At 42.1% G+C, this 124,797-nt stretch overlaps 1 protein-coding gene across 1 annotated transcript; it reads right to left on the minus strand.

Moving 5' to 3' along the window:
* Positions 1–1,488: 1,488 nt before the first annotated feature.
* On the minus strand, positions 1,489–120,424 carry ift81 (intraflagellar transport 81 homolog). Its single transcript, XM_068054986.1, has 19 exons — positions 120,351–120,424; positions 111,272–111,426; positions 108,673–108,773; positions 105,539–105,719; positions 105,206–105,295; positions 100,639–100,704; positions 100,196–100,306; positions 95,350–95,434; positions 90,835–90,998; positions 87,138–87,233; positions 80,083–80,229; positions 63,080–63,229; positions 60,950–61,078; positions 57,798–57,887; positions 57,242–57,328; positions 48,366–48,437; positions 48,183–48,268; positions 45,593–45,638; positions 1,489–11,089 (listed from the first exon to the last, which is right to left on the minus strand). The coding sequence occupies exons 2-19, from the start codon at positions 111,413–111,415 to the stop codon at positions 10,907–10,909; spliced, it is 2,028 nt and encodes a 675-aa protein (XP_067911087.1). The 5' UTR covers positions 111,416–111,426; positions 120,351–120,424; the 3' UTR covers positions 1,489–10,906.
* Between the last annotated feature and the right edge of the window lie 4,373 nt (positions 120,425–124,797).

A 124,797-nucleotide genomic window follows, 5' to 3' on the forward strand; every position in this document is an offset into this window, starting at 1 on the left:
GAATTTTCATTATCCACACTTTAGTGATCCAATTTCCCAATATCTGCCAGAATTTTCATGAAATAAAACAGGTGTTGGCTTATTGATCAAGACTGCTAACATCTCTTTCTGTGTGATATAAATCAACCTCACAGTCCAAGAAAGATTGAATTCAGTTCACATTATTTATATTGTACTTGTCTTCACTTCTGTACCTTAGGCATGAAACCAAAATTTGGAGACTTTCAATTATCTGCCAAATTCCATCATCCATTGGAGTTGCCTTTAATTATTACAGGGCAAATTCAAGTTTGTGTCTGTTGTATTTCACAAGGCAAGTTCAAAGCCACAGCTGTGCTGTAAGATGGGTTATGGACAGGTGGAAAGGTGGTTCTCACTGTTCACTTCCTAACTGACCACAATTGTGTTTTGTTAAAATGCTGAGTTAGTTCCTAGTGATTTTTTAGGGTCAAATAAATAGACAAATGATAGGTTTTCTCGTAGATTAAAAAAGATATCTATTTATTTTTACACAATTGCCAAAATGGTTGCAACCTCACCCACGCATGCATTCACTCTCACATGTACTCTCAAGAGAAGATAGATAGAAGGTAAAGGGTAAGAGTTCAAGGTGTAAAAGTCTGGTGTTTTAGGGAAAACCTGTGGGATCTTCTCAGATGGTGAATTTTACAGTTGCAGACCTGGTTGCTGGTCGTTTTGTATTTGGTGGGCTGTTGCCGTCTTCTGGCAGTCCATTTCAGGTTGAAGATGATGCTGATGGCTTAGTTCAATTCTCACAGGTAGAAGAGTAATTTTTACAAAGGCAATCTCTTGTCTCTGCTGTAGCTGCCTTCCAACTTGTCTCAGCAGGGTTCAACTGTGTTGGCTGGAAGTGATCTCTCTCTCTCTCTGCCTTGCTGGAATTCAAGATGGCTTTAGATATTGACAATGCGGCTGAGGAGAGCCCAGGCTGATCTTGATGTCTGAAGTTCTGTACTGGCAAGATCCCCTTTTGTTCCTCAAAACTTACAAGTGTTAGTTTTGCCTATGCGACTTTAGGTTTCAGTTCTTGCTGGGCTGCACAACGGCCTTTTGATGGCCCCATTTTCAGGATATGAGGACTATTCACACCACATTATAATGAAGGTTAGTTGGAGACGAAAAATCGGGGGGAAGGCCTTTGTCTTAGTTTGTTTGAGTATAGCTCACATCCATATGTGATTATCTGTCTCATTTCCATGCAGATGGGTTTGATTGGTTTTCAGTCTTAGCAGACAATAGATGTGGACTACAGTGCAGAAGGTGGTATGAGTCATGACTTGTCCTCCATTTTGTTGATAACCAATGTCACAATCTTTGAAAATTGTTCTATGTTTTATAACTTTTCAGTTTGTTTCTGTATTTTCATCACTACACTTCTTGTGAGCATGACAGATGGGAACTGTAAAGGGTGAACTATGAGGCTTTCATGTAACTCTAATCAGCCAGTTTTATTGTCTGAAGTTGGGAAGAAGTTATACATTTCTGTGAAATTGAACATGGCAAAGGCAAGACCAAGAAAAATGGAAGGAGACACAAATGTAAACAACAGTAATATAATTTCTGATAGCTTTTAAGCTTTGTTGATATATGCCTCAAACTGAGATATAATTGAACTTGTGAAAATAATTTTTCATATCTTCACAAGAAACTGCATTTCCTTACAACAAATAACAAATGGAGAATCATGTTTTTCATAATCCAGAAAGTTGAATAATGGATCACTATAAATTGGTAAATATAAAATGCAGATTTCACCTAATAAACATGTTGCAAAACAAAGCATATACTCGCATGCTGCTTCTAACAGGTATACTAGTTCATGGAGAAAAATATTTTTTGCATACTGCAGTAACTAGATTTATTTATAAAATGTTATTGGATGGATTAATTGTGTTCTTTTTGATCTGAATTTGCTCGCAGCAAGCATGTGCTCTTCATTTATGTATGAACTAATGGGGTAAATTATAGTTTATATTTGATATGAAGTGGCACTGCAACTAAATGAAGTCCTAAACTGGCAAGGCTTCTCTGACCAAGGTCATTTTCCTTGCTGTTTCCAAAAATACATTGATACAAACGTAACTCGAGTACTTTATTGAATGTTATATGTACTGGGTATATAGTTTCAAGAAAATACTTTATGTTGATGGAATTAGATCTCATTCTTATTGCATATGAAGCTATCTTACTGGAAATAAATTATTTTTTCTACGTAGTACAAATATTTTCTGCATTCATTTTTAGATCTCTGAACACCGTGTGAATTTCATCAAAAACACATTTTTACATTACACTTGAAACACAGAATAAACATTAATTAAAGTTCACAAATATATAGTTTTGATGGTTAACATTTCGGTCAAGCATATTGACAGAAGCTTTGTATGTTATTAACAAGCAGAGCATTCAAAGCAAGCTAACATAATCCTAACTCTTTATATATAACACAATAGGTGACTACATTTTGAACACATGGTCTCTATACTTCTCAGTAACAACTGGTATGGATTCCTTTATTTGTACAAGAATAAAGTGAAACCATAAACTTTGGGATTTCAAAACTGTTTCTATGGAAGATTTGTTTAAAAAGTAAATGTTATAAGCTACCTTGATATGTAGTATTCCCCATTCTTTTACTTACCCTCCACATACCAACACTAAGGTCAACATAACAGGGAGATCACTAGGGATCCCCATCCCTTTAAGGTCTTTTTCAGACAGAGCAGAGAAAAAAGTAGAGACCCCAGCATGGGAACAAATTGCTCTTTTTAATTCATGCTATACCAAGAACGATGGACAGAAAAAGACCCTCTGGTCTATCCAACTTGTTCCACACAATTGTGATACCTTGTGTATTACAATATATACATATGTCACTCCACCTAAAACTATGTGATCTCCTAGGAGAGACAAAAAAAAAGATAAAAACCTAGACTAATTTGGAGAAAAAAATCTGGGAACTCCTCTATAAACTCTGCCTAGGTGATCAAAACTAGTCCAAGAGATAACTTATTATTAGCGCAACACCACCTCCTTTTCCTTTTTGCCTGTTCTTCCTAAATGTTGAATATCCTTGAATATTCAGTTCCCAGTCTTGGTCACCCTGTAGCCACATTTCTGTTATGGCAATTGGATCATACCCATTTACCTCTATTTGAGCCTTTAATTCATCTACCTTGGTGCGAATGCTGTGTGCATTCAGGCAGAGTGCTCTTAACCTAATTTAAGAAATACTCTGCACATCTATTTCTCCTACCAAAGTGGATAACCTCACATTTTTCCCCCATTATATTCCATCTGCCACGTTCTTGCCCACTCCCTAAGTCTGTCCAAATTCCCTTGAAGCCGCTTTGCATCTTCCTCACAACACACATTTTCTATCCTCATCAGTAATCTTTGCTGACTATGGGCTGGATTTTTCCATGTCCAAAATTGGTGGCGGATGTAAACTATGGCGGTCCACCTGTGCGGACCGTTTGTGTGGAGCCATCGCGATATTAAACTTGGCGGCTCATTTAAATGGCCTAGGTGGACTGCCCCTCCTGCACACCCCCAGCACCAATTACATGGAGGGGGTGGGTGGCCCCTCCCCGGCAATGGTGTCAGCAGCCTTTACCCAGGGGCTGACGCCATTTTTAAAGGGCTTCGAGCCCTTCCATTTAATTTTAATATTTAAAGATATAGTGAATTGAAATTATTTTGAAAAAATTAAATATATGTTTCTATGCCCTCGCGCACCCCTCAATAACCACAGAATTCTTTGCCCTCTCGCTCCACCAAAAATACTTACCTTGTGAACCTGACCATTCCCCCCAACAAAGTTCATGAACTTTTAGCTTCATCCCTTTCCACCATCCCCAACACCAATCAGATTAGTTTGACCCCACTTCCCCACTGAAAAACTTTCTTGCTCTCCCCGCCCCACCCGTGTTACACCTCGGTTCCCTGGACGGGGATCCGAAGGCATGGGAGTGCCGGCCAGTGGCACCAATATAGCACTGGGACGGACGGTGGGAGCAGGTAAGTAATCAATTCATTAATTTTAATAAGTTAACATATTTAAATTTTGCTCCGGTCGTCGATTGGCAGGGACTGCCGGCACAAGGCCTCACAACCACCAGTAATATGGGCCAGGCCTTCCCGCCACAAGGCCCATGGCAGGCCTCTCCTGGAGGAATTTTATGCCCCCCCCCCCCACCCCCCAACGAATCCTGACGTCGGGGAGGTCTGTAAAACTTGTGTCTATGTGTAGTAACAACAGATTGAGCACTTGGTGTCTGTAGACTCTTAGGATCCTCTATGGGCTGGAATTTGTAGACTTCTTGATGGCGAGCTGTCAGCTGTCTGAATCTGATCTTAACTTCAGGATTTAACGCATGCACAGATTCATGAAAATCTTGAAGTTGTAGCCTGCCATTCAGTCTGCCACAGGCTGTACTTAAATACCCCCACAGAGCTAACAATCTGAATAATCAATAGATTTGATGAAAACTTGCCCTTTTCCACTCTCATATCTCTGATAGAAATACCATAAAAAGTTAAGCCTTGTTCAATGTGATGTAACTGTGTTTTAAATGGTGATCTGAATAACTATAACCAATCTGGACCTGAAAAAAATAATTCTATATTTGTGGAATGTTGTTAACTGTCTCCTTTATGATTAAATACTACATTTTTAAAATAACTTTTTTCTCTAACGTTTATCCCTTATATTTCAGCTTCTACCTTATGTCCCAATCTTGGGACAAGCAAAGCCAACGCTCCCAGGATGATGAAAGAGATAAGGTGAAGCAGAAAAAGGTGTGTATGACAGATGCCAAGTTGATAATGCAAGTGAGAATCAGACTGGATATAGAAAATTCAGTGGGGAAGTGAAAAAAGAAATAAGAGAAGCAAAGAGTGAGTATGAGAAGAGATTAACAGCTAACATAAAAGGGAATCCAAAAGTCTTCTATTGGTATATGAATAGTAAAAGGGTAGTAAAAGGAGGACTGGGGCTGATTAGGGACAAAAAAGGGAATTTATGCATGGAGGCATAGGGCATGGCTGAGGTACTAAATGAATACTTTGCATCTGTCTTTACCAAGGAAGAAGATGCTGCCAAAGTCATAGAGTCATACAGCATAGAAACAGGCCCTTCGGCCCACCGCGTCTATGCCAACCATAATGCCTATCTATTCTAATCCCACCTGCCTGCATTAATTCCAAATCCCTCTATGCCTTGTTCATTCAAGTACCTGTCCAACTGCCTCTTAAATGTTGCTACTGGTCCTGCCTTCGGTCATTGTGAAAGAGGAGGCAGTTGATATTGGATGGGCTAAAAATTGATAAAGAGGAGGTATTAGAAAGACTGGCTGTACTTAATGTTGATATCACGAGGACCAGATAAAATGCCACTGACGATACTGAGGCAAGTAAGGGTGGAAATTGTGGAGGCACTGGCTGTAATCTTCCAATCCTACTTAGATACAGGGATCATGCCAGAGGACTGGGGAACTGCAAATGTTACACCCTTGTTCAAAAAAGGGTATAAGGATAAACTCAGCAACTATAGGGCAGTCAGTTTAACTTGGTGGTGGGAAAGCTTTTAGAGACAATAATCTGGGACAAAATGAATAGTCATTTGGACAAATGAAGATTAATTCAGGAAAGGCAACACAGATTTGTTAAGGACAAATTGTGTTTAACTAACTTAATTGAGTTTTTTGATGAGGTAACAGAGAGGTACAATGAGCAGGGCTAGGCACTGACATCTTGCACCACAGACATTTGACAAAATTATTGACAGCCAAGGACATGGGGACAATTAAGCTGTATATAAAGTATATAGCCAATTTAATGCCATCAAAACACATTTCTCCCTATAAATAAAATAGCTAAGCATACAAACATCAATGGAGAGCAGCACAACTGTATTAGCTAGCTAGCAAGCAAAATAGTATGCAATGCCAATGCGAATTACTTTTGTTGACTGAGTAGAGCTAGCTACACCATGTCATGGGGTAGTAGATGGACCTTACTGAATGATCTTTGTGGATTCACACTGTGTCAGGAGTGCAAATTCATCCAATAAGCCATGAAACACAAGGAGAGGATTGTTATTGTGGTTATTGAGATGAGGCAGTAAAAAAATCAGCAATTGGAAGACGGACCATTTCTCACACAACTGTTGTCACAAGATAATTTAACCTCTGATGGTCTCTGTTGGTGCAACTGCTCCAACTGCTTGTAATTTGTGTCTGAAGACAGGGCAGACAACAAAAGGGCAGTGATCTCCAAATCAGGAGAATTTTATAGGTGAAGCAGATAGTACTTCAGAAGAGTCACGTAAAAAAGAAAAGCAGTGTGGGACAGGAAGGGATAGAGATTTTAACAGTCGATAACCAAGACTAGTTTATTCATCTTGACAGGCTGTTAAACCAAGTTCTGGAGTCTAAAATACAGAAACAGAATCTCTCATGGACAAAATGTCATTTTCTCACCAAAACTAGTGACAAAATTAGATAAACACAATTACAAGTATTGAGTGCCCTTCAGTTTCTCCAATAAAGCGATTCTCCTGAATTCACTTATATCTATAACTCAGTCTGTCACTGTTGAATCTGATTCAGCTCTGACAATATAATTAACAAAAAGATTTTCTGCAAAAAGTTGAGCAATTACTGTATGTATTAGTGTTACAAAATGTTTAGTCGCTATCTGTAAGATTGTACTCCACACAAACCAAATTATGTCCAAGCCAGATCTAATACCTGTTAGCAAACATGTACTTTTAACATAATGCAATTATGATACAACTTTCAAATGACATTTTATCTAAACCTCAAACTGGATAGTAAATGATGCACATTGCAGTTACTGATCTTTGACATACTTGTAAAACTTATTCTTTAATCCAATTTGCAGCCATAAAATCAGTTAATGACTGTTTCCAACATGGCCAGTTTAAAAACTGCAAATGCAGCATAGATTTTGTTAAGGAGTTGTAGACAGTTCATCATAGATTAATATTTATTAAAGCCATCATTGTATTTACTAACAATTGTATATGGGTCAGTAACATTCTGTTTTTGCTAATATCACTCAGCCCCATTACATGGTACTGTTGCATGCACGAGGAACTTAGTACTGACTTCTGGAGATTCCTTGGATTTTCTTGCCTGTTTTCCCCTCAATACAAGTTCTGGAACAATGTAATTCCAAAGGATAGCAGTGGAATTGTGACATTTATATAGAAAAGTCCATCAACTTTCAACATGTCACTGAGCTTGTGTCCCAGGTGAAAGTAATTCGTACCAGAGAGCAGAAATCGAGACATTCCCTAAATGTCTTTTCCATTTTAAAATGGGATGAGTTTATATAACACAAGTCTTTAAACTAGTGTTTTAAAATAACTTAGCTGCCAGGTTATTTTAAAACACAATGCTAAAGGCTTGAAGAAGGGATATCCAACCTTCTTGCATGGGGGGGCCGCATTACAATTTTTATCTTACATTATTTCAGAAAGATAAAGGCATTAAAAGTTGATACTATTAATCTGAACAAATGTGCATTTTTGTGAAGACGTTTTAAATGAGAAGACTAATTTATTGACTTACTTTCTTGTCACTATATTGGATACTGATATATTGATATACCTGGCATTTGTTTGCTCGCACAAGTAGTCAGTGTTTGCCTGCACACTTCTTGTTGTGATGCGGAGTATTGCAGATAGATGTTCATAGAAGTGATCTCGATTACTCTCTCTCTCCCCCTCTATCTGTCTCTCTCCCACTCACTCTCTGTGCTCCCCCTCTTTCGTCTTCACATCACCCTTTCCCTCTCCGTTCCTCTCCTCTCTCTCTGTGCTACTCCTTTTTCCCTGCCCCCACTTTCCCTCGGCCTCCTATCCCTCTTTCTACCCCTCTCTCAGTTGCAGAGCAGGAACTCTCAGTAGAGCAGCTTTGTGACTGGTCCTTTTAAAAAAGATCGAACCATTAGTTTTACAGCTGACAGGTGCTTAGAACAGAGATAGCACTTCCAAGCTTCGGGCAAGTTTGTAGTTTCCTGGTGGGCTTTAAAAAAAAAATCGGAACTGCCGGCTGTGACTTTTTAAAGGTTGGCCTGGTCAGAAAGAAGAAGCCAATGGGAAGCTTTTCATCCCTGTAATTACCAGTCACGGACCTCAAAGCTTTTACCACGGACACTGGCATCTGTTTACGGACACGTTGCTGACCTCCGTTGATGAGGTTAATATGGTTGATGTGGTGTACATGGGCTTCAAAAAAGTGTTTGATAAAGTGCTAGTGTTAGTAAAGGCCATGGAATAAAAGGAACAGTGGCAGCAAGGATATGAAGCTGGCTGAATAACAGAAAACAGATAGTAGTGGTAAATGATTGATTTTGGACTGGAGGAAAGGTATATAGTGGGGTTCCCAAGGGATTGATATTAGGACCACTGCTTTTCGTGATCTATATTAATGACTTGTTGTGGGGAGGGGGCCCACATACCAAAGACTTGCGGGTTGATAGGTAAATTGGTCATTATAAATTGTCCCTAGTATAGGTAGGTGGTAGGGAAATATAAGGACAGGTGGGGATGTGGTAGGAATATGGAATTAGTGTAGGATTAGTATATAAATGGGTGGTTGGTGGTCAGCACAGACTTGGTGGGCCAAAGGACCTGTTTCAGTGCTGTATCTCTAAACTAAACTAAACTATTCTTTCCAGTGTTAAATTGATTAAGCCCCAGATCCATTCTCTGTTATAAATTGAATAAATTAACCTGAAAATTAGTAGCTCTTCTTCTAGCACTAATTTTGACAAGGAACTGGAGGAATGATGTTCCATCCTGTGTCTCTCCACAAAGCTCAAAATGAGTTGATGTACTTTTCCTTATGAGTGCCACTACTTTATCCCAACCCTTACTGCCCGCTGCTTGCTGTCTTTTATAAAAATGTTTTTAAAAACTTTGCAAATGAGACTTGTATGTGCTTCTGCATACAAGATTTAAAAGAATAGAAATAAATATGAGAGTAACTGACCACCAATATAAGTGGCAACCAGAGATCGAACTACTGCTTGATCTTGGATTATGACAGCAGGTCTCATAATAAGCATGTCATGTGTATGCCTGATATTTTAAACAAGTTATATTCAGATTAAAAATATTATACTGATATAGCTGTCAGCATGTAGAATGGTCGCAATAAGTAAAAACGCTAGGATGTTGTTAATGCTGTCACAATAAGTATTGTACTGTAGCGACATGTATGAAAGTAAGCATTTATAAAAAGATTTCCTCTGTACATTTTGTTGAATCCAATATATTCCTGGGAGATTTCTTTTCATCTGAAGAATAATTGGCCGTGACATCTGCACTCAATAATAGGCTGAGTCTAAAAATTACTCCAAAAGACTGCAGTCCCAGTTGATTTACTTATTTTCAGCTGTTATAAAACTTTACAGAATGTGGTAACAGGCTCTTCTTAAACCATTAAATCTAATTTAAAAAACTGCTGTCATCAAGGAGCTAATTGATGATTTATTGTGCCTTTGCTTGCTAACCTATTATATCCTGCATTGAAATAAAATGTAACCATCTTCCTATAAATGGCTTCTACAAACTCCAGAACAAAATTAATATTTTGGTATTGTTTGTATTTTGGATGAACTGAAGTTAAATTCAGTTGTCTGAAGATGAGTAACCCCAGCATTCTAATTCAATTATCCAAATAGAATCCAAGCTCAACTGCTACATTGGTAATAATGAATATATATGGGAGTGATTGCAAGTCAGTAACTGCATTAAGAATTCAGATTATGTTATGAACCATAAATTCCTCTCCATGAAGGCACAATTTGCATGCTAAGAGTAACAAGACACTGACAGTGCTCTCGCACCATGCTCAATTGATAATTCATCATTTGAGTCCAGACTCCAGACAATGAGTACCAGTAAATTATTTGACTGTGGAGAAGGTACATAGCAAAAAGCAATCCTGCCCATGTTTGGACACTTTCCAGTAAAGCTCTTTTAATGATTATCAGAATAGGGAACAGTAGCCAATTTTTCATTCTTTTTAGTTTAGGGACAACAAAGCTAATCATAAGTGTTGCCATCACTATCCCTTAGCCAATTCAGTACAGGATAGAGGTCAAATCTGGGACTTTCTTTGCCTATAATGCTCAACACCACATAGCACATGGACCCATTGAGCTATCGGTGGAGACCTAAGGTTGCAATTTAGATATTGGTATGGGTGAGTTATTATTTTTATTTAAGTGACAACTGAAATAGTTAAAACTTCAGATTCCTTGAAATGTAACTTTGAAAATCATAATTTTACTTTACTTTTATGAAACAATATTTTGATGTTTAAAAAATCTGTACATATTTTTGATCAATAAGTACGTTTCATATTTTACTCTTTACACAATTCTCATAATTTAGCTATAACATTTTACTTTCACCCATGCTCTGGTCACAGTTTTTCCTAAGTTAGTCTGAGCTGCACAGCTCTTTACAGCTGCGTGTCAATGCTGCTCTTTATCAGCTGATGAAAGACTACGTCGAGTAGAAAAGATTACATACAGGCTGTTTCTCATCCTGGATATTTAATACTCCATTACAGCGAGGTAGCCTGGCAAAAAGACCAAAACTTTTATCCTTGATATACCCCACAGGAACCCACTGTTGCAACCAAGAGCTGCTGGATTGTCTAACCCGCTGTTGCAAATGAGACTTGTATGCACTTCCGCATACAAAATTTATGTAAAAGTTGCTAAACAATTAATTTCGTGTTAAATGACATTTATAATTTATTGTAATTGCTGAAAATAGCTAAAGCCCATAACAAAGAATCTTACATTTTTGATGCACAGTAACACAAATGAATTATACAATTTACAAGATCAATCTGTCCTCCCCTCCTTCCTGAATCACCTGACCAATAGAATTCTGGTTTTGCTGTTTTTGAAAGCATTGTTTCTTGCATTCCATCAGTTGCTCAAAATCTCGCCACATATTAACCTGCTTCATGTTTGGGCCATGGCTCTCCCGCACAGCTTTCTGCTTCTCTCGTAGTTTCTAAAGGGGAAAAGAAAAAAAGTTTCAGCTAAGGTCATTACAAATGTTCATGGTGCACAGACAAGCTGCACTATAAAGTATAAGATGGGCGGAGCAGTGGCAAATGGAATTTAATCCTGAGAAGTGTGAGGTGATGCATTTTGGGAGGACTTGCAAGGCAAGGGAATATACAATGGATGGTAGGACCCTAGGAAGTACAGAAGGTCAGAGGGACCTTGGTGCACTAGTCCATAGATCACTGAAGGCAGCAGCACAGGTAGATAAGATGGTTAGGAAGGTATATGGGATACTTGCCTTTATTAGCCGAGGCATAGAATAGAAGAGCAGGGAGGTTATGATGGAGCTGTATAAAACGCTAGTTAGGCCACAGCTGGAATATTGTGTACAGTTCTGGGCACCACACTACAGGAAGGATGTGATTGCACTGGAGAGGGTGCAGAGGAGATTCACCAGGATGTTGCCTGGGCTGGAACGTTTCAGCTATGAAGCGAGACTGAAAAGGCTAGGGTTGCTTTCCTTAGAGCAGAGAAGACTGAGGGGGGGACATGATTGAGGTATACAAAATTATGAGGGGCATTGATAGACTAGATAGGAAGAAACTTTTTCCCTTAGCGGAGTGGTCAATAACCAGGGGGCACAGATTTAAGATAAGGGGCAGGAGGTTTAGACGGGATCTGAGGAAAGTTTTTTTCACCCAGAGGGTGGTTGGAATCTGGAACGCACTTCCTGAAGAGGTGGAAGAGGCAGGAACTATCACAAATTTAAGTAGTATTTAGATGAGCACTTGAAACGCCATAGCATACAAGGCTACAGGCCAAGTGCTGTAAAATGGGATTAGAATAGGTAGGTGCTTGATGGCCGGCACACACATGATGGGCCGAAGGGTCTGTTTCTGTGCTGTATGACTCTGACAACAATGCCTCTCATGACAAGTTTACCTGCCTAAGGTATCTAACCCAGGTGAGAGCAATAATCTGGAATGCAACTTAAAACACCATTTCAGACACATTATACAGATTGACTTAAGAGCAACAAAGTGCCCGTTAGTTTCAAGTGGGGAGTGCAGTGTGTGGACTAGGAAGCAACATAAAGAATATTAGAAAAGAAAGAGGGATTAAAAAAAAAAGAAATTTGGGAAATTTCTGTAATAATTACAGGACAGTACACAAAAGATATTTCCAATTATTAAGGACTTTGACAACACATAAAGAGATGGATTGTGTGAGGTAACACGGCTATGTAGAAATAGGAGGTGCCCTGAGAAAATAGGAGTAAGGTTGGATGTTCAGCATTTTCCCAGAGGGATACCAACCTATGGAGCAGGATTTTTTTTTTTAAGAAGTGACAGTGATGACACACTCTTTGCAACCTTCCAAGACGACTTTAGATGTTTTTTAAAGAAATGAAATGAAGCAGAGCAAGATGAATTATTTTATTAAATAACTAAAAGGATTGGAGGCTCTTGGGGCCTTTCTGATCATCATTGAGAAATTGAACAGGAGGTTTTGACAGAAAATTCCTGATTTGGAGTCCAGCAATAGTTGGGATGAACATGTACGGACCCAATGACCTTTCTCTCATCCTAGATACATACTGTAACATTCCATAAGTGGATTCAACTTAATTCTTCTAGGCTCAATATTTCCAAATTCTCTTACCACATCATTGGCTTTCAAACTTCATACAAGGATTCCTTGCAACTACTGATATTATCGCAGACCCCCACACCCCCACTTTCCTAAGGTGTTGAAAGTAAGGCAGCAAACTAAAGGTAGTAGTGCAGGAATGCCTCACTGGCAACAAAAACATCGTGCTTGTTAATTGACCCCAGAAAAAAGAACAGAAGATGATGCCTAGATACTTCTCTGCAGCAACAGTGATGGAGTTGATGCCTTTCTTCTGGTGGGTGGAGCTACTTAGTTTCAGCTTTAAAAAGTCCACTAATTTGTTCAAAATACGACTGGTGTCAAAGCAGGTAAATGGTGCTGCTCATTGTACTGACTAGCCCCTTTGGCAATAGCAATCCTTTCCAAATGAGGACTTCTGTGTTTGCTGTTCCCCCCGCTTGCACATAATCACCATCTGCACATTTTAAGAAATGTTGCATTGCACTGCTGGTGAAATGCTTCCTGATTCAGCTGAGAGAATGCACGACAATGTGCTGTGATGTCACCCTCAGCTGGTGATGTGACAGCACCCAGTGACGGTGATAAATGACAGGTCTCATTTACATAGTCATAACATAGATTCTTCCAGTTGCCTTCCAGAATTTATGTATGGAATGGTGATTCTGAAGGATTTACTGATGCAATGAAAAAACCCAAATTTTATGTTATGACCTTGAGGATACCTGTTTGAATACTAGTGTTCCAATCTCATTTGTTAAAAAATGCAATACATTTTGAAAAATGCAAATTCATCTAGTTTCCCCCGTTTGCCTGCTTGTTTTCTTCTAAAACCACAGATTGGCAAGGATTCTTTTAAGCTACTGTGTGTACACTTGACATGCTTTAATATATTAATTGCAATAATTATAATAGTTTAGCATTTTCTACTTATTATAGCCTGTGCATCATAAATTGTTGTTATAAATGCCACTAAACAGCTGTTTTATTAGCTTTTCTGAGCAGTGTCCTGCAATCTAATTCATGTATACTACTGAATTAATAGATGAGCTGTATTTATCTGCCCATTGACATGCCCTATACTGAAAATGGGTAAATATAGAAAATTGCATTGTTTTGCTATTTTCAAATTGATCAACCTGGGGCCACATGGGAGGTTTCAATTGGTTGAAGGACATTTTTTATCAGTATCCACACATCGATATAATAGCTGACTTCTCTATCATTAATTCTCACATTTAGCACTACATTACTTTTTTGATCTGTTATTGTGAAGATTAAAACCCGCATTTTGCATTACAGTCCATAATTTTACATTTTTATGTGGCAACATTTCAGTTACTAAACAAGTGACCTATTAAAGTGGATTGCTTGCCACATTAACTCACAGCACAAGGTTATGCATATTGTAACTGTTCAGCTGTAGTGTTCTGATAAAATACTGTTCTTGTGATATCCAGTGTATCTCTAAAGTATACACTACACTAATTACTGGGCATTACTGCCAGAGTTTTTAGTAGCAAGCAGGATTTTTTTAAAACAAAAATACAGTTCTAAATTATTTAATGTCATCCAAAATCTGATACATTGCTCTAAACAGGAAACTGTCCCTAAGCAATTTCCTCTAAAGTGGGTTATCACAATCATAACATAATCTTTAAATCTATATTTTCACGCACACACAGGTTTTACTCTGGTGAAACAACTTTTAAAAACAGTAGATATAATTCTGTTAAGACAAATTATTCAAGCTTGTTCCAGTAAGTAAAATACATGTAATCACCCATTCTCCACCTCTGTAAATTTATCACACATGCTGTGCACCCCTCCCCACGTTCCTGGAATGCAAATTAAAGCATGACAGCATTATAAACCTGTCTCAACCACAATTTACACAATATCTATAAGGAAAAATGACCAGGAAATCTACTGTATTGTCATAAAACCCCAAATTGTTCACCAATGTCCTGCAGGGAAGGAAACCTGCCACTGCCGCTCAACCTAGCTTACACATGACTCAAGTTCACACTACATCACTGGCTCTTAATGACCTTTGAAGTGGCCTATTAAGATACTCACTTGCAAAAACAAATTGCTTTAAAGCACAAAGCACTCTAGTCAACCTGTTCCAGTTCAGCTACAAGACTAGCATCTTCCTGATAATGTGGAAATTTGTCTAGGCGTCCTCTCCTGCCAATGCACTTAAACTAATCAAAGACACAAATGAAATCCTTTGTGACTGTGAATGAGCTGCATTTTCTTTCCTCATCCTTCTCAACCTGTCTGCAGCTACTGACACAGTGAACCATACCATCCACTATTGCACTGGTCACAACGTATGTTTAAATGTTTTACCCAGTTACTGATGTGGCCAATTATATACTTTATCTGTATTAGTTTAATAAAAAGAATCCACCAACCAGGTTGCTTTAATAAACAACAAAATTATTGATTTATTATGAAACAAGACTTATTCAATAGGGATGCAACACTTAACACACAATTTGAAACATGAAAGTATAAATATATACCTTTCTAAAATAAGCCAACACACAGGCAGGACAAAAAAAAACTGAAAAAACTGGCTCAGCAGAAATCAACTTAAAAAAAAAATACTTTGGCAAGTTATTGCCAATTCTTGAAGAAGGAGGAGAAGATACAGAATGTTCCAGATGGCCATTGACTGGCATCCGGGTACACATAGACGGCTGTCACTGGGATCTTTCTAGAGCAGTTCTGTTCAGGAGACGTCAAAGAGTAATCTTGCAGGCTTTTTGGGAGAATTACTGCATCAGTGGTTTTAGCTATCATACTCAGAGATTTTCCAAAACAGGTAGAAAAAGATGAGTTGTGTGGCTTCTCTCTTAACAAGCTACACACCAAATGAACATTCAAACAGTCCAAGCCAAAACTCCTAACAACCATAAACCTAGACATGTGACTTCTCTGTAAACAACTCCAATAGCCAGCAAGGCTCCTTATGTTTATTTTAGCACTTCATTGGTTTAAAAAAAAAACTTACTGGAAGAGACAAAGTGTCCTTCCAGTAACCCTTTTAAAAAAAAAGCCAAATCCAGGCATCTCCTCAGTCTTTCAAATGAACCAATTTTCACAATCCTTTAAACAAGAGTACTCAAAAAATATTAATAATGGAAGCTCCTTCATGACAACCCTTTCTCATGCCTTCACATTTTTTCTGAACTGTGGTGCCCAGAACTGGACACAATACTCCAGCTGAGGCTGAACCAGGGTTTTTATACAGGTTTATTATAACTTCCTTGCTTTTGTACTTTATGCCTTCATTTATAAAGCCCAGGATCCCGTATGCTTTATTAACCAATTTCCTAACCTGCCCTGCCACCTCCAATGATTTGTGATCTATACCCCCAGGCTCCTCAGCTCCTGCACCCCTTTAGAATTATACCCTTTAGTTTATATTGCCTTGCCTCGTTCTTCCTACGAAAATTAATCACGTCATACTGATCTGCATTAAATTTCATCTGCCACTTGTTCGCCCATTCCACCAACCTAAGTCCTCTGGAAGTTTATCACTATCCTCCTCAGAGTTCACAATACTTCAAAGTTTTGTGTCATTCGCAAATTTTGAAATGATGCCCTGTACACCAAGTCTAGGTCATTAATATAGATCAAGAAAAGCAGGATCCTAACACCAACCCCTGGGAAACTCTACTATATGTCTTCCTCCTATTTGAAAAAGTGTTGTTTACCTCTCTGTTTCCTGTCTCTCAGCCAACTTCGTATCCATGGGCTTTAACTTTGCTGACAAGCTTGTTATGTGGCACTTTATCAATTGTCTTTTGGAAGTCCAGGTATACCACATCAACCTTCTCTGTAGCTCATCAAAAAACTCAAGCAAGTTAGTTAAACACGATTTGTCCTGAACAAATCTATGCTGCTTTCCTTGATTAATCCGCATTTGTCTAAGTGATTGTTAATTTTATCCTGAATTATTATTTCTAAAAACTTTCCCACCACTGAGGTTAAACTGACTGGCCTCTAGTTGCTGGCTTATCCTCACACCCTTTTTTGAACAAAGGTCTCAACATTTACAACGCTCCAGGCCTTGGGCACAACCCCACTGAATCTAAGGAGGATTGGAAGATTATGGCCAGTGCCTTTGCAATTTCCACTTTTACTTGCCTCAGTATCCCTGAATGCATCTGATCCGGCCCTGGTAACATCTACTTTAAGCACAGCCAACCTATGCAATACCTCCTCTTTATCAATTTCTAACCCATCCAGTGTCTCAACTACCTAGTCTTTCACTATGACTTGAGCAGCAACTTCTTCTTCGGTAAAGACAGATGCAAAGTAGTTAGCATTTCAGCCACGCCCTCTACTTCCTTGCATAAGGGCGGCACAGTGGCGCAGTGGTTAGCACCGCAGCCTCACAGCTCCAGGGACCTGGGTTCAATTCCGGGTACTGCCTGTGTGGAGTTTGCAAGTTCTCCCTGTGTCTGCGTGGGTTTTCTCCGGGTGCTCCGGTTTCCTCCCTCATGCCAAAGACTTGCAGGTTGATAGGTTAATTGGCCATTATAAATTGCCCCTAGTGTAGGTAGGTGGTAGGGAAATATAGGGACAGGTGGGGATGTGATAGGAATATGGGATTAGTGTAGGATTAGTATAAGTGGGTGGTTGATGGTCGGCACAGACTCGGTGGGCCGAAGGGCCTGTTTCAGTGCTGTATCTCTTAAAAAAAAATTTTTTTAAAAATAAATTCCCTTTTTGGTCCCGAATCAGCCCCACTTCACCTTTTCATATGCCTACAGAATACTTTTGGATTCCCTTTTATGTTAGCTGACAGTCTCTTCTCATACTCTCTCTTTGCTTCTCTTATTTCATTTCCCACTTCCCCTCTCAACTTGCTATATTAAGCCTGGTTCTCAATCGTATTATCCACCTGACAAAGTCACATGCACCCTTTTTCTGCTTCATTTTACTCTCCATCACTGTTGTCACCCAGGGAACTCTGGATTTATTTGCATCACCTTTCCCCCTTGTGGGAATGTACCTAGATGGTACCTGAACTATCTCCTCTTTCAAGGCAGCCCATTGTTCTGATACAGTTTTGCTGGCCAATCTTTGATTCCAATTTACCTGAGGCAGATCTGCTCTCACCCCACTGAAGTTGGCCCTTCCCCAATTGATAATTTTTACTCTGGATTGCTCCTTGTCTTTTACCATAGCTAACCTAAATCTCCTGCACCTATTTTTTAATGATCTGATGTTTATGTTGATGAATCAGTAGGAAATCTGAAAATATGAGTTATATAGAGTAGAATGTTTTTCTCCCATAAAGTGAAAATGTAGGTGCATCAAAGTATAGAGTTCTAAGGATAAACTGAGTGGTTAAAGCTAAACTAAAACTTAAAAGGAGAGTTAGGCTAAAATTATGGGTAACAATATTAAGGATAATCATCTGGATTGCACATACTGTAGTAGGGATATTAGAAAAGTTAATAGGGAACATTAAAATAAAACTAGCAGGTAATATGAAAAGAAATAGTAATGACTTTTATAAGCATATAAAAGGCTGAAGAACAGTTAAAGATAGTACCATAGGCCACTCAGGGGTGAAGGAGAGTGTCTGATTGTGGAGAAAAATGGTGGAAGAACATAGTTGTACTACAGGAGGATATGGAACAATTGTTAGAGTGAACTGTAGAAAAATAATTTTTCTGAGGAAAAAAAAATTACTGAAGGTGAATAAATCACTGGGCCCTGATGGCACGTCTCCCCAGGCTGCTGAAAGAAATTTAAGAGGAGATAACAAGTTCTGGCCACAATTTTTCTATTCTCCTTAAAAATGTAAATTGTGCCAATTGGACGGAGGAGTTGTCAATGTAACAAACACTTTTTTCCAGAAAGGAAGAGAAGGACAAATGTGGCAACTATAGACCAGTTATTCTAACTTAGTTGAACAAAAATTCTTAGAATCCATAATTTGAGATAAAATTAGTAAGCACTTAAAAATTTATGAGTTAATCAACGACAGTCAGGATAGATATTTTAAACACTCGTTGAATTTGACAAATATAATAGGTTTTGAAGTAACCAACTGCGTAGATAAAGGGAATGCAGTAGATGTCGTGTATATGGATTCTCAGAAAATAAAACATTTCATGAGAGGTTTTTCAGACGAGTTGCACCGTATGGCATAGTAGGATATGCAGCAACATGGATAGAATATTGCTTGACAAAAGAAACGGATATGGATAATTGGGTATTATTTGGACTGGAGTGGTACACTCCATGGGTTTAGGGCTAGGACAACATTTTTCTTCAGTATTTATATAGATGATTTGGACTTGGGTATAGGGAACACAATCTCAGAATCTGATGGACAAAAGCAGACTCACCGGGATGGGAAACTGTAGTTACGAGGATAGACTTGAGATACTGGGCTTATTTTCACTTGACCAGAGAAAGCTAAGAGGCGATTTAATAGATGTTTTATAATTATTAAGAATTTGAAAGTAGGATAAATAAGAAAAGACTATTTGCTCTACTTGTGGGGGGTGGAGGTGGTTGAGGGGGGGAGGGGGCTAGTCAGTAACAAGGGATCATTTCTTTAAAACCATCACAGAGAGTGAGGACAGTGCTTATAAAATAAATTTCTTTGCTTAGAAGGTTCTTGGAAAATGGATGCTTTGCTACCGGGAGTGTCTGAGGCAAAGACCATTGTAACATCTAAGGGAAAACAGGATAAATATCTGAAGCAGAGGAATATACAAGGCTACAGAGTCAGCACAGGGCAAACAGCAGACACAATGGGCTGAGTTGCGTCCTTGTGTCCTATATACTGCTTTCCAAATTGGTCCATTGATTCTAGGCTGTAACATATGGCAAGAGAATCACTGTTAGCAGTGATCTTTTAGTGTGATACTAAAATGTTCTGAAATTATTTCCTGGAATTGTTATGGAAAGGTTTTATAATTCTCTCCTCTCACAAATACAATCCTTCTTAATCAAAGGCTAGACAGCCCAGTATGGGAACAGCATCATGGATCCAATTAATAGATCTTGCTGTACGATTTGTCCCTGAGCTAAGCTTCCAATCACATATCCTCTCCATCACCAGCACTGCCTAATTCCACCTCCATAACATCGTCTGTTTCTGTCCTTGCCTCAGCTCATAAAAATGTTGCTGAAACCCTCATCGATGCCTTTGTTATCTCTAGACTCAACGATTCCAATGCGCTTCTGACCAGCCTCTAACCTTGTAGTACCCATAAACTTGAGCTCATTATAAACTCTGCTGCACGTATCCGACCTTGTACCAGGTCCTCCTCACCCATCACCTCTGTGCTCGCTGACCTACATTGGCTCCTGGTTCAGCAAAGCCTGGATTTTACAATTATCATCCTCGTTTTCTAGCCCCTCCAGCCCTATAACTCTGAGATCTCGGTGTTCCCCGGTTCTGGCCTCTTGCATATTTCTTATTTTCTTCAATCCACCACTGGCTGCCGTGCCTTCAGTTGCTTAGGCCCTAAGCTCTGGAATTCCCTCTCTAAACCTCTCCACCTCTCTCTATGTGGCTGGGTGTCAAATTTTATTTGATAATCACTGATGTGAAGTACATTGGGAAGTTTTACTATGGTAAAGGTGCTATATAAATGCAAGTTGTTGTTGCTTATTTGCTAATCCACCCTAACCCAGATGGCCACTTGTATGGACGCAAAGTGGACAATGCCTCCCGACCAGCTTTTCCTTTCTACCAGACTGCTGTGACATTGACAAATCTCAGTACCCAGAGAAAACCTGAGTAAACATCATTAAATAGCGAGGATTCAAACTCAGATCACTAGGGAGGAATCACTACTAGGCTACCTGCTTAAGTATTTTGTCTTGTTAGTTGACCTGAATGTCACTGTTGGAGTCAGGTCAATAACTTCAAAAGTGCACACAAATACAATTATCTTTGAAGGAAATGTTTTGCCAATTTATTTGTAAAGTACTTTCTCTCCAGAAAGACAAGTCTACTGAATGAAAAATGCTCTCCTGGATAACTCATCTATTACCAGATAGCTGCTATTAAAATGTTGCAATTGGCATAGTTTCCAATGCTAAATGCTAACCTTGGTATAACACTGTCTTTAAAAAGATCATTAATAGTCAACGATATGATGTTACTTGCTGCAACTGAACTAAGATGCATAAGTTTTGTCAACTACCCTTCATTCAATGATAGAAAAGCAAATTGGATCTTAAGGGAAAACTTTGAACATGTCTGCAGAATGCTACCTAAAATAGTCATAATGCATTTGCTTTGTTCTTGTACATCAAGCAAAGACCAATCTCAATCAGTTAATCCTGATCATGCAGCATACGTTGTGTTCAAAAAACATCTACTGAATGCAATCCACTTTACAGCAAATGCAAACAGGACTCTATATTCCTATCTGATTAATTAGGCTATGGGTGAGTTACAACAATTTGAATGTGCATGTGTAGTTTCAGGAGACAATCAGATCAAGTCTAATGTACTCTTGGCTTTTCTGTCATGCACCTTTCTTCACAAGTAATGCAACCCCATGAGACAGCAATGAATTTTAGTATTTTGCTTTCTTAAATGATCAATAAAACTGGTCTATAATCCACTAGGCGCATTATTAGAAAGGAATGAAACAGTAATGTATAACATGTAACACAGTCTGCAGCTACAATTCTAGGTGCATAGAGAGAGACATGGAATACAAAGTGATGTGGTAGACATTCCTAAATGAAAGGCACTCAAATTTAAATTGCTGTATAGTTGGGACAGGATCCAAATATAGTGCTTAGTTAATGTACAAAATGGCAGCAGGAATGTGGCAAACTTGGACGTTCTGTGGCTGCCTCAAGTTGATTTCTGGAGGCTGAAACTGCCAGCAAATCATGATAATTTGTGCACTGCTTCCTTCAGCAGGGAATGCATCAAAAACTGGCTCAGCTCAAGTTCTATCATAGCTTACAGATTCTAATAGCATAGAAACACAAAGAGCCCATCCAAACTCTCTCACAGTTATGACTTCTGCGAGACAGTTACTATGGGATGTATTCATGCAATGCCCACCTTGTGCATAAACCTCTAATTTCTGTCACTCAGAATTTTTTTTATATAAAAGCCAGGAAATTACCCCTGCAAATCATATCTCATGGAACAAGCAATATATAGTGAGCAGATGTGTATCATTTTGCTTCTCCTACAATAAGCTACCTTATAAGATTGGATGATTGGAGGACAGATCTTGAGTTGGATAATGACTTGGTTGCATTCTCGTAGGCAGAAGGTTGTTATGAATGTTAGTGGTTCTGTATGAAAATTGATTACTGGTGGAGCGCTACAGGTCCCAGTGTTAGGACTGTTGCTTGTCACACTGTCAGCCATGACTCACTGGTAGCACTCTCGAGTCAGAAGGTTGAGCACAAAAATAAGCTGGCATGCCACAACAGTACTGAGGGAGTGCTGCACGGTTGGAGGCACCATTTTTCGGATGATACATTAAACTGAGGACCTGTTTGCCTTCTCAGGTGGACATACAAGATCCCATGGCAATTCTTCGAAGAAGAGTAGGAGAGTTCTCCCACTATCCTGGGTATTATTCATCCCACAATAAACATCACTAATACACAGATTATCTGGTCATTAAGTTTGTGTGGAACCTTGCTGCGCGCAAAGTGCCTGCAGCGTTTCCTATATTATTTGTGATAATGCTTCAAAAGTACTTGGTTGTGAAAGTTGATATATAAATGCAAGTAATTTTTTTCCCACTCTTCACTGATGATTTGGATAAAGACATTAGAGAACTGTTGCAAGTTTGCAAATGATACAAAGATTTGCTCGAGCATCAGAATCTTAGATGAGAAAGAAATGACAACAGTTAGATCTAGATGTTATGTGGGGAAGTGGTCCTTGTCTGACAGGAGTAATTTAATATAGATAAATGCAGTATTATTCACATGGGTCGGGCTAATGCCAACCATGTTGTTACAGTCAAGTGAGGAGAGCTTGAAGGGCTTCTCTCTTTTTCCTCTCCTTGTTAGGCCACAACAGATTTAATTATTTCTTAAAGTGGATGTTCTGGGCAATTCAGTAGGTGTTTGATGACTTATACTTGCTATGATCATAACAAGAACCAATCGGACTGGTTTTCTTGAGTTAACAAAAAAAGGTTTAACTTTATTGTACCTAAACCGAACTAATAATAAACAATGCACCAACTTTCACTCTCTCTCTCACACACACACACACACACACACACACACACAAACAAATAGATTAGAGTGGGAAGAGGTAGATTGGTTGAGTTAGAGTCCATAGAAAAAGGGGAACACAGTCTGTGGCGTTAGGTGATTCGGCTGGCTTCTAGCTCAATTCAGTGGTCCTGAGGCCTTTGATATGAAAAGGTAGATGACTAATTTGGTGAGTCTCTTGGAGATAGCAATGCGGATGATTTCCTCCAATGGGGTTTCTGATTGTAACCTGAGTATGCAAAGGTGGTCAGTCAACTGGCAGGATTTAAAAGCTTTCAGAGAGACCCCCACTTAGGGTCTGTTCATGTCAGAGTCCAGTTGCTTCTTCTTTGCTGCAGACAAAACACCAGCTTGAAACCACAGATGGAGAGGGGCTTGTCACATGACAGTCATTCAGTGATTCAGACACAGCATTTAGCCGTATTTCTTCTTCTTGCTGAGAGAACAGGCAATTCCTTTAAACTTCCTGGGTCTTGGTTCTTACTGGGGACTTAGCAGACATTTTGTCTCTCTCCTCAAAGTCCTTTGCAATGTAGGATACAGTGTAGCAAACTAGATGATCATCTTAAGTTGAAAGGATGACTTTCCTGGCAGCTTGTCTTTTAAAAAAATACAAATTCTCCTCATCTCTGTCCTAAAAGGGCAGCCCCTAATTTTAAAACAGTGCCCCCTAGTCTGGACTCACCCACAAGAGGAAACATCCTTTCCACATCCACCTTGTCAAGACCGTTCAGGATCTTATTAACTTCAATCAAGTCTCCCCTCACTCTTCAGTGAAAACAAGCCCAGTCTGTCCAACCTTTCCTCATAAGACAACCCGCTCATTCCAGGTATCAATCTAGTAAACCTCCTCTGAACCGCCTCTAACGCATTTACATCCTTAAATAAGGAGACCAAAACTGCACACAGTATTCAAGATGTGGTCTCATCAATGCCCTGTACAACGGAAGCATAACATCCTTACTTTTATTTTCAATTCCTCTCATAATAAAGGATAGCATTCCATTAGCCTTCTTTATTACTTGCTGTACCTGCATACTAACTTTTTGTGGCACATGCACAAGAACACCAAGATCAAATGCACCTCGGAATTCTGCAGTCGTTTTCCATTTAAGTAATACTCCGCTTTTTTATTCTTCCTGCCGAAGTGAACAACTTCACATTTTCCCACATTATACTCCATCTGCCAGATTTTTGCCCACTCACTCAACGTATCTATATCGGTCTGCAATCTCCTATGTCCTCTTCACAAAATACTTTCCTATCTATTTTTGTGTCATCTGCCAAGTTAGCTACCATGTCATCGCTCCCCTCATCTAAGTCATTGATATAAATTGCAAAAAGTTGACGCCCCAGCACAGACTCCTGTGGGACTCCGTCGTCACATCCTGCCAATCAGAGAATAGATTGTGTCCATGTAGATCCTTCTTTTTTCTTCTTCTTCTTTGGCCTCCTTGTCTCGGGAGACAATGGGTAAGCGCCTGGAGATGGTCAGTGGTTTGTGGATCAGTGCCTGGAGTGGCTATAAAGGCCAATACTAGAGTGACAGACTCTTCCACAGGTGCTGCAGATAAAATTGGTTGCCGGGGCTGTTACACAGTTGGCTCTCCCCTTGCGCTTCTGTCTTTTTTCCTGCCAACTGCTAAGTCTCTTCAACTCGCCACATTTTAGCCCCGCCTTTACGGCTGCCCGCCAGCTCTGGCGATCGCTGGCAACTGACTCCCACGACTTGTGATCAATATTACAGGACTTCATGTCGTGTTTGCAGACGTCTTTAAAGCGGAGATATGGACGGCCGGTAGGTCTGAGACCAGTGGCGAGCTCGCTGTACAATGTGTCCTTGGGGATCCTGCCATCTTCCATGCGGCTCACATGGCCAAGCCATCTCAAGCACCGCTGACTCAGTAGTATGTATAACCTGGGGATGTTGGCAGCCTCGAGGACTTCTGTGTTGGAGATGTGGTCCTGCCACCTGATGCCAAGATACACTATTTTAATTAGGTAAGTTGAGAACCAGGAAACATATATACATATCCCCTCCCTCCCAGAACCGCAACAGGGTTCCCCTTGTCCTCACTTTCCACCCCATCAGCCTCCATATCCAAAGGATCATCCTCCGCCATTTCCGCCACCTCCAGCGTGATGCCACTACCAAACGCAACTTCCCCTCCCTTCCCGTCAGCATTCCGAAGGGATCGTTCCCTCCGTGACACCCTGCTCCACTCCTCCATTACCCTCACCACCTCGTCTCCTTCCCATGGCACCTTCCCCTGCAATCGCAGGAGGTGTAATACCTGCCCATTTACCTCCTCTCTCCTCACTATCCCAGGCCCCAAAGACTCCTTTCAGGTGAAGTAGTGATTTACTTGCACTTCATTCAATGTAGTATACTGTATTCGCTGCTCACAATGTAGTCTCCTCTACACTGAGGAGACCAAACGCAGACTGGGTGACTGCTTTGCGGAACACCTCCGTTCAGTCCGCAAGCAGGACCCTGAGCTTCCGGTTGCTTGCCATTTCAAAACACCCCCCTGCGCTCATGCTCACATCTATATCCTAGGATTGCTGCAGTATTCCAGTGAACATCAACACAAGCTCAAGGAACAGCATCTCATTTACTGATTAGGCACACTACAGCCTGCCGGATTGAACATTGAGTTCAATAATTTCAGAGCATGACGGGCTCCCCATTTTACTTTTATTTTTAGTTTTTTTTTCTTTTTCCTTTTTTATTTATGTATATTTTTTGCGTTTATTTTATTTTATTTCATCTTAGTTTGTTCAGTTTGCTTACCCACTTTTTTTTCCATGCTTGTACTTCAAAATCCTCTGAAGAAGGAATTTTCCTCCACACAAGATCAGGGGGCAGGTTGTTCAACCTTGCCCGTCTAAGAGCGAAGTCCAAAGTACGGAAAGTCCTCATCAGAGAACTCCTCTTTGCTGACGATGCTGCTTTAACATCTCACACTGAAGAGTGCCTGCAGAGTCTCATCGACAGGTTTGCGTCTGCCTGCAATGAATTTGGCCTAACCATCAGCCTCAAGAAAACGAACATCATGGGGCAGGACGTCAGAAATGCTCCATCCATCAATATTGGCGACCACGCTCTGGAAGTGGTTCAAGAGTTCACCTACCTAGGCTCAACTATCACCAGTAACCTGTCTCTAGATGCAGAAATCAACAAGCGCATGGGTAAGGCTTCCACTGCTATGTCCAGACTGGCCAAGAGAGTGTGGGAAAATGGCGCACTGACACGGAACACAAAAGTCCGAGTGTATCAGGCCTGTGTCCTCAGTACCTTGCTCTACGGCAGCGAGGCCTGGACAACGTATGCCAGCCAAGAGCGACGTCTCAATTCATTCCATCTTCGCTGCCTTCGGAGAATACTTGGCATCAGGTGGCAGGACTATATCTCCAACACAGAAGTCCTTGAAGCGGCCAACACCCCCAGCTTATACACACTACTGAGTCAGCGGCGCTTGAGATGGCTTGGCCATGTGAGCCGCATGGAAGATGGCAGGATCCCCAAAGACACATTGTACAGCGAGCTCGCCACTGGTATCAGACCCACCGGCCGTCCATGTCTCCGCTATAAAGACGTCTGCAAACCCGACATGAAATCGTGTGACATTGATCACAAGTCGTGGGAGTCAGTTGCCAGCATTCGCCAGAGCTGGCGGGCAGCCATAAAGACAGGGCTAAATTGTAGCGAGTCGAAGAGACTTAGTAGTTGGCAGGAAAAAAGACAGAGGCGCAAGGGGAGAGCCAACTGTGCAACAGCCCCGACAAACAAATTTCTCTGCAGCACCTGTGGAAGAGCCTGTCACTCCAGAATTGGCCTTTATAGCCACTCCAGGCGCTGCTTCACAAACCACTGACCACCTCCAGGCGCATATCCATTGTCTCTCGAGATAAGGAGGCCCAAAGAACTTGGGCTGTTCAATTCTCAGTCCGTTAACACCCTATCTGTACTAATGCTTTGTCTTTCAACACACCATTAACATATTGTTTGTGTTTGCTCTACGAACTTCTGGTTAGCTATTCTGTGACCTTGTCCTATCTATACCTTCTCTTTTGTTATCTCTTGCCCCACCCCCGCTTTACTTGCTTATAACCTTTGACATTTCTAATATTTGCCAGTTCTGAAGAAGGGTCACTGACCTGAAACGTTAACTCTGCTTCTCTCTCCACCGATGCTGCCAGACCTGCTGAGTATTTCCAGTATTTCTTGTTTTTATAACATATATACAAGTTAGGTAAACAAAGATCCAGCTTAGATAGAGAGAGGTGATCTAATTGACACATACAAAATTCTTAAGGGACTTGACATGGTAGATGCTGAGAGGATGCTACTCCTGGCTGGGGAATCTAGAACCAGGGGTCAGTCTCAGAATAAGGGGTCGGCCAATTAGGACTAAGAGGAGGAGAAATTTCTTCACTCAAAGGGTTGTCAATCTTTGGAATTCTCTAGCCCAGTAAATGGTGGATGCTCAGTCGCTGAGTCTATTCAACACATAGGCTGACAGATTTTTGGGTAGCAAGGGAATTAAGGGATATTGGAAATAGTGCAGGAAGTGGAGTTGAGGTAGAAGATCAGCCATGATCTCATTGAATGGCAGAGCAGGCTCGAAGGGCTGAATGACCTACTCCGGCTCCCATTTCTTAGGTTCTTATGTGAAGAGGATTTGCTTTTCAGAGAGCCATTAACCTTTTGAACAAGTTGCTGGCTTGTGCAGTGAAAATGGATTTGCTGAAAGCATTAAAGAAGGAGCTGGATGAGTTTCTGACTGAATCTGATATGAAAGCATAAAAATAGTATGTGGACTATTCAGTGACTGTGTTAAACAGAAGGGAAATGTCAGTGCTCTGATATCCTTGCAGCAGTCACTGAGAAATCTTCTAAGTGACTGTCACCCTGATACTCTCCTTCAAGTACATCAGCCTCTAAAGCAGCAAGGACTATCTTGCGATGTCCAAATCCAAGCCTTTTTGTATGACAGTGCTGTACTGAACATAGCAGGCTTTAACAATGCAGGAAACATGAGCTGGAGCATACTGCAGAGCCCCTCATGACCTGTTATGGCCATTAAAATGCCCCTTTAAGACCCTGATACTCCTTTTGATGATCACTATAGTGGAGATTAGTACTTTGTTGCAGCAATCCTGTTGATTTTTCAGCTCTCAGCACAGTCATTATCCTTGGGAGCAAAGGGTACACCTTGTCACCCACAAGCCATCTGTTGACATAATTCAGGGCGAGTTGAATTCCAAAGAATGAATTCATTTTGCAACTGCTAGAAAATCTTGCCTATATATGCAGGATCATTGTTGTCAAATATAATCCAAGTTCCATAAGTGGAAGCCCTTTCTGTTGAGAAAGTAAAGGGATTAACTGTGTGGCTACAAAATCAAAATGGATGGCATCTATGCATCCTGGGCCTTGGGAGCAACCACATAAAACTGGATGTCCTTTTATGCTGCTTGCTTGGTGTAATGCCAAACTGAATGCATTCCCCAGCTCTTCTGAAAAGCGTGTCACTCACCTATTGAACACATGCCTGTACTGATATTAGAGATCCCCTGTGGATGCCTGGAATGATGCAGTACCATAAAAGCTGTGTATGCTCATCACCTAACAGCCACAAATAGAGCAGTGTGGGCAGATGACTGACTGCAGATCCTGATGTAGTGGCTTGTACGGCTGTCCTGCTGCTTCTTTGTGAAGTGCACTCTTTTTGTACAGCTCTCCTCTAAAGTATTCATTTCTTCTGGGGTGCATTCACCATTAATACTGCCTCAAACTCCTTCTCCCAATCTTTCCTGTTGCTCCTCTTTCATGGTACAGGGGGCTATTCAAGTTGGGGGTGTAAAAAAGAATGTGGTAATAGTAGGGGGCATTTTAGTTAGAAGGCCGGATACTGTTCTCTGCAGCCAGGAGTGTGAGTCCCAAAGGGTGTGTTGCCTGCCTGGTGCCAGGTTTAAGGAAATTGGAGTGGGAGGGGAAGGATCCAGTTGTCATGGCGCATGTGGGTACCATCAACATAGGCAGGACTAAGAAAGAAGCTCTGCTAAGGGAGTCTGAGCAGCTAGGGCCTAAATTAAAAAGCAGAACCACAAAGGTCATAATTTCTGGATTACTACCTGAGCCATGAGCAAATTGGCATAGGGCAAACAAGATCAGAGAATTGAATGCGTGGCTCAAAGACTGGCGTGGGAGAAATGTGTTTCAATGCATGGACGCTGGCACCAGTGACCTGGGGAATCAAATAACTAGGGCTGTAGAGAGGGCTTTAAACTAAATAGTGGCGGTAGTGGCGGGGGGTGGTGTGGGGAGGGTTCAGGCGGGGGGAAATTTAGAAAGCTAAGGAGAAAGAACAAGGCAATAGTGCAGGGTAGCGATATGGATAATGATAACCAGGGTGTGACAGGAAGGGATGGAGCGTACAAACATGAGTGGGTCAAAGTATGGAAAAATGGTAAAAAGACAGAATTAAAGGCTTTTTATCCGCACGCACACAGCACTCGTAAGAAGATAGGTGAATTGATGGCACAAATGGAAATAAATAGGTATGATCTGATAGCTATTGCAGAGATGTGGTTGCAAGGTGACCAAGGCTGGGAACTGAATATGCAAGGGTATCTAACATTTCAAAAGGATAGGAAGAAAGGAAAAGGAGGTGGGGTAGCTCTGTTAATAAAGGATGAGATTAATACAGTAGTGAGAAATGATCTTGGCTTGGAAGATCAAGATGTAGAATCAGTTTGGGTGAAGATAAGAAATAGCAAGGGAAAGAAGTCACTGGTGGGAGTTATTTATAGCTACACTGTAGGACAGAATATGGGTAAGCGCATGGGTAAGGCTTCCACTGCTATGTCCAGACTGGCCAAGAGAGTGTGGGAAAATGGCGCACTGACACGGAACACAAAAGTCCGAGTGTATCAGGCCTGTGTCCTCAGTACCTTGCTCTACGGCAGCGAGGCCTGGACAACGTATGCCAGCCAAGAGCGACGTCTCAATTCATTCCATCTTCGCTGCCTTCGGAGAATACTTGGCATCAGGTGGCAGGACTATATCTCCAACACAGAAGTCCTTGAAGCGGCCAACACCCCCAGCTTATACACACTACTGAGTCAGCGGCGCTTGAGATGGCTTGGCCATGTGAGCCGCATGGAAGATGGCAGGATCCCCAAAGACACATTGTACAGCGAGCTCGCCACTGGTATCAGACCCACCGGCCGTCCATGTCTCCGCTATAAAGACGTCTGCAAACCCGACATGGAATCGTGTGACATTGATCACAAGTCGTGGGAGTCAGTTGCCAGCATTCGCCAGAGCTGGCGGGCAGCCATAAAGACAGGGCTAAATTGTGGCGAGTCAAAGAGACTTAGTAGTTGGCAGGAAAAAAGACAGAGGCGCAAGGGGAGAGCCAACTGTGCAACAGCCCCGACAAACAAATTTCTCTGCAGCACCTGTGGAAGAGCCTGTCACTCCAGAATTGGCCTTTATAGCCACTCCAGGCACTGCTTCACAAACCACTGACCACCTCCAGGCGCGTATCCATTGTCTCTCGAGATAAGGAGGCCCAAAAGAAAGAAAGAAAAGGACAGAGTATAAATCAAGAAATAATGGGGGCTTGTAAGAAAAGTACTGCAATAATCGCGGGGAATTGTAATCTTCGTATAGATTGGACAAACCAAATTGGCAAAGGTAACCTGGAGGATGAGTTTATAGAGTTGCATTAGGGACAGTTTCTGAGAACAATACTTTGAGGAAGCAACCAAGAAACCCTGGTAATGTGTTATGAGACAGGATTAATTAATAATCTCATACTTAAGGATCCTCTAGGGAACAGTGATCATAACATGATAGAATTTAACATTCAATTTGATGGTGAGAAATTTGGGTCTGAAACTAGTGTTTTAAATTTAAATAAAGGCAATATAAAGGTATGAAGATAGAGTTGGCTCAAGTGCACTAGGAAAATAGGATAAAAGGTAAGACAGTAGACAATCAGTGGCAGACATTTAAGGAGATATTTCATAACTCTCAACAAAGATATATTCCATTGAGAAAGAAAGACTCTACAAGTAGAATGAACCACCCTTGGCTAACTAAGGAAGTCAAGGATGGTATCAAATTGAAAGAATAAGTGTACAATGCTGTGAAGATTAGTGGTAGGCCAGAAGATTGAGAACATTTTACAAACCAGCAAAGGATGACTAAAATAGGGAAAAAATTAAATTTACAAGTAAACTAGCAATCAATATAAAAACAGATTGTACATACTTGTGGAAGTTCTTACGAAGGAAGAAAAGTAGCTAAAGAAAACGTTTTTCCCTTAGAGGATGAGACTGGGGAATCAACAATGGGAAACAAGGAAATACTCTGAACAAGTATTTTGTATCTAATATCACACTAAAAGACACTAAAAACATCCCAAGAATAGTAGAAAATCAAGGGGCAAAAGGGAGGAAGAAACTTGAAACAATCACTAGCACTAGATAAAAAGTACTCGGAAAACTAATGGGACTAAAGGCTGACAAGTACCCTGGACCTGATGCCCTGCATCCTAGGGTCTTAAAAGAAGTAGCTGCAGAGATAGTGGATGCATTGGTTGTAATCTTCCAAAATTCCCTAGATTCTGGAAAGGTTCCAGCAGATTCGAAAACCACAAATGTAACGCACTTTTTTAAGAAAGGAGGGAGACAGAAAGTAGGAAACTAAAGGCCAGTTAGCCTAATGTCTGTCATTGGGAAAATGCTGCAATCCATTATTAAGGAAGTAGTAGCAGAACATTTAGAAAATCTTAATACAATCAAGTAGAGTCAGCATGGTTTTATGAAAGGAAAATGGTGTTTATCAAATTTATTAGAGTTCTTCGAGGATGTAACAACCAGTGTGGATTAAGGGGAACCGGCAAACGTATTTGGATTTCCAAAAGGCATGCGATAAGGTGCCACATAAAAGGTTACTGCACTAGATAAGAGCTCATGGTGTTGGGGGTAACCTATAAGAATGGATAGAGGATTGACTAACTAACAGGAAACAGAGAGTTGGGACAAATGGGTCATTTTTAGGTTGGCAAACTGTAACTAGTGGGGTGCTATAGGGATCAGTGCTGGGGCCTCAACTATTTATGATCTATATTAATAGATGGGGTGAAGGGACAGAGTTTATTGTAGCCAAACTTGCTGATGATACAAAGATAGTGGGAAAGCAAGTTGTGTTACAAAGAGTCTTCAAAGGGAAATAGATAGGTCAACTGAGTGGACAAAAATTTGGCAGATGGCATATAATGTGGGAAAATGTTAGGTTATCCACTTTGGTAGTAAGTATAGAAAAGCAGAACATTTAAATAGAGAGAGATGACGATGCTGTGGTACAAAGGGTGTCCTCATACATGAATCACAAAGTTAGCATGCAGATATAGCAAGTAATTAGGAAGGCAAATGGAATGTTGCCCTTTATTGAAAAGGGGATGGAGTATAACTGTAGAACCGTATAGGATGTTGGTGAGACCACACCTAGTGTATTGCCTACAGTTTTGGTCACCTTATTTAAAGAGGGATATACTTGCATTGGAGGCAGTTCAGAGAAGGTTCACTGGGTTGATTCTTGGGATGAAGGTTGGGCCTATACTCATTGGAGTGAGAAGAATGAGAGGTGATCTACTTGAAATGCAAGATTCTCAAGGGGCTTGGCAGGGTAGATGTTTCACCTCACGGAGGAATCTGGAACTGGGGGCACAGTTTCAGAATAAGGGGTCTCCCATTTGAGACAGAGATTAGGAGGAATTTTCTCTCTCAGAGGGTTGTTAATCTTTTGAATTCTCTACCCCAGACATCAGTGGAGGCTGGGTCATTTAATATATTCAAGGCTGAATTAGACACACTTTGATCTACAAGGAAGTCAAAGGTTATGGGGCAGGAAAGTGGACTTGAAGCCACGATCAGATCAGCCATAGGGAGGTGGTGGCATAGTGGTAATGTCACTGGACTAGTAATCCAGAGCCCAGACTAATGCTCTCGGGACATGGGTTCGAAGCCCACCACAGCAGATGGTGGGTTAATAAATCTGGAATTAAAAGCTGGTCTAATGGTGACCCTGAAATTATCCCGGGTTCAGTTCTGGGTACTGCCTGTGTGGAGTTTGCAAGTTCTCCCTGTGACCGCGTGCGTTTCCGCCGGGTGCTCCGTTTTCCTCCCACAGCCGAAGACTTGCAGGTTGATAGGTAAATTGGCCATTATAAATTGCCCCTAGTATAGGTAGGTGGTAGGGAAATATAGGGACAGGTGGGGATATGGTAGGAAATATGGTATTAATGTAGGATTAGTATAAATGGGTGGTTGATGGTCGGCACAGACTCGGTGGGCCGAAGAGCCTGTTTCAGTGCTGTATCTCTCTATGACTCTATGATGGCGGCACAGGCTTCAGGTGCTGAATAGCCTACTCCTGCTCCTATTTCTTATGTTCTTATAAAACATTTGCAACTATCTTCAGCCAGAAGTGCTGAATGGATGATTCCTCTTGGCCTCCTCCTGAGCTCCTCAGCATCACCGATGCCAGTCTTAAACCAATTCAATTCACTCCATGTGATATTAAGAAACAAAATACAGCAAAGGCTACAGGCCCTGACAACATCCCAATAGCACAAGTCTTGTGCTTGAGAACTAGCTGCACCCCTTGCCTAGCTGTTCCAGGACAGTTACAACACTGGCAATGTGGAAAATTGCCCAGGTATGTCCTGTCCACAAAATGCAGGACAAATCCAATCCAACCAATTACTGCCCCGTCAGTCTACTCTTGATCATCAGCAAAGGGATGGAAGGTGTTGTCGGCAGTGCTATCAAGCAGCACTTACGCAGCAATAACCTGCTCACTGATGCTTAGTTTGAGTTCCACCAGGGCTCCAGACCTCATTACAGCCTTGGTCCAAACAAAGACGAAGAGCTGAATTCAAGAGGTGAGGCGAGAGTAACTGCCCTTGACATCAAGTAGCATTTGGCATCAAGGAGACCTAGCAAAATTGAAGCCAATGGAAATCAAGGGGAAAACTCTCCATTAGTTGGAGTCATACCCAACACAAAGGAAGACGGTTGTGGTTGTTGGAGGTCAATCATCTGAGCTCCAGGACATCGCTGCAGGAGTTCCTCAGGGTAGTGTCCTAGGCCCAACCATCTTCAGCTGCTTCATCAATGACCTTCCCTCTGTCATGAGGTGAGAAGTGGGGATGTTTGCTGATGACTACAGAGTGGTTAGTACCATTCGCGACTCCTCAGATACTGAAGCAGTCCATGTCCTCGTGCAACAAGACCGAGACAACATTCAGGCTTGATCTGTTAAGTGGCAAGTAACATTCCTGCCATACAAGTGCCAGGCAATGACCATCTCCAACAAGAGAGAATCTAACCATCTTCCCTTGGCATTACCATCACTGAATTCCCCCACCACCCTGGGGGTTACCATCGACCAGAAACTGAACTGGACGAACCATATAAATACTGTTGCTACAACAGTTCAGAGCAGGCTGGGAATTCTGTGGCGAGTAACTCACCTCCTGACTCCCCAAAGCCTGTCCACCATCTACAAGGCACAAGTCAGCAGTGTGATGGAATACTCTCCACTTGCCTGGATGAGTGCAGCTTAAGAAGCTCAACACTATCCAGGACAAAGCAGCCCATTTGATCAGCACCCTATCTACCACCTTAAACATTCACTCCCTCCACTTCTGATGCATTGCAGCAACTTGCCAAGCCTCCTTTGACAGCACTTTCCACACCCATGACCGCCACCACCTAGAAGGACAAGGGCTGCAGACACATGGGAGCACCACCACCTGCAAGTTCCCCTCCCAGCCGCACACTATCCTGACTTGGAAATATATCTTTGTTTCTTCACTGTCACTGGGTCTAAACCTAACAGCTTCCTAACAGCACGGTTAGTGTACCTACAGCAGATGGACTGCAGCGGTTCAAGAACGCGGTTCACCACCTTCACAACAGCGATTAGGGATGAGCAAGAAATACTGACCTTTCCAGCGACACTCACATCCCATGGAAGAATAAAAAAAAGTCTCACTATTGATGGGAGCCTGGAAACAAAATCTCCTGATTGGCTGCCTTGGGGGGGTGAGAAACAGATGCAAGACCAATGTTGTCAATGCTCACTGCAACAAAAGAAACACACCCCAAAAAGACAATCCTGTCTGCAGTAATTATTACTTAAACTCTTCACACACTTCAGTTCAAATATTTTTCACATCCAGCAGTCTCAGCTGATTCTGGAAACAGCTACACATTATATTTCTCATTCTAACTTACCCACTAGTGCATTATGAGCATAAATCTAGGAGATTCCGGGCAGCAGTGTCACTAACTTTCAGTGAAATACATTTAAATTAGCTGCAAAGGGACTTGGTGTACAGCTTGTGGGAAGGACCAGATTGCATTTAAAAATTTGGATGGATAAATTTTGAGGTGGAAATGGCTTCCATCCCAATTTTCTGGCCAGGAAACAGGTTGCCCTGATTTTACACTATTAGCCTGGTTCTGAAGTTACACCTTACAGTAACCGTCCATTATAACTGAGCTATTCATTTGCTGCCATTGCTCAAATGCATTGTAGTGTGGTATAATTTCTAATCTGCCCAAATAAAGCCCCAATAAAAAATCTAATTATCCCTACTTTGAACTGTGTTTTTGATAACTGCTATAGAATACTCCAAAGTTAGCTACTTGGGGATGGAATACTTCAATGAGATAAATAACTTTCTTTTTATCTGTGGGAATAGATTGAAATTCATCTTAGATGAATGAAATTTCCCTCCTTGACAACTGATAAGTTTCCTCAGTAAAATAAAATCTGGGTAAGTCCCAAGTCTTTAAACCCTGTCCAACAGTAACCATTCACTTGAATGAATCCAGTAAAGACTCTAATAAACAGCAAATTTGGACAAGTAACATTTGTTCTGTGCCCCCTTAAATTCAAATGAAATTCATGACATCTGCAGCATAAATTAACATCAGCTTTGTGATCAAGCGTCATAATGGCACATGAAGTGGTCATTCAGCCTATTGAGTCCATGCCTCCTTGTCTGTCTCTGTCTCCATCTCTGTGGGGCAATCCAGTCAGTCCCGTTTCCCTTAGACCTGCAAGTTTATTTCCTTCACGTGCCAATCCGTTATCCTTTTGAAATCATTCATCATTAGCAATACTTCACTCCAACCAACCTATTTTTTCCCCACAGATGTACTTGGGCATTCCCTTAATATTTCTGCTACTGAATGCACACTTCAGTCTAAATGTCACAAAATCCACATGTCTGATGGTGCCCTAGACCCAGATTTGTGTACTGAGAAATATCACCATAGGCAACACCCAGATTCTAGCCACCATCCTGACAATACCTCTAACAGGACTAATGTCACAGCACAATTTTAAAACAAGGAGAGTTGTGCTGATAGCTGTGGGTGTCTCATTATGCACCATTTTCCTGGTGTACCAAAAGGAAAACAGAAGTTGTGTTCAGTAGCCACAGTTCAACTTAAACTCATCTCATTGTTTTATAATGTTGACACTCAAACATGTTTCTTCTCTGGGGTTCTTATCTTTCTAATGGTCAATATCCTCCCAGGCGAATGGAATTAGTAGCAGATGGATTACTAAATAAAAGGGGATTGTTGGTACTGAGCTACAGATACCAGGAGGTCTCAGCTTTATTCTTTGGTTTTTGCTGCATTTGCAGCTCTTAGTCAGGGAACTACAACTGTCTTCAGGGCTTCTCTGGAAGAGGTGTTAAAAAAAATCAAGCCCAGTTTCTGTTTATCATTTTCCAGTGCCCCTCCTGGAGTCTAGCCCCACAGTAAAATAGCCTCTTGATATAATCAAGGCTCATATCTGAAAAGTGACGACTTAGAGGATGTACCAGATAAATGCTGGTGGCTGCAGAACTATACACTTACATGTGTCACTGTTTTCAGGAGAAGAGGAGGCAAAAAGAGAAAATAGACCAAAAAATTCATAATACAAGATTCTGTCTCCAATATTTTGCAAGATTACCACCCCTATCCCACAGCCATAAAAACAAAACTTTTCTAATTCCTCTGACTCTTGCATCTGCCCACTGTCTGTCCCCTTCCCAGTTAAGGCCTGCTACCCGATCCGAACCTGACGGGACCAGATGACACGTGTCGGGTTCGGGTCAGCCCCTCTTTTGGGTCCGGCTTTTGGGCTCGAGTCTGGCCGGACCGGACACACACGGTAAGTGCTCTGCCGGTAGGTATTGAAATTATAAAACTTATCTGAGCTGGGAGTCCGGGACTAAACAGAGTCTACGCAGTAATCGAGTGACGTCACAATGACGTCATCACGCATGCGCTGCAGCTTCCTGGAGGTTCCGAGTCAGAAGGTAAGTAAAGGGATGGTTGGGCTCGGCTCAGGGCAAAATCGGAGGAACGCGGGCCGGGTCAGGCCCGGTTCTTTTTCCCGACCTGTGCAGGCCTTTACTTCCCATCACTATTAGGGATTTTCTCCCTAAACCACTCTGCCTTTCCACTTTTCTCTCCTTCAAGACCCTCCTTAAAACCCACATCTTTGATCAAGCCTCTTCGGCACTGCTTCCGTTTCCCTCACCCCTCATGATGTTTGCTTCCATTAAATGGTGCCGTGTAAATGCCAGCTGCTGCAATATATGTTTCTCTGAAATTTAAGTTAAGGTAGGTATTATAGAGGATGTTCTAACTCCATACAATTCATAATATGCATCAGATGGGAAGCCCTTGGTGTTGATAATAGCTGCCACTCCCTAATTTTAACATTCCTCACCTTTTGACTTTCAAGTTGGCACTTAATATGTAATTTTCTTTCTTTTTCAAATGTAAACTTTCTGAATTTCACCATGTTTGAAAAATTTAAAAGCAGTCGATTTATTTGAAATTAGAAATTAATTTCAAATCTGTCACGGCTCCTTTAGAACAGATGAAATGGATCATCTATCCTAATGTGGTTCAAATGTACAACTAACTAGGATAAGAAGGGATAACTATGTCCATAACTAGTATCCACTTTAGCACTATGTAAATCATTTTCAGCTAAGTCGCACGTACTACAGATATTAATTATGGATGTGGTTTGCCTTTGCAGAATACTGCGTGCCAAAACTATGGGAAGTCCCAACACCAGTTAGTGCCGACACTGCTAAGCTCTGAGAATAGCTTTCATCTTTTCTGACTGTACTATTGAGTGGAGATATCTGTGAGAATACAGGATGCATTCTTGCAATTCTTGGTTCTGATTAACAGCTGCCAAACATATTTCCCAAGACTCACTAGAACATGCAACAAATTATTTTTGTCAGGAAGTTATTGCTAAACTTATCTGCACATCTTATAAACAGTTTTATCAGAAAATCTGTTAAATCTTTAAGTGATCTACTGCCTAGAGTCCAGGATATACAATCTGGGAAGTGAAGAAGATAGTTTAAAAAGTTTTTAAATATTTAACAACTGAAAAGAAATTGCCCAGCTGCATGGATTCCAAAGTTGGTATATTGAGTTTTTCTTATCAATCTATATCTTAGTATGGACCATAAACACAGTGCTTTTTCAAATGGCATTTGTGTTATTGTCATTATATCAGCATGCAAAGGAATGGAAAAGGCTGATTTTAGGCAAAGGAATGGAAAAGGCTGATTTTAGGCAAGCAAAACAGGTATCTGGGACCTGAGTGAATGGGATAAGCAACTGTCTCTTTGGCCTCCTTATCTCAAGAGACAATGGATACACACCTGGAGGTGGTCAGTGGTTTGTGAAGCAGCGCCTGGAGTGGCTACAAAGGCCAATTCTAGAGTGACAGGCTCTTCCACAGGTGCTGCAGAGAAATTTGTTTGTCGGGGCTGTTGCACAGTTGGCTCTCCCCTTGCGCTTCTGTCTTTTTTCCTGCCAACTACTAAGTCTCTTTGACTCACCACATTTTAGCCCCGTTTTATGGCTGCCCGCCAGCTCTGGCGAATGCTGGCAACTGACTCCCACGACTTGTGATCAATGTCACATGATTTCACGTCGCGTTTGTAGACGTCTTTAAAGCGGAGACATGGACGGCCGGTGGGTCTGATACCAGTGGCGAGCTCGCTGTACAATGTGTCTTTGGGGATCCTGCCATCTTCCATGCGGCTCACATGGCCAAGCCATCTTAAACGCCGCTGACTCAGTAGTGTGTACAAGCTGGAGATGTTGGCTGCCTCGAGGACTTCTGTGTTGGAGATAGGGTCCTGCCACCTGATGCCAAGTATTCTCTGGAGGCTGCGAAGATGGAATGAATTGAGACGTCGCTCTTGGCTGACATACGTTGTCCAGGCCTCGCTGCCATAGAGCAAGGTACTGAGGACACAGGCTTTTGATACACTCGGACTTTTGTGTTCCGTGTCAGTGCGCCATTTTCCCACACTCTCTTGGCCAGTCTGGACATAGCAGTGGAAGCCTTTCCCATGCGCTTGTTGATTTCTGCATCTAGAGACAGGTTACTGGTGATAGTTGAGCCTAGGTAGGTGAACTCTTGAACCACTTCCAGAGCGTGGTCGCCAATATTGATGGATGGAGCATTTCTGACATCCTGCCCCATGAGGTTCGTTTTCTTGAGGCTGATGGTTAGGCCAAATTCATTGCAGGCAGCCGCAAACCTGTCGATGAGACTCTGCAGGCACTCTTCAGTGTGAGATGTTAAAGCAGCATCGTCAGCAAAGAGGAGTTCCCTGATGAGGACTTTCCATACTTTGGACTTCGCTCTTAGACGGGCAAGGTTGAACAACCTGCCCCCTGATCTTGTGTGGAGGAAAATTCCTTCTTCAGAGGACTTGAACGCATGTGAAAGCAGCAGGGAGAAGAAAATCCCAAAAAGTGTGGGTGCGAGAACACAGCCCTGTTTCACGCCACTCAGGATAGGAAAGGGCTCTGATGAGGAGCCACCATGTCGAATTGTGCCTTTCATATTGTCATGGAATGAGGTGATGATACTTAGTAGCTTTGGTGGGCATCCAATCTTTTCTAGTAGTCTGAAGAGATGACATCTGCTGACGAGGTCAAAGGCTTTGGTGAGATCAATGAAAGCAATGTAGAGGGGCATCTGTTGTTCACGGCATTTCTCCTGTATCCGACGAAGAGAGAACAGCATGTCAACAGTCGATCTCTCTGCATGAAAGCCACACTGTGCCTCAGGGTAGACGCGCTCGGCCAGCTTCTGGAGCCTGTTCAGAGCGACTCGAGCAAAGACTTTCCCCACTATGCTGAGCAGGGAGATTCCACGGTAGTTGTTGCAGTCACCGCGGTCACCTTTGTTTTTATAAAGGGTGATGATATTGGCATCACGCATGTCCTGAGGTACTGCTCCCTCGTCCCAGCACAGGCATAGCCGTTCATGTAGTGCTGAGAGTATAGCAGGCTTGGCACTCTTGATTATTTCAGGGGTAATGCTGTCCTTCCCAGAGGCTTTTCCGCTGGCTGGAGAATCAACGGCATCACTGAGTTCCGATTTGGTTGGCTGTATGTCCAGCTCATCCATGACTGGTAGAGGCTGGGCTGCATTGAGGGCGGTCTCAGTGACAACATTCTCCCTGGAGTACAGATCTAGGTAGTGCTCAACCCAGTGGTCCAATGTTTGTGTTGGTCAGTGATTATGTCCCCTGATTTAGATTTGAGGGGGGTGATCTTCTTGATGGTTGGCCCAAGAGCTCTCTTAATGCCATCATACATTCCTCTGATGTTTCCGGTGGCTGAGGCCAGCTGAATATGATTGCATAGGTGTTGCCAGCAGTCGTTTGCGCAGCGCCTGGCTGTTCTTTGTGCAGTGCTTCTGGCTGCTTTAAGTGCTACGGATGTTAAATCGCTGGGGGCTTTCTTGTAGTTCAACAATGCAATGCGCTTAACGGCTATAACAGGTTCCAGCTCTTCATTATGAGATTGAAACCAGTCTGCATTTCTCTTCGCACTTTTGCCGTAGGTGGTCAAAGCTGACTCATAGATGGCGTCTCTGATGTGGGCCCACTTGGTCTCAGCATCCCCTGTGGGAGTGTTTTGAAGGGCTTTTACAAGTGAATTTAGAAATTTTTGTAACAGCTGTGGGTGAGAAATTCTGCTCGTGTTGATGCGCGGGTGGCCCTTCTGCTTGGAATGATGCAACTTCTTTGGTCTGAGTCTAACCTTGCTGCACACCAGGGAGTGGTCAGTGTCGCAGTCCGCACTGTGGAAGCTGCGTGTGATTTGAACACTGTTTAAGGCGGCTCGCCTTGTGACAATGAGGTCTAGCTGGTGCCAACGACGCGATCTTGGGTGCCTCCATGAAACCTGATGACAGGGTTTAGTGTGAAAGAACGAGTTGGTGATGCAGAGGTTATGATAGGTATGAATGGGATAAGCAACTGTATCTCATCAATCAAATTGAAGGATTGTGAATTAAACAGAGAAACAATGGAGAAGAAACTGAAAACTAGAGTGGGTGAATTCAGTGTCAAATCAGGAACAGAAAGAGTAATGAAGGGGAAGATAGATTGGACTAAGAGAAAGAGAAAAACACAGAAAGGAAAATTAAATTGACATTTTTTTAAACCTCCAACAATTAATCCCTGGAGGAGGGAAACTTCATATTTTTAATAGTTACTTTTTGGTGCCAAAGAGGTTAATTGGCAGTGATTAACAGTTATCCCATCGTTAAAAGGGTACTTGCACTTATAATGGCACTACATTTTCTGTGGTGAGTTTAATTTGACTCTATGGCTCTATAAATACAACTACTTCATGCCATTTAATGGTGAAGCAGATAATCAGACACCGTTTTCCCAAAGCTAATAGTGGAATGGCGCAACTTGGAGAGCAGATTTTTGGTATTGGCATTTAACCGCCATTTCCCCTCACCTAAGTTACTGTGAAACAAATCTGGTGTCTATGTAGTTGCGAAGGAAATTTTCAATCTGTTTTTTGTTGAAGGTTTATACATTCTGTATAGAGACCTAGTGAAATTCTCTAAATTAACACAAATAAAATTATCCAAATAGACTTGTTTATCAATTGAATTGCAATTGACACTTTGGGCTGGATTTTCCGTTTGGGGTCATGATCCAGACGTCGGGATCCAGACGTCAAGATCAAATGCGGGCCCCGACCTTGCGCCAATGTCCAGAATAGTCACATGACATGATTTTTGGCGAGCTACCAATTAGTGGCCAGATCAAGGACAGGGAGGGGGGTCAGGCTCCCATGGCTGGAGGGGCAATAGGAGGCCCTCCAGCAATGACACGTCTGGAGCCCCATCGTCTGAGGTGGGAACTGCCGATGTCTGCAGAGAGGTGCCCTCTAAAGACCAGGTTAAAAAAAAAATTGATTTAAAATTGGCCACATCTGCCATACCGTGATCGTGGAGGGAAACCTCTCCTACCTACTGGAAAATTCCAGTTGGCATGGGAGAGGGGCCTTAATAGGTCCCTTAATTACCTCAATTGGCCACCCACTTGCAGGTAGGGAGCATTCTGCCCCGATCCAGCCTTCCTGAAAATCGTTTGGAGGCGGGACGGTGTCGCAAATTGGCACACTGGCTGGCAGCGTGAAATTCTAGGCCTGCACACCTTCAGTCCTGTCCCCATCGGCCTTCAAAAATCCTGCCCTTCATTTATAAACATATTGACCTAGATATTCAATTCCATTGTGGCTATGCTGATCTTACATTTCAACTGAATTCTATTTCCTTGCCTTTTCACTGAAATTACTTATATTTAAGATCTCAATGGCCTCAAATTCATCTTACTCATGAGGCTAATCCCAAATTGTAAGGCACTGCATGAACTTCCCTGAAGGAAGCAGATACATCCTGGTGTACCAGGAATTGAACACATACCTATTTAATTTTGACCTCCACAGAGGTATGCTAGTGAGAATGGAGCCATTGTCACCAAACCATTTCTGTGAATGCACATTTGGAAAAATACACCATACACAGTTCTTTTGGTTAACAATATTTCTTCCAGGAAAATATTTTTCAAAGCGAGAAGTATCAGGAAAAAAATTTCTCTCGGAATAAGACAGCACAAAAGGTCACTGGGCCCAACAAAACATATAAGCTTACACTTTTACTTAGTTTACTAGTTTTTAAAATCTCTGGAAATGGGGTTCAAAGATGGCTCACAAAATGGGACAAAAGTATCCTCTCTTTGGTGACTGTAGAGACCTTGCATAAAATTAGTGTAGGCAGCACATTAGCACATAGAACTCTCACTGTAAGAGGTCAGAGGGATAGTTGCTGTTGGAAATGTAAATATTACTTGTGCAGTACGGAATGATCTTTTTGAGGTTGGGGCTAAGTTGCATTGCTGATGGAGCTTTAAACTGCAATTGACTGAACTATACTTGACATGATTTCATGCCAACACTGGGCTCCTGAAAGGCAAAAGTGGTGCATTTTCCAGCACTAACATATTTTGCCTTTATAAGCAAAAAAAAGTTTTTTTTTTTAACTTTTTTGATTAAAGGTAAATATTTCTTTAGGTTCTTGCATAAATATTAACTTTTCCCCTAGAAAATAAATTAATGTCTGATCTAAGTGCTTCTAATTGCTGAATCGTCTTGGAAAACAAGTGACATTATCCACTGACTTTTTCCTATTTATTCATAAAGATAAAAAACTAGACCATAAGCCAATTATAAATATTACAGCAAATATAGAAAACCTAGACAAAAGAATACTCTGACTCAGTTTTAGAAATCCAAATCGTCCCCAAATGTACTGCAAGAATGTAACTTTAATTTATATTGCAGCAAACATGCGCTGGCATGTTTGACAAAGAAAAAGAATAAAAAGGTTTGCAATTACATAGCACCTTTCACGAGCACAGGATGTCCCAAAGTGCTTTATAGCCAAAGTAGTACTTTTGAAGTACATTTTCTAACGTAGGAAACACAACAGCCAATTTGTGCATAGCAAGCTCCTACATCAGCAATGTGATAATGACCAGATAACCTCTTTTGTGATGCCGATTGAGGGATAAGTATTGGCTAGGACACTGGGGATAACTCCCTTGCTCTTCCTCAAAATAGTACCATGGGATCTTTTACATCCATCTGAGGGGCAGACAGGGCCACATGTAACTTTTCATCCAAAAGATAGCATGTCCAACAGTGCAGCACTCCCTCAGTACTACACTGTAATGTCAGCCTTGATTATTACAGTGATATGAGTAGATAGCCATCATTTTATTGTCCAATCAAATTGCTGTTGAATGGCAAGGCAGAATACTGGAATGTGGTTACTAGAATACATGCAGAACAATACTTACTGGTCTCCACATGCTGGTGAGATTTCCAACGGCAGAAAAGAGCTGATGGATTGTAATTGAATGGTACCTCAGTGAGCCACTTTAACTTTTAAAGTTTAAAAAAGCTTAATTTCAATTCCAGTTATATCACAGGTGACATGTAGCCCTAACAGCAGGAGTTAAAAATCCAGATAAATTGGTGCAACATATTCGTTCTTTCGGGTAAACTCAGGATGTGCTGCATAATGAAGCATTAGACTATTGAATGATAAATTTTGCTTAACATATACCCAGTTTCATTATGAGGTATAGGTTACAAATAAACAAAGTTTGTTTTCTGTGGTTCAACTGCTACAATAAGCATTGCTGATGTTGCACAGCACAATGTGTTGAATATGGAGCAATAGAATGCATGCCTGCACCCACAAGGTGAGTCCCTGATCTCAGCAAGACCATCTGGGGGATAAAGAGGAAAGTTATCCCAGGACACTTTTAAATCTTAAAACCTAAAATCTTAAAATCTTTAAACTACACTATTTTGACCCAGTAGTACATGTAGCATAGCATCTAACTCCCACCCAAAGGCTTTAAATACGGAACTGCAGCACCAATCAGTTGATAGAATTAGTGCGAAGCTAAAAATTCCTAAACAGAATTTGGGTGTGATTAATGCAAGATTATCTTCCCATTTTAATATTAAAGAAACTCTCATCTATACTGATCACAATTTTAGATTCTCAGTGGACAGCCAGATTATTTTAGGCAAGTCAAATAATCTCGCTCCGAACCATACATGGGAAAAGTAAAATAAGCAAGATATCGAAGAAACCTTAGTCCCAGGTCCAAAAGTATGTGAATCTGCGTCAGCATCAAAGCCATCTGGGAATAATCACATGCCACCCTAAACAAATGCAGCTCAGTCTAGCTGCTTGCTACAAATGAGCATTCTTAAATCCTGATCAAAGGACAGCAGATTTTAAAATTTATTAAGTTAATACGCAACTTACAACTCCAGTTATTTACCGTTACTGCACAAGTTTCTTTTCCAACTATTTAAAAGCGAATGTGCTGTTGCTGTAAGTGAGATGCCTGCCCTGCTGCTACAATTCGTGCTTGAATTCACAACTTCTGATGTTGCCTCTTCTCAAGAGATTAGTTACCGATGACAGCAGCTACAAAGCTTTCTTTCTGGTATCACTGTGCCAGAACTTCTGGACAGCTGGCTGGATCCTTCATTTTCTGCCAGAAGGCAATGAGTTCGCTAATATAGATTTTCATAAAGTACAATATCACTCTTTACATAGCCTATTATACAGAAAGACACTCACCTTTCCCAGATTTTCTTGCTCAAGGATATTTCGATTGTATTGCTCCCTAAAAGATATAAAATAATTACTGAATTCATACCCATTGTATTGTTTTTGCTAATTAGTCGACCAGAATTCAAACAGTTGCATAACAACATTACAATATAGGAGCAGTAATTCATCTTAGAATAGCTGAGTAGCAGACCTACATGAGCTGGACAATTATTACTGCAGGAATTGCATGAACCTTTTTTTCTGAAGTCTGGAAAACAATTTCAGTGCTGGATGACTTCTCCAGAGCATCAAAGCGCACCATATAATTCAAATTGTTCACACTGACAGATTTAAAATGTTTTCTTCTTTATCAGAAAGCAATATAGTTTATCTTGGAAGCCAAAATGTTTTGTAAGATATTCCCTGGAGAATTATCTTTTTAAATGAGCAACCATATTAACCATAGAAGGTAAAGGTAGAAAACAGCAAGTCATAGGAAATGGTTGCTTTTCAGATTGGAGGATGGTAGACAGTGGTGTTCCCCAAGGGTCAGTGCTGGGACCATTGCTTTTTTGATATAGATAAATGACTTGGATCTTGGAATACAGAGTAGAATCTCAAAATTTGGTAATGACACCAAACTTGGAGGTGCGGCAAACAGTGAGGATGATATGAACTGCCTGCAACAAGACATGGATAGACTAGCAGAATGGGCAGAGAGGTGGAAGATGGAATTTAATAGTGACAAGTGTGAGGTGATGCATTTTGGCAGAGGAATAGGGAGAGACAATATATACTTAATGGCACAGTTCAAAAGAGTGTGCTGGAACAGAGGGACCTGGGGGTGCATGTGTGTAGATCTGTGAAGGTGGCAGGACATATAGAGAGAATGGTTAGTAAAGCATATGGGATCTTGGGCTTCATAAATAGAGGCATTGAGTACAAAAGCAGGGAGGGTATGCTGAACCTTTATAAAGCCCTGGTTAGGCCCCTACTGGAGTATTGCATTCAATTCTGTTCATCACACTTCAGGAAGGATGTGAGGGTCCTTGAGAGGGTGCAGAGGAGATCTATCAGAATGGTTCCAGGGATGAAGGATTTTAGTTATAAGGATAGGTTGGAAAATCTAGGTCTGTTCTCCTTCGAACAAAGGAGATTGAGGGGATATTTAACAGAAGTGTACAAGATTATAACAAGCTTAGATAAGATAGTTCCCATTAACTAATATTACTTGGACTAGGGGACACAGATTGAAAGTTTTGGGCAAAAGTTGCAGGGGGAATAGGAGAAAGCACTTTTTTTACACAGCGGGTGGTACTGACCTGAAACTCGTTGCCCACAAGGGTGATGGAAGCAGAGACAATCAATGACTTCAAGAGGAAGTTGGATGGCCACCGGAGAGAAATAGACTTGCAGGGCTACGGGGATTGAGCGGGCAGTGGGACTGACCATGGACAGCAGGTATGGACTCGATGGGCCCAACGGCCTCCTTCTGTACCATAAATGACTCTACAACAAGCATTTTTACTTGAAGTGCAGATCTGTTATTTGGGGTTCTTACAGGCTCACAAGTAGGAACCATTCGGCACTACTGATTTAAAATATGTATTTTCACTACAGTGAGCAAAGGACGATCCCTTATTTTTGGGAAGTTTCTTTTACTGCCTCTCATAGTTCCTCTCCTCCAACGAACACAGCTTGCACCCTATTCTCACCCATTCCAAGTCTTTTATTAGTGTACTTTGACCTGGCTACTAAGCAGTTGATTTTTAAAAAATGTTTTTCTCTAACAGAGATATCATCTTCCTCCACAACATATTATGAATTCACAACGTGGAGAATTACTGGAAAAACAGGTGCTCTAAAACCCTCTGATATAATGCATTAAACTAATGCCAGTAGTTTGCCAGAAGAAAAATACCTTGAAAATAAAATAAATCTATTTTTGCCCAAATGCAGCAAGGATAAGATGGGATAATCCAAATTTCAAGACAGTTGCACAAAGCACTGAGGTCTTGTCATAAAGTACAAGATGCATGCTGTACCAAGATTTGAACAAGGCTTTTGTCATGAACGCTCCAGCTAGAATACCACAGGATTTGATAACCAGTAATGTAAATTTTAACACTAATACAGAAACAATATTGCAGCTACTATTCATTAATGGATCTCCATGGCATTCCTAATGGTAAGTTAGTGCACAGGCTACGTAGAACAGCTGGAAAAAGATTGCCGTGAGAAAGTTGCAGCTGCCAGGAGGTTTGAGTGAGTGAAGTAGAGAATAAGAACTTTAAACAAAAGATGGAAAGGTGAGGTGTTCAAACAAGCAATACGTGACATAGGAGTAAAAGAACACATTGAAACAGGACCTCGAGAGACATGCTGCTACTGCCATCCATGGTGGTTTGGGCAGGAAACGCAATGGATATGTAGCTACGCAGGGCAGCTTCCAAGAGGAAGAATTCATCAATAGTGAGCCAGGTTTTGACCAGTGAATAAAAAGAAACTGACCCATAGTTCAACTACATAAAACTACATATGTGGGTAACTACATAAAAACAGACAAAAATTGTTAAAATATATGTACAAAAACACATTTTAGAATCTGTAAATTTACCTTATGGCTTTTCTTCTTTCCTGCGGATCTGCAGAAACATATAGCTTCATTTCATTAGCAGCCCGTTGTATCTGCCTTTCAGTAATCTGTTCAATAGAAGACAATTTATATATCTGCAAGTTTTTTTCCAGAACTTCTAAAATAAATGTTAATTTATAGGGATTTATCCATATGGGCAGTTACCCTTTTCAAGCAGTTGATGTAATGGTATCTAGTTTCCTCCTGTCCACATTCTTCTCGAAGTCCTCGGACTTCCTGCAAAAGTTTCCAATTTAAGAATCACTTTACAGGGTAGAAATGTCATCATACACCCCACTTTTCTTTTAGTAATGAATGAAAGGAAACTTATACATTCAATGTTACACACAATTACTTGCAATTTTAACTGAATGTATTTTTGGGCACAATTCACTATCATTAAGTAGGTCTGGCAGCATCTGTGGAAAGGGAAGCAGAGTTAATGTTTCAGGTCAGTGACCCTTCTTCAGTACTGGCAAATACTAGAAATGTAAAAGGTTATAAGAAAGTAAAATGGGGGTGGGGCAAGAGATAACAAAGGAGGTGTAAATAGGACAAGGTCACAGAATCACAGAATAGCTGACCAGAAGGTCATGGAGCAAAGATATGTTAACGGTGTGTTGAAAGACAAAGCATTAGTACAGAAAGGGTGTTAACGGACTGAAAATTGAACAGCTGCAAGTACAAACATGAAAAACAGAGGGTAAGCAAACTGAACAAACTAAAATGAAATAAAATAAAATAAACAAAAAATTTTTTTAAAAAATAACTAAAAATCAAAGTAAAATGGGGGGCCAGTCATGCTCTGAAATTATTGAAGTCAATGTCCAGTCCGGCAGGCTGTAGTGAGCCTAATCGGAAAATGAGATGCTGTTCCTCGAGCTTGCGTTGATGTTCACTGGAACATTGCAGCAATCCCAGGACGGAGATGTGAGCATGAGAGCAGGGGGGAGTGTTGAAATGGCAAGCAACCGGAAGCTCAGGGTCCTGCTTGCGGACTGAGCGGAGGTGTTCCACAAAGTGGTCACCCAGTCTGCATTTGGTCTCCCCAGTGTAGAGACCACCACATTGTGAGCAGCGAATACAGTATACTTCATTGAAAGAAGTACAAGTAAATCGCTGCTTCACCTGAAAGGAGTGTTTGGGGCCTGGGATAGTGAGGAGAGAGGAAGTAAATGGGCAGGTATTACACCTCCTGTGATTGCAAATGAAGGTGCCGTGGGAAGGGCACGAGGTGGTGGGGTAATGGAGGAGTGAACCAGGGTGTCACGGAGGGAACGATCCCTTCAGAATGCTGACAGGGGAAGGGAGGGGCATCACGCTGGAGGTGGCGGAAATGGCAGAGGATGATCCTTTGGATATGGAGGCTGATGGGATGGAAAGTGAGGACAAGGGGAACCCTGTCACGGTTCTGGGAGGGAGGGGAAGGGGTGAGGGTAGACGTGCGGGATATGGGCTGGACACGGTTGAGGGCCCTGTCAACCACAGTGGAGGTGGGGGGGGGAGTTTGTTCAGTTTGCATACCCACTATTTTTCATGTTTGTACTTGCAGCTGTTCAATTTTCAGTCCGTTAACACCCTTTCTGTACTAATGCTTTGTCTTTCAACACACCATTAACATATCTTTGCTCCATGACCTTCTGGTCAGCTATTCTGTAACCTTGTCCTATCTACACCTTCTCCTTTGTTATCTCTAGCCCCGCCCCACTTTACTTGCTTAAAACCTTTTACATTTCTAATATTTGCCAGTTCTGAAGAAGGGCCACTGACCTGAAACGTTAGCTCTGCTTCTCTCTCCACAGATGCTGTCAGACCTGCTGAGTGTTACCAGCATTTCTTGTTTTTATTTCAGATTTCCAGCATCCACAGTATTTTGCTTTTAATTCACTATCATTAAGGTTAACTTTAAAGCAGTTCTTCTAAAAATCAAGTTTTCTTTCTAAACAGAATTTATAATTTATGTAATGAAGCCTATCCACACAGAAAAATGTATTTTATAATGAAAAGATTCAAAAAAAAATTTTTCACTCGTCCTTCTGAAAGCTGAATTACGGTCTCTAGCAGCTGAAACTTTGCTAAGCTGAATCCTTAATAAGAACTATGAACATACAAACAACATTGCTGGTTTATAACTCAAAGTCAACTTTACTTTTTTCAGCCTCGGCTTTAAAAGGGAGAAAAGTTTAGGGAGGATGCTTTTGGTTCAAAGATAACCCCAAACCCCAGAATTCTTGGTCTGGTGTGAAATATCTGATTTTGTAGCTACTTGGTGGAAAGTTTATATTAGCTGAATAGGCAACAATATCCATTTGGTAGCAATTCTTTTTGCTACGTGTTCTGGCCCTAGGCCATCCAAGGTGCTAGCTTTCACTAAAGTGAACAGGCCACTCCTGGATGTGTCGGCCATCTCCATAAGATATGTCACCCAAATGTCTAAGCAGGCAAAGTGAGAATGCAAACAGTGGCTCTCACTAAAGCATTGGACATAAAATACAAAATGCACTGAGACATTGGGCATAAAATACAAAATGCAAATGGGCACTAACAATAGGGGTAGTAGTGACTGGGCTTCTGTATACTGTTACAGGACCTCATTTTCAGGGCCTCTTGCCTCTGCTGCTCCTCTTCTATTATTATGGAAACTGGGGATATGCCCATTGGTAAGTTTATTCCAGCTCATTTGGCCTTCTGAACATGTTGTTGGGTGGAGGTGGGGGAGGGTCTGAAAAACTTAGGGTCATTGCAAGTGACATCATTTTGGTTAAGTACAGGGCAGATTTCAAACAGATTTTGCTTTCAAATCACTAAGAAAATCCCTATCAAGCTCCAGAAATCTCAGCTGCGCTGATATTAGGCAGCTTTGGACTGCAGAGGGTATAAATCTACTCAATGTGACTCCAGACAACGCAGCAGCTTACCATCATCAGAGCACTCGAAGCTGCGCGTCTCCTGCTCACAGTCAGATGCTGCGCATGCACAGCCTATGTCTTGTCAGGACTAATTGGCGCATGTGTGGGAAAACTTCATCGTGCAACGCCAATGTCATCGAGCGACTGAATTGGGCATTTGAGGCTGGAGCTTGTGGCAAAGTATGAGGTTACTGACTTTAGCAGTAAAAATAGAAAAGCAGAATAATTTGTAAAAGGTGTGAAACTTGTAAATATTGATGTTCAAAGGGACTTGGGTCTACTCATACAAGGAACATAGAAAGTTAGCATGCAGCTACAGCAAGCAGTTAGGAAGGCAAATGGCATGTTGGCCTTCATTACAAGTGGATTGGAGCACAAGAATAAGGAAGTTTTGCTACAATTGTACAGGGCTTTGGTGAGACCACACCTGGAGTATTGTGCGCAGTTTTGGTCTTCATATTTAAGGAAGGGTATACTTGCATTGGAGGCAATACAACAAAGGTTCACTAGATTGGCTCCTGTGATGAGAAGGTTGTCCTCTGATGAGAGGTTGAGTAAACTGGGCCTATATTCCTTGGAGTTTAGAAGAATGAGAGGTAATCTCATTGAAACACAGAAGATACTGAAGGGTATAGATACTGAGAGGTTGTTTCCCTGGCTGGGGAATCTAGCACACATGGGCACAGTCTCAGGATAAGAGGCCGATCATTTAGGACTGAGAGAAGGAGAAATTTCTTCATTTAAAGGGTTATGAATCTTTGGAATTCTCTACCCCAAAGGGCTGTGGATGCTCCATCATTGAATATATTTAAATGCTGAGACAGACACATATTTGGTCTCTCAGGGAATCAAGGGATAAGGAAAGCAGGTAGAAAGTGGAGTTCAGGCCGAAGATCAGCCATGATCGGTTTGAATGGTGGAGCAGGCTTGAGGGGCTGGATGGTCTACTCTTTTTCTTACATTATGTTCCTGCTGACAGCCCCTTCCCCTCCTCCCTTTGCAAGGAACTTGTCCTCTTCTGTGCTGCTCCTGCTCCACCTCCCTCTCATTCTTCAAGCCAAGCAGGATGGTTCCCACAGCACCCATGACTGTAAAGAAGTAGTCTGACCAGATCTTGAAGTCAAAACCAAGGCCTGCTCCGCGTGTAGCACCACTCCCTGTCGACTTCACCAACCTTAAACAACTTTGCAAGCCAACCACTTCTACAAACTCTGATAGAGTCAGCAGTGGCTGATGATTCCTTTAAATAGTGCTTCTGTGGGGGGTGGGTCCTTCCAGTTGCTAAATGCATATTCAGCTGTGTGTGTTTAACAGCAGGGGTTAGCTGGAGCAGTGGGGTCAAAAATGGCAGCACTGCTGTCAAGTCAGCGTTACACATTGACTGATGCCACAATCTCCCTACTCTGCATATTTCTGGCATGTTCCCAACCTTGCCAAAATGACGTGCAGCAAGGGCTGTGCTAGAAGCAGATGTATGCACAAGATGGATGCTGTTTTGGAATCAAAACTGCACATATTGCGTCAAAACCATGTGTGTTAAAGAGCTAAATTTTGTGGCAACTGCTTCAAAACCATTTAATTTACAAGTGTCGAAATAATATATATGTCAATCCACAAAAATAATATACATATCACCCACAAAAATCAGGACAAATCCAATTCGGCCAATTACCGCCCCATCAGTCTACTCTCGATCATCAGCAAAGTGACAGAAGGTGCCATCGACAGTGCTATCCAGCACCAATTAAACAGCAAAAACCTGCTCAATGATACTCAGTTTGATTTCCGTCAGGGCCACTCAGCTCCAGACCTCATTACAGCCTTGGTCCAAACATGGACAAAAGAGCTGAACACAAGAGGTGAGATGAGGTGAGAGTGATTTCCCTCGATATCAAGGCAGCATTTGACCTAGTGTAGCAACAAGGAGCCCGAGAAAAATTGAAGTCAATCAGGATCGCGAAAAAACACTCATAGGAACATAGAATCATAGGAGCAGGAGTGGGCCATACAGCCCGTTGAGCCTGCTCTGCCATTCAATTAAATCAAGGCTGATTATCTACCTCAATGCCACTTTCCCATGCTATCCCCATATCCCTTGATGTCATTAGTATCCAGATATCTGTCTTGAACATGCTCAATGCTTCCACAGCCCTCTGGGGTAGAGAATTCCAAAGATTCACCACCCTCTGAGTAAAGAAATTCTTCCTCATCTCAGTCTTAAATGGCTTAACCCTTATTCTGAGACAATGTCCCCCGGTTCTAGACTCACCAGCCAGGGGAAACATCCTATCTACATTCACCTCATCATACCCTGTAAGAAATTTGTAAGTTTCAATGAGATCACCTCTCATTTTTCAAAACTCGAGAGAATACAGGCCTAGTTTCCTCCATCTCCTTATAAGACAATCCCGCCATCCCAGGGATTAGTCTGGCGAACTTCCTTCGCACTCCCTCTATAGGAAGTATATGCTTCCTTAGATGAGGAGATCAAAACTGTACACAATACGCCAGGTGCGGTCTCATCAAGGGTCTATACAATTGCAGCAAGACTTCTTTACTCTTGTACTTAAAACCCTTTGCGATGAAGGCCAACATACCATTTGCCTTCCTGATTGCTTGCTGCACCCGCATTCTAGCTTTTAGTTTAGTTTAGTTAAGAGATACAGCACTGAAACAGGCCCTTCGGCCCACCGAGCCTGTGCCGACCATCAACCACCCATTTATTCTAATCCTACACTAATTCCATATTCCTACCACATCCCCACCTGTCCCTATATTTCCCTACCACCTACCTATACTAGGGGCAATGTATAATGGCCAATTTACCTATCAACCTGCAAGTCTTTTGGCATGTGGGAGGAAACCGGAGCACCCAGAGGAAACCCACGCAGACACAGGGAGAATTTGCAAACTCCACACAGGCAGTACCCAGAATTGAACCTGGGTCACTGGAGCTGTGAGGCTGCGGTGCTAACCACTGCGCCACTGTGCCTCATGAACAAGAACCCAGGTCCCTTTGGACATCAGCACTTCATAACCTCCCACCATTTAACCTCCCATACTTTGTCTTTATATCCTTTTTTATCTACCAAAGTGGATAACTTCACACATTATATCCCATCTGCCATGTTCTTGCTCATTCATGTAGCCTGTCCAGGTCCCCTTGTAGTCTCCCTGCATCCTCCTCACAACTAACATCCCCACCTAGTTTTGAGTCATCAGCAAATTTGGAAATATTACACTTGGTCCCCACATCCAAATCATTTATATAGATTGTGAACAGTTGTGGCCCCAGCATTGATGCTTGCGGGGAAGGCCTGCTCAGGTATAAAATTAAAACCCGACCCAGGCCCAACCCGACCTTAGCCAAACCGAACCCGAATACAGCCCGAGTCCTTTAATTTTTTTTCATGCCCAACCTGACCAGAATATCACAATGAATTTAATATCAAACATGTTATTGAAACAGAAAAAAAGCACGTCAAAACATAGATTAAAAAGAAAACAAATATGCCTGACCCAACCAGAGCCCAAATGCTGGACACAGAATATAGACCCGACCCCACCGGAACCTGACACACGTAGTCAGGTGTAGTCGGGTAGCCAGGCTTTACCTTGCGGTGATCCTTGCATTACTCCACTAGTCCACTACTCCACTGCCATCCTAAGAATGACCCATTTATTCCCACTCTCTGTTTTCTGTCTGTTAACCAATTCTCAATCCATACCAGTATATTATCCCAATCCCATGTGCTCTAATTTTAGTTTACTGATCCGCTGTGTCGGACCTCATCAAAAGCCTACTGAAAATCCAAATACACCACATCCACTGGTTCTCCTTTATCTATGCTACAAGTAACATCCTCAAAAAACTCCAACAGGTTTGTCAAGCATGATTTCCTTTTCATAAATCCATGTTGATTCTGCCCAACTATATCATTATTTTCTAAGTGTCTAGTTAACATATCCTTTATAATAGATTCCAATATTTTCCCTACTACTGATGTCAAACTAACAGGTCTGAAGTTCCATGTTTTCTCTCTCCCTCTCTTCTCAAACAGTGGGGTTATATTTGCTACTTTCCAGTCTGCAGGAACTTTTCCAGAATCTATAGAATTTTGAAAGATAACCACCAAGGCATCCACGATCTCTCCACTGGTTGGAGTCATACCTAGCACAAAGATGATGGTTGTGGTTGTTGGAGGCCAATCATTTCAGTCCCAGGACATTGCTGCAGGAGTTCCTCGGGGTAGTATCCTTGGCCCAGCCATCTTCAGCTATTTCATCAATGGCGTTCCCTCCATTACAAGGTCAGAAGTGAGAATGTATGCTGATGATTGTACAATGTTCAGCACCATTCGCCACTCCTCAGATACTGAAGCAGTCTGTGTCCATATGCAGCAAGACCTGGACAAAATTCTGGCTTGGGCTGATAAGTGGCAAGGAACATTCGCACCAAACAAGGGCCAGGCACTGACGATCTCCTACTAGAGTGAACCATCTCCCTTTGACATTCAACGGCATAACCATCGCTGAATCCCCCACTATCAACATGCTGGGGGTTACCATTGACCAGAAATTGAACTGGTACAGCCACATAAATACTGTGGCTACAAATGCAGGTCAGAGGGTAGGAATGCTGTGGCGAGTAACCCATCTTCTGACTCCCCAAAAAGCCTGTCCACCATCTACAAGGCACAAGTCAGGAGTGTGATGGAATACCCTCCACTTGCCTGGTTGAATGCCGCCCCAACGACACTCAGAAAGTGCAACACCATCCTGATTGGGACCCCAACCATCACCTTAAACATTCACTTCCTCCACCACTGACACACAGTGGCAGCTATATGTACCATCTACAAGATGCACTGCAGCAACTCACCACACCTTCCAAGCCCACGACCTCTTCCACCTAGAAGGACAAGGGCAGCAGACACATGGGAACACCATGATTTGCAATTTCCAATCCAAGCCACACAACATCCTGACTTGGAAATATATATTGCACTTCATTTACTGTCACTAGATCAAAATCCTGGAACTCCCTCCCTAACAGCACTGCAAGTGTACCTACATCAGATGGACTGCAGCAGTTCAAGAAGGTAGCTCACCATCACCTACTCAAGGGCAGATAGAGATGGGCAACAAATGCTGACCTTGCCAGTGATGCACACATCCCATAAAACGAATAAAAATAGTGCTATCCTATTGTCAAATTGGATTAAACATCCTGAACCTAATAAATTTAACATGAAACTAATTTAATCCATTATTGTGAGTGTAACAGAACAACCTTCCACATAAAAGCAACTCTATCATCTGGAACTCCTTCAAATAATGGATGAAGTATTATTTTGTTATTATATCTTCAAACCAGTACAGAGTCATACAAGGACAGCAACTGGGATGCAACATTGCTTCGAGGCAAAAAATCAGCCATAGTTTTTGGACAAGATACTGGACTGCCTGTGAATCTTTCCACTAGCAAAAGTCCTTTTCTTCAGGAGAGGAGATCAGAAAGAAAATCCTCAATCGGGTTACTTCTGCATTCGATTCAGTTTGGAAGATTAAGAGGCAACTTGATTGAAACATATAAGGTCTTGATAAGGTGGATGTGGAAAGGATGTTTCCTCTTGTGGGAGAATCTAGAACCAGGGGGCCACTGTTTAAAAATAAGGGGTCGCCCATTTAAGATGAAGATGCGGAGAAATTTTTTCTCTCAGAGGGTTGTGTGTCTTTGGAACTCTCTTCCTCAAAAGGCAGTGGAAGCAGAGTCTTTGAATAATTTTAAGGCAGAGGTAGATAGATTCCTGATAAGCAAGGGGGTGAAAGGTTATCAGGGGTAAGCGGGAATGTGGAGTTCAGGTTACAATCAGATCAGCCATGATCTTGTTGAACGACAGAGCAGACTCGAAGGGCTGACTGGCCGACTCCAGTTCCTAATTCGAATAATAATGAGAACATGTGTTGTGTGCTCTAAACATTCCCTGCATTCATTCTATGAGATTTAGGTAGTTATTTTTATAGTTAAAAAAAGTTTCCATAATGTAACTGAATGGTGCAGAAAGTCTAAAATGTCACATTGCCAGCAGTAGCTACTGCATATGGAGAATGTGAATGACCTTTTCCTACCTGTTCAAGCTTAGATCGATTGCTTTCCAAGCCTGCTGCACAGCTGTCATAGTGTGATTTTTTTTCTTCATACTCTTGAGTTAATTCCTAATGTGAAAGGGCAAAATGTCACATAAATGAAACTATGAGCTAGCAGCTTGCAACACTAAAATAATGTGTGTCCTTGTCAATCACAGGTCAAGACCTTGTATTCTCAAATACATTTACACTTATAAGCTCATGTAAACCAAACAGATGGCTTTACACCCTTGTATGTGGAATGAAATTGCAATACTTCATATTTAGGGTCTAACAGTTGACCTGCTATTGAATGCCAATAATATGTGAGCTCTATGTTTGGTTAAGACCAATTATTCCCCGGATAATACTCCTTCAAACACTTCCCTGTACAATAAAAGCTATTTTGTGACTGATACGCAGACTGCAATTTGTCTGCCAAATAAGACAATTGAATTTGGTTCACCAATTTAATGCTTTGATTTTGCAGGCAACTGGCAAACAGAAGGACAAGATATTTCAGCATTATCTACTTTGTTGTTTAAAGTCGACCACCCACCTGACACTTCTGTCGCAATGGTCGTAGTTCTTTGATGACAGGAGCCAGGGCAGTCTTCTTTTCAGCAATAAGAGCATTAAGTTTCTTTATCTGTAGAAATGTTTTCAATAACAAAAACATTAGTACCAATTCAAGCTCTGTGCTTTACCTCTCACAGCATTTCTTTTTCACTTGCTCCAAGTCTCTTTTTCTTTACAGTCTGAAAAAGTGCTATACAAAATTAACTTGTACATACAGAAATTTCACCAATGATATGCATTTCAAATCCTGTAGCATGTAGTTGTAAATGTAACCATATCCAACGCATGCACATTTGCTTGCCCTTATTATGTAAGGAATACATAAAGAGGAACTACATTCAGCAGCAATGGCAGTGGTGGGCACAGTAGCAAGGGAGGATGGGGGAGATGGAGGCTAATTAGGTGGCACCCTCCCCTTTCACCTCTTGGAGCCAACTCAGAATCTTGTTCCAAACTAATGAACTGAAAGTCATTAACCCTCAAGTGCTCTTTGTTGAAATAAGTTCTACAAGGGCCAGTAGCACAAACCACACATAACAGGATATAGATTAGCAATCTCATCCAGTGGAGTCATGTGGATATTTGGTTGAAAATAATCTGAACTGGTACAGTATGCTCTATAATTGGGGTTAAGGTAGTTTTGCAGATTAAATGCAGGTTTGCTCCTCATTTGGTTTTATTTTTCCTGACCAGGCACAGCTTGATGCTAACACTGCAGGATAAAATTGGAAAATATGTTCCATTCCCAGTACTGACATCCTTCACCTTGCCAAACAGGAGTTGCATTTTTAAAATAGCATCTGGCACCGATGAAGTGAAAAAAAGCAGTCCAAGGGTCCTCCCGAGGCTGCTCTTGTCCACCTCCTTACGGCCAGCTTCAGAGTTCTGTTCCCAACTGCCTGAAAGCAAGTTGCCAACTATCTTTCCTTGGTGGGCCCTAGCAATCACAAAAGGGAAGCAAAATACCTTTAAAAGGAAATAGGCCTCACCCTGATTTTCAAGAAAAAGGGTCACGGCATTTAAAGGACACCTGCTTCTAAGAAAGAAATACAGTACTAATGTGAGATCTACATTTGTATTAATAACATTACTACCTTTACGCAATAACTGACAGTTTAAAACTCAGAGATGATACATAACTACTCTAGAGGACTGTGATGATAGCAAAAATTAATTCCACTTCTTTGCTCCAGAATTCAATGATAATAGTTAACAAATACTGCTGAGAGATAGAAGTGATCTCATACAATTGTTCACATGCTAACCATCACATAAATCACACTGATATATGGTTGTTTAATTTTAAACTAGCTCTGTTATTGCACAGTTTGTTTTTAGCATAAAAACTACAACTCTTAATACATTGCAGACAGAAATCAGCTAAGTGCAATTTCTGCACTCAGCACAAACACCAATGCAAATCAAACTCAGCAATTTTACCAGAGTGCGAACCTTCTTCACCTCGGGGCCATTTCCTCTGCAGGAAAATCATGAATGGGATAGTGCAGTCCTAAGTCCAATCCTTTCTCAATGAATTCCACTCACCATTAATTTCATTGCAACTGAGCTTCACATTGTTACATCAAGATATTTTACAAAACAAAAAGCTTGTTCTTGGGCCACTGGCCTGTAGTTTTGAAAGGCAACTCCAGGTATAAACAATTTATATTTAGTACACAATGAGTTTTTAGTATTCAGCTTATTGGTCAAATTTGATCATTTCATACGTACTACTAAAAAAACTTTAAGAGTTGATGTTTGCCACTTCATAAGAGTAACTAGCTGCCAACACCAATGATAAATTGTTATAATGAAAATTCAAATATATTCATAGATATTATTGGAAAAGGTGGACCAAACTCCCGAGCACTTCCCCCTCAATCTCACCAACAAAATGTTCAATTAGGTGGTTCGAATCACCATTGGCAAAATAGCTCACAGCATGCAATGAAACTGGGAAGTTTTATACAATGCTCCTTTAAATATGCATTACAACTTTTATTTTTATATGACTTAATATTCAGCTGTGAAATAGTATATAGGTGCTTAAAATAAAAAACGGAACAATTTTGGTCATATTTTGAAAACAACTAAAAAGGGAAGATTTGCCAGCTTTAGCTCTAAAGATCTCACCCGTGCCAAGAACAGTTTACCACGAAAGAGAAAACAGACAGGATTAAAATAAAACTGAGTGTTAGACCATCCAGAAAATAAATAACAGCTGTATTTAAATAGTGCCTTATGTTAACATATTTCAAAGCACTTCAGAGTAATTTTGAACTATGAGTGTTATGAAGGCAAATAATACTGTGACTAGAAGAGGATCATAGTGTGAAAATTTTCTTTTCCACACCATCACCAAATGGTCAATATTTTGTTATTTCAAATCTTCTGAATATTAGATTTTCTTGACCTACAACAGTCTTGATGATCTGCAGAAGCTCCGCCTGAATTTTTCAAAATCAGGCCATCCAGAGTAGGTTCTTACAGATAAAGTTACAACTGAGGCTATAGAGGGTGGAGATACAAGATATCAGAGCGCCACTGTTATTATGTGCAGTATGAAGTAATTAAAATTAATAATTTGAACATGGAAATCTGAGAAAGATAGTTTTTTGTAAACAATACCACAATTGTTGAACAGGATTGCTGGCATCTATTTAATGCTTTGCAGTAGGATTGGAGAGTGTAGAAGGACAGAGTGCTGAATAAGAAAAGGCCACAGAGATGCAGCACATGTCTCAGTTTATAGTGTCGTCTGGGCAAAAATAAAGTATCGTCATCTAGCAATATATTTGAACTGAAGGAAAGAAATACTATGTAGACTCCCAACTGTTAATAAGGAAGAATAGCATGAGGATATTTTGGCTGGCAGTTTTCTTTATGCAAACTAATTTGTAAAAACAATTTTGATTAGATGAATAAATTATTGGGAGGGTATGAGAATTATGCACGGTGAATTGATTTAATAGGCTAACAATTAGCAATATATTATGCAATGGGCAAAAGGTGGAAAAAGGCATACTTTACCATAATTATAATTATTCTTAATTTTTTTTCAAATTTTAACATAGTTCTTCATAAATGTGAAATCACTGAATGAATTTTAGGTTTCATAAAAAGATGGATCACCATTTCAGACATCTCATCAAGTGTTCGTCCCTTTACTTCATCCAACTCACTCTTCAATGCGGATACTCTCTCCAGCTCTTCCTGAGTGTCACTGAAGCCTGTAATACCATGCTTAGCTTCCACCGCTTGCTGTGAACACATTTGACAAAATTTTTGAAAAAAAATAGGTATATAAGGAACCCAGCTGGCCATTTATATCATAAACAATTATAACATAAGTGTCATCAGTTCAAGCTCAGGGCCTTGGACATTTATTTATAGGGTGTTGAAAATTCCAACAATTTTGATGTAGTTGGCATACACAGCATCTAAAATTAATCATATTCTTCCATTCCAGTGGAAATGTCATAACCCCGATTGGATAATGAACAGCCTTTGTATATACCATGAAAGCACTGCTGAAAATATATCTTAGAATACATCTGAGAGACAGCCTATTTATGCCCATAAACTTGCGAGAGACTAAGTCTGATTATTAGATTCAGTCTACATCTGTATTCAGCTTCCCCCTGTGGAATGTCTTTACTGAGCCTGATAACACAGCAAATTTAGTGAGGGTGGATAACGGACAGGCAAAAGAAAAACTGACAGGGACTCCATATCCACTCTTCTGCCAGCTGGGTACAAAGCAGCATTAATGGAAGAAAAGATGATGTAGGAAATCATGGCATAAATGAATTAGGTATTTTTGTTAATTCCCTAGCTGAAACCATGCAAAATTGATCATAACTCCGTTCCCATTCCACCCTGATCAAGTCAATGGCAATTGCAAATGTCATAATCAACATCAACTTGCAGCTTTAGATAACCCCTTTAATGTAGTAAACACCTCAAGGTGCTTTCCAGGAGTGATCAAACAAAAGTTGGGACCAAGCAAGCCACATAAAGAGGTATTAGGTCAGGTGACCAAAAGAGGCAGGTTTTCAGGAGCATCTTAAAGGAAGAGGAGAGTTAGAGTGGCAGAGAGATTTAAGGAGTGATTTCCAGCATTTAGGGCCCAGGCAGCTGGATGCACAGCTGCCAATGGCGGAACAAAGAAAATCAGAGATGAGCAAGAAGCTAAAATTGGAGGAGTGCAGAGATCTTGGAGGGTTGTAGGGCTGGAGGAGGATACAGAAATATGGAGGGACAAGGACATGGAGGGGTTTGAAAACAAGGATAAGAAATTTAAAATCAATGCATTACTGGATTAGGAGTCAATGTAGTTCAGTGAGTACAGGGGTGATGAGTGAATGGGACTTGGTGCAAGATAGGATACCAGCAGCAGGATTTTGGGTGAGCTCAAGTTTATAGATTACTGCCTGTTACTGGCTGTGAGGAGTATGAACCTTACTGTCATAGGCAGTTGCATTAATATGGATTATTACTAATTTGGGCTGTTTCAGTTATCAAGTAAATTCCATTCAACATATTTTAGGATTAAATTTTTTTTTCTATATAACAGACTACAGAAATGGAGATAACTGTTACAAGGGCAGATACTTTAGCAATATGTACTACCCTAGTGCTCCCCAAGAAAACAGAACAACCTAAAGAATTTGTAACAAATCAGTTTCCAGCAACATTTCTTTAGCAAGTAATGACTAACTCTGTGTTTTAACTTCTGCGTACAAAGACCATAGTTGTAAATACAAAACTTCGCTGCTGGCATTTTATGCTGCTATTTTGACTGTTGAGTTGTATTTATTCTACTGTCTCGCAGTTGTTCAAAGACAGATCTTCCAACATTATTGGTAGTTATGTATTTCTTTTTAAATCAGTAGAAAGACAGAAATAAATTGAAGCCAATATTAATTCCTTGTAACAGGTTAAATTTTCGGGAAAGGTAGTCCTATGCTATGCAATTCAAACCTCTGTATAACCAAAATGAAATAAATATGATAAATTCATATACTCAGCAATCTGAAAAATATCCTACATGCTCAAAGATAAAATCTGTAAAATGCCAGCAGATAATAACTCGTGCTTTTCTAGGTGATCAGTACAGTGTTAACTAAAGGCATGGGAGCTTGCAGGGTCGACGGAAATGATTTCATGGAAGATTGTGTCATTTCACATTTATTATCGTTTGTGTCTCAGAATGGTCCCGAGTTGACGGCGAGTATTTTGAAAGCCAGGTTCTCATATTACCAACTGTTGCTGTATGGCCTCATGCCGCTGTTTAAGAATTTCTTCTGTCCTCTGCAGCACACCGTACTCTGCTCTTAACTCTGCCAGTTCTTGACGTTTCTTCTTATAAACTGTGCTCTTACTACGAAGCTTGCTGACATAGCGTTTGAACTGGAAATTAAAGGGAAATAAGTTAACATAGTCAGTGCTAAAAATAGATTTGGAAGCCGAATGTCCCCAAGTACAACAAATACTGAAATTAAAGATGTTATTAGTTTCAGAACTGACACCAATTTCAGTTTCAATAGAACAAAAGACAGACTGGCAATGCTAAATCCACACAGTCTCAATTTCTTAGACAACAGGGCATATTCTATAAAAAGTGTCCTGGGAAGGAAGCCAAAAATAGTCTAGCCACTGCTGTGCAAAATTATCAAATGCACGCTTCCGCCCCGCCTGCCCCCCCTCCCCCCACAATCTCATTGCTGTCTCATACATTCCATTAATTGGGGAACTGAAATGTTCAAACATCTTAATTAAATAACTCATACATAAGTTACTTTATGTACACTTATGAAGCATGATATTTTATATCCAAGTTGAGTGTCTGGATCAAGGGCAATTAAGATCAGCAAAATAAACATCAAGATATTCTACAAACCTTTGTTAGTTGTTCAAAATTTATACTATATACTTATTTACATGTAAATATCTTCAGCAATAAAGCAAAAGGTAATTTCCATATTATCAGCGAAACAGAATTAAATGTTTTTATGCAATTTCCTGTTGATTTTGTTTGCCAGTGAACCATTAATTTATGAAAGGGATATTTGGTTCTGAAAGCCTTTCCTTATAAATAAACCCTGCACCACATTTTCCATAGACACAAGATGCAAGAAGTTGAATAAAGGCCATTTATACAAGGGCCAATTATATTATATATATCCGCAACTTACAGATTCAGTTTATTTTCAAGTGTAGAATGATTGTAAAATGTAAACTTAAGACTTTTATGATCTGTGATGGTTGCAATTGTACATCATTAACTAATCTGGGATACCAAAGCATTTTTTTCCTCATCTGGAAACTGACCAAAGTACATTTACTTTTGAGTCCAAATTATGTTTTGACATTTCTTGTGCTAAGGATGCTATTTAATTCCAAATGCAATGGAAAATTTTTAACAGACAGTATCAGTTGGATGGTCTGTGAATAAATGTTTATTTGTTCAAAATTTAAATTGTGTAAGACTAATATTCTTGAAGCATTTTTACAGGGAGCATTTTTATAATTCTGACTTCCTCCCAAAGCTTTGAGCTTGTGTTCTGAGAGAAAGACAAATTCCATAAATAGCCTACGTTTCCCAAAAACCTAAACTTGTGCCCTTATGTGCGTCAGAAATGGGATAGCATCCCAGGACTAGCAATTACATTTCAATTATAGTACAACGTATAAGAGACTATGTGGGATGTCCAACACACACTCCTACCTATTCAAAAAGGCAGTAAATACCTATTATTCAATAATTACGTTGAGGCTAAAACTAATAGTTACATTTATTTATGAGTAAGCTAATTACCTAGAAGGGGCAAAACACAGCAAGTTATAAATAATTGGAAAACAATCAAGATAAAATCTCGAGTTCAAAATAGCTTCTTCAGAATATACTTTTACACACTCCAATAATCTTCAGGAAATAGTCCTTCATAGATAGACTTACTGATGAAATGGTTGGTGAGGTAACAATCCAGAATGTTGTGAAGATTTGTGTTATTCCACATACAGTTTGTTTTCCAGTGTGAAAGGCCCAAGAAATTAACGAGCAAAGTGAATCAAGGTATTATTCACACCGCACCATAATTTCCTGGGACTTTTGCACTACTATGTCAACACTCTCAGCAAAACCATGCAAAATTGACCATCATAGCTCTGATACGTCCCCCACCCCAATCAAGTCAATGATAATCGCTAATTTCCTGGATTTAATTAAATTATGACTAATTCATTAAATTAAAACCAAAATCTCAGCACTTACTTGATATTTACAACTTTTACCTAAAGCCCATCAAAACACCTCTTCATTATTATTGTGTGTTATATTTAGTGTTTATTGCAGGCACAGTGTAGGATACTGAAGTGCCTACATATGCCTTAAATCAGAATGATAATAAGGGAGAAATTAGTTTCTATTTTGGGCCTAAAACACTCAACACGCTTGCAGCATGCGCCAGAAGCCAAAGACTTGTTCAAAATTGAGCCACATCTCAATAATTCTGGAAAGCTTCGGGTGCCTGTTTGGGCGGCACAGTGGCGCGCACTGCAGCCTCACAGCTCCGGCGACCCGGGTTCGGTTCTGGGTACTGCCTGTGCGGAGTTTGCAAGTTCTTCCTGTGACCACGTGGGTTTCCGTCGGGTGCTCCGGTTTCGTCCCACAGCCAAAGACTTGCAGGTTGATAGGTAAATTGGCCGTTGTAAATTGCCCCTAGTGTAGGTAGGTGGTAGGAGAATTAAGGGAAGGTGGGGATGTGGTAGGGAATTTGGGATTAATGTAGGATTAGTATAAATGGGTGGTTGATGGTCGGCACAGACTCAGTAGGCCAAAGGGCCTGTTTCACTGCTGTAGCTCTCTTTGACTCTGCAGCTGCTTGCTCATTTTCTCTGAACCAATTTAGGCTGGCTGTGTCAACTGCATTGATCCCCAGGTAGGACCTGGTAAAAAGGAGGGGGGGGGGGGTGGGGGGAAAAAGAGGGGGTCGAATGGGAGTGGAGGCAAGCACAGGCCAGGAGCGGCATCAGTAGTGCTGTGAGGCCAGAAGCCCCTTTAAGGACAGCTGGTTAGCCAACAGAAAGAATTGGAAAAACTGAAAAAATAATGGTGTTGGTGAATATATTTAAATTCATGGTTAATTAATTCATTAAAGTAAAATAAAATCTCTGAATTTTCTTGATATTTTTAATTCTTACCTATACTTTTAATTCTTAACAATATCCCCACTGAAGCTAATGCCAGAATTGGGCAGCAACAAATTCTATTTTCTCATTTGCCTTACTCAGATAATTTAAAACTTAAGGTAAAGCCACCTTAGATCTGAAGCAAACTGGCAACCCTCTTGTGGTAGTAGCACATGGAATATACTTTTAGGCATAATGCCCGTGATTGTTTTCAAGCTCTTTTGTTGCCTTTTAAAACCTCTGGACTGGTTTAAACTTGCTCAAAGAGTACCCATCCCAGGATTGGTCAGTCCAAAAGCTTCACTGAACACTTTGATGCTTTAATCTGTCTCTGACTAAACCAGATTATTCACAATCTCAACATCCTTTTTGACCCTGAGTTGACCTTCAGATCCCATATCCTCTCCATTAAAAAGACTGTCTGCTTTCACCTCCATAACACCGCCACAGTCTATTTGCTGCTGAAACCCTAACCCATGCCTTTATCACGTCTGACTCAGCTATTCCAATATTCTATTGGCTACCATCCCATTCTTCAACCCGGTTAAACTTCACTTCATTGAAAGTGATGCTGTCCATGTCCTTTCAGATGCCAAGTTACCTCACTGTGTTTAAACTCCGCCCAATCGCTTCAACCTCCTGCAGCCCTACAATTGCCCAGAACACACTGCATCCATTTCTGAGCTTTTATGTATTCCCCATTTTTTCACCCCATTATGGTGGCTGCGCCTTCAGCCACTTATCCCTCACACTCCAACTGCCTGCCTAAGCCCCTCCATCTACTTCTCCTTCTTTATCTAATGTTAATAGATATTGTGAGCTCCAAGTGGCACATGGAGCTAATGTGGATCACGGCTTAATTTTTTTTTTCTGGAATGCTTTTCTCCTAAATTGTTTCTCCCAATGAATTAGGCCAGGAGACAAGTTTCCCAGACAAATAAGAGCACAACATCTCTGCGCTTGGGAGAATTCGTCGTGTATTTTTTCTTTTTTTTTAGACTTTTTAAAATCCTTTTCTGTAAATTTCTCCCCATTCAAAGGTTTTGACTTATCATTGGAAAATAGTTCTATAAGCACTGGTTGTAACTGATGCCTCTCCCATGTGGCCATTGTTCATGTGTTCACGTTGATAGCCAATGGTGGCAGACTATCTGACTACAAAGCGTTTAATGGCCTATTCTCAAAATTAAGAGTGAGTGCCCTAGCCAATTTCCAGCTCTTAAACATCGGTGCATAGAAGTCAATGGTAGCACCTTGTTGCTCTGCCTTGTCTGAAATCTGCTAATTCAGTTTTGATTGAGGATCAAATATAAGACCTTCCTGATTTGTCTCGCTCACCTACTCTCTGTTTATACCCTTTGATATACTTATTTCAGATTTCAAACACCAGTAGTAGTGGGGTTATTGATAAATAGGAAGGATCCACATCTTCAATACATATCTGAAAAGGAGTATCCTTGGGCAGCTAGCAAGAAGCCAAATAAAGCCAATTTTTAAAAAATGGGGAAGATACATAACATACCAAGTGAAGATTTGTGGATCACTGTTACGGTCAAGTGAGGAGGAGTTGAAGGGCTTCCCTCTTTTCCCTCTCCTTGTTAGACCACAATAGGTTTAATTCTTTCTTAAAGTGGATGTACTGGTCCATTCGGTACATGTTTGATGACTTACTTGCTTTGATCATAACAAGAACCAATTGGACAGGTTTTCGAGTTAAGAAAGAGGTTAACTTTATTGTACCTCAACCGAACTAATAAAATAATAGCGCGCCAACTTTCACTCTCACACACACGTTAGAAGTTTACACACAAACAAATTGTTTACAGAGTGAACAAAGGTAGATTGCTGGGGTTACAGTCCATAAAAAAGGGTATACAGTCTATGGAGTTTGGTGATTAGTTTAGCTGAATTTGGTGGTCCTGAGGCTTTTAGTTTGAAGAGGTAGATGACTGGTTCAGTAAGTCTCTTGGAGATAGCGATGCGAATGATTTCCTCCAACGGAGTTTCGGACAGTAGCTGGAGTATGCAAAGGTGATCAAGCCAACAAGCAGGATTTGAAAGCTTTCAAGCTGGAATGGAGAGAGAGAGAGAGAGAGAGAGAGAGAGGGGAGGGGGGCCACTTAGAGTCTGCACATGTCAGAGTCCAATTGTTTCTCTTCTGCTACAGAGAAAAACACCAGCTTAAAACCACAGATGGGGAGGGGCTTGTCACATGACAGTCACTCTGATTCAAACATAGCAGTTAGCAGTATTTCTCTGCTTCCTTTAAACTTCCTGAGTCTTGGTTCTTGTTGGGAAATGCACAGACATTTCATCTCCCTCCTCACAGTTCTTTGCAATGTAGTATACAGTGTAGCAAACTAGGTGATCATATTAAGCTGCCAGTAAAATCATCCTTTAGCTAGTCTTTATAAAAAAAGCCTTTTAAAAAAATATATAAATTCAGATCTCCAGTCAGTGGATTAAAGAAAATTATCATCCAACAAAACACCGCTCCTGGTGGCACTGATTGGCCCGGAGCTCAATGAGGCGGGACTTCCTCCCTCAATCAGGTAGAAGTCCCGCCTCGGAACAATTAAAGCCTGGGGACCCGTAAAAGCCGGCTCCCGTCCACCCACTGTAAAATTCCAGCCACTGTCTGATTACACTCCTGTGAAACACCTTGGGATGTTTTATATTACAGGCACTACACAAATGCAAGTTTTTGCTAAAATTAATTACTTTTAATTTGGAGTTTTGAATATGCTTCATAATATGGTGGTTCTGTACTCATACTAAGGAGCTCATCAATATCTTGTTCGATTAAGTGTAACATGCTCAAGTTTCACTATGGTATAATTTAGTTACCTTTCTAGCTGGGAAGCCTAGCTTGGATGGCTACCATCCAAAAAGCATGGTAATTCTACCCTTCTAAGAAGCAAGCAAATTACAGACATCACAGACAAATCAAATCACAACACGGTAAGAAACAAGTTCAGAATCTATTTCTTCTCTCCAATGGTGGGGCATAGGAAGCCAGTCACAAGAGATATGTGAGCAGAACATGGTACTGGATAGGATATGGGCAGCAAAGTTTTGGATGAGCTAAAGTTTACTAAGAGCATAGAATGGAGGCCAGTCAGGAGAATATAGTCAAGACTGGAGATGACAAAGGCGTGAATGAGGTTTTTATCAACACATGAGCTGATGTAGAAGGGCAAAGACAGGCAAAGTTACAGAAATAGATAGACTTTGTGAAGGAGAGGATATGGTGTTGGAGGTTCAGTCCAGTGTCAAATAGGGTGGCAGGTTTGTGAAACGTCTGCTTCAGCCTGAGACAGTAGCTGGGGATGGAACTGGTGGCAAGGATACGGAGTTTGTGGCAGGGGTTGAAAATGATAGCTTTTGTCTTCCCCATACATACCTGGCGGAATTAAAACAAGATATTGAACAAACAGCCTGGCGACATACAGTCAGTGAAGGACTCGAGAGAAAAGTGGTGGCGAGGTAGAGTTGGGTGTTGTCAGCTACCATGTGGAAGCTGACTCAGTGTCTACAGATGATGGTGACAGGGTAGCAAGCAGATGAAGAAGGGTCATGGGTAAATCCTTGGAGGATTTCAGAGACAACAATGTCAAGGAGAAAAGAAAGCCATCGCTACAGATGCTCTGGCTATCAATGGATAGGTAAGTATGTCACCAAGTGAGGGAATTCCTACCAACTTGGATAAGGGAGAAAAGGCATTGGTGGAGGATGGTAGGGTTGGACATGTCAAAGGCTGCAGAGCTTTTCAGGAGGGTTAATAAAACACAGTCATATTCACAGAGGATGACATTTGTGACTTTGGTTAGGGCCATTCAGTAATGGGGCAGTGTCAGAAACCTAATTAGAGAGATGCAATAATGCAGTTGCGGGAAAGATAGGCAAGGCTTTGGGAGATAACACCTTGAAGGAAGGCTGAAATGGGGTAATGATGATCTACGCTGCAAACCCCGCCATAGTCCTATTGAGTCCAGGACCCCTTCAGCTCTCCAGGTTGAGTCACTCCATCAGTGCCCCCAAATCTCTCGCATATATTCCCAGTGCTTCCAGATCACAGAACCACCCCAATATTCTCATACAGTGAGATCTCCCTTCCCAATGCAACATATTCCAGGATCCCTCTCTGAATGATCCCAGATTCTGAAATCCCACCCCATTCCCCCCAGAATAGTGCAGGATCCTTAGACCCCTTCCAAATACTGGCAGATTCTAGGCCCCCTTCCCCTCAACTCAGGGATACCCCAAAATGCAAGACGTCAGTGTTCCTAGTATGACTATACTTGGCATAATATCCCATTATTAGAATACCTTCAACACACTTTCAAACACATGCTAGTTTACTATATCAAAATTCTTACATAAATCATGTGTTATTTTATGTAAGCGTTTCCCACTGGAATTTCAATGTTAAAATGTGTTCTCTAACCTGCTTATAATTAACTACAATGTTTCCCTGTAACCTAACGGGAATTCCAAAATTAAATAACACTAACTTGGAAGCATTCCAGCATGTAACAAATTATAAATGCTTTCTGAAAATATCTTCATCCACAATCTTTTTCCTTGTAACTGCAATTTCTAATACCCAAAGTACAATTTTAAATAAAAATAATGAGATTTGAAAAGAAAATAGACTTTTCGCAACTAGATGATTACATTTATTCACTGGTGTGTTTTGTGCTATTAAATATCTTCATTAAGGCTTTTAATTGAAGAATTTAGCTTTTTCACAAGCTGTTTGGGCATATTGTGACCCAAACATGTGAAATTGCTAGAAGTATGCACATTGTACATCTGAACATATGCAGTGTATCCAAATTCCCAGGATACATTCCTCATCTTAACTGGACATTAATTTTGAAAGTAAAACAAGTTGAATTTTGAATTAGACACAGAACCTATCAGCCTATATTTGTAGATATCCTCAAAATGTAAATACACCAGTCACTGACATCCTTGGAGGGAGAGATAGGAGAAAAAAAAGACACCAGGGAGAGTGTCTTTCCTCATCCTGACCAGGATGAGGGGTAGTAGGAAGGAAAGGCACGTGCACTGGGTGAACAAAGCAGAAGTGAAAGGGGGTGGGGGCGGGGTGAGGATAAGAAGTGAGCTATAGATGGTTGCAAGGCATAACTTCCCCATTATCTTAACTGGAAATTTCAGCCTGCAGTCCTCTGTCACTTTTCTCTACCATGCCACCCAGCTACCAACTGAAAGAAAATGAGAAAAAGCCATAGAAAGAAGAGTATAAAGAGATAAGCATAAAAATATTGTGGAGAGAGAAGCAGAAGACAGGGAATCAACAAAAACATGACAGTTAAGAAACAGATCATATTCTCTGACTTACCATGTGCAATGCCATTGAAGTGTGTGTGTGAGTGAGAGAGAGAGCAAGCAATTTTTTTTCTGCCACCTGCCTTAAGTCTACGAGATGATTGGTTGGGGGAGGGGGGGTTGGGGGAGGGGGGGTTGGCGGTTCAGTCTGCTGTGCTGTCAAAGTTACAATGCTGAGTGTAATGCTAACTTTTGGATATGGGAGCTCCCATGCATCGGCCTTAGTTAAGCCCCTCACTACATAAATGCGATCGAACAAGACCTACCTCCTCAGGTGTCAAAAGAGAGTAATCTTCTCACAAGAGCATGAAACACTTGAGATTTTACATAACTATATTATTTATTTATTAACACTCCGAATTAGAGCATGGCTACCTGACCCCAACCCAATGGGATCCGACATGCGTCAGGTTCCGGTCGGGTTGCTCTTCTGGGTCTAGCGTTCAGGCTCGGGCCGGCTCGGACACAGTGACAGCCAAGACGTCAAGGCAGGAAAAACTCAGCACTAGTCTGCAGTGAGCAATTCCATCAAAGGTAGAGCACAACCTTTTTAATATAATCAACTTTATTCCGGTGGTCGGGTTGCAGGAAAAAATGAAAAGACCCGGGCCGGGTCGAATGTGGTTCTGTCGGGCTTGGGTTGGGTTTCATTTGCAGACCCAAACACACCTTTACTCCAAATTACAATTGCTTAAATGGGATCCAGGCTGCTAACCTCATGTTGAAAAAAAATGCTGCATTAAGCCTTGGGAGTTAGCCCCCAATAAGTTGAATCTAATGCGACATAATTGCTTTAGGTTAAAAATAAATAAAGCTGAGGCAACACAGGCAATTTCCAAATTGCTAAAAGATTATACTTTGCTTCATCTATGGTGGTTCAGGCAATAAATTTAACCTTTCAAAGTTTTACATGAATGCTTTGCATATTATTTTATGAATGCGCATAGATATATAAAGTTAGAATGTCTGCAGTTTACATGTCTGTAAAGGGGATGGTCCTCAAATAGCTTTTGGAATCGCTCTATGACTTTACTTGCTACAACTGACTCCAAACTTGGATAACAGTTCGTCGATGCTCCACCCTACCTACGTCACCGTTAGCCCACCACGGGACCTCTGACCTTGAATCTGGACTCCTTCCTATCATCTCCTATCTATTTCCCATTTCCAGTCTACTATTAGAAATTCTGATACATAGAAAACCTATGTAACCAAGTCTCTGTAACTTTAGCTTTTCCCAAGTCCATTTGTATGCACATTTTGGCTGCTTCTCTGACCCTAAGCCCATCACTATTTCCACTTTTTCTTTTTTTTAAAAAAAAACTTCTTTTCATTTTATCCCTCTTTTCTATTGTCATGCTTTCTTTCACTTGACTGCTCTCAAGTGCTCTTCCCTCCCAATTCCCTCTATCAAACTTTCAGTACTCCTCGACCTTCCTACTCTCTTTCCGCCGTCACAGACTTAACACCCACTTTGATAAGCCTATAGCTTTCCTTTGTGCCTCTCTCGGCATCCTATGAAGGGCTCATCGAGGCACTCGGTGCTGGCTCATTACGAGTCACTGCTGACCCTGTGGACTCTGCTCTCACCACCCCTCTACACATCACCCTGAATATCCGTTCACTTGTGAACAAGGCACTTGACATCTATGAACATATTGTGGATGATTGCATCGACAACATGGTCTTAACAGAAACCTGGCTGAGGGGTGATGACACCTTTCCCTTGAATGAAGCCTCCCCGCCTTGCTATACAAGACCATTGTGGTGGCAGTGTGACACTCGTCACCAAAACACACCTTGGCCTGACCCTGTACTCCTCTGGCACTTTCTCCTTTGAGCATCACATCTTATTCCACCCCTCTCACCTCTCATTGAAAATCATGATTCTCTATCGCCCTCGCAAGTATGATAAAAATGTTCTCAAGTTATCTTCACTGCTTTCCTTCCACAGCCTCTACGTTGAATCATTTCTTATTCTCTGTGATTTCAACTTCCACTGCAACTCAACATGCTCTCGCTCCTCTGAGTTCATTGCCCTCTTATCCTTCCTAAATCTCTCCCTCCATGCAAACTCCCCAACCCATAATTACAGCCACTCCTTTCAACTTGCCATCTCCAATAGTCTTGCTAGTCCCATCATATAAATCACAGATAAGGCCATCTCTGATCACTTCCTTGTATCACTCTCCACCCCCACCCCAATCCTACTTCCTGTTGTATCCACCCATGGAAAAAACTATCCACCAATTCACTTACAAATGCACTTTCAAAATACCAACCTTCTAGCCTCTGGCCCTCTGTTCACTACAACATTTCTGCAGCTACTGATTTGCTCAACCACACTCTCACCTTTGATGCCCCTGATGCCAATAAGACCATTATTCTCTCTCACCCTGGCCTGTCCATTTGGTATGGCCCTCATCTCCGCCCCCTTAAGTCTAAGGACACAGACGTGAAAGGATATAGCAGGCAACTGATTAAGCCATCCATTGCCAGATCTGGCTGCACCACATAAATGCAACGACATTCCCCAGCTTCTTTTCTCTACTGCAAACCATTTCCTTAAATCCCTTTTCCCTGTCTCCTCCACCCTCATTTCCAACAATATGTGCGAGGAGCTCATGGACTTCTTTGTCACCAAGATCGAGACCATCTGATCAGCTGCGCCCTCACTTCCACCAGCCCATAGGGCCAAACTTCCTCTAAAAGTCCCCGCTGCCATAGCTGTGAACTCCCATTTTTCACTAGTTTCTCTCCCATCCCTGCTCATGTCCTCTCTGAGCTCATCTTGTCCATGAGACCCACCTCCTGCTTCCTCAGCCCTGTTCCCACTAAACTACTGACTACCCAGTTTCCCCTCCGGTCCCCATGTTGGCTGATATTTTAATGGTTCTCTCTCTTCAGGTGTTGCCCCTCTCTCCTTTAAATCTGCTGTAAATGTCCCTCTCCTCAAAAAAACCCTTGACCTCACTGTCCTTCAAACTACTGCCCCATCTCCAATCCCACTTTCCTCTCCAAAGTCCTTGAACGTGTTGTCACCTCCCAAATCCGTGTCTATCTTCCAGGAACTCCATGTTTGAAACCCTTCAATCAGGTTTCCGCCCTACCATAGTACTGTACTGAAACAGCTCTTACCAAAGTCACAAATGACATCCTATATGACTGTGACAAAAGTAAACTTTCCCTCCTCATCCTTCTCAACCTGTCTGCAGCCTTTGACATGAATGACCACACCATCCTCCTCCAACACCTCCCCACCGTCGTCTAGCTCGGTGGGACTGCTCTCACCTGGTTCCATTCTTATCTAGCTAATTGTTGCAATGTATTCTCTTCCCATTTCTGCACTGTTACCTCTGGTGTCCCCAAAGGACCTATCCTTGGCCCCCTCCTTTTTCTCATCTACATGATGCCCCTCGGCAACATCATTCGAAAGTACAGAGTTAGCTTGCACATGAATGCTGACGATACCCAGCTCTACCTCACCACCACCTCTCTCGACTCCTGACCACTCCAAATTATCAGAATGCTTACCGACATCCACTACTGGATGATCAGAAATTTCCTTCAATTAAATATTGGGAAGACTGAAGCCATTGTTTTTAGTTCTCACTCCAAACTCTGATCCCTAGGTACTGACTCCATCCTTCTCTCTGTCAACAGTCCGAGACTAAACCAACCTGTTCACTGTCTTCGGATCAAATATGACCCCGAGATGAGCTTTTGACCACATATTTGCGCCATCACCAAGACCACCTACTTCCATTTCTGTAACATTATACCTGACTTCGCCTCTGTCTCAGTTCAGTTGCTGCTGAAACCCTCGTTCATGCCTTTGTTACCGCGAGACTTGACTATTCCAAAGCATCCCTGACTGGTCTCCCACATTCTACTCTCCATAAACTTGAGGTCATCTGAAACTTTGCTGCCCGTGTTTTGATCTCACACCAAGCCCCATTTACCCATCACTCCTTGTACTCGCTGACTTACACTGGATCTTGGTCAAGCAATGTCTTGATTTTAAAATTCCCGTCCTGTTTTCAGATCCTCCCATGGCCTCGTAGCTCCCTATCTCTGTAACCTCCTGCAGCCCCACAAACACCTGAGATATCTGAGCTCATCTAATTCTGGACTCTTGTGCACCCCCAATTTTAGTCGCTCCGTTGGTGGCCATGCCTTCAGCTGCCTAGGCCCTAAGCTCTGGAACTCCCTCCATACACCTGTCTGCCTCTCTACCTCGTTTTCCTCCTTTAAGACACTTTTTAAAACCTACCTCTTTGACCAAGCTTTTGATCGTCTAACCCAATATCTCTTTATGTGGCTTGGTGTCATATTTTGTTTTATAATGCTCCTGTGAAACTCCTTGGGATGTTTTATGATATTAAAGGCGCTAAACAAATATAAGTTGCTGTTATCATCATCGTCTGAAACACATTTAAAATGTCATTGTTAAGCATAAAAGGAAAAGGAAAATAGTAACCAATTGCAATACTAGTACCAGCAGCATAACTTAAAAAAACTATTCAAAAAGTTACTTGGAAAATTCTGATTTTGTAGATCTATGAACAAATAAAATCACTGAATTTTGAATGTTGATCTATGGGTCTTATTCATTGTGAAAAGAATGTAACATGTGTGATGTATTTGTCATAGCTCAACACCACCTGTTTTTTGGCAAGCCACAAATGATAATCATAGTTTGGTAACCAGAGCTGGGACACTACATACTTAGTAGGTTACCGGCATCCCCCATGCACCACCCCCCCACTACCTCTGACTGACTCAGACTACACAATAAGTGTGCAACTTTACTTCACCCCATTTGGAAAGAAAATAGCATTTATACCATAAGCTAGAATTTCCACTTGCTGTTAGAACTGCCACCTACAGAAATTCTCTTTGAAAATCGGTAGTAATTATACCCGTGTTATACTTACTGTGCAATAGCCACAAACGTTCAGTTCACTCAGCATAATGGAGACTTAAAGAAGTCTATAAAGGCTATAAATATACTATCCATGCAATTCTCCATGGCTAACAACATTATTGGCTTGTGGTGTTTTTAGACCAAGATGAAACTGGTTTAAAACAATGTCAGAGTAATACAACATTGCTCACACAAGCACATGCCACTCAGGAGTAGCAGTTGCTTACAGTATACCAGTTGACAGGAGGCAATGAATTCAAATTCAGAAGGAGGAAACAGTATTTGCCATACTATGTGCAAGATAAAAGGATACAGCTTATATGGATTTTAAGATATTCATTAATGTATTTAACAGAAGGCTCACTATAAAGATTCGGGTGTGTTGTATGAAGCCTAAATGGAAAGTTGATTCACAGAGAAAACTTAGCAGTAATGGATCTTGTTCAGATTGGAGAATGAACATACGAATTAGGAGTAGGAGTAGGCCACTCCGCCCCTCGAGCCTGCTCTGCCATTCAATAAGATCATGGCTGATCCAATTATAACCTCGACTCCACATTCCCGCCTACCCCTAATAACCTTTCACCCCTTTGCTCATCAAGAATCTATCTGCCTCTGCCTTAAAAATATTCAAAGACTCTGCTTCCACTGCCTTTTGAGGATGCGAGTTCCAAAGATCCACGACCCTCAGAAAAAATTTCTCCTCATCTCTGTCTTAAATGGGCGACCCCTTATTTTTAAATAGTGACCCCTACTTCTAGATTCTCCCACAAGAGGAAACATCCTTTCCACATCCACCCTGTCAAGACCCATCAGGATCTTATATGCTTCAATCAAGTCACCTCTTACTCTTCTAAACTCCAGCGGATATTAGCCTGGCCTGTCCAAACTTTCCACATAAGGCAACCTGCCCATTGCAGGTATCAAGTCTAGTAAACCTTCTCTGAATTGCTTCCAACACAATTACATCCTTCCTTAAATAAGGAGACCAATACTGTACACAGTACTCCAGCTGTGGTCTCACCAATGCCCTGTATAAATGAAGCATAACCTCCCTACTTTTGTATTCAATTCCCCTCTAAATAAAATGTTATTGTTTATTGCGAGATACAGCACTGAAACAGGCCCTTCGGCCCACCGAGTCTGTGCCAACCAACAATCACCCATTTATACTAACCCTACAGTAATCCCATATTCCCTACCACCGACCTACACTAGGAACAATTTATAATGGCCAATTTACCTATCAACTTGCAAGTCTTTGGCTGTGGGAGGAAACCGGAGCACCCGGCGAAAACCCACGCGGTCACAGGGAGAACTTGCAAACTCCACACAGGCAGTACCCAGAATCGAACCTGGGTCCCTGGAGCTGTGAGGCTTTCCCAATTACTTGCTGAACCAGCATACTAACCTTTTGCAATTCATGCTCTTTTTTTCTTTGACCTCCTAGTCTCGAGAGACAATGGGTAAGCACCTGGAGGTAGTCAGTGGTTTGTGAAGCAGCGCCTGGAGTGGCTATAAATGCCAATTCTAGAGTGGCAGACTCTTCCACAGGTGCTGCAGATAAAATTGGTTGACAGGGCTGTTACACAGTTGGCTCTCTCCTTGCGTTTCTGACTTTTTTCCTGCCAACTGCTAAGTCTCTTCGACTCGCCCCGCCTTTATGGTTGCCCGCCAGCTCTGGCGATCGCTGGTAACTGACTCCCACGACTTGTGATCAATGTCACAGGACTTCATGTCGTGTTTGCAGACATCTTTAAAGCGGAGACAAGGACAGCCGGTGGGTCTAGGACATCCATATCCCTCTGCATCTCAGAGGGATATCTCTCACCATTTAGATAATATGCTTTTTTATTCTTCCTGCCAAAATGGACAATTTCACATTTTCCCACATTTTACTCCATTTGCCAGATCTTTGCCCATTCGCATAACCTATATATATATCCCTTTGCAACCTCCTTATGTCCTCTTCACAACTTACTTTCCTACCAATCTTTGTGTCATCAGCAAATTTAGCAAGAGGACAGGATTTAAAAAGCGCCCCAAAAGCTCAGAGATTCAGAGAGAAGCTGTGGGAAAGGAGAGGATTTAAAAAGCGTGCCAAAAGCTTGGAGATTCGGAGAGAAACAGCAGGAGGAGAGGATTTAAAAAGTGTGCTAAAAGCTCAGAGAATGGTCGATTGCAAAGTCCTAATTAACAATTTGAAGTTATCGATGTTATCAAAGAGCTTGGAGTGCCGAGTGGGCGAGAAGTGGAGACTCTGAATCAATGCAGGTCGGGTTTATAAAACTGCATTTTTGGTCATTAAATCCAACAACCAAGGCATCTGATCAAAGCCACGCAACCCTGCGACATCCAGTCATTGGGCGGCACAGTGGCGCAGTGGTTAGCACTGCAGCCTCACAGCTCCAGTGACCCGGGTTCAGTTCTGGGTACTGCCTGTGCAGAGTTTGCAAGTTCTCCCTGTGACTGCGTGGGTTTCCGCCGGGTGCTCTGGTTTCCTCCCACAGCCAAAGACTTGCAAGTTGATAGGTAAATTGGCCATTATAAATTGCCCCTAGTGTAGGTAGGTGGTAGTAAAATGGTGGGGATGTAGTAGGGAATATGGGATTAATGTAGGATTAGTATACTGGGTGGTTGTTGGTTGGCACAGACTCGGTGGCCCGAAGGGCCTGTTTCAGTGCTGTATTTCTAAAAAAAAATGAATGGTGGATAATTAAGCAACGAACAGGAGGATGAAGAGGCTTCATGAATATCCCTACCCTCAATGATGACAGACCTCAGTACATGTGCAAAAGACAAAGGCCGAAGCATCGGGAACCATCTTCAGCCAGAAGTGCTAAATGGATGAACATATGAATTAGGAGCAGGAGTAGGACATTTGGCCCCCCGAGCCTGCTCTGCCATTTGATAAGATCATGGCTGATTTGATTGTGGCCTCAACTCTACTTTACTGTTTACCTGCTATAATCTTTGACTCCCCTGTCTATCAAGAATCTAACTCAGCCTTAAAAATATTCAATGACCCAGCCTCCACTGCTCTGTGGGGAAGAGAATTCCACAGACAAACAACCCTCTGAGAGAAAAAAGTTTTCCTCATCTCTGTCTATAACGGGAGACCTCTAATTTTTAAACTGTGATCCTAGTTCCAGTCTCTCCCATAAGGGGAAACATCCTCTCAGCATCCACCCTGTCAAGTCCCCTCAGGATCTTATATGTTTCAATAAGATCACCTCTCATTCTTCTAAACTCTAATGGATACAGGCCCAACCTGTCCAACCTTTCCTCAAAAAATAACCCCTTCATCCCAGGAATCAGTCGAGTGATCCTTCTCTGAACTGCTTCTAATGTAATTATATCCTTTCTTAAGTAAGGAGACCAAAACTGTATGCAGTACTCCAGATATGGTCTGTTATGACCGAGATGGGAGCAGTGCACTGTCTTTCCTCGTCCCAATTCTCCGCAGGTCACAACATATATTTTTAAAATGTTTACCCAGTTACCGATTCGGTCAATCATATACTCTACTCTTTATCCCAGAATAAAATACACCAACCAGGTTTCTTTAATAAACAACAAAATTATCAGTTTATTACCAAACAAGACTTACCCAGTAAAGAAGCAAAGCATTAACACTCAGATTCCCTCCCACATCACACACCATCCTGACTTGGACATACATCATCATTCTTTCACTGCAACTGGGTAAAATCCTGGAACTCCCAACTTAACATTGTGGGAGGACCTTCACCACATTGAGAGCAATGGTTACTTTTTTCAATTATCTTACCTCATCACCTTTTAGAACTTCTGTGCCATCAAAATCACGAGCCTGACTTGCTTTTTGTGCCAGTTCTTTCTCCATGCTCAACAGCTCCTCTCTTCCTTCCTGTAACTCTTCAGCCTTAGCTTCTTTTTTTCGGGAAATAATAGATGCCTGGGTGAAAATTAAAATGTTACTTTGAACGTTGTTGGTTACTGGTAACAAATATATATTTTTGCCATTTGCTTTAGTCAGGAGAACAACTTTTATAAACGTTCTGTTCTTAATTTAACTATTTCTTCATGGACATAATTTTAAGCTTATTAGTAACTCTCCTATGAGATTGCATCTGGCTACTCTGGAACCTGGAGCATGGATATGATGTTTAGCTGATAATCTGACCTGCCCTTTAAAGACCATTGCTCAAGAACTTTCTGAATGAAAGTGGTCTCAATAGGAAAATCCAGGTAACTGTAAACATGAAGTCATCACAAGCCAGTTGCAAACACTTGCATATTTAACACTTACAGCAACAGCTGGCTTCTTCTTTCTTTTAAGATGGTTTAGATCTGAAACATAGTGTGACACTTTGAACTGTGATAATTGGGGTGTGGCAGATAAATACAAAAAACTCTATGAAGGTTGCTTTCCTTACAGCAGTGAAGGTTAAGAGGAGATTTGATAGAGGTCTTCAAAATCATGAATGTCTTTGATAGAGCAAATGAAGAGAAACTGTTTCCATTGGCAGAAGGGTCAGTAAACAGAGAACACATAGTGATTGCCAAAAGAACCAGAGGTGATATGAGAAAACATTTTTTTTTTACATAGCGAGTTGTTATTTACTCTATTAAAATCATTCATGATTTTGAACACCTCTCCTCTAAGCCTTCTCTGTTTTGAGAAGGGGAGATGGTGGCTTAGTGGCAATGTCACTGGACTAGTAATTCAGAAGCCCTGGCTAATGCCCTGCGGACATGAGTTCAAATCCCACCATGGCAGCTGGTGGAATTTAAATTCAATCATAGGAACATAGGAGGAGGATTGGCCATTCACCCCATCGAGCCTGTTCCGCCATTCAATACAATCATGGCTGATCATCTACTGCCTTTTCCCCACAGTATTCTCATATCCCTTTTTGTCATTGGTATTTCGAAATCTGTCAGTCTCTGCTTTAAACATACTCAATGACTGAGCTTCCACAGCCCTCTGGGGTAGAGAATTCCAAAGGTTCACAACTCTGTGAGTAAAGAAATTTCTCCTCATCTCTGTCCTAAGTGGCTTCCCCCTTATTTTGAAATTGTGGCCCCTGGTTCTGGACTCCCTAACTGGGGGAAACATCCTACCTGCATAAACCCTGTCTCTCCCTTTAAGTATTTTGTACATTTCAATGAGATCACCCCTCACAGAAACATAGAAAATAGGAGCAGGAGTAGGCCATTTGGCCCTTCAAGCCTGCTCTGCCATTCATTTTGATCATGGTTGATCATCCAACTCAGTGACCTGTTCCCGCTTTCGCCCCATACCCTTTGAACCCTTTAGACCCAAGAGCTATATCTAACACCTTCTTGAAAACATACAATGTTTTGACCCGAACTGCTTTCTGTGGTAGCAAATTCCACAGGCTCACCACTCTCTATCCTGAGACTATGACCCCTGGTTCTGGACTCCCCCACCATCGGGAACATCCTTCCTGCATCTACCCTGTCAAGTCCTGTTAGAATTTTATAGGTTTCTATGAGATTTCCCCTCACTCTTCTGAACTCCAGCAAATATAATCCTAACCAACTCAATCTATCCTCATACGTCAGTTCCGCCATCCCAGGAATCAGTCTGGTAAACCTTCGCTGCACTCCCTCTATAGTAAGAAGATCCTTCCTCAGATAAGGAGACCAAAACTGCACACAATATTCCAGGTGTGGCCTCACCAAGGCCTGTATAATAGCAGCAAGACATCCCTGCTCCTGTACTCGAATCCTCTTGCTCTGAAGGCCAACATACCATTTGCCTTTTTTATCCCCTGTTGCACCTGCATGCTTACCTTCAGCAACTGGTGTACGACAACACCCAGGTCTCGCTGCATATTCCCCTCTCTCAGATCATAGCCTTCAGATAATAATCTGCCTTCCTGTTTTTGCGACCAAAGTGGATAACCTCACATTTATCCACATTGTACTGCAGCTGCCATGCATTAGCCCACTCACTCAACTTGTCCAAATCACCCTGAAGCCTCCCTGCATCCTCCTGACAACTCACCCTCCCACCCAGTTTAGTCTCATCTGCAAATTTGGAGATATTACATTTAGTTCCCTCATCTAAATCATTAATATATACTGTGAATAGCTGGGGTCCTAGCACCGATCCCTGCGGTACCCCACTAGTCACTGCCTGCCATTCGGAAAAATACCCATTTTTCCGTACTCTTTGTTTCCTGTCTGCCAACCAATTTTCTATCCATCGCAATACACTACCCCCAATCCCATTCGCTTTAATTTTACATGCTAATCTCTTATGTGGGACTTTGTCGAAAGCCTTCTGAAAGTCCAAATAAATCACATCCACTGGCTCCCCCTCATCAACTCTACTAGTTGCATCCTCAAAGAATTCTAGTAGATTTGTCAAGCATAATTTCCCTTTCGTAAACCCATGCTGACTCTGCCCGATTCTACCACTATTCTCCAAGTGCTCTGCTATAAAATCTTTGATAATGGACTCTCATTCTTCGAAACTCTAGAGAACCTTCGTTGCACTCCCTCTATAGCAATAATATCCTTCCTAAGGTAAGGGGACCAAAACTGCACACAGTACTCCAGGTGCAGTCTAACCAAGGTTCTATACAATTGAAGCAAGACTTTACTACTCCTGTACTCAAATCCTCTTGCGATAAAGGCTAACATACCATTAGCCTTCCCAGTTGCTTGCTGCACCTGCATGTTAGCTTTCAGTGACTTATTGATGAGGATACCCAGGTCCCTTTGTACATCTGCACTTTCTAATCTCTTACCATTTAGGAAATACTCTGCACATCTATTGCTCCTATCAAAATGGATAACCTCACATTTTCCCACATTATATTCCATCTGCCACGTTCTTGCCCACTCACTAAGTCTGTCCAAATCCCCTTGAAGCTGCTTTCCGTCTTCCTCACAACACACATTCCCATCTAGTTTTGCGACATCTGCGAAGTTGGAAATATTACATTTGGTCCCCACATCTAGATCATTGATATATTTTGTGAACAGCTGGGGCCCAAGTACTGATTCTTCCTGTACCCCACTAGTAACAGCCTGCCAACACGAGAATGACCTATTTATTCCTACTCTCTGTTTTCTGTCTGTCAACCAATCCTTAATAATCCATGCCAGTATATTACCTCCTATCTCATGTGCTTTAATTTTGCTAACCAACCTCGTGTGGGGGACTTTATCAAAAGCCTTCTGAAAATCCAAGTATACTATGTCCACTGACTCCTCTTTATCAATTCTGTTAGTAACATCCTCAAAAAACTCCAACAGGTTCCTCAAACATGATTTCCCGTTCATAAATCCAAGTTGACTATGCCCAATCATTATTATCCAAATGTCCATTTATCACATCCTTTAGAATAGATTCTAACATTTTCCCTACTACTGATGTAAGGCTAACAGGTATGTAGATCCGCGTTTTCGCTGTCCTCCCCTTCTTAAAGTGAGGTGACATTTACTACCTTCCAATCCACAGGAACCGTTCCAGAATCTATAGAATTTTGGAATATGATCACCAATTCAACCACTATCTCCATAGCTACCTCTTTCAACACTCTGGGATGTAGAATATCAGGTCTTGGGAACTTATAAACCGTCAGCCCCATTAATATCTCAAATACAACCTTCTTACTAATACCAAAAATAATTTCCTTCAATTCCTCATTCTTCCTGGTCCCGCGGATCTCTAATTCTGGGAGATTTCTTGTATCTTCCTCAGTGAAGACAGACACAAAGTAATCATTTAGCTTCTCTGTTCCCCATCATAAATTCTCCTGACTTTGCCTGTAATGGACCCACATTTGTCTCAGCCAAACGTTTCCTTTTTACGTACCTATAGAAGCTTTTACAATCCATTTTTACGTTTTTTGCTAGTTTACATTCCTATTCTATTCTCCTTTGTCAGTTTCTTGGTCCTCCTTTGCTGTACTCTAAAATCCTCCTAATCCTCAGATTTACTACTATTTCTGGCAACTTTATAGGCCTTTTATTTTAATCTTATACAATCCTGAACTTCCTTTGCCTTTACTTTTGGGATTTTTAGTAATCAATAAAAAATATCTGGAATTGAAAGCTAGTCTCCATAATGGTTTCATGAAACTATCACCGATTGTCATAAAAAATCATCTGGTTCACTAATGTCCTTTAGGGAAGGAAATCTGCTGTCCTTATCTGGTCTGGCCTACTTGTGATTCCAGATCCACAGCAATGTGGTTGACTCTTAAAATGTCCTCTGAAATAAAGGCCTGCTCAAGTGACATAAAAAAACCTGACCTGAACCCTACATAACCACATGGGATCCAAGCCGGCCCCGGCTCGAGTCTCTCCATTTTCCCCTGAGCCCAACCCGACCACCACAATGTTCCCTTCACTTACCTTCCGACTCCCAATCTGATGGAAGCTGCAGCATGAGCGTGATGACATCATAGAGACGTTCAGATACTCACCGTGTAGACTCAGAGTTTCCCTGCTTGACGTCCCGAACTCGTGGCTCAGGTAAGTTTTTAACTTTTAACACTTAACTTGCTGCGTGTGTCCGACCCGGACACGACCCGAGCCCGAACCCGGAAAGGTGGCCAGACCCAACCCGAACCAGACACGTCGTTGGGTCCCGTCGGGTTCGGGTCAGGTAGTAGACCTTTACTCTGAAATGGCCTCGGAAGTCACTCAGTTCAAAGGGCAAGTTAGGGATGGGCAATAAATGCTGGCCAAGTCAGTGACGTCCACATCCCACAAAGCAAATAAAACAAAACAGCCCCAGTTTTCCAGGCCCTCATCCCTGAAAGGGTGGTGGAAGCAGATTCATTAATAATGTTCAAAAGAGAATTAGATAAATACTTGAAGGGAAAATATTTACAGGGCTATGGGGAAAAGAGCAGGAGAATGGGATTAATTGGATCGCTCCACCAAAGAGACACGATGGGCTGAATGGTTCCCTTCTGTGTTATACCATTCTATGGTTCTAAAAATATTGGGTTATAAGAAAATGAATACTGTTACCTACTCTTTGTATGAATAGTTTACAAATATCCAAATAAGGCAGCAGAAAATGTATTTTTGAGTAAAGAATTGAAGATCAGGATGACCTTCAAATGCAGGTAGCCATAATTACAAATTTTCTTTGTGATATAACTCAACATTAAATGACCGATAAAATCATGCTTTCCTATCTGCTGTGATGAACAACTGATACCGAATTTACTAGAGTGAAACTTTCAAAATTTTAATTGAATATTTAGAAACAAATGTGTGTGGAATGAAGTTACTTGATACAGTTTTGACTTTTATTCATGATTTGAATATCTTTAAATTGAAGAAATGAAGTAACCTTTGTGAAATTTTTGCAGAATATTTTGTGTAGTTTGCAGTCTCAAATTATTATTTTCTTTTCTCATTAGTAGATATTACTGAGCAAAAAGTGGGACTACCTCACCAATTGTCATGATCCAGCTTTTCACATGATAAACAGCAATTTGGGCAAGGTACTGATAACGTAGAAAAGAGAAAGAAAATACTCTGATTTTTAAAATTAACATGGAGTAAGTGTTTATAAAGTTTGGTCAAAGTTCAAATTCTTTGTATTTGTCAAGGGTCACCACTTCAAGGTGAAGTTACCACCTTTTCCTTAGCACTGCAGAAATCTGTCTGTTCATAGAATGGCTTCACTAGTAATTTATTAGTCGTTTGGCAGATGCAAATAAATGGAAAAGGTGTTTGAAACTACAAAGCACCCAGGTTTGACAGAAGTCTAACAGAATAGTGTCATGAGCTCCGAAAGAAAAGGGTAAAAATAAAAACTCTCCTTCCCTTCTCCTTTCCTCTTCATGTCCTCCCTTCTCCTACACATACCCTCTTCCCCCACTCCTCCTCCTCTCCTATCAGATTAGCTCAAAAAACAGTACAACTGATCCATTGCATTGATTACATAAAAGATGCTTTCAAATTTATGTTGTCACCGGCAATTGCTTCTTACAGAAACACAAATGTAAATGTCAACAGGACTGAAATGTCAACCCGTCGGATAGTAGTAAAAAAAATGATCTTTGGATCACATCAAATTTAGTTACTATGTTTTACAGCATGTGAGAATATGGTATGCCTATTTCAATCCACATGTAGGACCAGGTTTCTAATGTTTTAATTTCTACTCTCTATCTCCTATAGGATGCACTTGCTAAGATTAGGGAATAAGTGTGTGAAGAATCACAAGGAAAATTCGTATCCGATTTCTCCATGGCATTATGCCACTTGAACAGCTTAATGGGACTTCTTTCAGGCGGGGAAGGAGAGGTAGATGCCATTAAACATTGTTTCTAGGCTGCCGGGGGGGGTGCATACCTAGATCAGAGGACGCATTACCACTACCAGCTTTCATCCTGGCAGTTTCTATAACCAGATTATACTAGTCAATAGGGTGTTTAGCTCTATGTGGTGGTAGGGTTTTAGGGATAGAGGGATATGGAATTAATGCAGGCAGGTGGGATTAGTATAGATAGGCATTATGGTCGGCATGGACACGGTGGGCCGAGGGGCCTGTTTCTATGCTGTACGACTCTATAGCATAACCCAAGCATGAGGGGTGTCAACATACCCATTGGACATGAGTGCTACTGCTGGGTATCAACTCAGAATTTATAGCTGGAGCTCCAGCCCCACTCCCTAGGGGTGTCTGGAGCGAGGCTTCAATCTTACAACTAACTGACGCTAACCATTCAGCCAAAGCTTCATGCCACATTTAAAAAAAATTGGAACAAAATTCATGTACACAAATATGTATTTTTTTTTTAAGAAATGGAATGGTTTGGAATTCATCTTCTATATTAATGGTTCCATTATCCTTACCTGTTGCCGAAAAAGGAAAAGCTTGTCATCCATTGGATCATTTCTCATCATTCTCTTTTCAATTAGTTCATTAATTTGTGTATTGATCTCCTGGATCTAAAAATTGAAAGCAGTGATATCAAAATAATGATCTGTTTCTAAGAATATGGTATTTTAAATAATGCATATATATTAAATAATGGTACTTAAAACATTGAATGTATTTTGACTACAAAGAGAAACTACAACTTTGTAAGTACTGCGCAGTTTCAGGTACAATTAAAAGCCTAATTTATACATAATGCTGTTTTAAAAAAATGTAATTTACAAAGATTAATCACATTTTAAAATGCATATTTTGAAACTATGACACCATAAAGTACTAAGTACTATGCAAATCACAGTCTTTCCTTCTATTTTCTTTAAGCTTTGTTGTTATTCAAAATGCTGAGCTTTGTAACAATATTGGACATAGGAGTAAACAGACATTGTTTGCTTGGACATATTAATCATTGTGAATCATTTGAAGTGATAAAGTTTAAATCTAAATAAATTCTGATCCAAGATCAATCACATCTTGAGGTGTTGTCCAATAAGGATATGCTAATATTGAAAATTAGTCGGGACAATGGAAAAGCAGGAACTAGCAGACAGTTTTGTCCCATTCTACATTGCATATGGAAGGTGAGGTGTTAATATCAGAGATTGGCCACAATAATGGAAGGGCAGAAACTGGTAGACAGACCAGCAACAAGATCAAAAATCAAGGTTGTTCAACCTTACCCGTCTAAGAGCGAAGACCAAAGTACGGAAAGTCCTCTTCAGGGAACTCCTCTTTGCTGACGATGCTGCATTAACATCCCACATTGAAGAGTGCCTGCAGAGACTCATTGACAGGATTGCGGCTGCCTGCAATGAATTTGGCCTAACCATCAGCCTCAAGAAAACGAACATCATGGGACAGGACATCAGAAATGCTCCATCCATCAATATCAGCGACCACGTTCTGGAAGTGGTTCAAGAGTTCACCTACCTAGGCTCAACTATCACCAGTAACCTGTCTCTCGATACAGAAATCAACAAGTGCATGGGAAAGGCTTCCACTGCTACGTCCAGACTGACCAAGAGAGCGTGGGAAAATAGGACACTGACACGGAACACAAAAGTCCGAGTGTATCAAGCCTGCGTCCTCAGTACCTTGCTCTACGGCAGCAAGGCCTGGACAACGTATGTCAGCCAAGAGCGACGTCTCAATTCATTCCATCTTTGCTGCCTCCGGAGACTCCTTGGCATTAGGTGGCAGGACCGTATCTCCAACACAGATGTCCTCGAGGCGGCCAACATCCCCAGCATATACACCTTACTGAGCCAGCAGCGCTTGAGATGGCTTGGCCATATGAGCCGCATGGAAGATGGCAGGATCCCCAAGGACACATTGTACAGCGAGCTCGTCACTGGTATCAGACCCACCGGCCGTCCATGTCTCCGCTTCAAAGACGTCTGCAAACGCGACATGAAGTCCTGTGACACTGACCACAAGTTGTGGGAGTCAGTTGCCAGTGATCGCCAGAGCTGGCGGACAGCCATAAAGGCGGGGCTAAAGAGTGGCGAGTCGAAGAGACTTAGCTGTTGGCAGGAAAAAAGACAGAAGCACAAGGAGAGCGCGAACCGTGTAACAGCCCCGACAACCAATTTTATCTGCAGCGCCTGTGGAAGAGTCTGTCACTCTAGAATTGGCCTTTATAGCCACTCCAGGCGCTACTTCACAAACCACTGACCAACTCCGGGCGCTTACCCATTGTCTCTCGAGACAAGGAGGCCAAAGAAAGGTAGACAGACCAGCAACAAGACCAAATTAACCTGCTGGGATGGGTTTCACACATCTCCTTTGAAATGCCAGGCAAGAAACAACTGGTTAAATTGATTCAAAAGCTGGAGAGCTGAAATCTGATTAGTGCAGTACCATTTCATTGTTCTCAGGCTTTAATAGCAGAACCACTTTTGCAGGAATAGTTATACAGTCAAACTGAGGAACTATGTCCATCGGGAGATTGTAGAGTCAAGGTAAGTGAGGAAGCTGTAACTTGACCAGAGTAAAGTATTGGTGAACGAGTCACTGTATTCTACATAGAGTGGAGTGGGTAAAATCAATTCTTGCTCTGTTCCGTTAACTGGCACTTAAATACTTCCTATGTATTAATCTTTTACTTGTTGACAATAAAGAATTATAACTGTACTAGTATCAGTCATAGAGAGAGAGAGATACAGCACTGAAACAGGCCCGTTGGCCCACCGAGTCTGTGCTGACCAACAACGACCCATTTATACTAGTCCTACATTAATCCCATATTCCCTACTACATCCCCACCATTCTCCAGCACTTACCTACACTAGGGGCAATTTACAATGGCCAATTTACCTATCAACCTGCAAGTCTTTGGCTGTGGGAGGAAACCGGAGTACCCGGCGGAAACCCACGCAGTCACAAGGAGAACTTGAAAACTCCACACAGACAGTACCCAGAACTGAACCCGGGTCACTGGAGCTGTGAGGCTGCGGTGCTAACCACTGCGCCACCCCCCAGTCCTGGCCCATATGACCTTTCCTCTGCAAATTACAGCATTAAAATGGTAAAGTAATACTGTGCTATATACAAGCACTTTATGAACAAACAGAACACCTCAAAAGTTCAGAGGTGTGACAGTAGAAAAGGGAAAAAATGTGACAGAAATGATTTTTTTTCAAAATACTAACCATAGAAATGATGCAGACCATTTCTGGTCGTTGAACATTGAGCAAACGCAAAGAACTGAAGCTTAATAATCAAATGAGCATTCAAAAGGTGGGGTATTTGGACACTCATTAAGACGAAAGGACCAGATGATATACATGCAAGAATAATTATGGAACTATATGGGCAAGAAGTGCTGGATATACACAGCAGGTCCATCAGCATCTGAAATGGTAAAGACAATTTCAGAAGAGTTCTGATGAAGTTTCCAAATCCAAAATACTAACATACCTTTTGTCCTGGTATGTGCTGATGGACCTGCTTTTTCCAACCATTATGTTTTTTAGATTTCAGAATTTGCAGTATGTAACTTTCATAACTATAGGGAGCAATTCTGAAATCAGCATGAAATACAGACATTAAATCAAAAGTCTGAAAAGTAGCTAATGTGTTTTTTTTTAAAGTTGAGAGTTATTGGATAATGATTAGGAGGTTTTTCCCTTCACTACCAATAGATGCTGAAGACAAACAGAAAGCCCCAGTTACTGATCCAGCAGAGATCAGTTGTGGTTGTATGGGTTAGCATGAAATTGGGCAGTGCATTTAACCACTAAGCCATCAGGGAAACTACAAACAGTTGCTTACATTACTCCTTCCCTGAAAAACAATATTACTATGATTAATAAAACTGCCATAGTAACTATCACAATTGTCAACAACAGCAATGACCTAAGAATACTATTTTCCTGCGAATATGATGACATCAATCCTCATTTCCTCATCATCATGATGTTTTATTCTTTACAACTGACAGACCAAGAACGATTGTCTCCTGAGTCTGTGATGAATTAACATATCTGAGGTAGGGGGCCACGATAATTGTGATCTCATCTAGGAAAGAGCTAGGAAAACTGTACATACACGCGCACACACTATATTTACTGTGATCAACATCCTAAAGAATGCAATATAGTCTTATCACTGCACCTTAGCTTCAAGCTCACTGAGGTCAGAGTGTCCCATAGCAGGTTCTGCTACCACTTTTTGTAAGTAATGAACCGTTTTCTTCTTACTCTCCAGTTCCTTGGGAAGTTTGTCTGAAACCATATATGTGTTGAATTTGATTTCCTCATCCAGCCTCTTCATCAAACCTGAAATTAATATTCAGTTCAACGATTAAGAGTTAAACATTTTAATCTCAAATAAAATTACACACATCAGCTGATTGTTGTTTTGAATAATTTTATTTTTGGTTTCTAAAAGTTCAGAACTGTATTACTCAGGATGATAACTTTGAGCCTTCAATGGTCACAAGTTTCAGCACCAGCACTCATGTATGCTTCAATCCACCAGCCATCAAAGTGGAAAAAATTTAATAATCCTAAGTCAGGCTGCTAGGTAGGTCACCTCAACTTGTTGAAGAAATAGTAAAATAATTCTCTACGTCACTATGAAGCAAGTGTGCCTTCTACTGGCCAAGCACAGGGCATCATTTACAGAAAAAGAAACTACTATCCCTTTTCTGCTTAGCTGCAAGGAGATAAACAACTCTAATCACAAGATAGTAGCGAATATTGACTAAAAATGATTACAAAATATTCAATTCTGTGGGAATTTTGCTGACAATTCTATGGTGTTCTTCTCCATTCCTAACGACTCCAATAATGAGGCAGCCCATGCCAGCCTACAACAGGACCCAGACAACGTCCATGTTTTATCTGACAAGTGGTAGGTAACATTTGAACCACATACATGCCAGGCAATGATAATCCCCAACAAGAAAAAACACAAACAAAATTTTGATGAAAGGTCACTGACCTGAAACGTTAACTCTGCTTCTCTCTCCACAGATGCTGCCAGACCTGCTGAGTATTTCCAGCATTTCTTGTTTGTGTTTCAGATTTCCAGCATCTGCAGTATTTTGGTTTTATAAAGAAAAACACAACCACTGCTCCTTGATCTTCAGCAGCACCATCATTACCCCTCACTAAGTTCCTCACCATCAACATCTTAGAAATTACCACTGACCCGAAGCTTAACTGAACCAACTTCATCAACAACCTGGCTACAAGAACAGGGCAGATGCTGGATACTCTGTAATGTATAACCTGCTGATCCTTCAAAGTCACTTCACTGTCTCTCGGTCAAAATCTTGGAACAGCCCTCCTAACAATACTGTAGCGGTTCAAGGCGGCGGCTCGCTGCCACCTTCTCAAGGGCAATTAGGGATGGGCAATAAATTCTGGCCTAGCCAGTGATGCTCACATTCCTTGAATGAATAAAAGCAAAAAGTCCACCATCTACAAGGCTGAAGTCAAGAGTATCATGAACTACTCATCATTCGTCTGAATGGGTGTGGCTGCAACAAACTCAACAATGTTCTTGATTGGCAACCTTACAATATTCACTCTCTCCACCATGGGTGCACTGCAGTTGCAGTATTTAGCATCTACAGAATGCTTTTTTTTAATTTCCAAAATATACTTTATTCATAAAAATCTGTAAAAAATACATTACCAAACAGTTTCAGACAGCACCAAGTCAAAAAATACAAAGTGCAAAGGTGATCAGTTTCCTTCAATACAATCATGAGTTGCCTCCCAACCCTTCCATTTCATTTGTCATGCCATATACATTTTTACATTTTACAGCACACAAAATTTTCCCCACAGTTCGAGGGGTTTCCCATGGATCCAGCCCCTCAGTTCAGCTTGGTGGGGGGACCTTACACAGTGGTCTTTCCCCATTGAGCCTTTGCTGCGGCTGCCCCAAGCTTTAGTGCTTCCCTCAGCACGTAGCCCTGGACCTTGGAATGTACCAGTCTGCAACATTTTGTCATGGACAACTCTGCGCTGGAAGACCAGCAAGTTTCGGGCAGACCAAAGGGCGTCTTTCACCAAACTGATAGTCCTCCAGCAGCAGTTGATGCTTGTCTCGGTGTGCATCCCTGGGAACAGCCCGTAGAGCACAGACTCCTGTGTTACAGAACTGTTTGGGATGACCCTCGACAAAAACCACTGCATCTCTTTCCACACCTGCTTTGCAAAGACACATTCCAGAAGGAGGTGGGCGACCGTCTCTTCCCCACCACAGCCACCGCGGGGGCATTGTGCGGAGGGGGTGAGACTTCGGGTGTGCAGGAAGGATCTGACGGGGAGGGGTCTTCTCACCACCAGCCAAGCTACATCTTGGTGCTTGTTTGAAAGTTCTGGTGACGAGGCATTCCGCCAAATGACTTTGGCGGTCTGCTCGGGGAACCATCCGACAGGATCCACTGTCTCCTTTTCACGTAGGGCCTTAAGGACATTCCATGCAGACCACTGCCTGATGGATCGGTGGTCAAAGGGGTTTTCCCACAGAAACTGCTCCACGAAGGATAGGTGGTACGGCACAGTCGAACTGGATGGAGCGTTCCATGGCAATGTGACCAGGCCCATCCTTCACAACACCGGGGACAGATAGAACCTCAGCACGTAGTGACACTATTCTGGATCGGTCAGCCCAGTTCCCAAAGAACATGGCCTCGCTCTTGCCATGGTTAACTTTGGCTCCCGAGGCCAGTTCAAACTGGTCGCAGATGTTCAACAGTCTGCGCACAAACAGCGGATCCGAGCAGAAGACGGCGACGTCATCCATGTACAGGGAGGTTTTAACCTGAGTGCCTCCACTGCCTGGGATTGTCACCCTTCTTATGCTCGCATCCTTCCTAATAGACTCAGCAAAGGGTTCAATACAGCAAACAAACAAGACCAAGGAGAGAGGACAGCCCTGTCTGACTCCAGATTGGATCGGGAAACTTTCCGATTCCCACCTATTGATTGAGACTGCGCTACTGATGTTTGTGTAGAGCAGTTTGATCCAATTGCAGATTCCCGCCCCAAACCTCATTTTGGAAAGCACGTCCATCATGTAGGTGTGCGATATCCTGTCAAAAGCCTTCTCCTGGTCCAGGCTGATGAGGCAGGTGTCCACCCTCCTGTCCCGTACATAGGCGATCGTATCCCTGAGTAGCGCGAGGCTATCGGAGATCTTCCTGCCGGGTATAATACAGGTCTGATCAGGGTGGATCACCAACTCCGGAGCAGACTTGACTCGACTGGCTATGACTTTGGACAGACTCTTGTAGTCAACATTAAGCAGTGAGATGGGCCGCCAATTTCTGCTCTCTCCTCCTTCCGCGTGTAGATGTACAGCAACTCACCAAGCTTAATTTGACATACTTTCTAGCCCTGTGAATCTACCACCAAGATTCTGGAAACACCATCACCTTAAATTCATAAACTATCCAGACTTGGACATAAACTGCTATTTCTTCAGTCCTTCTGGGTCAAGATCCTATCTAACATTGCGGGAGCTCATCAGCACAAGAACAAGGCCACAACCACCTTCAGGGTAACTAGGGATGGGCAACAAATGCAGATTGCTAGCACCACCCACATTTTCAGAACAAATTACCGAGCATTCAATAAAGTACACACCCTTCTTAGTTTGCATAAAATGCTGTCATCTTCCTTTACTTGCCCTGAAATCTGTAACAGACCCAATTATTAACTGTTAGTCAGTCATGCTGACTTTTTTCACTAAAGCTGAGAAGATTAAGGGGTGACCTGCCAACGGAAGCAAGAAAAATGAGATTAGGTTAAATGAAGAAAAGCATATGCATTAAGGACTGAATGGCCTGATTCTGTGCTGCAACATTCTGATTCTTGATTCTACGACTGCACAGCCCTCCAGTACCTTGTCCAAATTGCTGTTTATCACATGAGAAGCTAGATAGTGACAATTAGTGAGGTAGTCCCAACCTGTTCTCAACAATATGTACATACTGGTACTTTTCAGCTGGGATCACTGAATAAGAATCAGAGGCTGGAATCCTGAATAATTTATCAGCCTTCTAGAAGCACAGGGCAGTGACAGTACCACATTTCTTCCCAGTAGTTGAGACCAAAGATCTTTTCAGTTTGTATGTCTTAGCAACACACTATGTAATACTTTTACCTAAAATAGTTCAAGAAAATTTATAATTTTAGCGATTAAGAAGTGGTTTGATCTATTTAATTGCATAGACAGATTAATGGCCAAGAGCATTCCTTGAAAAAATACTTCATATAGAAAGGCCTACAGGCTGCATTTTCTATTAACTCCATTGTCCTGAAGTTGACAGTCATTTTCTCAGACTTTACTTGTTCTTTTTCAAAGAGTTTCTTCTAACTATTGTTGCTCTTGAATTACTAAGCATTCAATAAACAGGCGTTCTACAATCTACATGTTTCAATCAGAAGAAATCTAAGGGGACTTGGATGAACAATAACAGTTACTGGTCTGAAGGAGGAGATACTCAGGTGCTGCCACTAGTCCACTGATATCCTTAATGCAATGCAGAATAGTTTAGTGACATGTTTTCTAGTCTTTTTTGGTATGTATCCAGAGCCATTCTTTCTACTGTTTTAATTTGTCAATCTGATACTGCTTCCTAAGTTTGTAGTTTCATATCGCACTTACTTTCAGGCTTTGCATCTGCTGAAGCCTGCCGAAGGTCCTTCAACTGCTGTTGTGCTCTCTGCAGCCTTTGCTCTGCATGGAATAACTGCAGAAGAAAACATAAAACGTAGAAGTCCAATATAATAAAAACTGCACATTGCTGAAAATTCCTTTATTAAAAAGATTGAGAACAGACACTATTTACTCCCACGATTTCTAGAATGTTCTAAACAATCTTTTATGTTTCATGGACATCATCTTTAAAATGTAAATTAGAGCAAGTTATAAAATGCACAACATATAGCTGATGACTTACACGCATGTAGTACAATTGGTTGGTGTATTTTTGAGAAGTTATGAATGTCTTTTTTAAAGTTACTTCCTGGTGTCTTCAGGTCACATACTTGCTGTAGCTGGGACACAAATAAGCAATACATTGCAGGCTTACACCAATCAAAGCCTGCATTAGATACAGTGTGCATAAGACTTTGAACGGATTTTCTCCTGTGCCCCGCCTTACAGAGAAATGCCTGAAGATGATGCAGACAGGATCTAAAACTCAATAGTTTCTTGTCCCATGCTATATGACTATATGATCACTGCAGGAGAATAGCTGAACAATCTATTACTCTAGGAAGAGTCAGTAGCCAGTTGTCCAAGATCTCAATAGATATCACAGCTTGAAGATTTGAATGTCTCATAGAGATACAGCACTGAAACAGGCCCTTCGGCCCACCGAGTCTGTGCCGACCAACAACCACCCATTTATATTAATCCTACATTTAATCCCATATTCTCTACCACATCCCCACCTTCCCTCAATTCTCCTACCACCTACCTACACAATGGCCAATTTACCTATCAACCTTCAAGTCTTTGGCTGTGGGAAGAAACCGGAGTACCCAGCGGAAACCCACGCAGACACAAGGAGAACTTGCAAACTCCGCACAGGCAGTACCCAGAACTGAACCCGGGTCGCTGGAGCTGTGCGGCTGCGTTGCTAACCACTGCGCCACTGTGCCGTCTCATGTTAGGTTATATCCCTCCTGCCAAATTTGCCACAATAGATATAAAGGCCCAGAGTTTGCAACCAGTGGCGAAGCAGTGGAGCTCGCCAGTAACCTCAAAGAATGCCTCGTGGAGAGATGTAGCGATCTCTGTGGTGAGAACTTTAACTCTCTTGACATGCAACTGATTGTGACATAGTTTAATGAAGATTCCCGGCGTGAAGATGCAGTGATGACATCAAGCTGTCCAAGCAGCCAATCTCATAAAAGAATTCTCACAGCCAGCCAACCAGGAAATGAAAAGCACTAAAATCAAATACATTTTTGAAAATTTTACATAGAGCAATATTAGGATTGGCGCACACACAGATTTGAAGGAAAAAGCTGAAATATTATGGAAAACGCCATAAAAATGTAGTTTAAAAAATCTAGTAAGTTATCATAATGGAGACATTTATTAACACTCCATAAATACAAAAAAAAATTCAGAGCCAGAGCTATTATTCACCCATAATTATTACTCAGAACGCCATTAAAACCCAGTTACATCTCATTGAACAAGATGCAATCTTTTATGGGGTTTCTAAATGATGTGAGAGCAGAAAAGGGAAGGTTTTGCCACAAAACCTGATTTCAATGATTGCTGGTTCTGCAGGGGGGCAGGGTCAGGGCCTGTAGTGGAGCAATGAGTAACCCACCACAACTTCAGGATTTCCATATTAATCTGCTAATGCACTAAATCCTGAAGTTATGGTCAGTTTCAGAGGAGTAATGGCAGCAAACGCTGATAGTTCACAATCAGAAGCCCCTGCAAAATCCAGGCCAAAGCTTTCATTGGTCCTCTATCATACAATCCATTAAATTCAAAATCCTTGTTTAAAAATCCCTCCACAGGCCCACTCCTTCTTACTTCTCCAACCTTGTAAAGCATGACACACTGCCATGTACCTTCACTCTTGTAACTAAGACATCCTGTACAACCCTCATCTGCAGCTCTAATTTTGTACTTAAACTCAGCCTACACTGACCGCTCCTCCCACTTGCAAAAGGCTCAAAACTTCTCCAATCATGACATCAGTCACTTCCCTACTCCTACCTACTGATGCTATTCAGTCCTTGTATTTTCTCCTGCAAATTGCTGTAGTACATTTATACCCAAGATCACGTCGTTGGCACCAGCTGGACCTCATCGTCACAAGGCGAGCCTCTATAAACAGTGTCCAAATCACACGCAGCTTCCACAGTGTGGACTGCGACACCGACCACTTCCTGGTGTGCAGCAATGTTCGACTCAAACCAAAGAAGCTACATCACTCCAAGCAGAAGGGCTGCCCGCGCATCAACACTAACAGAATTTCTTATCCACAGCTGTTACATAAGTTTCTAAATTCACTTGAAAAAGCCCTTCAAAACACTCCTACAGGGGATGCAGAGACCAAGTGGGCCCACATCAGAGATGCCATCTATGACTCAGCAATGCCCACCTATGGCAAACGTGAGAAGCAGAATGCAGACTGGTTTCAATCTCATTTTGAAGAGCTGGAACCTGTCATAGCCGCCAAGCGCATTGCACTGTTGAACTACAAGAAAGCCCCAGCGAGTTAACATCCGTAGCACTTAAAGTAGCCAGAAGCGCTGCACAAAGAACAGCCAGGCACTGTGCAAATAACTACTGGCAACACCTATGCAGTTGTAGTCAGCTGGCCTCCTACACCGGAAACATCAGAGGAATGTATGATGGCATTAAGAGAGCTTTTGGGCCAACCATCAAGAAGATCGCCGCCCCCCTCCCCCCACCCCCTCAAGTCTAAATCAGGGGACACGATCACTGACCAATGCAAGCAAATGGACCACTGGGTGCAGCACTACCTAGAACTGTACTCCAGGGAAAGTGTAGTCACTGAGACCGCCCTCAATGCAGCCCAGTCTCTGCCAGTCATGGATGAGCTGGACGAACAGCCAACAAAATCGGAACTCAGTGATGCCACTCATTCTCTATCCAGTGGAAAAGCCCCTGGGAAGGACGGCATTACCTCTGAAATAATCAAGAGTGCTAAGCCTACTATACTCTCAGCACTCTATGAACTGCTTTGCCTGTGCTGGGATGAGGCAGCAGTACCACAGGACATGCGCGATGCCAATATCATCACCCTCTATAAAGAACAAGGGTGGCCGCGGTGAATGCAACAACTATCGTGGAATCTCCCTGCTCAGCATAGTGGGGAAAGTCTTCACTCGAGTCATTTTAAACAGACTCCAGAAGCTGGCTGAGCAGGTCTACCCTGAGGCACAGTGGGGCTTTCGAGTAGAGAAATCCAAACATTGACATGCTGTTCTCCCTTCGCCAGCTACAGGAGAAAAGCCACAAACAACAGATGCCCCTCTACGTTGCTTTCATTGATCTCACCAAAGTCTTTGACCTCGTCAGCAGACGTGGTCTCTTCAGATTACTAGCAAAGATTGGATGTCCACCAAAGCTACTAAATATCATCACCTCATTCCATGACAATATGAAAGGCACAATTCAGCATAGCGGTGCCTCATCAGACCCATTTCCTATCCTGAGTGGCGTGAAACAGGGCTGTGTTCTCGCACTTATACTGTTTGGGATCTTCTTCTCCCTGCTGCTCTCACATGCGTTCAAGTCTTCAGAAAAAGAAATTTTCCTCCACACAAGATCAGGTGGCAGGTTGTTCAACCTTGCCCACCTCAGAGCAAAGACCAAAGTACGGAAGGTCCTCATTGGGGAACTCCTCTTTGCTGACGATGCTGCATTAACATCCCACACAGAATACTGCCTGCAGAGACTCATTGACAGGATTGCGGCTGCCTGCAACGAATTTGGCCTAACCATCAGCCTCAAGAAAACGAACATCATGGGACAGGATGTCAGAAATGCTCCATCCATCAATATCGGCGACCACGTTCTGGAAGTGGTTCAAGAGTTCACCTACCTAGGCTCAACTATCACCAGTAACCTGTCTCTCGATGCAAACATCAACAAGCGCATGGGAAAGGCGTCCGCTGCTATTTCCAGACTGGCCAAGAAAGTGTGGGAAAATGGCACACTGACACGGAACACAAAAGTCCGAGTGTATCAAAAGCCTGTGTCCTCAGTACCTTGCTCTCTGGCAGCCAGGCCTGGACGACGTATGTCAGCCAAGAGCGACATCTCAATTCATTCCACCTTTGCTGCCTCCGGAGAATCCTTGGCATCAGGTGGCAGGACCGTATCTCCAACACAGATGTCCTCGAGACGGCCAACATCCCCAGCATATACACCCTACTGAGTCAGCGGCGCTTGAGATGGCTTGGCCATATGAGCCGCATGGAAGATGGCAGGATCCCCAAGGACACATTGTACAGCGAGCTCGTCACTGGTATCAGACCCACCGGCCGTCCATGTCTCCGCTTTAAAGACGTCTGCAAACGCGACATGAAGTCCTGTGACATTGTGGGAGTCAGTTGCCAGTGATCGCCAGAGCTGGCGGACAGCCATAAAGGCGGGGCTAAAGAGTGGCGAGTCGAAGAGACTTAGCTGTTGGCAGGAAAAAAGACAGAAGCACAAGGAGAGAGCGAACCGTGTAACAGCCCCGACAACCAATTTTATCTGCAGCGCCTGTGGAAGAGTCTGTCACTCTAGAATTGGCCTTTATAGCCACTCCAGGCACTGCTTCACAAACCACTGACCACCTCCAAGCGCTTACCCATTGTCTCTCGAGACAAGGAGGCCAAAGAAGACGATGACATTTAATGTTCTAAAGATGCTATATAAATAAAAATAATTGCTATATGAAGATATCCCAGACCTCATATGTATTTCCCTATACAGCTTGTACACTATATGCATTATAAATTACCTGATTTTTCTGTTCCTGCTTTTGCTGCATTAAAGATTCTTCCCTCTCTTTCTCCACACGAAGCTGTCTTGCCATCTCTAACATGCGCTGGTGATTTGACACTGTGTCCACCTAGTGAAAACATGCAAACGTTGCTTTTACTATCAATGTCTTCAGAAAATATGACCAAACTCAAATGTCACAGGTTGCTTTTACTATCAATAAAGAGCTGCAGATGACAGTATGGAATTCACACTAATTATATCAACATGCCCACATTAAGAGTGCAATTCCTTGTGGAGATTGGCAACTCTCCCAGCATGTCTCAATTTACTCAAATGTGTTATTCAATGCCTTCCTTAAGCAAGTAACATGCTCCTTCAGTCCAGACATATTTTTTCCATGTGATGTGCATCAAAGTATGGCCAAAGAAACAGTATCCTTACAAGATAAATAGATTATACCCTTTTCTTTAGACGTTCCACTCGCTTAATGAGTTGATCCTTCTCTTCCTCCATCGCATTTATATCCTGCAAATCCAAAGCAAAAATTTTACCATGCAGTGCCTATTCCATTTAAGCATGAACATGTTGAGGTTTTCTTTAAGCATATAAAATTCCTAACTGAAACCTCTACCTATTAATATCTACATATATAAATTGGGTGCAAATTCCAGTGTGTTGTGACATTTTTAAAAATTCTGATAACATACATTTCCCTTATTTACAGCTAAAAATTATTTTGGAAAAACAAAGACAAACCTATTTGCTGGTCTCAGTGGCACACAATTTCAGTATAAGAATGTTTGTATCGTGGACTTGTAGGGCATAGGTGCTCTTCTACAATCCTTTACGTTAAGTATGATTAGCAAAAGCAAAATACTGCAAATGCAGGGAATCTGAAATAAAAACAGAAAATGCTGGAAACTAGGAGGCTCAGGCAGCATCTGTAGAGAGAAAAGGAGTTAATGGCTTATAGTGGACAGCTGATCTTCAGAAATGAAGGCAGAGACCTCAAGGAAGGGAAGGAAAGAGTCAAAGATGGACCACGTGAAGGCAAGGGAAGGGTGGAAATTGGAAGCAAAGTTGATGAAATTTTCCAGCTCACGGTGACAGCAGGAAATGACACCAAAACAGTCACCAATATACCAGAAAAAGAAGTGAGGGAGGGGACCTGGATAGGACCGGAACAAAGAAAGTCAAACATATCCCATGAAAAGGAAGGCGTGGCTAGGAATTATATGAGCTCCCAGAGCAACACTCTTTATTTGGAAGAAGTGAGAGGAGTCAAAGGAGAACAAGTTCAACATGAGAACAAGTTCAACATGAGAACAAGTTCAACATGAGAACAAGTTCTGTCAAGTGGAGGAGTGTGGTGATGGATGGGGACTGGACAGGCCTTGTTCAAGAAAGAAATGGAGAGCCCTCAGGCAGTCTTGATGGGAGATGGTGGTGAAGAGGGATTGGATATCCGTGGTGAAAATGAGAGGATTAAGGTCAGGAAATGTTGAAGTGGCAGAGCTCGTCAGGAGTGGCAGATGTAAGTGAGAAGACGTCGTTTCCTGGTCCTAACTCTCTCCTTTTCGCCATGGATGTTCAACATTGAGTTTAACAATTTCAGATCATAACCTCTGCACTCAGTTTTTTTTCAGATGGCAGCTGATGATTCTGCTATTCCCATTTACACCTCCTCTAGACCCATTTTTATTTCTTTACTTGTCCCATTACCATCTCCTTTTGCCTTGCACCATCATCCCTTTTGTCATTTAATCTCTCCTGCTTTTCACCCGATCAGACACCTTCCCTTTTGCTCTTCCCTGCTCTCTCACCTTCCCTGTTTCTGTACTTGCTTAAAACTGGTTATATCTCCAACTTTTTTCCAGTTTTGACAAAAAGTCATTGACCTGAAATGTTTACTCACTGCATGAAATCCAGGCCGTAGTTACGACGGTGGAACTTTCAGCATTCGCTATTATTACTCCTCTGAAACTAACAACTGTCTGGAATTAAACACCAGAAATGTTCTGATGAAGGGTCATCGACCTGAAATGTTAACTTTGTTTCTCTCTCCAGAGATGCTACCAGACCTGAGTATTTCCAAAATTTTCTGTTTTTATTTCAGATTTCAAGCATCCACAGAACTTTGCTCTTAAATAAACTTTTAAAAAAATACATGATATTTTAGCTTCTAACTAACTTCAAGTGTATGTTTTTTTTAAATTCGTTTGTCGGATGTGGGCGTCTCTGGATAGGCCAGTATTTATTGCCCATCCCTAATTGCCCTTGAACTGAGTGGCTTGCTAGGCCATATCAGAGGGCATTTTGAGAGTCAATCACATTGCTGTGGGGCTGCAGTCATATGTCGGCCACATTTCCTTCCCTAAAGGATATTAGTGAACCAGATGGGTTTTTACAACAACCAACTATGGTTTCATGGTCATCATTAGACTAGCTTTTTAATTCCAGATATATTAATTGCATTCAAATTTCACCATCTGCCGTTAGCCTGGGCTCTGGATTACTAGTCCAGTGACATTGCCACTACGCTACCGCCTCCCCAATCATTTATTTCGCTATTTGTAAAATGTAAATTAAAAGTGAAGGGACTCAGTGGTTTTTACTTCCAGGTTTGTTGTCTGTGTAAATACTTCAATGCGAGTGGCTGTTAACCCTGCTTATGACATCGCTGTTGCTGCACACCTGGTGATCCGCTCAATTTTATGCCAGATTCAAACTGATGTTGGAAAAAGGGAAATCCACGCCACTTAGAGTGCTAGATCTTTGTGGGCAGCCTTCTTTAAGGTCAGTGGCAAGCGTCATTGCGTCGCTACTGACCATGAAATCTAAGTCTCTGTTTCTCTCTCCACTGATGTTGCCTGACCTGTTGAGCATTTCCAGCATTTTCATGTCTAGCAAGATGCTCGCCAAGGTATGCAAGGAGAATACTAGCTAAATTAAATGGGAAAATGGGTCTATTTGTGCTATTCTTTCTTAACTCCAAATCTGAAAAATGTGGAAACAGGTTGTCAAACTCACCAGATGTGACAATGACCAGTCGCAAAAGTAACATGGTATCAGGAGAAAATAAACTTACATAAGTGGCAGGAACTTTAACATTTAGAATATGTTTTGAATAAAAGATTTGACAGTGTAACAGATAAACCAACGGAACTGGAAAGGAAGACCGCCAGTGATCTGACCTTGGGTGGGAGTGGGGGGTGGGAAGAGGGATACTGGAGCCATAGATTGGTCTTGTGTGAATGTCTCCTATCATATATTCTCACTTGTACATGCTACTTGTCTTCGTTTAGGTCTCTGGAACAGGCGCAGAGATATATAGTACAGCAGGTAGCCATACTATTACAAACTACAGATCATTTATTACGGATTTAAAAATAGTTAACCTACAGTGGTAAAAGCATGACATAGGTTTGGGAGCAGTGTGCTAGGTAGTTCACTGTAACATTTGCTCCCACAAGTACAGACACTGCATGTACTTTGCCATTGTAAACAATTAAAAATTGGTTCCAATTACTTCATATAAGCGCTAGAAGGCACTTCATATCCACATTTTTTTTGATTGACTATAGTAAAAGTGATGGAACATAGGAGCAAGAGTAGGCCATTCACCCCATGGAGCCTGCTCCGCCATTCAATACGATCATGGCTGATCATCCACTTCAATGCTTTTTTCCCCACACTATCCCCATATCCCTTTATGTCATTGGTATTTAGAAATCTGTCAATCTCTACTTTAAACATACTCAATGACTGAGCTTCCACAGCCCTCTGGGGTAGAGAATTCCAAAGATTCACAACTCTCTGAATAAAGAAATTTCTCCTCATCTCTGCCCTAAGTGGCTTCCCCCTTATTTTGAAATTGTGTCCCCTGGTTCTAGACTCCCCAACCAAGGGGACACATCTTACCTGCATCAACCCAGTTTATCCCGTTAAAAATTTTTGTAGGTTTCAATGAGATCACCTCTCATTCTTCAAAACTCCAGAGAATATAGGCTCAGTTTCCCCAATCTCTCTTCATAGGACAGTCCTGCTATCCCATGAACAAGTCTGATGAACCTTCGTTGCACTCACTCTATGGCAATAATATCCTTCCTAAGGTAAGGGGACCAAAACTGCACACAGTACTCCAGGTGCAGTCTAACCAAGGTTCTTAACTGAAATGGCTGAATATACAGAAGAGAATTGCCTTCTCATTACAAATTGAAATATTTCACAAATATGGACACGCCCTATGCTTTGATAAAACATTTAATTTAGTCATTGTAAGATTCCCATCCTTATTTTCAAATTCCCTACATGACCTTGCCCCTCCTGTAATGTTCTCCAGCTCTACAACCCTCTGAGATCTCAGCATTCCTCCAATTCTGGCCTCTTGAACATCCCAATTTTCTTCGCTCCATCATTGTTGGCCATGCTTTCAGCCGCTTAGGCCCTAAGCTCTACAATTCCCTCCCTAAACCTCTCCATCTCTCTCTTCCCTCCTTTAAGGTGCTCACTAAAACCTAGTTCTTTGATCACTCATTTTGTCACCAGCTCTAATATGTCCTTATGTGGCTCAGTGTCAAATCCTGTTTGATAATCGCTCCTGTGAAGCACCTTGGGACGTTTTACTATGTTAAAGGTGCTATATAAGTGCAAATTGTCTTTATATCCTTCTTTCTTTTCTGTCATTCCACCCAAGGTACAGCTTATAGCTTCAATCAAGAGGAGTTGGCAAACCATGCGAAGATTAATCAATAACTGTAGCTAAGTTTCTCCACAGACTGACTTGAGAGATGCACTTTCACGAACAAGATGGACACAGCATCAGCTTACGTCATTACACTCTCAAAGTAATTTCATTAAAAGGATGATAAGGACAAAATGGCATATGTTTTCTAAATATTAATAAAATGATTTACATTTGAGGTTCTCAACTTAATTGCATTTAAGGCTCTTGCATGTAAAAGATTACCAAATGCCTTTGCAAAGTAAGTCTTTGTGCCTTTGCTGAAATTTATTTACTACTTACCCTTCTTATTTCAGCAGTTGAAAAACCAGAGTTCTTCAATTGTTCACATTCCCTGTGCAAGGTTTTGAACCCTTCCACCAATTCTTCATACTGCAAACAAAAACCAGAACAATTCTTTAAAACGTTTCTGCCAACTTTAGGGTTTCCTAGATTTAAACCAACTAGACTGTTCTGTTCATTCATACTTTGAAACTGTTCAAATCCAGTTAAGGTTCAGTATGTTTTATGTAATATAAATAAGCATCAGATCAAAGTAATGATTAAATTAAAGAAACATCCATGCTAAGAAATTTTAATCATTCACATTTTAAATTAAAGATGTAATTACTGAACCTGATGATAAGTGTCTGCCACCACATCATCCTGCAGAAAGTCAGCAGGGATCTCCACCTTGACAAGGAAGCGAGCCAGATATGCTCTTTTTTTAAGCTCATTGGTCCGCTGCAGAAGCCAGTGTAAAATGGGATGAATTATAGGCTTACTCCCAGTGACCAGACCCTGTCGAAAGGCACTCCTGGAGGGGTGGTCCACAAAAGCACAATCAGTTTTTCAATCATCTTAAAGCCTGATATCTAACTCAATCTCAATTATCTTAGTGCTTTCATGCTGCAACATTTACTTTAACAATTGAGGAAACTAATACCTTGACACAAAATTACAAGATAACAATATGCTAATTTATATTGTCACAAGAGTTTTTTTTAAATTGAAAGTTGGGAATTCTGTGTGTTTTTGAAAGCTGGGAAAAGGGATTTTCTGTGAACGCTGAATGCTGACACGATGTCAGACTGCAAGACCTGTTTCCAAGCAACCAGGAAGATTTATGACTGTCTTGTGACTTGACGGTGGAAAAAGTTTAGTTTCATTTTTGGGTTGAGTTCAGTTGCTGCTAGAGCCCGGCAGGAAGACAGTGCAGAAGCTCTTTCTCTTGAAAATAATTCCTGCATCAAGTGAAATTCTAATTTCTTCATGAAATTAAAAGAACTTTGAAGGATTTGCAAATCAAATGTATGGGAGCTAAACCCTTGTTGCTGTGTCTGCCTGGAGAGAGGAAGCCTTGTATTTTGGGTGTGGCAGATTACTATTGCCTCAGATCTATAAAGAATCTTTGCATTAAGCTGTGAATTTCTGCATCACGCCACCTCCTGTGTTTGAATAAGTCCTGAATTGGCAGAAGTCTTGCATTTTTTTTTAAAAGGGGCTTTTGCATTGAGTGTGAGAACTGACACCTGTTGCAGCACCCCTGATGGAAGAACTTGTGTGACGCCTGCTGCAGATGAATTGCCTTGAATGCCTACCTATCACAGAATGCTCATTAATCCCGCCTGGAGAGATTTCAAGTGGCATCTGACTATTCGACTCTGGGACACCTCAACAATCCGGAAATATCCTACCAGACCGTGACAACCAATCATTTTATTATTCCTAAGAAACAGTTGTAATTCAAACTTTTAAAACCAGTTAACAATTGGTTTTTGAATATGTGTGTGTGTGTGTGTGTGTGTGTGCGCGTGAGGGTTAGGAAGAATAAGTTATAAAATCTTTTCATAAATATGGATTTATCTCATTATTGTTTAAAAACTTGGTTTATTAATAAACAGTTAATCTTGTTGCTGTTTAAAGAAATCTGGTTTGGTGTGCTTTATTCCGGGGAACAAATAGTGTGCTTAATGTGGCTATTTTCTGTTAGTGGGAAACTTTACTAATATGCTGTGGAGTAGTGGGACTGAATTAACAGTGCATTGCTCCCTCCTTGGTCGTAACAATATCTTTGTTTTCAATAAATTTTAAGAGTTTATTTGCATCCTCATTAGTTACTGTGAATAATCATAATAGAATTTTTCCTATATTCATATTCATTCCTATTTTCAGAATAAAGCAATATTTTGCTTGACCTTTCCTGCAAAAAATTGACTAATTTTTAATATAGTGCACAGTCCCTTCAAAGTACATTACAGATTATGAAGATTTATTTTTTTAAGTTTGTTTTTAAATATAATAGATGTAGAACTTAACTGCAAGAATGAAACCATTTTCAACATATTTTCTGAAAATCCCTAGTTTGACAAAGTGATGAGACATAGGCTTGTGCCTGCAATTCCCCACACGGTGAATGCTTTATACCAGCCCAGGTATCAAGTGGAAGAGGCAAGTGGAGATTATAGCATGGACTTTGTAGTGCCTCCCATACAGCTGGCATGAACTGAAAAACTGCGTGCATGTTGCCTGCGATTTTCTGTCTAAAGATTTCAATGGCCAGATGCCATCGGCACGTTCTTGATATTTTTCAAGTGTGTGCCTAAGGCCTAAACAGATTGCAAAATTTATCCTTATGTGCTTCCCAATAGATAGGGAAAAAAAGAGACAAAATAAAATAACCTAGGAGGCTATTGTATACAAATTAAGTATTAGTTGCAGAGTTAGTCAGTTGACTAACTTCTCAGTAGACAACTAGTACATGATAAATGATGAACAGAGCATCTGAACAGGGGATAATATATCTGAAATTGGGATCTGAAAAAAAGACAAAAGTGGTTTTAACATACTACTGGTTTGATTTTCATTTTTTCCTTAACAAGATATCTTCCAAAGTTGACCACACAGCCAGGAGTTTACCAAATAAATGACAGCAATACCTCGATGACTAGCTCCTATTGCTGAATACATGTAAAATTATGTAATATATAGCCTTAAACAGTCCAGGAGATATCCTACTGCAGAAGTGAATGAAAGAGGCATGAAAACAAGTAACAAAAACAAGAAATGCTGGATTCACTCAGCAGGTCTGGCAGCATCTGTGGAAAGAGAAGCAGAGTTAACGTTTCGGGTCAGTGACCCTTCTTCGGAACTGACAAATATTAGAAAAGTCACAGATTATAAACAAGTGAGGTGGGGGTTGGGCAAGAGATAACAAAGGAGAAGGTGCAGATTGGACCAGGCCACATAGCTGACCAAAAGGTCACGGAGCAAAGGCAAACAATATGTTAATGGTGTGTTGAAAGACAAAGCATTAGTACAGATTAGGTGTGAATATACTGAATATTGAACATCAGCAAGTGCAAACCTGAAGAAAAACAACCTGAAAAAAACAGTGGGTAAGCAAACTGAACAAACTCAGATGAAATGAAATAAATGCAAAAAAAGATTGTAAAAAATGTAAAAAGGAATGCAAAAAAAAGGAAGAAAAAATAACTAAAAATGACTAAAAATGAAAGTGAAGTGGGGGGCTGTCATGCTCTGAAATTATTGAACTCAATGTTCAGTCCGGCAGGCTGTAGTGTGCCTAATCGGTAGATGAGATGCTGTTCCTCGAGCTTGCGTTGATGTTCACTGGAACACTGCAGCAATCAACTTGCCTGATCTCTCAGTCAGGAAACAGTGCAGATAGAAGTGAAAAATCTAAAGAGAAAAGTGGTAAAATAAATGTTCTTCTACAATCCCCAGGTAAAAGATAAAATGTTACATACATATCGGAAGCTGTAGGTGGCTTGTATTTCAGAATTCCCAGAAGGCTAAACATTCGCTTTGCTGTTTGATCTGGTGCTTCTTCTCGTATGTCAATATTATGCTACCAGAAAAGACAAGAATATTGCTAATGTTATTACATATTAAATCCAATACATGCAGCATATGTTTAATTGAAAACTCATTGTAAGGAGGAGGGAAAGGTTGAGAAGCAGGAGGGAGTATGCGATGGGTTTCTATGATTCTTTTTATGATTCTTCATGTTGTGAAAATAATATGAAAGCCATATTATTACTCCCTCAGTTGGTAAATGTATAACTGACCTAAACTGACCAGAAAATCCAAATTTGATCCCTGGCTCAGTGAGTTAATTGATTTTGTCAGAGGTGCTATAACTGGCTACGGACGGACTAGGGTAGTGGGGGGGGGAAGCATCAGCTAAAGCTCCCATTCATGATTGTTATCTAGTGAAAACTGCTGGAATGTATGCATGTTGACATTAGTACTGGCTTAGCTGTCAGGTCCCCACAGTTGAATAACCTAACTGTCTAGCCTCACACATGAATGTGAGGATTGGAGGGCCAATCAATATCACGGAATTGAAGTCAATATTTACAGCAGTGAGGAGAAACAAAAAAACACTATGTAAAACAATTTTCACAACACACAGATTTCAGTCTAAGCCACTACTACTGTGTAATGGACCACTTTCTGTGTAATGGATAATTGGGAACTCTGCACAAATAAAAACTACAAGTCTACGTAATAGATTTGTTAGAAAAATTCAAGTCCAGCGGATTAAAGGGACAGTGGCAGCATGGATACAAAATTGGCTAAGGGACAGAAAGTAGTGAGCAGATGTGAATGGTTGTTTTCGAGAGTGGAGGAGGGAAATATACATTGGTGTTTCCTAGCGGTCGTTTTTAAAACCAATGCTCTTGTTGATGTATATTAATGGTAGTCAAGAAGGCATACGGCATGCTTGCCTTCATCGGTCGGGGCATAGAGTATAAAAATTGGCAAGTCATGTTGCAGCTGTACAGAACTTTAGTTAGGCCACACTTGGAATATTGCATGCAATTCTGGTCGCCACACTACCAGAAGGACGTGGAGGCTTTGGAGAGGGTACATAAGAGGTTTACCAGGATGTTGCCTGGTCTGGAGGGCATTAGCTAGGAGGAGAGGTTGGATAAACTCGGATTATTTTCACTGGAATGACAGAGGTGGAGGGGCGACATGATAGAGGTTTACAAAGTTATGAGCGGCATGGACAGAGTGGATAGTCAGAAGCTTTTTCCCAGGGTGGAAGAGTCAGTTACTAGGGGACATAGGTTTAAGGTGAGAGGGGCAAAGTTTACAGGGGATGTGCGAGGCAAGTTCTTTACACAGAGGGTGGTGAGTGCCGGGAACTTGCTGCCGGGGATGGTGGTGGAAGCAGGTACGATAGCGACGTTTAAGAGGCATCTTGACAAATACATGAATAGGATGGGAATAGAGGGATACGGTCCCCGGAAGTGCAGAAGGTTTTAGTTTAGGCAGGCATCTAGATCGGCGCAGGCTTGGAAGGCCGAATGGCCTGTTCCTGTGCTGTACTGTTCTTTGACCCGGACCTGGGTATAAAAGGGATCATTTCAAAATTAGATGGTATGAGACTCGAAAATGTAATAAACTATAAGGTGAATAACAACAGACTTCAGGAGGACATAAACAGATTGGTGAAATGGGCAGACACATGGTAGACAACATTTAAGCGGAGAAGTGTGAAGTGACACATTTTGGTAGAAAGAATGAAAAGCAATATTAATTAAATTTACAATTTTGAAGGGGATGCAGGAACAGAGACACCAGGGGGTGTATGTACACAAATCTTTGAAGGTAGCAGGACAAGTTGAGAAAGCTGTTTAAAAAAAAGGTTAGAGGATCCTTGGCTTTATTAAAACAGGAAAAGAGTACAAATGCAAGGAAGTCATGCTAAACCTTGACAAAACACTAGTTAGACCTCAACTGGAATACTGGGTTCAATTCTGGTCACACTTTAGGAAGGATGTCAAGGCCTTGGAGAGGGCACAGAAGAGATTTACTAGAATTGTATCAGGGATGAGGGACTTCAGTTATATGGAAAGACTGGAAAAACTGAGGTTGTTCTCCTTAGAGTGGAGGAGGATAAGAGGAAATGTAATAGAGGTGTCAATATCATGAATGGTTTTGATAGAGTAAATAAGGAGAAACTGTTTCCAGTGGCTGTCGGGTCCGTAACCAGAGGAGTCAGGTTTAAAGGTACTTGGCAAAAGAACCAGAGGTGACTTGGGGAAACTTTTTTTTAACAAACTGCATTGTTGTGATTTGGAATGTATTGCCTGAAGGAGAGTTGCAAGCAGATTCAATAGTAACATTCAAAATTTACAGGGCTATAGGGAAAGAGCAGGTGAGTGGGATTAATTGGGCAGCTCTAACAAAGAGCACTTTGCACAGGCACAATGGGCCGAATAGCCCTCTTCTGTGCTATATCATTCTATGATTCCTTTTTCATAATTTTACACAAATAAACTAGATATTTAGGAATTAAAATATTAAGATTACATACAGCAGCATATTACAAACCTTTGGATCAATCTCAGCCAAAACCTCATTGAGCACCTGTAACAACTGCAGTGGCTCCAATGAGTCAAAAGTGATTAGGTTGAAAGTTTTCTTGAAGGGCTCCTTATTGAGCTGCTCTACAATGAACTTGATCTGTTCGCTCATTTTAATTTGTTCTGAAAGAAAACAAAGCCATGTAATCTACACATGGTACTACATATTCTACTTTCAAAGTGGCTTTTAGAAAACTTCATATAATACAGCAAACTGTGAGGAAGAATGCATGAGATTTCAGGACTAGAGTTAGCTAATGAACTAATAGGCAGCAGATACAGTAAATAATATATTTTAGGGGAGAAATAGTGAAATGAAATATACCCTAACAGTGAAGGAAGAGGGATTGAGAGGTGCTGATATGTAGATTTGTAAAGGTACACATGCATGCAGAAAAGACCATTAGAAAAGGAAATAGGATTCTGGATCTTATACCCACTGAACATAAAAGCCAGGAAATTATATTGAATTTGTGCAAAACATTGATTGGGCCACATTTGGGAAATGCATGCTATTTGGGCACTCCATTGTAGGAAAATATTAAGAGCTATGGCAAGGGTATAATGGCAATTAGCTGGCATGATATCAAAAAATTATGAAGAAAAATTTCAGCTTTGTTCCGTTTGAATAGAGAAAGTAAAATGCAAAGTTCTCAAAAGGTGAACGATGAAACCTTGTTTCCATTGGTTGGTGCATTGGTAACAAGGCAACATAAACTTTTTTTTATTCATTCATGGGATGTGAGCGTCTTTGGCTAGGCCTGCATTTCTTGCCCATCCCTAATTGCCCTTGAGAAGGTGGTGAGTTTCCTTCTTGAACCACTGCAGTCCATGTGGGGTAGGTACATCCACAGTGCTGTCAGGGAGTGCCAGGATTTTGACCCAGCGACAGAGAAGTAATGACAATATAGTTCCAAGACACGATGGTGTGTGGCTTGGAGGGGACCTTGCAAGTGGTGGTGTTGACATGCATCTGCTGCCCTTGTCCTTCAAGATGGTAGCGGTCGTGGGTTTGGAAGGTGCTGTCTAAGGTGCCTTGGTGCATTACTACAGTGCATCTTTCAGACGGTACACACTGCTGCCACTGTGCGTCGGTGGTGGAGGGAGTGAATGTTTGTGGATGGGGTGCCAATCAAGTGGGCTGCTTTGTCCTGGATGGTGTCAAGCTTCTTGAGTGTTGTTAGTGAGCACCCATCCAGGCAAGTGGAGAGTATTCCATCACATTCCTGACTTGTACCTTGTAGATGGTGGACAGGTTTTGAGGAGATAGTTGCTCGCAGCAGAATTCCTAGCCTCTGACCTGCACTTGTAGCCACAGTATATATATATATATATATATATATATATATAGCTTCTCCAGTTCAGTTTCTGGTCAATGGTAACCCCCAGGATGCTGATAGTGCGGAAATCAGCGATCATAATGCCAGTGAATGTCAAGGGGAGATGTTTAGATTCTCTCTTGTTGGAAATGGTCATTGCCTGACACTTGTGTGGCACAAATGTTACTTGTCATTTATCAGCCCAAGCCTGGATATTGTCCAGGTCTTGCTGCATTTCTACATGGACTGCTTCAGTATCTGAGGAGTCACAAATGGTGAATATTGTGCAATCATCAGTGAACATCCTCACTTCTGACCTTATGACTGAAGGAAGGTGTAGCAGCTGAAGATGGTTGGGCCTAGGACACTACCCTGAGGAACTCCTGCAGTGATAGCCTGGAGCTGAGATGACTGACCTCCAACAACTACAACCATCTTACTTTGTGCTAGGTACGACCCCAACCAGAGGAGAGTTTTCCCCCGATTCCCATTGATTCCAGTTTTGCTAGAGTTCCTTGATTCCATATTGGGTCAAATGCTGCCTTGATGTCAAGGGCAGTCACACTCCCCTCACCTCTTGAGTTCAGCTCTTTTGTCCATGCTTGAACCAAGGCTGTAATGAGGTCAGGAGCTGACTGACCCTGGCGGAACCCAAACTGAGAATCACTGAGCAGGTTATTGCTAAGCAGGTGCCGCTTGATAGCACTGTCGACGACACCTTCCATCACTTTATTGATGGATCGAGAGGAGACTGATGGGGCGGTAATTGGCCAGGTTGGAGTTGTCTTGCTTTTTGTATACAGACATACCTGGGCAATTTTTCATATTGCTGGGTAGATGCCAGTGTTGTAGCTGTGCGGCACGTTTTGGAGCACAGGTCTTCAGTACTATTGCCAGAATGTTGTCAAGGCCCATAGTCTTTGCAGTATCCAGTTCCTTCAATCGTTTCTTGATATCACACAAAGTGAACTGAATTGGCTGAAGACTGGCATCTGTGCTGCTGGGGATTTCAGGAGGACGCTGAGCTGGATCATCCACTTGCACATCTGGCTGAAGATTGTTGCAAATGCTTCAGCCGTATTTTTGGCACCGATGTGCTGGGTTTCCCCATCATTGAGGATGGGGATATTTGTGGAGCCACTTCCTCCAGTTGTTTAATTGTCCAACACCATTCATGGCTGTATATGGCAGGATTGCAGAGCTTAGATCTGATCTATTGGTTGTGGGATCGCTTAGCTTGGTTTATCGCATGCTGCTTATGCTGTTTGGCACATAAGTCGTCCTGGGTTGTAGCTTCACCAGCTGACACCTCATTTTGAGGTATGCCTGGTGCTTCTCCTGGCATGCCTTCCTGCACTCTTGCTTGAACCAGGGTTGATCTCCCGGCTTGATGGTAATGGTAGAGTGGGGGTTATGCCGGGCCATGAGGTTACAGATTGTGGTCGAGTACAATTCTACTGCTGCTCATGGATGCCCAGTTTTGCAATGCTAGATATGTTCGAAATCTATCCCATTTACCATGGTGGTAGTGCCACACAACACAATGGAGGGATCCTCAATGTGAAGACGGAACTTTGTCTACACAAGGACTGTGCGATGGTCACTCCTACCAATACTGTCATGGACAGATGCATCTGCGGCAGGCAAATTGGTGAGGACAAGGTCAAGTATGTTTTTCCCTCTTGTTCCCTCACCACCTGCCTCATACCCAGTCTAGCAGTCCTTTAGGACTTGGCCAGCAGTGGTGCCCTACCCAGAGTACATTCTGAACCCTTGCCACCCTCAGTACTTACTCCAATTGGTGTTCAACATGGAGCGGTACTCATTCATCAGTAGAGGAGGGTGGTAGATGGTAATCAGCAGGAGGTTTCCTTGTCCATGTTTGGCCTGATGCCAAGAGACTTCATGGGGTCCGGAGTCAATGTTGAGGACTCCCAGGGCAACCCCCTCAACTGTATACCACTGTGCTGCAGCCTCTGCTGGGTCTGTCCTGCTGGTGGAACAGGACATACCCAGGGATGGTGATGGTGGTGTCTAGGACACGCAAGGTATGATTCCGTGAGCATGACTATTGTTACGACAGAGGCGGGAGCAATGCACCGTCAATTCAGCCCCATCACTCCACAGGTCGCAGCATATTATTAAAGTTTCCCCACCCAACCGGAAAAACAGCCAAACTAAACACTCTAGTAACCCCCAGAATAACAGACCAAACCAGGTATCTTTAGACAACAAATTAACTTTATTAAAAAAAAATCTTAAACACTGTTAAGATAAACCCATACCTCAAGACCTTATAACTTCCTATTTTAATCTAACTTCCCCATTCACACACATACATTCAAAAATTGAGGTTAACCAGTTTCTTTTAAAAAAGAATGTTTTAAAAATCAGCTGTTTCTTAAGAATAAATAAATAAGTCTTTGTGGGTTACGTTCCCGATGGATGAGGTATTCTAATGTGAAAATAATCAAATGCTACTCGAAGTCTCCACGCTGATTTGATGAAATAGTCTCTTCAGTAGATAGGCATTCAAAACACTTCGGCTGCAGCAGGCATCAAAACTACCACTGAATTCCAGAAAATACAACCAGTCAAGAGAGATTCAATCTTGAAGCAAATACTTCCTAGCTTGGATGTAAAGAACAGGAGTTTTGTTACCTTCAGCAATACAAATGGCCTCTTCAAAATAAAGGCTTTTTTTTCCTTAGGCAACCCAGCCTGTAGCGCCTTGTAGAATTTCTGCTTAGAGAGAACAGACAGCTCTTCTTCAGTAACCCGCCTCGCTGGTGAGTCTCTCAAAACTAACTGGTTCAGACTGGTTTTTGCCAGTTTTACATACAGTCAAATCAAAACATTATACCATGTCACCTCTCTCTCCTGCTGTCGTCCAGATAATAAGTGCAGCTGGCAGACTGTGCCTCAGAAATCCAGAAACTTCTCTCTCTATCTTAAATGTGCAATGTTTTTAAAAGAGTCTGAAAGGCACACTGTTTTAATGCAAGGAGATAAAAGATACGGTTCCGTGACACTATGTCAGGCTGTTGCTTGACTAGTTTGTGGGGCAGCTCTCCCAACTTTGGCACAAGCCCCCAGATGTTAGCAAGGAGGGCCTTGCAGGGTCGACAGGGCTGGGTTTGCCGTTGTTATTTCCGGTCCTAGATCAATGCTGGGTGGTCCATCCGGTTTCATTTCTTATCGACTTTGTAGCGGTTAGATACAATTTACTGGGCCATATCAGAAGGCAGTTAGAAGTCAATCATATTGCTGTGGTGTCACATGTGGGCCAGACCAGGTAAGGGCAGCAGATTTCCTTCCTGTCATGCAGGCCCACCTGCCAAGAATGAGGCACATAATTTCGCCACACGGACATTAAGCTTAAAATTGTACTGGGAAGAAAAGAGGGCCTATCACAAGGAATTGCCAGGCCCCTTGCCGGAAAGACCTTGTTTGCATACTAGCAGACAGTGTTGGAATAAAAGAACCAGTCCCTGCTTCCCCAAGACACAGAAGGCATGGTCAGACCAGTTTAGTCACATGACTAACTAGCTGTTGGGATTTTTTTGAATTTGAACTTGCCACAGAGAATTTGAACTCACAAAGCGGTTTGCTCCTGGACTGAAAAGACCTCTCTCCTGTCTGTTCTCATCTCACTCTCACCAGCTTCAGAAACCATTGAAGACACATGAACACCAAGAGAGAAAAGTCTCCTACAGTGACCAAGCTTTAAGAATAATACTGGGCCCCAACGAAAAGCAAGCCTACCTACAATCAAGGTCTCTACAGCAAGCTCGAAGCACAATTTTAAAAAACCCTCCAGAGATTGCCCATAACCTCTCCACTATTTTTTCTTCTGCTCTTTTCTCTCTCTATTTGCATGTGCGTATCGCGTATGCATGCTAGCGTGGGGCATTAACCTAATTAGAGTTTAAGTTTTAAAAAATTTCTCTTTTCTTCTTTAAACCTAAGAAGGCCTGTTTACGCTCATTTCTTTGCCTTATAATTGGAAAGCAGTGATCAAGAATTCGCCAAGGGGGAGCTCAAAAAAGTGTGTTTAAAACATAAACCCTGTTACAATAAGACCAGATGAAGGCAAAAAGAGACCCTTAGAGACATTTCTCACCTGGTTGCAACAGAAATTTGGGTGCTAACGTCTGGAATTTTACCCACAGACAAACGAGAGAAATTGGAAGTGGGAAGCCAAATTGTTCCCAATCAAAAAAAGGAGCAAGATAAATACAAGTTTTTTTGTGGTTGTGTATGATTGAATACTAACATGTCTGCAACTGAAGCGAGTAGCTCTCCAAGCCAGGGTGAAGTAACTTGGGATAAGTTAAAAGCACTGTCTATGGAGGAGCTGAGAAAAATGGCTGAGCAGTGTGGGATCACTGTACGTGGCAAGGCTAGGAAGTCTGAACTCCTAAGACTAGTGGCCAACTATTTTTCCCTTGAATCGGAAGAGGCAGAAACAGGGTTAGAAGCAGACTCCGACAGTACTGTTAGCAAAGAGACAATTATAACAGAGGAAACTTGAATTTGAGGAAAGAGAGAGGGAGAAAAAGAGAGCCTTCCAAAAGGAACATGAAGAGAAAGAGCCTTCCAAAAGGAACGTGAAGAAAATGAAAGGCAAGAGAGAGAGAGAGAAAGACAGGTGAAGGAACAAGAGAGAGGACAGAGAGAAAGACAGGGGAAGGAGTGAGAGACAGAGAAAGAATATTCAAGAAAGAATGCGAAGATAGTTGAAGCAGCCTGAGTTAACTAGGGGGCAACAGAGTAACCCCAGTGAAAGCATGGCCAATATAGAGAAGCAGAATTCAGGGCTGGGTACAAAGCTAAAACTCGCTCAATTAATTCCAAAATTCAAAGAGTAAGATGTGGAAGCGTTTTTTGTGTCTTTTGAGAAACTGGCAAGGCAGCTAAAAGGGCCAGCTGAGACCTGGGTCTCTTTTACTACAAAGCAAACTAACCAGAAAAGCCCATTGTTGCCAGATGAGAGTTCATCAAATTATAAACTGACCAAAAATGCTATCCTCGGGGCATATACCCAAAGTTTAATGCCAAATGTTTAGAACCCTCAAAAAGCAAGCTAATCAAACTTATCTGGACTTTGAAAGAAGTAAGCAGTTGGCATTTGACCAGTGGCTGAGGGATCTTACAATACAGCTCAGCTAAGACACTCTGAGAGAAGTAATCCTATTAGAGGAATTCAAAAACTCTCTCCCACTCTCAATAAAGACCCATGTAGAGCAGTCACGGGTTCAGGGAGCCTGGCAAGCGGCCGTTCTGGCCAATGAGTTTGCTTTAATTTATAAGTCGGTTTCCCAGGGGAGAACCTTTCCTAACCACCCCCACAAATCTGAAAAGGACAAAGGGTGGGAAGAAGATCTCCACCCAGGCAGTCCTGGGAGAGAAAGGAAAGCAAGAGACACAGGGGCCCTCCTCCAGCCAAAAAGGAAGGTGCTATGAGCAAGAGTGAGACCCGGAAGCCCTGCGTTTTCATTGTAATAAGGCAGGGCATTTAAAGGCTGACTGCTGGAAACTAAAAGGACAACCGGTAGGATTATTCAGGGCAGACCCGCTCAGTGAAGACAGGACCCTAATGGAAAGCACAGCAGAACAAGCTGTGGCTTTAATTACAGAAAGAGTGCTACCCAGGAAGCTTACTATGGCCAGTGCAGGAAAATTTAATAGGATTCCTGAAGGTTATCAGAGTTTTGTGTCTAAAGGGAAAGTAACCCCATACCCCTCGAGTGGGGCAAGCAAGCCCATAGTGATTCTATGTCTGTATTCACTGTATAACTGTATTTCTATTTATTGGATACTTCCTTCAAAATCAGTTTTTCTAATGTAGTCTATTATGCAAATGCACAAGGTGTGTTTCAAAGTGAAAATATCTATTTTTACTCATTTTTTTCCCAAAATATACTTTATTCATAAAATTTATAAAGGTACATTTTGGTACAATTCAGCTATGGCAGTTCACATAGTGCAAATCAGATCAATTAGGTTAAATACAGTGTTTGGTACTTTTAAGGTGCCTCACTCCAATGCAGATTGCAACTACATTTATATTACAAGAAACATTTCCCAATACATCCAGCCCGAGGGTTTGAGAGATGGCGGGATGGCCCGAAACCGTGGCCTTTCCCCCACTGAACCGTTGAGATGTCTACCCCACACTTCAGTGCATCCTTCGACTCATAGTCCTGGACCTTGGAATGTACTAGTCTGTAACACTTGGTCATGCACAGCTCCTTGAACTGGAAGACCAATAGAATGTCTTGCACTGAATTGATGGTCTTCCAGAAGTAGTTGATGCTCGTCTCGGTGTACGTCCCTGGGAACGGTCCGTAGAGCAAAGCAAAGCTCTGCGTTACGGAGCTGCTCAGGATGAACCTTGACAAAATTACTGCATCTCTTTCCAGACGTCCTTTACAAATGCACATTCCAGAAGATGGCATACAGTCTCTTCCTGCTGCAGCCAGCTCGAGGACAGCAGGCAGTGGCACGGAGATGCTGGGTGCCCATGAAGGATCTGACGGGGACAGCCCTTATCATCATCAGCCGAGCTATATTTTGGTGCTTGTTTGAAAGTTCTAGCAATGAGGCATTTTGCTAGATGACTTTGAATCTGCTTAGGGAACCATCCAACACAATCCACCATCTCCTCTTCCTGAAGGGCCTCAACAATGTTAGGTGCAGTGATTTTAAACCACACCTGAGCTGCTCTTCTGCTGTTTGAGGTCCCCTTACAACAGTGCTCCACTTTTACCTTCTTTGGCCTCCTTGTCTCAGGAGACATTGGGTAAGCGCCTGGAGGTGGTCAGTGGTTTGTGGAGCAGGAGACTTTTACCTTACACAGTTCTTTTGGGCCTCCTTATCTCGAGAGACAATGGATACGCGCCTGGAGGTGGTCAGTGGTTTGTGAAGCAGCGCCTGGAGTGGCTATAAAGGCCAATTCTGGAGTGACAGGCTCTTCCACAGGTGCTGCAGAGAAATTTGTTTGTTGGGGCTGTTGCACAGTTGGCTCTCCCCTTGCGCCTCTGTCTTTTTTTTTACACAGTACGTATTACTGTATTAAGGAGCTCCCTGCAATTTTCAAGATGTCACTAAAAGTCAAGTTTCTTGTTCATATTGAAATAGTGACTAATTTGAATGTAACCGATTCATGTCAGTCTGATGAAAAGCTTCACAGCCAATTTAAGTGCAAATTAGAATATTTACAGGTGGTGGCAGCGGAGCGTCACTAAGGACGTTAATTGTCAACAGTGGAAAATACTCCCTTCCTTGAATAGGGTGATTATAAAATGACGGCTTTTATCATTAGTTTAGCTCAATAATTAAGATTTAAGAATTTTAATTTTACCCTAGAATCAAATTTGGGTCAAAAATAAGCCTGGTTAAATGTCTATCCGGAGGCTCAGCAATCTTGAGTGGGAAGGCGTGGGCCTGAAGAAATGCAGCTTTTGAGGATTTGAATCAGAACTTTCAACTAGTTAGTCGAGCCTCTGGATGCTTTTGCAAGACCGCGTCAGGACAGGCGAGGCCGCCGCTCCTTCGCGGCGGTAACGGTAAAAAAAACTAAAGCACAATCAGATGTTTGCCGCGCGCTTGAGGCCTCCATTATGGGCGACCAACCTAACTACACGGAAACAGCGCCAGCGTTAAAACATTCAAGCGGAAGCCGCTGGGAAGTTAAATAAAAAGAAAAAATAATCAGCAACTTACGCGAGATTTTAAAAACAGGGAAATGTAAAACTGTTGGAAACAAAGCTGCCTCGAAACCGACCACCAGCCGGGCAGTTGCTAACCGGAAGTATTTTTACAAAGACCGGAAGCGGTTAGTAACCAGGCAACGGGAGAAGCTGCACGGAAGGGGCTTCATTTGCACTAAAATAAAAGCAAAATACTGCGGATGCTGGAAATCTGAAACAAAAACAAGAAATGCTGGAACCACTCAGCAGGTCTGGCAGCATCTGTGGAAAGAGAAGCAGAGTTAACGTTTCGGGTCAGTGACCCTTCTTCGGAACATGTGCTAGTACTGCGCCACCTAGTGGTTGCGTTGTCAGCCAACGCAGCCGATCCTCTAATTCACTTAGTACCCAAACTCTGTCTTGAATTTACTCAAGGGCTGAGCAACCACAGCTCTCTGGGGTAGAGAATTCCAAAGATTCAGAACCCTTTGAGTGAAGATATTTCTCTTCATCTCAGTTCTAAATGGCCACGCCTTATTCTGAAATTGTGGCCCCCTGTTCTAGATTCCTTGATTGGCGAAATATTTTCTCAGCGTCTATCCTGTCAAGCTCCTTAAGAATTTTATATGTTTCAATTAGATCACCTCTCATTCTTCTGAACTCCAGGGAATATAAGCGGAATCTACTCAATCTCTCCTCATAAGAAAGTCCCCTCATCCCAGGAATCAGTATAGTGAGCGACCGTTGCATTCCCTCTAGGCAAGTATGTCTTTCCTTAGGTAAGAAGACCAAAACTGTACATAATGCTCCAGGTGTGGCTTCACCAATGCCCTGTATAATTGTAGTAAGACCTCTTTACCCTTATACTCCAATCCCTCTGTGGCAACCGATAACGCATCATTTGCCTCCTTAATTGCTTTCTGTACCTGCATGTTAACTTTTTGTAATTCATGTACAAGGATGTCAAGGGCCCTCTGAATGTAAACATTTCCCATTCAAAAAATATTCTGCTTTTTAATTTTTACTACCAAAGTAGATAAATGCACACTTTGTCACACCGTATTCCATCTGCCATGTTCGTGGCCACTCACCCCAGCTGTCTATATACCTCTGCAGATGTTTTGCGTCCTAACTGTTTTGTTATGATCCAGTTAGGGACCATTAACTTTTAAAAAGAGAAAGTCAAATTCCCAGTTACTACTGAAAGGATTATGCCACAAGATTTCACGTGTTAAACAAAACTTGACAGTACAAGAGTTAAACAAAGCAAAACACTAACAACACTCCAATTTGTAAACACATATTTTAAACTCAAAATCTTAACAGAATATGAAGACGTATACGTCAAACTCTAAATCTTAACAAAACACTCCTATTTGACTGTTCCTTCCACCCCAAAAATTTCCCTGTACATTACAGGATCTTGGCGGTTTGTTCACTTCTCTTGGGACCGATCGAAAGTCTTAGGAATTCACTTCGATATCCTTAGTTTCTCAGCTGTCTTCTGATGTATGAGATCTCCCAGATCTGGACATCCCAGCTTGAGCATGGACCTGACTCAAAACAGAAACACCCCTGGTTCCCGGTGGCCTCTTTGCTCCTAGGTCCAGCTAACTTCCAAAAGCCAATTTGCTTTCCAAAAGTCAACTGCTTGTCGAAAAGCCAACTGACCAACTGTGTCAGCAAGCACACAGATCAAAAAACCAACGGACACCCCTGCATCATCTATCTCCACAGCAACATGGTATGTCCCAGAAAGCAATTTAAGCTAATTACCTCCAACTCCAAATCTTCTTATTGTTCTGGGAAATCATATGAATAATTTAAAGCCCTGATGACAGCAGCTGCAGACACACACCTCCATCAAAAAGTTCAGAGAGACTACCATTGTTTAGGGTCTCCACACTTCCTGATATGACCTTACTAAATAAATAGACTGCAATTGTTGACAACACGATCGGTAGGTGGCGCTGTTTTTGCACATGCGCAAATACAGCATGTGCCACTAAAACGTCACAGCTTGCGACTGTAGCAGCTGCCAGGACTAAAGATGGCGCTGCTCAAAGAATCACAGAGATGAAACCTAACAAACACGTGGCAGAATACAATGGCCGGAGTGAGAGAGTGGAGCGGGCCGGGGAGAGCAGCGCGCGGGCTGGGGAGAGCAGCGCGCGGGCCGGGGAGAGCAGCGCGGGGAGCGGGGAGAGCAGCGCGGGGAGACCAGCGGTAGCGGTGCCGGGGGGGGGGGAGGGGGGGGAGAAAGAGGGAGAGGGAGGGGGGAGAGAAAGAGGGAGAGGGAGGGGGGAGAAAGAGGGAGAGGGAGGGGGGAGAAAGAGGGAGAGGGAGGGGGGAGAAAGAGGGGAGAGGGAGGGGGGAGAAAGAGGGGAGAGGGAGAGAGGGGAGAGGGAGGGGGGAGAAAGAGGGGAGAGGGAGAGGGGAGAGGGAGAGGGAGGGGGGGGAGAGAGAGGGAGAGGGATGGGGGGAGAGAGAGGGAGAGGGAGAGGGAGGAGAGAGAGGGAGGGGGCGAGGGAGAGGGAGGGGGAGAAAGAGGGAGGGGGAGAAAGAGGGAGGGGGAGAAAGAGGGAGGGGGAGAAAGAGGGAGAGGGAGGGGGGAGAAAGAGGGAGGGGGAGGGGAAGGGGAGAAAGAGGGAAGGGAGGGGAGAAAGAGGGAAGGGGAGAAAGAGGAAGGGGGAGGGGGAGGGGGGAGAAAGAGGGAGGGGGAGGGGGAGGGGGGAGAAAGAGGGGGGGGAGAAAGAGGGAGGGAGGGGGGAGAAAGAGGGGGTGGGGAGGGAGAGGGGGGTAGAAAGAGGGAGGGGGGGGAGAAAGAGGGAGGGGGGGCAGAAAGAGGGAGGGGAGGGGGAGAAAGAGGGAGGGGGAGGGGAGAAAGAGGGAGGGGGAGGGGAGAAAGAGGGAGGGGGAGTGGGGAGAAAGAGGGAGGGGGAGTGGGGAGAAAGAGGGAGGGGGAGTGGGGAGAAAGAGGGAGGGGGAGGGGAGAGAAAGAGGGAGGGGGAGGGGGAGAAAGAGGGAGGGGGAGGGGGAGAAAGAGGGAGGGGGAGGGGGAGAAAGGGGGGAGAAAGAGGGAGGGGGAGGGGGAGGGGGAGAGAAAGAGGGAGGGGGAGGGGGGGAGAAAGAGGGAGGGGGAGGGGGAGGGGGGAGAAAGAGGGAGAGGGAGGGGGAGAAAGAGGGAGGGGGAGGGGGAGAAAGAGGGAGGGGGAGGGGGGAGAAAGGGGGGGAGAAAGAGGGGGGGAGAAAGGGGGGGAGAAAGAGGGAGGGGGAGGGGGGAGAAAGAGGGAGGGGGAGGGGGGGAGAAAGAGGGAGGGGGAGGGGGAGGGGGAGAAAGAGGGAGAGGGTGGGGGGAGAAAGAGGGGGAGGGAGAGGGAGGGGGGAGAAGGAGGGAGAGGGAGGGGGGAGAAGGAGGGAGAGGGAGGGGGGGAGAAATAGGGAGAGGGAGGGGGAGGGAGAGGGAGGGGGGGGAGAAAGAGGGAGCTGGGGAGAAATAGGGAGAGGGAGGGGGGGAGAAATAGGGAGAGGGAGGGGGGAGAAATAGGGAGAGGGAGGGGGAGGGAGAGGGAGGGGGGAGAAGGAGGGGGAGGGAGAGGGAGGGGGGGAGAAATAGGGAGAGGGAGGGGGAGAAAGAGGGAGAGGGAGGAGGGGAGAAAGAGGGAGAGGGAGGAAGGGAGAAAGAGGGAGGGGGAAGGAGGGGGGAGGGGGAAGGAGGGGGGAGGGGGGAGGGGGAGAGCTGGGGGAAGTGGGGGGGAGCGGGAGGAAGGGGAGAGAGTGGGGTGGGGAGCAGCGGAACGGAAGAGGAGTGCCTTTTTCTGTGCATGCGCCATAAACACAACAGCAAAAGACTTACTGGCCAGTCCATGGACCCGGTGACACCAAGGTCTTCGCACGCTCGCTCCCCGCGGCTCTTTACGGCCTCTCGCTTCCGGCCCTCTCCATTCAGCCGTTCCCTCCAGCTGCGGATGCCCAATCCAGTTGCTTTCTCTACTTCTCCACAGTACTTCAGGCATTGCAACTGTCTGGTCCCTGCATTTTGCATGCTCCCTCTCCCCACCCCTCCCTGCTCTCCCCACCCCTCCCCCTCTTCACCCACCCCTCCCCCTCTTCACCCACCCCTCCCTCTACCCCCCTACCTCCACCCCTCCACCATAGTTGAATTTCTGAAGTGCAGTTGCAAAGTCGGGGAAATAGCATGCAAAACAAAACCTCAACAATTCTGGGTTTAATTATTGAAAAGTTTTATTAAGTTCATTAAGTATCCGAGGAACTGCTGTGCATGGATACATGAGTGTTGCGTCCAGCATTCCCGTTAGACAGACAGGCCGAGTCTCTGCTATGCACAGCTAAAGAGATTGTTCCTGGAGAGCCTTGTGGTGAATGAATGCTTGGCTCTCTATTCCACTACTGTATTGTCCATGTGAAGAAGGCAAAGTCACAAGAGTCTGAGCTCAGTCTATTCTTGGTGAATGTTCCCA

Source organism: Heterodontus francisci, chromosome 23 (assembly GCF_036365525.1).
Source record: "Heterodontus francisci isolate sHetFra1 chromosome 23, sHetFra1.hap1, whole genome shotgun sequence".
NCBI lineage: Eukaryota > Metazoa > Chordata > Chondrichthyes > Heterodontiformes > Heterodontidae > Heterodontus > Heterodontus francisci.

Bases quoted from the DNA above. Each gene is read 5' to 3' on its own strand.
- ift81 (XM_068054986.1), bottom strand. From the start codon at position 111,415: ATGAGCGAACAGATCAAGTTCATTGTAGAGCAGCTCAATAAGGAGCCC. The intron at 100,307-100,638 runs GTATAATCTATT...TGTTTTCACTAG, and splicing joins TGGAACGTCTAAAGAAAAGG to GTGGACACAGTGTCAAATCA. The intron at 48,438-57,241 runs GTAGGAAAAGGT...AAACTTTTGCAG, and splicing joins ATCGATCTAAGCTTGAACAG to GAAGTCCGAGGACTTCGAGA.